This window comes from Sander lucioperca, chromosome 14 (genome assembly GCF_008315115.2).
Source record: "Sander lucioperca isolate FBNREF2018 chromosome 14, SLUC_FBN_1.2, whole genome shotgun sequence".
Lineage (NCBI taxonomy): Eukaryota > Metazoa > Chordata > Actinopteri > Perciformes > Percidae > Sander > Sander lucioperca.
In genome coordinates, this window is record NC_050186.1 from 13,911,812 (window position 1) to 14,023,589 (window position 111,778).

General features: G+C 38.9%; 3 protein-coding genes across 6 annotated transcripts; 2 read left to right on the top strand and 1 right to left on the bottom strand.

Annotated features, from left to right (window-relative positions):
* Positions 1-2,456: 2,456 nt before the first annotated feature.
* On the top strand, positions 2,457-6,303 carry s100z (S100 calcium binding protein Z). Its single transcript, XM_031317721.2, has 3 exons — positions 2,457-2,787; positions 2,890-3,062; positions 6,075-6,303. The coding sequence occupies exons 2-3, from the start codon at positions 2,922-2,924 to the stop codon at positions 6,228-6,230; spliced, it is 297 nt and encodes a 98-aa protein (XP_031173581.1). The 5' UTR covers positions 2,457-2,787; positions 2,890-2,921; the 3' UTR covers positions 6,231-6,303.
* An 11,701-nt stretch (positions 6,304-18,004) lies between these two features.
* Positions 18,005-24,255, bottom strand: LOC116063046 (corticotropin releasing hormone binding protein). The gene is made up of 7 exons (XM_031317915.2): positions 24,123-24,255; positions 23,928-24,021; positions 23,350-23,507; positions 22,591-22,801; positions 21,925-22,070; positions 19,384-19,501; positions 18,005-18,613 (listed from the first exon to the last, which is right to left on the bottom strand). The coding sequence occupies exons 1-7, from the start codon at positions 24,210-24,212 to the stop codon at positions 18,459-18,461; spliced, it is 972 nt and encodes a 323-aa protein (XP_031173775.1). The 5' UTR covers positions 24,213-24,255; the 3' UTR covers positions 18,005-18,458.
* Positions 24,256-42,879: 18,624 nt separating this feature from the next.
* On the top strand, positions 42,880-110,016 carry pde8b (phosphodiesterase 8B). 4 transcript variants are annotated; one of them, XM_031317590.2, is made up of 22 exons: positions 42,880-43,071; positions 65,112-65,168; positions 74,868-75,058; positions 78,961-79,020; positions 79,947-80,004; positions 80,305-80,393; positions 80,528-80,606; positions 81,777-81,917; positions 82,007-82,095; positions 82,184-82,238; positions 85,204-85,255; positions 86,314-86,391; positions 87,447-87,523; positions 91,123-91,287; positions 92,132-92,177; positions 93,310-93,439; positions 95,775-95,973; positions 96,991-97,208; positions 97,372-97,510; positions 98,092-98,259; positions 98,484-98,613; positions 108,323-110,016. In XM_031317590.2, exons 1-22 carry the CDS (start codon positions 43,018-43,020, stop codon positions 108,430-108,432), a joined length of 2,385 nt encoding a protein of 794 aa, XP_031173450.1. In that variant the 5' UTR covers positions 42,880-43,017; the 3' UTR covers positions 108,433-110,016. The 4 variants fall into 4 exon arrangements, with proteins under 4 accessions (XP_031173450.1, XP_031173449.1, XP_035847278.1 ...); XM_031317589.2 differs by lacking the exon at positions 42,880-43,071 and adding an exon at positions 49,593-50,311; XM_035991385.1 differs by lacking the exon at positions 42,880-43,071 and adding an exon at positions 64,653-65,019.
* The last annotated feature ends 1,762 nt before the right edge of the window (positions 110,017-111,778 follow it).

Here is a 111,778-nt window from a genome sequence, read left to right on the forward strand (position 1 = left end):
CGCCGGATTTCCCCCGGATTTCCCCCGAATTTCACTCATTTAGGCCGGATATCCATTACCTTCCGCTTCCTTTGTGTTGGAATTTTAAACTCCGGTGGATTTATGAGGACTTTGGTTAACTGCTCCTCAGATCTCTGCAGGGTAAATCCAGACAGCTAGCTAGACTATCTGTCCAATCTGAGTTTTCTGTTGCACGACTAAAACAACTTTTGAACGTACACGTTCCACCAAAACAAGTTCCTTCCTGAGGCTTTTTTGCAGCGGCGCAGTGGCTTTTCCCGGTGCTTAGCACTGCCCAAGATGATTGTGATTGGTTTAAACAAAATGCCAATAAACCAGAGCACTTTTTTCTCCCATCCCAGAATGCTGTGTGGTCTAGCCAGACCCTCCTTCTGGCAAAGCGAGACTATCTGTAGTTTGACATTGGACATCTGACACAATTGGTACTGATTTGGTGCTGCAAAGTCTGATACATAATCAGTTTACCAAGTTGATTTTGATTCCATACCTGTCAACAAGTCTGAGCAATCTTTACTTCTGTGTTGACATGGAAACATTAGTCTTGTACATATAAGATCAAGCTTCAGCACCGGTATTGTTGTCCCTATTTGGGGGACTTGGGGGGGAAAATGGTCCAAATTGGTGCAGCAGAGGCCCGAGAAAACCCGACTGTTAGTCCCTGATATGGGTCAAGCTCCAAATATATGCTGGCTGATGACATTATTGACGTACTTTTGTGGTCAAAAGCTCCTCCAGAGCAACAGAAGACATTTTATTTCTCACATGCTGAGTCCTTGTACTCTTCAATTTAGAGCTCCTTTCAACTTTATTTGTTACCCTGTTATGCTCAACCAATCAGACCTTTGTCCCAGAGAGTCATATTCTATATTTTGTATGCTTTTCGTAAAGAACTGTATGGTATACTCTGTATGACCTGTTTCTTTATGACCTGAAAGCAGAGACAAGTAAATGACTTCAGTCCTGATAATATCTGAGCAGAGCAGCCAACAGTGACTGATTTTGTTTTGTTTGATGACCTTTATTAATACATCATAATGCCAACCCAAGTATTTTAGCTTATGGTTGCACCCGGAATCTTTTTATTGTTATGTAACTGCCTTCAGATTACACTACACAATTGTTAGCACTCTGAGGTCAGCCTGAACTTCAGTGATTAATGTCAGTGACATTGGTTAATTTTTGGATGGATCTCTGTGACGACTGTTGTGCTCACTTTGACGTTTGCAATTTTGCTTGGCTTGGCAAAGGGTTCATTAAAGAAGGTACTGTAATAGTTTTCAGAGTCATGGTGACCGGTGAGCTTACTGGCCCAGAATTAAATACTGAACAAGTTAAGCAGTGGTGGAAGAAGTAGTCAGACCCTTTTTTTAAAGTAGTGACACCACCAAAATGTAAAAAATACTCCATACAAGTAAAAGTCAAAATGCTACTTAGGTTAAATCTATAGTGCGTAGTTTCTGTCTCCCCCATGAGGAATTCTAAGTAATGACAACAACACTGTTGGCGCGTCCACATGACGCAAGCCTTCCGTGAGCGCGCACCACCCCCACCCCTCCTCCACACAGTTGCTAGTAGCCAAGGAGGACACGGAGGATTAAAAAAAAAAACATGATGGACTCATTAGAAGAGGTAATTATCTTCTGCGCGTGAAAGTTGTCAGACGCCACAATCTTCTGAACATAGCCATACTGAGAAATACAGAGAGAGTTGTGTGGAGCTGATAGTCTTAATTAGCTTTGTAGCAACTCATTTGGTAATGGCTTAAATGTAACGGACATCCATTAATATCTTAAAGTAGATAAGTATCAGCAAAATGCAATTAAAATGTATAAGAAAGTAAAAGTGCTCGCTGTGCAGCAAAATTATATTACTATTCGATTATTATAACTGATCCATTAACATGCAGTGGCATTTTAACTTATCTGACTGTGGTATAGCCGATACGTATTTTATATACTGTTGGGTAGGTTCATTCACCGTATGGCACCCAGGAGGGCACTTCATTGTGTTTTCTTGCACAATGGACACCGTAGAGGGCACTTTATCATGTTTTATCTACTATATGGGCATAAAAGAGAGCACTTCTACATACATGTATTCATTTATTTACTCCTAAATGAATGCATGTCAGAACTGCTGCGAAAACAAATGTGACACAATTATGATTTCCTTTTTTTCTTTTTAGAAAACAAATGATGCTGTTGACTTTACACCCAGCATAAACTTACTAACTTACGATTAATGTGAACTCAAATAAGGAATTTTCGCATATCCTGGGTGATGACGTATTTTAGTTAAAAAGATGTTGCAAAGAAAAGAAACATTCAGCTATTTATCAATTAATATTGAAAATGAACACGGGTCATTTTTGACCCATGTTGTGCGTTAAAAGGTTTTGAACATGTTGCATCAGAGGATTAAGATGACTGCAAGTAGATTTCCTTAACAGGTCTTAACCCATCCTCTAAAGTGCTTCAGAGGGCTGGAGTCACTTCAGGGATGTAAGTGTTGCAGACACATGTGTTAAAAGACCTATGCATGGCCCAGAGTCTGATGAATCCCCACGGGGGCTTCAGGGTTACACTGAGGCATGTTTTGTTTTCCACTTTGATTAAAACCTGGAAAGAAAGATGGTTACCATGGGCGTCTCACCTGTGGAATTAATTATCGGCACAAAGAGGAAGGCTCACTTAGCTTCTCCTCATTTCCTCATAAACAAGCTGTGCCGCAGCGTCTCTCCTCACAGTTGTACAGGACTCTAACCAGGTAAGAACACCTCTCCCGTTTTTTTTTTTTTTTTTTTGTACTCTTATGGAAATAAGATTCATTATATTGCATGAGTAAATCGTGAAGCGTTTTCATTGTCAGGAAGCTGCACGAGTTCTCATCCTTCCAGCAGAATGCGGAGCCAGCTCGAGGGTGCAATGGATGCACTGATAACGGTTTTCTACAACTACTCTGGACAGGACGGAGACAAATACAAGCTCAACAAGGGCGAGTTAAAGGAACTCCTCAACACAGAGCTCAATGACTTCCTCACGGTATAGTAGACATGTCTACATGCATGATCATGTTATTCATGTATTGTGTATTTAAATAGAAGTTGTCACATCATGAAGTAGAATTTTCAGATTGTTTGCTAAGCTTTTTGTTGCATTGAATAGAGAAAAGTCTTCCCAAAAGGTAACATATAAACCCTGATCAGCTCATTAGGAACCAATGTGTTTTAAACAGAGAAAAGTCGAGGTGAAGTTCAGACGGACAAGAACACCGTCTTGTCACTGGAGCATCTGCAGGGAGAGTTTCAGGACTTTAGGCCTTCATGTCCTGACACCACAATGAAACACATTGCAGACTGCTTTGTCCACTTAGACTTATGCTGTAAAAGCTTCATCACTGGCAGCTGATATTTATTAGCTGTTATTTCAAGTGGCCGGAATATTTGTCTAAAACTGGATGAAGCATTTTGTTACCTTTGGCATCAAATTTGGCCAATTGTTTTCTAATGAACGCTTTGGTTACATTTTTTTTAATGGTTTTTCTCAAGGAACTTTAATTTCTTATACATTGCTTAAAATATAGCTTTGTTTTAATCAGTGTCGTATATGTTAAAATAGGCAAGAACTGGTCATATTAACCGTTTTTATTAGTCAAGCACTTATTTTTGTTGCAATATTTGTGGATAGACGTGTGAATGCAGACTCATTGACAGATCTCCACTGACCCTAGAACTGCCCCTGATTTGGAACATGTTGGTGCACCAAAGTGTGATCTTTTACATCTCCCTTATTTCCTCAACGGATCTATAATGACCAATAGTAATTATGGTCATTTACTTATTCTGGATCTTTGCATGGCGCTTTGTGTTCAGATGGTTTAAAATAAGAGCATTCCGACCTTGTCTGAGGAAATTGTTTTCTCATTGATTGCTATCCTGCTGGTGGCTCTCACATCCCAGCACTGTGTGAAATAAAGGATGTGGAGAGGGAGATAGATGAGGTCATTTCAGATAAGAACCCAGCCCCCTTGAGTTCGCGTGATAGCGGCACGTATGAGCCTGCGATTCCAAATGATTGAGACCAACACGTTAAAAAAACGGTCAAGGCCTGAGAGTCAAACGTCTGATGCCTTCAGATATATATATATATATTTTTATTCTTCTGACTTCTTATACTCCCTCATGCGGACGGGAAGCCTCAGGTGCTCACAAATCATCATCATCAGTGGCCCATATCGCCTCCAAAAATAGACATGATGTCATCACATCCCCTCGGGCTGCAGGCACCTCTGAGAATAGACGCAGCCACAGTGTAACGTTCACCCTCGGTTTCCTATGACAGAAAACATTGACACTTCCCAAAACCAAGACATGATAGATTACTGTGTGTATGTATACCGGTAGTTTAGTTTAGAAATGAGTGGGTAGTATTAAAAAGATGCTGTTTGGACTAAAAATCCAGACAGCAGAGGAAAGGAAAGCTTCTTTTCTATACTTTTTGATTATTTCAGTTTAGCTAAAGTTGTCTCTCAGTTCAGAGTTGGAAATTTAAAAATATTTTTTTGTTTATTTCATTTTTACTACTTTATTTTATATAATCAGTTTTATTTAAGTTTGAATATATAAAGTTTAAATTTTGACCCACTTTTATTTTTCAAGTCATTGTGAAGTCTCACTGACTCTCAAAACCATGTATCTCAGTTTTTTTCTTTTTCAGATAAACTGAACTGATTCTCCTACTTTGAAATCTAAATAAAAAATATTTAAAAATTAAACCAAAAAACATTATTACATTATGCGTTATTGAAAAAGATGTTGTCCACAAGGCTAAATGAAAAAAACATGAACAGTTGATGTTTTGGAGATACGTGGTTTTCACAGGACAACAATGTAATCAAACAGTCAAATTTATTTTTGGCTCATAATATTTTTGTCGGGAATAAACATGGCAATATCTGTATTTCACAGTCTGAAACAGACATTTAAAAAAATATATTTTTCCTATTTTGTTTTATTTTCATTTAGATTATTTTTTGTGCTGTGTGTGTTTGTTTTTTTACTATATATGCAGCCAAGTTACTGTGAAACAGGGCTTTGCTGAAAAGGAGAAAGCATAAAGGTGATATTTTAAAAGTAAATGAAAAGTATATATAATCCTATAGTTTTTGTTCTGGATTTCCTTACTGATAAGTAATGCAGGATTTATTGTCTTTTCACGTCCCAGTCATACTGCCAACTTTATTTTTTATTTAAATTTTTTTTTCCTTTTATTTAGCACATCCAAATAACTTGTACACAGTAACCAATCCATCCTATAAAAACATTACAAGGAAGACAAGAACCCCTAGGGGCTTATAGTGTATCCCTTTAACATAGTATGTTTACAGAGTATGATTACAGTTTAGTATGAAACAACAAAGTAAAAGACAAAAGAAAAACCAAATTACAGTACAAAATATACAACTCAATAAATGTATATTGATGTCATTTTCACTCTCTCAAATGTAGCTTTGAGTCTTTTTAACCATCAAAAATCAAAACATTTAAAACGTGCAGCTGAGGTGATATTTTTCTAATTAAAAAAAATAAAAGAAATCCCTCAAGTAAGTTAGCCCTCAGTGTGGACTGGATTGCTAAAAAATGTTAACTATAATGAGTGCCACGACGTAAAGATCACTGGCACCTCGGGGGTTGGAGGGTGTAAAAGGAAAGCCACGTCTTGTTTCTGGATCCTGGGGGAAATGAGCAAAAGCAATAAATGTTGTGTGTGTGATCAGCTACTGCTCATCACTCTGCTCGTCACTGGACACTGACAGCTTTTTGCCTTGAGTCAATACCAAGCAATCGTGGTTGTGACTCATCCTACACGGACAGACTGATATTTCCTATATTACGACCTAAATCTACCATGTGTTAAAGGTATTTTAAGTTCTCTGACAGGGATCTGAAGTGTCAATGCTATTGGCTTACCAGGCCAAGTTATACAGAAGAATCATTACGAGACTAAAAGCTATATTTGTTGCACTAATATTCTTTTTATTTCTTTGTTTTTCAGTCTCAGAAGGATCCGATGCTCGTGGAGAAAATCATGAACGACCTGGACTCGAACAAAGACAACGAGGTGGATTTCAATGAGTTTGTCGTGTTGGTGGCCGCCCTGACTGTTGCCTGCAATGACTTCTTCCAAGAGCAGAAGAAGAAAACCAAGTAGATGTCTGTAGAAAACCAGCTGTAAATCTTTAATTGTTTAAAAATGTCATGACATTAAAAAACAATACAGTAAATGTAACACCAGTTGAATCCTTTGTTTTAGCATTCCCCGCTGAATAGGATCGTGAATGTAATATTTATGAATGTAGACACTGTCCTATCCTACCAAGTTTCAGCCCGGAGCTGTTAAACAACGACTTTGTGATCTCACATCGTGCTTTTTCTAATCCAAATTATAGTCATTTTAATATTTGAGTGATGTTTCTAACTAGAAAATACAAAAGAAATGGTCATGGTGTTGTCATTGTCACCTTTTTTATTGTGTTTGTAGCATAGACTGTAAGTGGAAATAGCCACCGTGACGTCACCCATTGGTTTGTGGACCTCTGTTTTAAATCGAATTTGGCATTTCGGCTGTCGTCATCTTGGTTTTTTGGAAACCATATTTGAACAAGAAGTTGGAGCCAAGTTATCAGCTAATGCTAGCTAGTGAGCTAGCTTGGTTAGCAATGTGCAACCGTAATTGTCTTTAACTGTGATGTTAATCGGGGTGCTAATTTTGGCTAGCAACATAACAGGCTAAAAACCCAATATACCGGAAAATTTAACAACTGGCTCCTTAGTGTCTTTTAGTACAACTGAACACTGAACAACACAGTTTAAGGCGACCAAGTTAGCAACTTTCATGAACTGACAAACACTGACAGGGAGAGGGTCAAAGTTCTAAGACGAAAACACCCAAAACAAGTTCATGACTATTTTAATGTACACAGCAGTGTTGTAGTCAAGATCACCTAAACCAAGACCAAGTCATTTGGTCACCAAACAACTGAAACATACAGTATATACACAACCAGCTAATACTGTATATAGCTAATATTCGCTAAATCACTGTGGGTGAGGGGTAAAGAGATTTCTGAAGAGTTTTGCTACAGAGGCAGGTTAATAACATTATCTAGCTAGCTTCGCTAGCGTCACTTACACTTATAGCTTTCTTTATGCTTCTTACTTAGTGCAGATAAAAAATGTAGGTACATGGTCCCGGCTGTGTCGGTTAGCGTTACATTGCAGAATTTACACACTGCTGTGAGTTTTCTTTTAGATGTTTTGCAAATAAAGTCTTTAAAAAATATAATATATAAAATGTTGTTCCCGACGATTTCGCTGACATCTCCCAGACAGTCAGAGCTTCTTTTTCTCCTTCTGTCGCCTACATTCACTTTAGGAGTGCGTATTAAGGGGGGCGGGGAACAGGGGTTAACAGTAACACATTTCAAACTAGAAAAGAGTCAAGTTATTGGTTGCATTTGAAGTAGGAAGTTTTACATCCAATCACAGAAATGATGTTAAAGGGTAACTACCGTTTTTTTCAACCTGGACCTGGTAAACCCTGACGAACTTCCGGCAAATTTGAGATTTGCTCTGCAAGTCAGTCTGGTGAAGAGCCCATTCAAACCCATTTCCAATGTCCCCGAAATCGAGGTACCAATCACAACCGCTGAGGTGGGCTTTACACCAATCATAACCGCTGAGGCGGGCTTTACGCGACGACGATAGCGCAGCGAGCAGCTTTTTGTTTACATTCAACATGACGGCTACTGAAGAGCAGCGTCACCCGGATCGTTGGTCTGATTGGTTGGACTATCCAATGCGCCCAGAGGCATTTGAGTGGCGTCCGTTGGTGACGCCCCTTTGGAAATGAACTGTCAATGAACCTTTCCCAGACCCACTCTCAGTTACAACTGATAAGGGTCTGGTGTCAACCAGGCTATGTCTTGATATCATTATGGAAAGGATTTCTAAGGAGGTCAACCTTTCTGTAAAAAAGTTTTTTTAAACATAAAAACATCCGCTAAATTGTGTTCGCTACACACACCAGTAATTTTAGCATTGTAAAATACACTTCATTCAAAGTTGACAGAAACAAAATAAAACTATGAAAAGCCGTTTTGGGTCGTCTTTCCACTTTTGTAACCATCACAACTCTAGTTTTGGTTAAAACAAACACATAGTTTACTGATTTATGAAAAGTGGTCTTGAGACAAAGACCGGTCTCGAGTACTACAACACCAGTACACAGTGCCATGGTTAGCATTGCTATCCATCTATCATGATTGACAGGTCGGTGCGTAGCCACGCCCTAAAGCGCCCCCTACTTTATCGTCTGTTTTACTCCTAATGGGACCATAAATTACTAAATGAACATCATGCTGTATTGAAGAAGACTTGGAAGCAGCGATTGAATCCATAAACTTGTTAGGACAATATTTACTGAGTTAATAAATCAAGGGAGAAGTAGGGGCCTTTTCCCATAGACTTCTGTAGAAACTGACTTCTTTTTGCAACAAGTGGAGTAGTTGCCCCAAGCTGCTCAGGCCCAGAGGTTGAGCTGTGTTTTATCCCAAACCTGGGTGCAGTGGTGGAATGTAACTAAGTACATTTACTCCACTACTCTACTTAAATACAAATTTGAGGTATTTTACTTGAGTCTTTTCTTTTCTTGTTACTTTCTACTTCACTACATTTCAGAGAGAAATAGTTTATAAAATACAATGTTTTATTATAAATTAAACTTCCCAACAATATAACGGCCTACAAATCCAGCTGAAATGATTAGCAGATTAAACACTTAGTTAATTGACAGAACTGTTTCCAAATCGTTTCAAAATGTGAGGATTTTTCTGCATCGAGTACTTTCACTTTTAATACTTTAAGTACATTTTCCTGAGGATACTTGCATACTTTTACTTAAGTAACATTTTCAATGCAGGACTTTTACTTGTAACAGAGTATTTTTACAGTGTGGCATTAGTACTTTTACTTAAGTAAAGGATCTGAATACTTCTTCCACCACTGCCTGGGTGCGTTACAGTTAAAAACTCTTCTCTCCTAGTTTTGTCTATGCAGAAGGCACAGTATGTTAAGGTCGTTGCTGACGATTAATTGAGTGGCCTTAACCTTTAAAAAGACACCTTTGTCATCTTAAATTGTCCTTTGTCGTCATTTATTTTTGTTGTCCCTGCTGTAATACAAATGTCAAAAGTTGAATACGTTATTGCTGTCTTTGGAGGCATTGTCACAGCCTGATGGGAAACATTTTTGTCCCTTGTCTGTCTTGCTGTCAGTCTACAGTATGTTCCCCAAGGAGGAACACTTTTTCCCTCATGTTGGCACAAAGCTAGAGTCCTGGAGAAATGCAGGATCACATGTTCATGTTTTCATGTTTTATTTCAGTGATAAGAGATTTGTCTCGAAGATGTAATGCTTTGAAATCGATTGTGTGAAAAAAAAAGTTTGAAGTTTCTTCTTTCCTGAGATATAGAATGTTTTTCAAAACTTTTTTTTTTTTTTAAATTCTGACCTATTTTGTTTTTGAACAATATTTCACTTTGAATCTTTTAATATGACAACTTACAGTATATGGTTAAATAAATCACTGGGTGACATCATGTAAAAACTATGTGTAAATGTGAATAAGCAGCACTATCACCGACACTTTAAAGCAGCCATATTATGCTCATTTTCAGGTTCATAATTGTATTTTAATGTTGTACCAGAATAGGTTTACATAGTTTAATTTTCAAAAAACACCATATTTTTGTTGTACTGCAGTGCTCTCTCTCACTGCTGCAGATCCTCTTTTCACCTGGTCTCTGTTTTAGCTACAGAGTGAGACCTCTTTTCTTTTCTTCTTCTGTACTATCTTTGATTGCACTTGCACATGTGCAGTAGCTCAGATGTAGATCATGTCAGCTAGCTGGCTCCATAGACAGTAAAAGAAAGGCTGTTTCTACAACTTCGGTCAGTTACAAGGCAGGATTAGCTGGGAGACTTCTAAATGAGGGCGCACATGGAAGTAGTTCTTTTATAGATTATGGTGAACTTTTGTGTGTTGTAGCAGTGCTTTGCTATTGAGAACGAGGTAGCATGCTAGCGTTAGCGTTAGCATGCTAACGCTAACGCTACGAGCTAATGGTTGCAGTTAGCCTGCTCGTTTCGGCTTGTGACGTCACAAGCCGTGACGATTTTGAACAGCTCAGCCAGAGACTGAAGGCAGGACACATTCAGAAACCGTATCTCACTCTAAACAGCATGGATGGATTTTTTTCTAAGTTTGTATGAGTGTGGAAGCACCAGAGACACAAAAGAACACCCCAAATCCCAGAAAAAGTGATTTTTTGTTGTTATGTTTGGGCATGTGTGCATGTGCAGTGTTGTAACAAGTATTCAGATCATTTACTTAAGTTACATTCTAAACCCTACTTAAGTACAGAAGTATTATCAGCAAAATGTAGCTAAAGTATTGTTCTGCAGAAAAATGGCCTCTTTGACTGATATATGAATATACTGTATATCACATAATTAGACACATTAAACGCTGATGCATTAATACAATAACTACTTTATTGTTGTAGCTGCTCGAGGTGAAGCTAGTTTTAACCACTTTATATACAGTTAGTTTAGACCAGTGGTTCCCGACCTAGGGGTCGGGCCCCTCAAAAGGTCACCAGATAAATTCTGAGGGGTCGTGAGATGATTATTTGGGAGAGAGAAGAAGCGAAAGTTCTTATGAAATATTGAATCATTTTATTTCAAACACTAATAAAACCATCTTAGAACTTTCGAGGGGAAATGTCTCTTTGATGGAACTGCGAACAACTCCCAGACATGAAATTTGACAAGTGGCCTCAACTAGACACTGTTTTTTTGGCAAGTGGTCAACTAAAAACAAGAAATGATAGTGTATTTCTTATCGATATCGAATTTGTTTATGTAAAACCTTAATCTAAAAATGACTAGTAACCATCAAATAAATGTAGCAGAGTCAAAACTACAGCATTTCCTTGGAAGTATAAAGCAGCATAGAAATTGAAATACTCAAAGTGCATAAATGTGTGTGAGAGTGAGTGAGCTCACACTCCCAATCCCAGTAAGCACAGACCACCTGGGTCCAGCAGCGTCAGCCAATCACACGGACACGTCTTCCCCTCAAGCAGAAATGCTGATATTGTCACCTTGGGGAGGACGAAAGTGTAGACTCAAGCTGCTTTTTTTCTGAGGGTTTTCCTCCGAACGTCCCTGTTCCCAAAATACCCAAGCAGACAGTTAATTTGCGATGACATTCTCAGCTGTGACGTGAAGGAAAAATTACTGAAACTAAATACAGTGCGGTGCTTTTATACGCGCAGATGGTGCTCGCACAAACCCTCACCGTTACAATGCAATGTGTCTGTGATTGACAGGATAATCACCCTATCTCCCGTGAGAAGATGCCGTGCAGTAATTATGTTCTTTGTTTCATTTTCAAAAGGTTGCAATCAATCTTAACTGTCACTTGATTATTTTGAAATGTGGATATTTATATTCTCGCGCTCCACTTCCACACACACACTCTTCAAAATAAGTGTCTCTTCATTTCCTGTGACTCAACGTCATGTTCAGGAACTGGCTTTCAGCAGAAGAGACCCCCCCCCCCCTCCCCCCAATTGTAAAGTTTGCAGTTAGCATCTCTGATAGTTATCTGTATAATCATGACATCCTGTTAGTGTGGAGGACAATTACTGGCAATTAAGATATGCTTAAGTCAAAATTGCTTGCCCCTGAAGTGCACATGCAACTCTTCAGGTGTGTGTGTGTGTGTGTGTGCGTGTGCGTGTGCGTGTGCGTGTGCGTGTGCGTGTGTGTGTGTGTGTGTGTGTGTGTGTGCTTGTTTAACTATAATAGTGGGGTCCAAAATCCGGGAGTCCAGTATACTTGTGGGGTCCCAACAGCTTTGTGGGGCCAAAATGCTGGACCCCACAAGGTTAAAGGGCTGTTTGAGGGTTGACTCGACTTGGTTTTAGGATTATGGTTAGAATTAGGTTATGGTTAGGGTGAGGGTAAGGGTTAAGGTTAGGCATTTAGATGTGATGGTTAGGGGGTTATGGTATGGGGCTAGGGAATGCATTATGTCAATGATAGGTCCCCACAAAGATAGTGCCACAAACCTGTGTGTGTGTGTGTGTGTGTGTGTGTGTGTGTGTGTGTGTGTGTGTGTCTAAATGCATCTAAAATGGCTCTACAGCAAACCAAACAATTTAAATGAAATGAAATTGTAAAGAGAGCGAAGATTAAAACCAACATGTAGCATATCAAATAAATACCATTCAAGAAAATCAAAATAAAAAATACAATCAGAAGCATGTGGATGAAAAAAACAATGAAAAGGGCTGAAATGAATGTGTTTAACATTTATTCCTTTTTAGATTTACGTTTCATAACAAATAAAAAAAGGAGACTTTAGAGAGTCAGGAGGACAGGACACACAGACCATATTGAAACAGCTGTGGATGCAGGCAGAGGTGAGGGAGGGATTTGTACGCATGTGTTAGCCGGGCTGGGCTAATGGCATCGATGTTTAAAGGATACTTGAGACACAGTGTTGACAGGATTTAGACACATTTATTGAGCAAAATGGGAAACAAGAGTGTTTTCTATCAAAAGTTAGGCTTACAAAATTGTTTTGCAGCATGTACTTCTCCGTGTGTACTCATGAGTTAATGATCTTTTAAACCTCCATTAAGGCATAATTAAGTGTAATTTTGGTTACTGCCCAGCTCTATTTTTAATGTGCTAAAGATTTTGATGTGAAAGGCATTTAAATGAAGGCTTTTTAACTTTGGACCTTTATTCTCTTTTAAGCATAATTAAGTATTTAAGTAAATGTACTAAAGGTGGGCTTTTTTACCATGCACTTTGTACTTCAGCTACACCACCTAAAAATATTTCAACATTTACTAAAATACATTCAATATATGATAAATGCTTTTATAATTACTCTTAATGCCGATAATTAAGCACATAAATCATTGAATGAAAAACATAACAATATTTTACATACAACTAGAACACTCTACATGTAATAACTAACTCCAACAAGTACCTTTATTTTTAAAAACACTCCAAGATGCATAAATGATCTGCCAACCAATAGTTGCAAATAAAAAAAAAAAACTAAATTAATATATTTAGTTTTGGTAGTTTTTCCATTTCCACTCTGCATTTTATTTTCTATATATTTTTTAATAAACTGTAGGAAACTGAAAAAGAAGAATCAGTTGAAGTTGATGAATTATACAACACAAGACAAATGTAGAGTTGGGCTTCAGGTGTTGCTCACAGTTTTAGGCAGTAAGAAGAGTTGTGGAATTGAGGGGAAAAAACATTTAAGCAAAGCTTTGCCAACTCTAATTATTTGTCTGAATGCCTCTACTGCTGCTTAGTAACAGATGGGGGAGGATCCTATAATGAAGCACAGTACGTCAGGCAGAGCCAGATTTTCCACAGCAGCTTGCATTACCTTGGAAAACGGTGTGGCCATCCCTGGGGGGATGTTGACATGATCTCTCTCCCACATTGGGGGGAAGAAATGTGGGCTTTGTATCACCTGTAATCACTTCTGTGATTCAAACCAGACGGACATGATGTAAAAACAAACTAAGTTTGCTGCTGCACAGGAAGATTCATTAGAAAATAAATCGCAAAGTAGTTTGATAGTATTTATGAATTATAGTAGTTACAGTATCAACAATCTAATGTTGATATGAATGATATACTACTATATCAGTCAAAAGTGATTAAAATTTGGGGTGCCTAGTTAGCTCACCTGGTTGAGTGTGCACCCCATGTTCAGAGGCTCGGTCCTTGTCGCAGCGGCCGCGGACTCAGTTCCGACCTGCGGCACTTTGCTGCATGTCCTCCCCCTCTCGCTCCCACTTTCCTAACTTAATCTGTCCTATCAATAAAAGCAAAACATGAATAAAAATAATCTTTAAAAGTGATTAAAATTCATCCTGAGGACATACGTAGGTTTGCACCAAATGTCATGGCAAGCCATTCAGTAGTTGGGGAGATATTTTAATCAGAGCTAAAAATGTCAACCTTTTTGATGGCGCTGAAAAAAGGATATCATCCTCATTTCCTTGAGTTTCATCCTCAGGAGACCATGAATGTCTGAACCAAATCCTTAGCGGTCTTATGTAATAAAATTGTTGACAAGAGATTTCACTAAAAGGCCGGATAAAACAAAAGGATCTTTCAATTAATCTGCGATTAGAACCACCAATCACTGACCAAATATTCATGAAAGTCATTACATAAATATATTTGAAAAAGAAAATAGAATAATTCAAAATATTGTTGATTAGAATAGACTTTATTGTCATTGCACAACCTTATATACAACAAAATGTGCTTTGCTGTGCCTGAATATAACAGTAATAAATACACTAACATATACTCGTTCAGTCATTTTCATACAAAACCTAAACAGATTTATTAAAAATAACTTTCCTAAAATATGAACACAGCAGAGTATATTATTAAAGTAACAACTAGAATTGTGTCATTAGTATGAAAGTTTGCTGATTTTAGAGGCACAGCACTCAAACATTAAGCATGCCCTTTAAGCCCCTGCTGAGTGATTGACAAAGTATTGATAATTTTGTCTCTCAGAAAGGCCAGATTCAAATGTCACACTTGATTCTCTCAATCTGTAGAGTAACAAAGGAGTTCAATCAAATTGTCATCATCACAATCAACCTGTCAGTCCAAAATACACTTCCTTTGAGCAACATTATAACTGTTTTGTATCACAAAGGAATGTGAAGTGATTGACTCTACTGACAATTTATTAAGCATATATGTATTCAATAAGTTACTATATATAATAATCCATAGAACATAACCTATAGACCATGTTGTCTTACCTTGCTCATTGGTGTAGTGAATATATCATCAGCAGGCTTGTTCATTATCGTCATCACTGAGCACAGAGGGGATACACAGGACGCTGCCAGAGATAGTGAACAGATCTTCAAGCATATGAGCATATGATATAGTATAATAACATGCAAGGATCGGATATGGCATATAATATAAATATACTGTATGTATTGTTTTATAAACAGTGATGATATTTATCCTTTTAACAAAGTTTTATTTCAAAGCCTGATATATCTTCTTCCTCTGTGCCATATAGCTCCATTGTTGTTTAAACTGGGTGACATGTTCCTTCTTTACCATAAAATACACACACTGTAGTTTATTTTGACTCAATCCCACATTCACCATCCTGCCGCCACAAATACTCACTAGAGCACCTAATGTGGATTAAACCACTGCTGAACATACAGTAGTCCCCAACAAATGCACAATTTTGTTTGATGAAAACTACAGCTGTTTTATGACATAACTGCACCTCTTTTTAAAATGAAAAGAATATATTTGTGACCCCTGTTTTAAGAGATTTCCTCCTAAGAAGAAGAACCACAAACTACATCTGTTCACATTCAAGTGACAAAAACCTCTATATTCCGTAAACGGGAGTAAAGGAGAAAGTCGTGACTATGTTAGTGTCACTACGCACACATACTGGAAACCTGATCTGTTTTTAACCTATGCCCTGAACAATTTAAATTAGTGCAAGACCACTAGAGGCACTTATATATACCCCCCCCCCCGCCGCCCCACCACCACCACACACACACACACACACACACAACCACACACACACACACACGTACACACAGATTTCTGATTACATGGGTCGTCATCACACACTCGTTCATCACCAGCTGTGGCTGCCTGCAGGTGTCTGTCAACGATAATACACCTGCAGGCCTTTAATCACTGCTTGCCCCATTGGTTTGTTCCATTCAAGCCATCAATTTCGGAGATAACGCCCCCTGTTCTCCCTGTAGTGACAGTGAGGGGCGCTTATATACCAGAAACCATCCCACATCTGAAGGGGTGATGAAGTGGCACATGCTCCCCTGACAACTGAAAGGTCTCGTGGTTGTTTACCAAGACATGAGCCTGCAATGAGAATTACTTCTTATAAACAACGCGGAACAGCTGAAATGTAACAGTTAATGGGTTTATTTGTATATTATTGCAAATAACTGAATGTGTGTAGCCTAAAGTATGATGTCAGCTGTTCATTGACTGTTTACATCTTTAAACAACTAGAAGTAATTACAGCCACAGGAGCAGCTCTGCGAGGCTGTACTTTGGTGCATTAGTCCTTTGAGCTAAATGCTAATGTCAGCATGCTAACATGCTCACATTGACAATTGTGACTTGACAATTAGGACTTAACACAAAGTACAGCTAAGGCTGATGGGGATGGCATTAGTTTTGCAGGTATTTGGTCATAAACTGAAGTACTGGACAAACTTAACCTGCTAGCCATCGCTAGAACCAATACTGCTAAACGGCTATAACAGTGATCCAGCGCGTAGAACACAGGAATGTTTTGATTGTCAGTATTAGAAATGGTTTAACTAGTCAGGATCAATGGAAGCACATTTCCAGGATAATTGCCTGACATTTAGCCGAAGGCGAGGACATCCCCTTGCGTTCGAAAACTATTTGTTTCAGGAATCAACAACAAACTTCGAGCTAGCAAGCTACACGCTGAAGTTTTGAAGTAAATTTGTATCTGGCAACAAGGCAGGCCTGCTTGGTTCTTTTGGGGAATGATTGTAAAGATTTACAAAGACTGTGTTTACGGCATTTACTCTCTAACTGGGAAGTTTTGGGATCGATTGGCGGGGATTGCTATGGACTAAGTACACACGGAGATACACTGGTAAGAGCAAATGGCGTTTAACCATGTATCCAGCTAATTTAAATAGCTCACGTTACTGTATTGTGTGAGCTGTTGGTGTAATTTAATATTGTATGTGGCGTTTTCTTTTGCGGTGTGCAAATGTTCCACCAAAACAAGTTCCTTCCCGGGACTATTTAGCAGAGCCACCATCACTGCGTCCGGAGCTTAGCGCCCCCAAGACGATTGTGATTGTTTTAAAGAGATGCAAACAACCCAGAGCAGTTTTTTTCTCCTATCCCAGTATGTATCTGTTGTGTAGCCGGACCTTACTCCACAGATACATGTCTGGCAATGCGAGACTATATATGATGTACCCTACATTTAACTCCCATATACCACAATGCAGCGTGGTCGTGTTTTCCCAGAGGAGAAGAAGAAGCAGAAGCAACCGCGAAAACTGAAAAGGAAAAATGGATCGGGCTTTCGTTTCTAAACAGTGGAAATGTAACATGCAACATATATACATATTTTTACTATTCTCCTGGGTGCTCGGTTTGCTTCAGGGAAGTATTAGAAGTATTTTTGTTTCAGTTTGTTTACATGTGGCTGGGCGCGGCCGCCTCCGTCACACAAATAACCGGCACATCTTCTGACACAAGTCACGCAACAATGTGTTTTCAGTGAGTGTCCGAAATCTTGTTTGGTCATTCCCTATGTAATTCGCTATTTAATAAACACTATATAGTAACTGAGTGAATGAGGGTTTCGAACGCAGCTCTCATTTACACATTTCAAAATGGCAGCAGAATGTGCTTTTAAAGATTGCCTAAGTGTCCCTCTACCTTGGTACGCTCGTGGCCAAACAGAAGCAGTCCTGTCTGGATAAGTGGAGCAATGAATACCTCCCATATGTGTTCCTCCACTGAAACTAATTGATTTAAAGTAATTTAATGGAGCTGTGCACAGAACAGACATAAATAGTTGCAGGAACTTCCGTTGAATACAGAGAGCCAGAAGAGGGGTGCATATCTAAATGTTTTGGAAATGTATTTATCTGATGAATGTATCAGATCACGGAAATAAATGTGAATGTAGTTCACAATAACTGGTTATGATTGTAAGTGGTGCAGTACACTGCTTTGTTTCTCACTGTGGCACAAATGAAAACAGGAAACACAGTTGAGTGCTTTGTCATGCAGTATAATTTTATTACAAAAAGGTTTTATACAAATTTAACTGCATAATGGCAATGAACACTTGCATTTATTATATTGATAACACTTTACCTATTGCCCTCTATGTCATCTGTGGCAGCACATTGTGTATCATTCAGCAAAATAAACACCAGTAACATTCATTTCAGCACCATTCCCTTTCAAGAATGTTGGCCATGAACTCATATGTAACATAATATCATAAGTCTTAATAAATACACATACTGTACACAAAGCAGAAATAAAAACAATAGCAGTTCCACCAAACACAAAGGACACTTTTAGCAACGACCAGAATGAGAATAAAAATAAAAACGAGTCAGGGAATGACCAGGTGGATCTCTTGTTTTTTTTAATAAAATAATTGGAGAAAAACAATGTTTGCAGTCAAATGATCGTTTGTCACTTCATGATCTTTGTGGGATCAGTTGTTGAAGCAGAAATCCTCCACGTTGTTGAGTTTGATCGTCTGCAGTTCCTGGCTGTCCAGTAGCCTGTAGCTGAAAGACACTCGGCTGACAAACTTCCCGCTGGACACCATCCTCACCACTGTGTTATCACAGCCGATCTTCATGTGGGCTGCGGGGGAAAGGAGAAATATTAAGTCTTAGTTCAATCAGTTTGGTAGTCTCGCATTGAGAAATCTCCACATCGCTGTGTGTACCCAGTGCTATAATTATTATGAGTCATATTTCTGTATTAATTGTAATTGGGTATTGTTCTCTCTCTCTCTCTCTCTCTCTCTCTCTCTCTCTCTCTCTCTCTCTCTCTCTCTCTCTCTCTCTCTCTCTCTCTCTCTCTCTCTCTCTATCTATCTATCTATCTATCTATCTATCTATCCTTCCCCCCCCAACCTGGCTGCCCACCAAGAGCCAGGTACCGAGGTTTCTGCCTGTCAAAAGGAAATTTCTCCTCGCCGCTGTCGCACCAAATGCATGCTCTTGGGGGAATTGTTGTGTTTCTGTAAATTATAATTTGGTCTAGATGTACTTTATCTGTAAAGTGTCCTGAGATCACGTGTGTAATGACTTAATACTATAAATAAAATGTAATTAAATTGAATTGTGTCTGCGCTGAATTATGGTCTGGCTATACCGCTTATCTATTCTGGGATAGGGGAAAAAAACACTCTGGCTTGGTTGTATTTCTCTAAACCAATCACAACCATCCTGGGCGGCGCTAAGCCCCACATTCAGCATGGTGCTCTTGTGAAACAGATAGCAGAAGGGGAGGGACATCTGGCGCGTGAGAGATGTGCTGGATGTCAGGCTTTATCCCAGCACTGTACATCCGGTAAGCCAGATTTCCTGTTTGATGAGGTGGAAGGGAGGAGATGCGTCTGTACTCACTGGGTCCAGTGAAGGAGATGCAGAGGTCTGTGATGGGCAGCAGCTTGGATGTGTCGATGCCGTTTCCTCCCAGCAGCTGCACAAAATCTCCTGATTCTGCACAACCAGGCATGGATCTCTGTGGAAATCAACACATGATGGCATTATGACATGTGGCAAATACTACTAACATTGAATTCATCACAGTGCATTGACGCAGATTTTTTTAAAGACCACGTTATCATTTTGTTTGAACTCTTAGAGCACTTGACCCATCGACAAGGGACCCTGACTGCGCTCTCCAGAGAAACATGATTGGTCACTTGTTTGTTATTCTAGTTCTTTTTTATAAATCAATGCTATTGGTTACGCTTACATGTGTTTGTGGGTTTGACAAATATTTAAACAGTAATGAGTAGGAATCAATATCCTTAAAAAATGTTCGATAACGGTACCGATGCCAACAACGTGACTTCGATACTGGTTCCTGAACGATGACATTTACTCTTTAGGTATTGAAATTTGGTATTGAATGACGAGGCATTTTTCAATACTTCTATACTACTTCTTAATATCGATTCTCAATACTAAGGAGGCAATTTGGTTGGTGCCTAAAAAGTATTGAATTCAGTACCCAGCCCTAGTGATGAGGCGATTTCATCTGACTTCGTCTGAGGTAAACTGCTCAATAAAACGTTTTCAAATTAGCCTTTTTTCATTTCCTGAAAAACAAAGGTTTAGGACATACAAGGTTTTCAACGACAGTGACAATATGATTATGTTCAGGAGCAAAAAAACAAAGTAGCTTGATATCCTTGGAACATAAGAAGTGTTAGGGAGCAGCTGGATGGTTGAGTGTACAAAGCATGTGCAGGTCATGTCCTCTGATGGTCCTCTCACCTCAACCTTGCCATATAATTTATCTCTAACATTAAAGCTGCATTAACTGAATTCTTGGCCACATGGGGGCAGCGGAAACGATCTGTAAACACTGACATATTATCGGCGTTTAAGTTGATCTGGTGAACTTGTTAGAAAACAGTTGCTTATTTACCGACCAGCAGATAGAGAGCAACATTTTCCGGGTATTAATAGCCAAATAGCTGCCGTGTGACTATTCTCACCCGGGCGCAAATAGACACTCCCAATTATTTTTCAATTTCATTAACATTGAGAGACCATAACATGGTCTTGGCAAAGGTCTGTGCTCTGAATGATTTTCTAGTTTGGAGTTGTATATTTCTGCCCATCTGATGATTGAAAGCCCAATATTCACACTTCTTTTAGCTCTGGTTTTGGTCTCTACCAACTCCTAAGGGAAATATCTGTCTCATTAGCTGTTAAATGCGACACAATGATCACCAGCTCGTAACTTAGGTCTGTGTCTGCTGTTTGGTGTTGGGCAGGTAGTGTACGGAGGGTTAAAGAGCTTTTTCACACACAAAAACTATTGTGGAAATAACGCTGGCGAGAGCAGTGAGACTCAACCATAACAACGCATTCTAATGAACGGGTACGTATGATATCGTACGAAAATGTATGCACACCAAAATGTGTGATATCCTACGAAATTAGGAGACTGCCGGCTGGTCACGTGACGCCAGGCTGGCTACGAGCTCCATGAGGCCAGGTGGCAGTTGCTAGTTGTTTAAGCCGCTACAGAGCTTCGCAACGCGAGCTACGGACCTCCGTCATAGTTCGGTCGTATCGGCGGCAGTTAGTCGATGTGTTTAGCCGAAAATGGGTGACTTTGAGCCGGGTACAGAGCACCGCAAGCTGCTGCTCGTTTCGGCGGAGATTACAGTTAAATTTAGTCCACAGAATATGCTGCGATCAAAGTTAAGATTAGGCACCAAAACGACTAAGACTAGGAAAAAGATCGTGGTTTGGATTAAATCACTCCCCTTTTGGTAGCTTTTTGAACGAATGGTTCATGAGAACGGCTGACCATAAACAGTAAAGTTGTGGGCCGTAAAACCAAAACAATGAGCTGAAAGATGCTAAAATGCTTCATAGGGATGGGGGGAACTCCAGAGTTGGGTGATCATTCTCTCTGGGTTCTTTACTATGAGCGACCACTTTCATGTTATACGTAGTTATGTGATCCATTGTTAATATGAAATATTGATTTTAGACCTGTTTTTTTCATACAGGTATGAGGACTTCTAAAGCATCAATAGAATTAAAAGAAATGTGCATGATTTAAAAGTCTTAATATCAGCAAGCAGGCAAAGCACGTGCAATTAATGTAGCATAAGAACTATAAAGTCAAGGTTTTAAAGAGTCAGTTCACTCAAATTACAACAGTTTTCAATCACTTTTTATAGAAAGTGGGTAATAGTATGTAACAGCTGCAATGTTTTGCGATTGCTATTGTTTTCCTGATGTGATTTTTGGCTGCTTTGAGCACCCTGAACAAATTTCAATTGATCTCCCTCATACTGGAGTAGTGGCAAATCCTTGAGTAAAATGAGGTGAGGAGAATAATCAAAGCATAGACAAGGACGAGGAAATGTTAACGGTGATATTGTACCGACATCAGTGTTTTATGTATTTGTTCACCTTGGGAAAGTTGTTGTAGTGTCCCAGGCTGAACTCAGAGACATCGATCGCCACTGGATAGATGATGGAGAAGCTGCAGTTCCTGTGCTGCTGCGGGATCACCATTGTGTAACTGCCCTCTGGTGACTGGGAGATGACATTACAGGCTGCGAGGAGACAGGGAATGGCAAAAACAGGGATGTTACAAGGATTTCCTGGATGGATTCTGAAGGTGAAGCAGGTGAAATACATACACACAAAAAAACTACAAGCACAAACAGTTTAATGCAAATGACAAAGAACGTAACCAAATGTAAAGGTGCTTTGATAATGAACATGGAATAAAACTCTTATTTACAAAAATGCTAGTTGTATTTCTGATTAGTGGATTCAGGTCTTGTATCATGAAAGTAAATGAAGCGGTGGTAAAATGGAAATCAGCACATTTTAGGTTTAATTTGGCCCTTAGATTTTGTTTTTTTGGTCTTGTCCCCTTATGTCATGGTCCTGATCCCGAACAGTGATGGCAAACTGTCCCATGTTGGTGCAATGGATGACTGAAGCACCCTGCCAGGCTTGTATCATCACCACAGACTCACACATTAATCACTCCACAAATGGGTGGAAGCTGAAGCGGCTGCATTTGTGTGCCTGTTTGCTTTTTTTGTATGAATGTGATGTACTTACGGAAAGGATTGATGTGTTTCCTGACTGTCAGGGTGAAGCTGCTGCCAGCGTTGTGAATTCGGAAGAAGACCATGGCCACGTTCTGAGAGGAGCGCACGCTTCTCCTCACTGATCCTGAGTCGCAGTAATCCACATAGCGCTCGTACAGAGGCAGCGGGTGATCCTGGGAGCTCGGGAACTTCTCTCCTTTCATCACCCAGCCGTCAAATACCTTCATGGGACACATTGACAGGGAAAGTAAGATTTTTCAGATTCAGTTACAGATGCATTTGCACTCTGGCTGATCTTACTCTGTGGTAAACACATTGAACTAAGTAGCCTACTGAAGGTTTATACCATCTTAAGTGTACTTAAGTGCTTGGTAAGTAAGCAGGTTATGTACAATTGCATTATGTTAAAAGGAGCTTTTTGTCTAATCAGGAAGTGTTTCTAAGCTTAGTAAAGCAAGTTGACTGACCCCAGTATGATGGCATGAAAACAAGCACAGGCTGTCACATTTCTTCACCAGTGATTACTGACTTTATACATAGTAATAGATTAAATAATAGACCTAAGAAGCTGTTTCTTTGTAACAGGAGTAAAATATGTTACAACTAAGGCTGAAAATCTTAAAATAAATCATTTTAATTTGATATTTTAGCGCCACTTCCAAGAACTAGATGTTGTTTCATGCCTGACTGGAGTTTTGTTTTTGTTTTGTTTTTTTTTACATATAAGAGGAGGAAAATTATTCTTTGTGGGACAAGTTTTATAGTTTACCGTGATTAAGTCCCCTCCCCTGCAGTCAATGTCAACATTGTCATATTCCACAGTGAGCACTTCGTTGGGCTCTGCCATGAAGAAAGCAGCACAGCTGAGCTGAGGGCGCTCTGCTGTGAAGGTGAACTGACCCTCCACTGCAACCATGTCCAGACAACCTGAGAGACAGTCGCACATCCGTTAGAGTACATGTGCCAATCATAAACAAAACCAAAGACCAGGTTAGAAGATGTATTTTGTTTCATTAAAACCTTACCAATAGATCAGTCTTTTTTATCCCCTTTTATTAACCTTTTCCCTATTTCCCCTTTCCCCTATTTTACTCCTCTGCTATTCAAATACATTTGACATGTTATGCTAATAAAACCAATTGAAACTGGAAAACTGAATTAGAGAGAAAAGGAAGTGTTTTATAGCCTGTTTTATGTCCTGTTTAAAATTGACACTATCATTTTGTAGTGAAGACAGTGTATGCGAGAGATAAATGCATGTAAATGTGTCTATTTATCTCGTTCTCACATAGAAGTTGTGTCCTTTTGCAAGATATGGGCTAAAATATAGATTTGCATATGACTTACGTAAAGGTCGTCGGTACATTAACGCTTCAGGTGTTTCTCTCTTGAGTTCCGAGTTGAAAAATGAAAATAATTCATCTTTAGAGATCTCATTGGTCTGCAGAGAGACAGAGACAGGGAGACAAAAGTGTGAATTCAAAGTTTAACAAGAATGTGAATATTTACAGAAGTGAATAGCAACAAAGTTGAAGTACTTACCTCTATATATCTGGAGTCTCCCTTGAGTACAGACAGACACAACACCAGAAAGAACAGCTGCTCTCGGAAAGTGCGCTCCATAACGCGCATCTCTGTCTACAAGGCGCACCTGAGTGGAGAAAGTGTGGGCAGCTCTGCAACCAGCACTGCTTTTTATAGGACCAAGTGCGGGTCTGGTGTGTGACATGTCCGCTGTCACACTCCATGGATCCCCCCCTCCCCCCTCACTCGCTTCCCCGACCAATTACGTGGTTGTGACGAAGGCAAGGATGGAGAAGCAAGTTGAGACAGGGAGAGAGAGACCATCACACACACACACACACACACACACACACACACACACACACACACACACACACACACACACTATAGAGGATGCATAAGAATGACGTCTAAGATATTCTGTATGTATAATATAAATCAATCCTAATTTTGTGTCAATTTTCATAGTTTGTGTGTGTATATAAGTATAGTATATAATATATATAATGATATAATGATGTAGTTTTTTATTTTCATATTGCTTAATAACTTGTTTTCATATTTGTGTTTCATATTTGCCATACAAATAGATTTATATGATTCATGTAAATCCTTCCTAATATTGTGTTAATGTTCACTGTTTGTTTGTTTGTCAGCCGCTGCTGATGCCAAACGAGGCTCAAACAGCATGAATCAGGTATCAGTATCCGTCCTCAGTGCTGAACATTAAACAGCTGAGCCAACTTATTTATTTAATGCCACTACACTGTTTTGATTCTGACCGGCCACTTTTTTCTGTCTTCTGCAGGTCAAACGGAACAGACAATCGAGTGAATCCAGTGGAGCAATTCAACTTCAGTAAGCATTAGTATCTAATCCTACACAGGGCTTTCATCAAACCACCTACTGGGACAAAATAATCAGGACAAAGATTATATTTTATGTAGCCTAAATGTAAGGGGAGACACTACAGGTGAATCTGGTAAAAAAAAATGTTGATATCACCATGAAACTTCCCAAGTTGATTACTTACATTAGGACAATTATTTTTGTATTACAATTTAATACAATAAAATGTTATGTTTAAATCCAATGCTAACTTTTGGTGAATTTAGGAGAAATTTACAGACATAAATAGAAATAAAGTGTAGTAAAATAAACACCTAAATGTGTATTTTCTACTAGTCTGGAAGAACACATGTTATGGAAGCAAAAATAGCCCAAAACCTACTACTAAAAACTAATATATTTGCCTGTAGTGTCTCACTTTCTTTACAGATCATGTGATATGATCGAAAGCTCCAGAACAGCTAGTAAATGGATCGTTAGGTGAGATTAGTATTCAGGAACAAAAGGAAAGAAAAAATGTGATCCAAAGATATAAAATAAGCAGGGTGGCCAAGATAAAAAACAACAAAAAAAAACATCTAAGTAATAATAAAGTTTCCATCAGGGAGCCTCCGTCATAGTGTCACGATGACAACAGCAAGTCTACTAAGAAATACAGTAGTTCTACTACTGCTGGCACTGCTTTAAATTAATACAATCAAACACAGCAAGCAGTCAAAGGTCAAGCTTTTATTCCCTCCATATATATCATACTCAGTATTCAGTTTAATGAAATTGCATTCCCTCAGGCCTACAGTGTACACTATAAAGAGTATGATAAGAGTACAGAACAGACAGTGGGCCTCATAAGGTAAAATACCGAACACACTGCAAGATTTAATTTGTCTAAGAGATTATGTAAAATATGGTAAATAAGAAGGAAATGCTGGGGCTAACACGTTCACACCTAAAGGTAATATAGAGTTTCCAATTAATCTGGAGCATCAGGAGTACATCCATGTTAAAAAATACAGTACATGAAGATAAGGAAAAGGAGAGATGGAGGATTGTGTGTTTGGCTCAGTTGAGACCCCCCTGTATCTGTTTGACTGTCTGATAATAAAACTGGATGATGGAGTGTACATTCACACAACAGCGACATCATGTAACAACCTGCTGGGATTTCTACAGCATTCACTTCACACCCACTAAGCTGCTCTCACGCCTGCTGTGTGTGTGTGTGTGTGTGTGTGTGTGTGTGTGTGTGTGTGTGTGTATGTGTGGCAGCCCTAAAAGAAAAAAACTGATCCTCCAGCGCTGTAGTATGGAAGAACAAACTACATCTCAAATTATACACAAAATCGTTGTCGTTGATTATGAACTGATCAAAAAGACATGCAGGGTAATTTCTCTCATCATGCAAAACGAAAATTGTGATTGCGCTTCTACTGTACACATCTGGCTCCAAAACTCCACTGCAGCATCTGTAAAAGAATTGTTTTTCTCGTTTATGGGCGTGAAAACAAAGCAGTGGTTTCATTAAATGCACTATCAACGAAATACTTGGTTGTTGAAAAGTTTTAAGTTACATTCATAGACTTTATTGAGAGTCAAGGGCGCTCGTCTTCCACGTGTCCCTGAGGTTTGCAGGTGCCTCAGGCTGTTGAAAAGGTCACTGCATTCAAATGTTGAAATTGGCCCTCGGTGTAATTCACAGCCTTGGTGATGAGTTGGTAGCAAACATGTTTGCTACCAAGATAAGCTGAAGGATATACAGTATACACTTCACAATTCAGAGCTTGGAAAATCCATTAAAATATGTTTCATACACCTAGAAGGCAAATTCAGATATAAGCTTGAGACAAAACTTCTCGCGACAAAAATGATGTCATTTGAACACCCGTGCATTTCCTATGACAATATCCTTGTAATGATGCTTATGGAAGCCCTTCTCCGCCAATGTGATGGGAAAAATATCCTGTAAGTCATCATTATAATGACTTAGTTTCTGAAAATAATGGCTTTTTATTTCAAAATAATGACTTAGTATCTCAAAATAATGACTAAATATCTCAAAATAATGACTTTGTATCTCAAAGTAATGACTTAGTATCTCAAAATAATGACTACATATCTCAAAATAATGACTTAGTATCTCAAAGTAATGACTACATATCTCAAAATAATGACTCAGTATCTCAAAATAATGACTCAGTATCTCAAAATAATGAATTAGTATCTCAAAATAATGACTTAGTATCTCAAAATAATGACTTAGTATCTCAAAATAATGACTTAGTATCTCAAAATAATGACTTAATATCTCAAAATAATAACTTAGTATCTCAAAATAATGACTTAGTATCTCAAAATAATGAGTTATTATTTCAAAATAATGACTTACTATTTTTTTAAGTCATTATGTAGCATGATCTAATATGATAATATGATGATTTTGATTGTGAGAAATGTAGTTGCTGAGTCTGGCTCTTAAACCAAGATTTTAAAGGACGCAGTCAGTAATTAAATATAATGACTAACATAGTGTCATTTACTGCAGCCCTCTCAGAGAGACACAGTTTTAGTTTAAGTCCAACAGTTTGGAGTATAGGCTGGGTTGCACTTGATATTTAAAGTACAAATGTATACTTCATGGGACTGAAGCAATGCAACCAGATTACATCTTCATCTTCAGTTTCATTCAGTCGTTTGTGCACTGCATTTAATTCAAGTGTGTATGTAAACTGTGTGTAAACAGTATCGGATGTAGAAAAACCACTCAGCAGATAAGAGGTGTAATAAACCTTAGATAGAGAAAGTAAACCCAACAATTGCACTGTGCAGGCTTTAATAGTTTTTATACGTTGTTTATTTTTATTAATGGTATGTCACACGTCATCCTCTATATGTGCCTCTACAACCTGATGTGTTTTGCAGGAACCTATTTGCTCTCAAGGCCAAAGTGTTTTCCATCACAGCAAATATAGCAGTTTTATGGCATGATTTATATTAAAATACAAGCAACTTTTATTTTCTTTTAACTCACAGACACACTTTTCATTATGTCCACTAATCTGCGCTATTTTGAAATATGCATACAGGCCTTCTCTGTTTAAAACACTCATTAAAACTATTTTGTGGCTCTTTGAAGCGATGTGCGTAGGACGTTTTATTTGGCTTGTGGGTGAATTTGCAGAGATGCCGGTCATTTAACAGGGTCCTGTAGCCCTGAGAGGTCTGGCTGAATAGCAGAAGCCATTACTGGTGACGAAGCTTCATTAGGCTCCATCAAGTCAGATGCTCCCTATTGTGTCCTTTCTGGAAGTTATTTACATTATCTTTTAGTGGAGCGGGCTCTGACATAATTAATGTCCACTTTAAGCAAATTAGCTTTCTGATGTGCTTTGCGGGGAGGAAGTATTCACATCTGCATGAGTTGCAGCTCTCTGGACAAAAATGTCTCGGTATAGCAGGAGTGCCACTTATGCTTGGTTGTGCTTTCAATGAGATTCATATTATAGGAGAAATCTGTTCCTTTTTTTCACAAGTGTATTTATTTCAGCATACTTTCTCTGACAGCAATGGCCTCAATACAAAAAATTAGAGCCAAATCATTTTTAAATAGAAGAAATTCTAGACATTGGTGTATAGATAGATAGATAGATAGATAGATAGAAAGAAAAGTAAACAGCATGGTTTTTTCTTAATAAACTTTACGGAACAAATGTAACTACATTGTGTTCTGCGCTACGTGCGTTAGCGAACTTTAAAGGTGCAGTAAGTGATGCTGCGCAAAGATGGTTGATATTTGAACTCAACTGCCAAACAAATACAACCCCCCCTTCATAAGCTCCGCCCCCCCAGATTCACGGACAGATAACTACTGGCCGGCACATTCAAATGCTGCCTCCTCCCCTCCCCCCCCCATACCGTCAACTGTTGCCAATTGGCTGGAATAGTGTTTTGTGGCTCGTGCACTCCTTTCTGTTGGTTTTCCATTTACACAGCCAGGGCTGTGTATTAATGCCAGATGTGGACACACAGAAAATAGAGAGCTAGGTGACCGTGAGGAGATATTCAATGACAAAAAGTGTATTGAATTAACATCACTTAGTATATCTTTAAGTAACGTAGCGTCTGATTTGAACCCAAACCACAATCATTTTCTAAACCTAACCAAATAGATTTTGTGCCTATCCCTAACCAAAATGCGACCGTATTACAACGTTAACGGCGTTTTGAACCCTCTGAGAACGAAAGACGCACCGGCGCGTCTAAGCAATGTTTGACAAAACTTCTACTCAAAAAGCTTTATTACAAAATTTCATTTCAGACAATTTTTTTTTACTATTTTTATCCTATATTACACTACTTTAGTAGTACTGAGTTTGTAAACATGAGTTTGAACATTTTGATATGAAACACATTGGGATCATTTAAATGCAATTACCTTTAAAAAGGTAAATTCAAGAAGATATGTGAAAATGCCCTTAGACCTCAGAGGATTAAAACCACAACCGTTCTGTCATTTGGATATGAGGAGAGAAAACGCTCTTGTGGGTCGTAACAGATGTTAGGAATGATACGATATCATCACGATACTTACGTCACGATACGATATTATTGCAATATATTCCAACTTCAAATTTTTCCCAATTTCAAATGATGTCCCCAAAAGGAAACTTTTTCAACATCCGTTTTATCTAAAAAGATACATTTCTCTCACTTCAATTTTATTGCTGCAAAATAGGATTGTCAAGCAGACAAACTGACCAACACATATATAATAATAGATCGATACTTGCCGTCTGTGTAGCGATACAGTATTGCCACGCAAAATATTGAGATACTATGCTGTATCCATTTTTTCCCCCACCCCTAGTAGGCATAATACCCATGGGAAATCATGTGTTTTATTAATTTGCACTGTCCCCTTTCATAAAATAAACTGAACTGAATAAACGACCTATATCGTCATATGGTTTGGAGGACTTGTTGGTTTTCTTAGAGGTGTCCTCCGTCTGACATCGTTTAGACTAAAACCTAATAAATGTATCTGAAAAACAACAAAAACCAAAATGTATTCATCTGTTATTTTCAGATGACAATGCTTTATTTTTTTTATTAAAACTGAAACAGAAACAGACACCAGATAACCGCACCATACATGCCGATGTAGACACTGATAAACAGCCCTCACATTCAGCAGAAATACATTGCATTTCTTATCACATGATAAACTGTCACGTCTTATGGATTGCCTCCCGGCAAAACATTTTGATGCTGGGCTAATATAAAATGTGGCAGAGGTAAGAAGACAGCAACCAGATCCAGGTTTGATCATATCATTTTGAGTTTACAGGTGCCGTCGCCTTACATCAGTGCTGACGTGCAAGATGTGCAGAGCAAGAGGCCTGAAGGAATTATCTTTGTCCTAGTCTTGTATTGCCAGACCTTCCTCCACGGCGCCGGGATGGGAGAAAAATGTGCTCTGGTTTATTGGCATTTCTTTAAACCAATCGCAATCGTCATGGGCGGCACTGAGCACCGGGCAGAGCCATGGTGCCGCTGAAAATAGCCTCGGGAAGGAACTTGTTTTGGTGGAACGTGTACGTTCAAAAGTTGTTTTAGTCGTGCAACAGAAAACTCATTGGACAGATAGTCTAGCTAGCTGTCTGGATTTACTCTGCAGAGATCTGAGGAGCAGTTAACCAAAGTCGTCATAAATCCACCAGAGTTTAAAATTCCAACCCAAAGAAAGAGGAAGGTAACAGACATCCTGCCGACCGGAGCAATCCCGGAAGTGGAACGTCTTGGATAAAGACTTTGTCCTGACGTTCAGCTGCTTTGGTGGATAAGAAAAGTAAAAATCACAAACTTAGGGAGTCACTTTATACTTCATATATGTCACATAACAACAAAACAAGATGAATATGAATGTATGCAGGCAAGACAACAACAAAAAAAACTCATTTGTGCAAGACAAAGCGATGCAAATTAAACTAATCACTGATGAATGTGATCGGGTTTCACATGCAGCAATTACTTGGCCATCTATTGAATTATGTGTACCGTATATACAATTTTGAAAACACTTTCAGGCTATAAAATAACTGCATCCGCTCCTCCATTTTCAATGTCCTTGTTGTTATGGATTCGTTGTTGGAATCAGTTGAAAGGTTATTGACCTTGATGGTTGATGGTTGGTCATTGGTTGTACTGGTTTAGATTTGTAGGGATTGGTTGTAGTTTTATTTGTGATGGTACTTCTTGCTCAGATTTTATTAGTGATTGATAATGGTTTTTTATAGATGTCTGTATTTACTTATGTGGATTTTATTGCACTTGAACTTTATGATGGAATGAACTAATTTAAAAAAAGGAACTAATTTAAATGATGTGATCTATGTATTCCATGTGCTTATTTTCAGTGCTCCACTTAAAGGAGAATTTCAGTCGATTTCAACACGTAGCTCTGTTTGTAAATTAGGAGTGCTGTCAGTAGCGAGATAAACGAAAACAATCGGTGCTGCCTACACCGAGTTATCCTCCTGCTAGATTTTGCACCCAACAGGCTTAAACAGGGCTTACAGCACAGGCTTTCTTCCTCGGTGATCATTGCGATACAGTATCCACACGAGCATCATGTACCCGCATCACGTGCAACCAGCCACAACTGTAAAATCTCCCGGTTGCGGAGGGGTAGACGGTGAAAGCTCAAGCTCAAATATCTCTTCATTTGGTTGCCGCAATTTGGAAAGGCACAAACTGGAACCATTTTCTCATATTAGTCCTGATCTAACTCCAAGCTCGTCTGTCAGCTCTGTGAGCTCCTCCCCCTGCTGCCGTTGCTAGGTTACCTAGCTGTTGAACTCTTGAACTGCAGCTCTGCTCGCTCCACTGTAGTGTCAGGTTACAGCTTGTTGATACATACTCATTACTATGGAAAGAACCTCGGCAAATCGTTTTTTTTTGTGGATTGTATGAGATTGGCATTCGACTAGTGTGGGCTTCACCATAAACCAGGAAATAAACAGCGGTATGGATTAACACAACTTTTATGGCTTTCTGTCACATCTACTGCAGTCAAATTCGCTGTGTTCCCTCGTAAGGAATAACTGCACATGGCTAAGCACTTGTAATGGCATTTCGAACATGTTTAGAGGCTAAAAACACGTTTAAAACTTGCCCCGTTTAAGCCTGTTGGGTGCAAAATCTAGCAGGAGGATAACACGGTGTAAGCAGCACTGATTGTTTTTGTTTTTCTCGCTACTGACAGCACTCCTAATTTACAAACAACAGAACTACGTGTTGAAATTGACCGGAATTCTCCTTTAATGTGGATTTCCTTTTGTTGTCTTTTGCTGTGCTGTGTGTCAGATTATGTGATATCAATAAAGTTGAAGTTGTAGGCAGTAAAACAGCAGAGTTCTGCACTAAAAACAACAAGTAAGCCAAACATGTTAGCAGGATAAATTCAGATGGTTTGGCCTTTTTTATAGGATTTGCAACATTTGGGAGAATGTATGGATGAAACCGACTGAAAGTGATAATGTGCAAATATGTTTACTCAGACAGATCTTTTGGTTTTAATACACATAACGTGTCATGGTGTTACAGTAATTGTATAATAGGTGTGATTGGAGAGTCACTAGATGGAACAAAAGCTGTAATGAACTGTGACTCTTCAAACAAAGTCAAAGTCTGATCAAAGGTTTCTGTGACAATGAAGATGTGTTTGGATCTCCACCAAAACATATTGTAATGACTAGTCAATTGTATTCACAATTCATATTCACTTTTATGTAATGTAATCATTTCATTTAAAAAGGACCGTTTACAACATTCATTATAATGTTGCCATTTGATGTATTGTACCAGAGTTGAAGCTAAATTTAACAAACCTTAAGTTACTTATGTAAAGCTATTTTCATCAGCAGTCTCTTGGCAGGTCACAGTTCGAACATAAACTCAAAACAGGAAATGTAATAGAAAATTACACATCGCAGTACATCACACACACACACACACACACACGCGCACACATACACACACGCCACAGTAAACCCTGTGAGAGAAATAAATCAGATAAACATTACACTACTGTTGTAGGCAGAGTAAGTGGTGAAAATCAAAAAGGCAATCCGGCAACTGAGCGAGCATAAATGATTGTACAGTGAGGGTTACATGGAGTATTTTTAGTCAGACATCAAATGTCCTCATCAATTATATCAATTTTGCCCTTCACGTCTGCACTGCCCTCATCTGTGACATCGCATTTCTCTGAAAATTCAAAAACATTTAGAAATGTTCTCATAACTAACAGGGAAAATGTGAATATCACTGTCGTCAGAACAAATTGCACATTTCTCGGACTTTTTCTTCACTTCACAAATCCTTCACCAACACAAGAAAGCTGAATTTGAATGTACAGGAGAAAGGTCTGTGACAGCCTCATGACCTCAGACGTCATGTATGTGTGCACACATGACTATACAGACAAACACATCAAGTGTGAAAGCCTCCTTTTTGCATCAAAGTGTAACACAAGCTGTGTGTGTGTGTGTGTGTGTGTGTGGCGGGGGGTGGGTGGGTGTGTGTTTGTTTTTGTGTGTGTCTGTGTGTGTCTGTGTGGGTCTGTGTGTGTAAAACGGATTCAGTTCAGCCATGCATAATTCAGATTTAGGAGAACAAAGGCCTGCTTATGTCATAACAGGGTAAGCTACACATTCCTGCAAGGTGAGCAGAAGAGACTGAAATCCAGCATCCTGGTAAACAGGATGAGAGAGCATTCAGCATCTTTAGCTTTTATGTGTCTCCTACCTATTTTACACATGTATGTATCTAATAAACACACAAACATGAATACTTAGCATTCAATGTATTACTTCTTAGGAAATTATATTGGCTATAACTCAACAAGAATATTGCTTTGTTTCCTCTTTTTCGGTTTGTTTCATTTATCACCCAGCTGTTTTTTCTTCTTTTTCCAGTTTACATTATTGTCTCCTATCAAAATGTGTCATCCCTTAAACTCTGCTGCTGTGTGATTATTGACCAACATGAATCACTTTCTTTTGCATCTCATGTTTCTCTTCAGTTGTTTTCTTTGTTGTGATCTGCCTCTTTTGCCTCACGCTTTTTCACCGAGACAATCTTCATCTGTGTCACTTTTAGTCCAGTCATTTTAAGCCAAAATGGGGGTCAACCTAGGCCAAATTGCAACAGAAGCTAACTCAACTGATTTTGTATCCTCAATATGTCCTGAGTAAGGAAGAAATAGCCCCGAAGAATCCCATTAGGCGAAAGTTTTGAAAAAGACCCAAATATAGCCTATTCATACGCCTATTCATTCTTTTTCGCACGTGAATAGGGTAACATTTTTAACCTTTAGATATCACCATGAAAATTACTAATCAGTAATTAATCAACCATGAGTTGATTACTTACACCAAGACAAACAAAAAATGTATTACAAGTTTTTTGAAATTGTTTGTTAACATGGACAAACGGGTCATGGGTAGCCTAAATGGGTTCCAAATAGACCTTAACATTAAGTATTTTGAATCTTACGGTAAAATACTTAATGTTAAGGTCTATTTGGAACCCATTTAGGCTACCCATGAGCATAAATACATAGAGGCAGGAAGAAGTTCTTTAAACCAGCCTTTATTAATTATTATTGCAGAGATGTAAGATGTCAACAAGATTAAACAAGACATTTTCACCTGGCTATACCCAATGTTTAGATCTGTTGTGGTATTTATGCAAATTAGCACATATATTATTAGATCATGTACCGTTGTGCCCATGTTAACAAACAATTTCAAAAAACTTGTAATACATTTTTTGTTTGTCTTGATGTAAGTAATCAACTCAGTAATTGTCATGGTGATATCTAAAAGTTAAAATGTTTACCCTATTCACGTGAGAAAAAGAATGAATAGGCGTATGAATAGGCTATATTTGGGTCTTTTTCAAAACTTTCCCCTAATTGGATTCTTCTGGGCTTTTTTTTCCTTACTCAGGACATATTGAGGATACAAAATCAGTTGAGTTTGCTTCTGTTGCAATTTGGCCTACCTTTTTTCAAAAAATGACTGGACTATTTGTTGTGTTTTCTCACTTCCTTCTACACTTAGGCGTCCCCTCTTTTTCATTTTCTGATCACAATACAGAATAACAAGACAAGTTGTAAAAAAGAAAGAAAAAAAAGAAGAGAAGAAACACAGCTGAATGGAGCTGATCAAATCGTATCTACCGTACTTCTCATGCCCTCTGCTGGCCAACTGAGAAGCCTGGAAAGGAATTACATCCTTTCCAATAGAGCACTTTTTTACACTTTAACAGATGCTGATCATTAGAACTATCACACATCTATAGTGTTAAACCTTCTGATTAAACAAATAAAATTAATGCAACACAAACACAAAAAGTATCTTCCACATAATTTGATAAGAAGAGATAAAATCCTAATGCCTTATCTTTGTAAAGAAAAAAAATATATAATAATAATAATAATAATAATAATAAGGGGTGCACAGGGTTGTGTAGAAGGGCCTTGCATAGCAAATGTGCACATTTCAGGGAATTGCTGATATTATCCTATGAAATAAAAAAAATATAAAAATATATATCATTCTGACATGCCACTCAACTGTGATTATCATCTACAGTTTAATTTATAGTACACATGAAGGGAGAAAAGTACATGTCAGTGGACCATATGTTTAGACTCTCGTGTCAACTGTTCAGGGTCAACAATGAACTGTCGACCTCGATGGACAGGAAGCCCTAACGGTGCTCAGAAACATTGCTGTGGATATTTATGGGTTGTATTTGATATGCTCATCCATATTTTGTATGTAAAAATAAGACAGTACGTATCATAATTATTAATTGAGCAAGGCAAGGCAGTTTAAAACAGTTAAACACATCCATTAAAGTGAATATAAAAACAGCTGAAATAGAATAAGACGGGTATGAAATACATGAATAAAAGTTACAGTGCAGTAAGAAATAAACAATTCCTGTCATCATCACCTGTTCTGTCTGTTACCCTCTGGGAGGCGCTACAGAGCACTCAAAGCTCACACCTCCAGACTGAAGGACAGTTTTTATCCAAGAGCCATCATTTAACTGAACAAAATCAAACATTTCCCTACCTGGGTGTCATGATCTATATGTGCAATAATACAACCCGTGCAATACTGTTTCCATGCTTTTATAATTGCTTGTTTATATATTTATTGACTGGGATGACTGTGCACGAGTGTATGTTGAAGTGTATGTTAGGGTGTATGTTTATGAGTATTTATTTGCGTATTTATTACTTTTAGTACTTTTATATTTGGGAACAGCACAGCAAATGTTGTACTGAAGCTTGTGCAATGAGAATAAAGTCTATTCTATTCTATTAAAAAAAATGGCAGCATCAAAAAGAAAAATCTTCAGCCTTGTTTTAAAGAACTGAGAGTTGCAGCGGACCTGCAGTTAAAGTGTAATGCAACACAAAATTGAAAAGCACAAGTAAAATTGTACTTAAAAACAGTTCTTTAGTAAATGAACTCACTCACTCAGTGTTGCCAAGTTGGAGTTGATGGATCTTCATACATACAGCAGCATTCACTGCATTCCAAGTACTGTATAGTACAATACCATTAGTAGGGGTGGGGGAAAAAAATCGATACAGCATAGTATCGTGATATTTTCTGTGGCAATACTGTATCGATACACAGACGCCAAGTATCGATCTTTAATTATATGTGTTTGTCAGTTTGTCTGCTTAACAATCCCATTTTGGGGCAATACAATTGAAGTGAGATGAACAGAGAAATGTATCTTTTTAGATAAAACAGATGTTGAGATGTTGACAAAGTTTCCTTTTGGGGACATCATTTGAAATTGGGAAAAATTTAAGGTTGGAAAAAAGGTAATACATTGCAATATATCGCAGAATTTCACAAAATGTTTAAAATCGCAATAATATTGTATTGTGACATAAGTATCGTAATGATATCATATTGTGAGGCCTCTGGTGATTCCCACCCCTAACCATTAACTTCTTGCAGGTCTTGCAATTTAAATCTGCAACATGATTATGCACCACAATAGTCATGATTAAGCCATAAATTGAAGCAGAAAAGGCACAAATTGTTGCAGAAAAAATCACCAGAATGCAAAATTTTTTTATGTTTGACATTCAAAATTTCAATTTTGCTCAAAAGTGGAGATCTGTGTTGACAGTGAGCATAAAACACGACAATCTCTAGTTATACATGCCCCTCATCTCTTGTTTACGAGTGAGTCAGCCAATATCCACATTTCTTTGAATCCTCCCTCCAGAAAGATGTATAAACTGGGTCATGATCTGGACACACTGCAGGACATGAAACATCTCCGTCATGCTCCAGCTGCATTATGAAAAGCTCTTTGTTGACAATGTGTCTTCGTGTGTCTCGTAAAAAGCTTAGAAAACAGCTTTTTGAGAAGAGATACGTTTATAACACCTCTTCATAATCATTCCCAGTTCTATGAATATATGCATATACCTCAAAAACACTTCACTACTGGTTGTTAACCTCAAAAAGGCAACTAATTGATGCACTCAGTGCCGCATCGGGTCATAGTGTTCTCTGCTGCTATACAGACCAAGCCAAAATCTTGTCCATGAATTACAAAACCAGCCATTTTCCATTAAAGCAGGCCATTATTTCATTTGCCCACATGTCTGCACCCTGGACAAGACCTTTTCACAGATGTAAACATAAACATTCTAAATGGACCCAAGTTGATTTCCTTTTGCAGTGTAAGTGAATGGCATCAACTGACAGGAAGTTAACAAGGGTTCAGGCTGTTGCGTAGCAATGGAATTCCATTGAAAAGGTCTATAATGTCTGATGTTGATTTGAAATGCAGGCTTACAACTGAAACTATATTCAAATCTCAAAATGAATGAATGAATGAAAATCAACACTTTTGTTGAAGCTTTTTATCAATGTTTTTAACTTTGTCTTATGTTCTTGTCCATTTTTCAACACTTTTGATGCTTTTTTCAACACTATGTAACACTAACTTATTAACTTTAGTTTTACACTTATTTTTGGAATTTATGGTCAATAAACCTCATTTAAAGGAAATTAGAGGCTCAGGGGACTTTGGCAATGGAAAAAAAATGAACCTCATCTTGTGCAGAAACTGCAGTCTATCTTTTTGCTGTGATATCTGTGTTTGTGGCTGCAGTGGAGTTTATAGTGCGTTGTCTGCTTTGCGATGTGTGTATCTGCCGTTGCTTCTATAAAACGACCGAGGAAGGTGGTTGTACACTAATAGTTCTACATTCTGCAAAGCGCCGTGAAGAAACATAGGTGTGATTGGCAAAGGACAAAAAAGCAGGAAAATATACGGCGCACCCATGACGCTGCGACAGCCCCCTCCCCCCCTCATTTTAAAAAAAAAAATAAACCATTAAATGGCACTTTCTGGAGAGTTTTGTGCAAAGAAATGGAGAAATTGAGTCTTACATGATATGTAGGTATTAGGGCATTTAGCATTTACATTACTGTTAATCAGTCATCACTTGATCACACATTGCATTACCTTGTTATAATATAAATAATAGTGCCACATGAAGAGACAGTGCAGCATATGACAGTAGCAACAGCTGAGAAGATTTGGGTCTGTGGTGACCAGGTCCACCTCACACAAACTTCCTTCTCCTATTCTCTCTCCTTACTACCACACCCACACACACACCCACACCCACCCACACCAGCCCACATTACCACGCCCATGCAGCCCCACCCACGGACATTTACGGATTTTTAAACATTTAATGTAACTGGCAAACAATGCTTTCTACTTTTTAAAGAGCACACGTTTATAACAAATTCTTATTTATGCCGTTTGTATGCTGTTACTGTCATTCTCTACAGTATGTAGGTATGTAGTATGTATGTTGTCACTGTCTGTTCAATTGTCCGTGTTTCTCTGTTGACACTGTACATATTAAGTTATAACTCTAACTCTGCAATTTAAATGTTTTTTATGGCTGTCTGTGATTATACTTCAGGGTTTTTCCTTGCTCAGAATTTGTCTTTGCGGGAACACACAAAGCAGGGGGGGGAGGGGGTCTGGGTGTCCTCCCCCAGGAAATTCTGAGGGTAAATGACTTCAATTCCTGCATTCTGATACATTTTTAGGCACCAATTTATGGTAAAAATGTCAATATTTATTGCAAGGAAATCACAAAATTCTGGTGGCAGGTAACAATTCAAAATACAAAATATAATGGATAATTATTATATTCAGTAGTCCAGTAAGGAGGCTTTCACATCCAGGACATGGGCCGGATACAACAACACTTGACCCTAAAGTCCAGTTGTTTGTTGGATTGACTTAGGCTACTTAATCAGTGATGTTGAATATAGCCTTGAGTGTAACGGACCACCACAGTTCATACATACATGTGAACCGCGGATTAATTGCAGAGTTTAACCTACATAGTGTAAAACTACTACGTGAATGGGGCACAGCAGAAAGACAGAGCAGAGCGACGCTGCTTGTTCAGGGTTTTCATGTGTACTCCTAATAGGCCTACACTTTGCATCAGGCGTTAAAACCAACTGTACCGAATTAGACTACTATTTAACGCGAGACGTTTTTAACCGCTAATGAAACTGTCTCAATTTAATACTGATGCCGTCAGATGGCCGCGCGGACAGACAGCAGTCGGAGTTCCAGTAGAGCTCTGCGCTGGTCAGCAGCGGCTTCTCACTGTACAGCCGGTCCCCCAGAGCAGCATGATCACCGGGAGGGTCCAGCCTGAACCCTGCAAACAGAGATCCCGTTTGAAGGTGACATGATTGATTTTGACTGAACGTCTCAATTTAAGTAACCTCTGATCGGGTCGTAGCAAATTAAGTAGCTACACTAAGTTTAAGATTAGGTGTTGGTCATTCTCAACACCTTTCTACCCCCCCCCCCCACACACACACTTATCAACTCTGGACTCTGTGCTGCTGCCAGCCTGTGTAACGTACGTTACTCACCATCGATCGACTGTTAGCTTCAGCTGGCTAACGTTAGCTGTCAACCTCCCGACTAGCTAGTGATCTAGCGAGGATTAGCCCTTCAGACCGCAGTGGACTTCAGTGGACTCTCCATCCAATATCCCGACTTCGTCTACCACAACTGCCGGACTCTTTCAAATACATGTACTCCCTGTCTCCACCGATCACTTGGTAGCGTTGGTCAGCTGTCAGCTTACGCCAGCTAGCTTTTGTTAGCTTCAACCGACTGACGGCTCGCCCAGTACATCTTTTCGCTGTAGAGCTCTTTTAGCAATGTTTCCCGGCTCAACACTAAGTTAGTGTGGGCCACTACCTTTCTGCACTGCCGAAAATGGTGCTCCTAAAATATTCCTCACTGCAACTTCTCAACGTCATCTGCTACATCGCTTCAGCTTGCATTGCCAACATGCAACAATATTGTCCCGTTGTCGGCTTCAGCTAAGAAGATAGTTCACGTCCAAAATTCTTATTCAAATAACCTTCCGCAATGATTGCAGGCTCTTTGGTGGAGCTCTGCTTTGAATGAAGTTACATCGTGACAAATTAATGGACCACTTGCGGAGTGATATGAAGACATGAGTCAGAGTATGTTTACCAATACCCCCGACCTGTGCCTTGCGACACAGATCTACGAGAGCTTCATTTTCAGGTCAGAAAAGCCGGATTTCCGGAATTATCCGGAAGAATCACACCCCTGAGAAAAGGCGCAATATTTTAGCTCAACTGGTAGAGCGTTCGCCCCATTGCTACCCTAGAATAATAAGGTTCTATCTGACATTTTTGTAAAAATTGAGTTATTTACATATTCTTACTCTGGTATAACTTGTGAACATTATTTAAGGTGTTTTTTAAAAATAAAATTAATTTTGGGCGTTTTATTCAGAAAACAAAAAGGTTCTATCTACAAAGTTACACTCAGACTTGGAGTTATAAGGTTATATCTGTGGTCCAATCATCTTTTGGAATATTTACAGAAGGACCAATCAAATACTGTTTCTTTATGGTGCCAGGTTGTCTAGCGCTAGTTAACATTAGCTAGCGTTAGCTAACGTTAGCTAGCATTACCTAACATGACCGAAGTCTAAAAGTTGTCCTCAGCAAAATTCCAAACGCTATAATGCAACTACAATTGGAAATTCAGTCATCCCCTCATTTCCTTGCCAAACGTCATATCCAACTTGATTTGCATCATATTCTAAGACTAGTTACTGTTAGCTAACGCTAGCTAACGTTAGCTATATTTAAAAGTTGTCTTCGACTTCAGCAGAATCCAAAAGCATGAGAAAGAAAGAAATTACTTCAACATAATCCCATTGTTGGTTAGGGCTTGTCTCAAAATGATGGCTAAATTACATGTAGGCTACTAAATTAACATTAGCACACTATCAATAGCCTGGTAAAATTTGGTAGTGATTATCTCCTCATTGCAAGTAACAGGCAGCATGTATCTCAATCCATTTTAAGTAACCAGTCTTAGGTTTGAAATACCTTGTTCATAAGCAAAACATTTCTGATCAATTTTATTTGAATGAGTAGCCTATTGCTATATGAAATCTTGTATGACGCGTTTTACATTTAAATTGTTTAAAAAGTATTTGATAAACCTTTAAAATAAAGACTGATTTTAAATATTCATTCAACTTGTTTTGCTTTTCTACTGAAAAGACTGATAAACTGAAGGACCTGACATGCATCAGACCATGCATTTTTAGAATCATTCATTTACATTTAACTTACTGTTATCTTAAATAAGGAAAAGTATGCACTGGAAAAATATTGTGTTGCACAGTAAGTGCATGAATGCGTGAAGATTCAACATATTAACCAATAAAAAGACACTTTTTATTATATAAATTGAACAGTCCAACAGTATGTAGCCTATAAGTAAATTGTTAAAATTATTTGATAATCATTGTTCCTTTTTCTGTTTTTGAAGATAGAACCTTATAATTCCAAGGCTGCTGTTAGTTTTTAGAACTAAAAGGTTCTATCTACAATTGACCTGTTTCAAAAACCCTAATTTACAATTCATGTAGAATGTTGGTATCTCAGATGTAGAATACATTCCTATGTAACTCTGGTGCTATAAAGAAATGTGCTCCAGTTGACAGTTTTGCTATTTGCAATGCTAAAACTTTAAACCTCAATATCTCAAAACTGATCTGAACGCAGATATAGAACCTTATTATTCTGAGGTAGCGCCATGTTCAGATGTCTTGCCTCCTACGACGCGGTTTCGACTCCGACTTGAAACTTGACTCTCTGCTGCATGTCGTCCCCTCTCTCCCTCTTTTCCTATTGATCTTGAGCTGTGCTGTCAAAAATAAATAGAGTCTGAAAAGGATAGTTATACCATCGTATACAAGTTTTCCCTTTCCCTTTTTAAGATAGGCTAATGCTGTCATGTTGACTCAGAATAGCCTGCATTTAACTGACTTTTTTTCTTTCTTTTTTTACTTTTATCTAAGTGCATTTTTAGCAAAGTCATTTTTGGGCTACTTGTATTTGAGTAAACACTATTTAAAGTAGCAGTAGGCCTACTGTTCCTTGAGGATAATATGGTAGCTTTCTTTTTAAAATGTCAGTTTATCAATAATAACAATTAGCCTAAATAATAGGCTACACTAAACATTTAGCTGACAAAGTACTTTGATGCAGGACTTTGACTTGTATTTAAAGTGTTTTTTCTATACCTTTACTTAAAATATGATCTAAATAGGCTAGTTCATCCACCGCTGTTGTCATGTTGTTGCCGTACTGTGAGGACACTAGGGCCGCACGGACACCGAGCCTGCCGGACGGTGCAGTTTGAACCGAGAGGGTTTGGAAGTTCAGAGGCCGAAATCTAACTAACTATCCACCGCTACCTGTGGGACACCGCGTATCTCGGCAGCTATTAACGCGGTTATTAGATACAGTATTATACATATGCAGACCTGTGCTTAGTGTAAACAGTTTATGTTACTCGTTATTTAGATTTTATATTGAAGGACAAAACTCCGTGGCTTTAAGACATGAGTGGACTATCATCAGAGGAAAGTGCTTTATTTCCCAATGGACCACAAAAGGTAGGAGCTTACCACAGTAAGCAAAGTGCTGCTTCGTTCTTTCTGTGGAAAAACTGCAATATACGCTTCTCATTGAACTTTAATAGGCCTACATATTTTCTAAACAGGCCTAATTCATTTCGCCTACACACCTAAACCACTGCCACACTTCTTGCCTTTAACTTACAACTCATTAAGGAGCATAAAAAAAGTAAAGAAAGTGGACAAGAGAGTGTGTAGAGATGGCATGGAAAAATACAACAGCCTATTTTAGAGCCTAAATCAAAGCAAAGCTGTCCACCATTAGGCTACTTTAAAAAAAAAAAAAAGTAATGGTGGATTTTTTTTTATCAGGCTGTCCCATCTTTATAGTCCTAATTGCTGAAAGTATATTTGCATTACTCTTTGTGTTCTGTGGACTGAGGAATATGTAAAGATATGCAACAACTCTAAAGCTCTATATAACGCTAGAAAAAAAGCACATTTGGAAAAGATTTATCAGCAGGTGGTTTAATGTGTGCGACTCTCATAATTAAGGTTAGTTAATATACAGTAGTTTGTTGTGTGGTCATAGTTTACATACTTGCTGAAATGTGTGGTTTGCCAAGACTGCCAACTAACATCTGGATGTTGAAGTGTAAAGCTATAGCTGTGATGGTGAACTCGGACATGTATAAGGATATTTTAGATACATCAGCCTGTACATTAATGAGGGGCTTTAAAACAACATGAGCACCAAATATCTGAGGCCTGCCACCAGGGGGCTGTCTGCAGTCTCAACAGGAGATCATTTAATAGTGCTGAAGTGTTAAATAAGATGCATTAGTGCTCTCGAATACAAATAACCACACAGACATAAGTTCAAGAGTGAAATTAGTTTATACTTAAAGTCAAATAAGTATATCATTTAATTAAGTAAAAGTAGCAATATCATATTGTATCAACTCCAGTATAAGTAACATCCCTGCATGTTCCTTTAGTAAAAATACATTTAAGTGTTATTAGCAAAATATACTTGAAGTATCGAAAGTAAAAGTATATTCATTGTAGAAAATATGGCCCCTGCCAATGTTAAACTATAATATACCATATCATTGGAGTATTTTTAGACTTTTAATGTCGTAGCTGGTCGAGGTGGAGCTATTTCTTACGTTAAGTTGTATTAATCTAATGACTCATTTTATAAGCAAATCACATGTTCTGTATGTAAGAACTCAATTTGTAAAGTAGTTATAGCTGTTATGTGATGCAGTAAAAAGTCCAATATTTCCCTCTGAAATGTAGTGCATTAGAAGCATAAAGTAGCAGAAAATGCAAATAGTCAAGTAGTATAAAACTGGTATCTCAGAATTGTATTTGAGTACATGTTCTTAGTTCTTACTTTCCACTTCTGTGATCTTTCCCTCCTTCACGTTGTACACTGGAGTCATAGAAAGTTTTAGGACAATTTTTCCAGCTGTTATTTCCAAAGTATATGTCTCAGGGGATCCTCGGAGAGTCAATAAATCAACTCTCTATATTTATGTGGTTAAACTGTGGACGAAGTGATTCTGATAGTCTCCTCAGTGTCACTCACTGAAATTGTATGCTTTGCTAAAATCCCGACCTGCACACAAGCCAGGCCTGCAGTGTTGAATTCATTCTTTTTAACTTGTAGAAGAGTAGAAAATATTGCATAATAAGTGTTTAGTTAAACACGTGACACATAATGTCCTGACAGATGAACTGTGTCTATAGGGAGGCACGTTGATCCAGTGTTCCCTGTGATGTACAGGAGAGATTTAACAGCTCTAAAGTTAGATACAAATTCATTCAAGCACCACTTTATAATAATTGATACTTTCTAAAGGGCCTATACATTGTAACTAAGTTTATAAATGGTTTATACATCATTTTTTAATACTTTATAGATCAGTAATAAGCATGGTCCACTTGGGTTGAGTTGAAAACTTGTTTTGGCACTAGTCGAGGTGTATTTAAATGTTTTTGGCCACTTGAGGGCAGCAGAAACAACCTGTAAACATAACGCTGTCTTTAAAGTTATGCGGTGAATGTTTACGTATTTGCACTCTCAGCAGATACCGAGCAACAGTGCCATCCATTTGGAGTCGTGTTTGTGTTCACTAGATGAATGTCAGTCCAATATTCACTCTCTTTTAGCTCTGTTATTGTTTTTCACGAACTCCTATGAAAAAGATCTGACTCTTTAGCTGCTGAATGCTCCACTATGTTCACCAGCTAGTGGCTAACTGTGCTGTTTGGCGCTGAGCAGGTAGCGCACCGTGGATTTATCAGATCTTTTAGCTAAGAATTTGAATAAGATTCTCCACAGTGCTGTGTCAGCGCTGCAGAAATGTCTGGCTGCACGAGTTATCGTTCCGGTATCGGGGCAAAAGACATTCTGGCTTGTTTGTATTTCTCTTGTTTATATTGCGCTAAGCCCTGGATGCAGCGATGTTGCCTATGCAGAATAGATAGCAGAGATAATGGGAGGGGAGGAGCATTCCTGCCATCACGTGCCGGATTGGGGTAATCTTTATACGTACATCCGGTGAAACAGACTAGCGGTAAATAGCTGCCTGATGAGATCGGTGAGACCAAAACAGTAAAGCTGTGGGCTGTAAAAACAAGTACAATGGGCTAAAAGATGCTAAAATGCTGTGCGGCGCTGCAGAGTCAAGTCATTCTTTGAGTTCATTCTTTGTCATATATGATATTTAGCTGAATATCTTTGGGTTTTGGTCAGACAAAACAAGCAATATGAAGACCTCTACTTAGGGTTCATAAAATGGTGAAGCACCTCCGGTTAAACCAAATGATTTAAGGGATACTTTGTGCAATCAGTATAGCCTGAGGGCCTGCCTCATTTATTTTGGTTGAATCGCACTAGAGTTCGTTTGCCCCGCTGGTGTGGTACATTTGGGCAGGTGTGAATGCAGCAATCGCACTCGGGTGCGCGCCAAAAGAGACTTGCGCTTTCAAACGAACTCTGGAGCGGTTAGTTTGTGGTGAGGACGTGATCCGACCTCGAACTGCACCAACTGTTTAGCCGCAAGTCTGAGCTTAACGGCTCCTGTAGTCAGGTGTGCTCGCATCTCCGTGGTCAAAGAGCCACCGCCAAAGTTGGAGACAGACACCGGCAGAGCAGAGCGAAGTGGCAGAGCAGACGTAGTAACTTCGCTCGCAAAACAATGTCTGATTATTTAGATGAAATGAGCTGGTTTGACCGTGGAGATGCAAGAAATATGCACTAGTCCACACGAGACCTTCTTCCTGTATTTACTTTCTTGCTCCCGCCCCAGACACATCCGACCAATAAGAGGAGTGAATGTTCTTGCATGATTTGCAGTGGCGCATCTTGGTACGCTTGGATTTTTCCAGGTGTGAAACGCAAACCGGGCCAAGGGGAAATTAAGGAGCTAAAAGAGTCTCAATAAAGATAAATGCACACACTACATTCACATATGCACACACATACATGCACACACATGATTCATAAATACACACACAGGATACACAAATGCGCACAAAATTTACAAATACACACACAAAATTTAAAAAGCACAGAAGATTCACAAATGCATATAAAATTCATAAATGCACACAAAATTCAGAAATGCAAACAACATTTACAAATGCACACAAGATTCAGAAATGCACAGGACAAGATTCAGAAATGTATTTCTGATGCACACACAAATATATCTTGATTTACAAACTGCTTGCGGTCTGTGAACTTCACTGCATTTGTGTGTGAATTTTGAGACTGCCCTGACTTGGCTCGATACACAAATGCCTTTTTTTTAAACAGGGAATGTTCTGCAACCAATCAGATATCTCCCTTGTTTTAGCCAATCACAAGAACGCACCCCACGTGGGGGATTGTTTACTTATAAGCCAATCACATGAACGCGTTCACACAGCACTATATGAATGTGGGTGGAGTCATCCATTCTTGTAGTAATTTACGTAATGTTTTGCTCAACTTTAGGAGCTCCACACAGTCTGACGAGAAAGCGGCAAACTCCATACCCAGTGAAAGTCACCGTTTCTCGGTTATTGGACGACCGGCTCCGCCGAGCCTCGGAGCTGGCTTGCTGCCAGCTGCCGGCATAATTTTCATACATTTACAGTTTGAATTTTCTCATGCCACTTATAGAACATCTACCCCAAGGTCTTATAAAGCTACATATGGTGTCCGATTTCAATTTAATGCATTTTTGTGAACATTAGGGGTCTCCTTAGGAGGAGCTGCTAGCTAGGCTAGCTATGTGTCCCATTTAATCCTATGGGAAAGATCGTTGCTACACTTTCGGCATAATTTTCGTATATTTACTGTTTGAATTTCGTCATGCCACTTATAGAACATCTACCCCAAGATCTTATAAAGCTAACTATGGTGTCCAATTTCAATTTAATGCATTTTTGTGAACATTAGGGGTTTCGTTTCAGAGGTCTAAGAGGAGGCTAGCTAGCTCTCATTGATAGAGCTCCATCCAGCCGCAGCTCTATCAATGAGAGCCCTGGAGCTCTGTCAGGGCAGCGGCGTTTGGTAGTCCATTAACCCAAAAAACGGTGACTTTGCATGGGTATGGAGTGCCGTGGGCTGCCAGCCATGACGGAGCTCCATATACCTCCCAGCAGGTCGGGGTCTGTGAAGGAAGGCAGGCCGGGCAGCGAGGCAGCAACACAGGCAGCACCGCCCGCTGAACTCCCGACACACAGTCGGACAAAATTTGCAATTAGCCATCAATTTTCGTAAAATGGCCCATATTTGACCTCTACATAGTTGATTTCTCGCCTAAAATGTTGTCAGAAATGAATTTAATGATGAATAAGATGGTGAAAATTGTTAAAAATGTCCCGTTGTTGGTTGTTGCTCGTCTGCAAGTTCCGAGTTGGCAGTGGGCGTGACTTATAAGTTCGACCAATCAAGTACACCTAGGAAAAGGGAAAAGACCTTGCTCTGAAGTTGGAGCTAAAAACGTACGCTACTGAGGCCAGAGGAACTTAAAAATCCCCAAATTTTTCCTGTCGGAACACAACGAAAAAATCTTTCTAGGAACGTTTAGATCTAAGAACTGCAAAAATCCCTCCGGTCGGAAAGCCCCTCATGACTCCTACACCACATTCATATAGTGCTGTGTGAACGCATTCATGTGATTGGCTTATAAGTAAACATTCCCCCACGTGGTGTGCGTTCTTGTGATTGGCTAAAACAAGGGAGATATCTGATGGGTTGCAGAACATTCCCTGTTTAAAAAAAGGCATTTGAAATCGGACACCATATGTAGCTTTATAAGACCTTGGGGTAGATGTTCTATAAGTGGCATGAGAAAATTCAAACTGTAAATGTATGAAAATTATGCCGGCAGCTGGCAGCAAGCCAGCTCCGAGGCTCGGCGGAGCCGGTCGTCCAATAACCGCGAAACGTTGACTTTCACTGGGTATGGAGTTTGCCGCTTTCTCGTCAGACTGTGTGGAGCTCCTAAAGTTGAGCAAAACATTACGTAAATTACTACAAGAATGGATGACTCCACCCACATTCATATAGTGCTGTGTGAACGTGTTCATGTGATTGGCTTATAAGTAAAGGCATTTGTGTATCGAGCCAAGTCAGGGCAGTCTCAAAATTCACACACAAATGCAGTGAAGTTCACAGACCGCAAGCAGTTTGTAAATCAAGATATATTTGTGTGTGCATCAGAAATACATTTCTGAATCTTGTCCTGTGCATTTCTGAATCTTGTGTGCATTTGTAAATGTTGTTTGCATTTCTGAATTTTGTGTGCATTTATGAATTTTGTGTGTGTATTTGTGAATTTTGTGCGCATTTGTGTATCCTGTGTGTGTATTTATGAATCATGTGTGTGCATGTATGAATCCTGTGTGTGCATATGTGAATGTAGTGTGTGCATTTATCTTTATTGAGACTCTTTTAGCTCCATAGGAAATCGCTCCAAGTTGACAAACTCATCAGCTGATTCGGACCAAAGCTGACATTTTATAGACCAAACAGTTAATCAGTGAATCGACAAAATATCTTCCTAACTGCATTGTCAAAGGTCAGATGTCAAAGGTCAGCCCGAGTCCTCCAGGACCATACACACACACACACACACACACACACACACACACACACACACACACACACACACACACACACACACTTGGACTGCTGCACAATTTTGGCAAAAAAAATTAGATTATCTAAGTATCTTTTTTTAATCAATAAATCTAATTAAAATAGAAGCTAAAAGAGAAGGGTGGGAAGTGGTTTTTCATCGACCTTCCATTGCTTCTTTAATAGCATTCAGCCTGACCCCTGGAGTCAGGGCACGGCCTCGGGGGAGGTATAGAGGGTCATGACTGATGATGGACAGAAAGTAGTGATATAATGTTAGTGTGATGTAAAGAGAGAGAGAGAGAGAGAGAGAGAGAGAGAGAGAGAGAGAGAGAGAGAGAGAGAGAGAGAGAGAGATGGACCGTGGCCAATGATCTGCAAGCAGAATAACTAAAGACAGAAGATATTTCATAAAACATGTCACAGAGGACGAGCGGAGAGACAAAGCCGGATAAAGAGGTTATGAAGAGCTGCCGGGTAGTAGTCCATTTAGTCATTTTATTCATTAGTCCGGGTCATTTCATAGATGCGCTAGCGGGTGGTACAGGCCATCATCAGTGAGGTTTAGATTCAAGCCTGAAACACCTTTTTGTCCTGAATATTATATCGAAATCCAAGATCCTGCAATAGAGCTAAGCCTGAGGACGAACCGGATTCACGGCTCGCATGCCCCCCTCCCCCTTAATGTACTCAAACGAAGGTGTGTGGAGGAAAGAGCGATTCGAGCGCGCAGCCGATGCCCGGAGAAAACGGCAGCCTGTGTGCAGGCAGCTGTGGACGACAGGAAGCTGGTACCCAAAAGCGTCGGTGTTTATTGTCTGGGATCTGGCTCTGGAGGCGCGTCGCCGCTGAGGTATGGGCTGCGCTCCCAGTATCCACGTCTCTCAGAGCGGGGTGATCTACTGCCGAGACTCGGACGAATCCAACTCGCCGCACCAGACCACCACCATCTCCCAGGGCACCGCGGCCACGCTCCACGGGCTCTTCATCAAGAGCGATGCGGCCGAGACCATCCCCTCCGTCATCGCCTACCAGAGCCGCCACTCGCGCAACAACTCGTGCCGGGATCGCAAGGAGAACAGCGGGGGACACATTCGCATCGAGGCCGAGACGCAGACCAGCCACACCAGCGTCAAGGTATGGCTATATACTGTGTAGCCTATGCAGCCGGGGAGCGTTTAATAACGGAACCAAACACGATGATGCTGCTGTGACAGTGCCAGCAGCATCACCGGCTCGTGAGTGGAAATCACACGTGAGGAGGCCTGTCGGTTTGTTGGTTTGTTTGTTTGTTTGTTTGTTCGAGGCCCAAGCCTTTTGGTTGGTGCTTTTAATTAGTAATGACTTGAGTTCATTCAGTCTCCCCTCATTCACTGCCTTCACCAACCCCTCCCTGCAGCCACCAGTGTGAAACAGTGATGATAATTTAAATGGCTATACATCTGATATCACTGGCACGCACTATCACTGTGCTACTCTCATTGTTTCCCCAATGATGCATGCAATACATGACAGGTGTGCTAACAGGTTAACTACTCCTTTAATGCAAATGCTGTGCAGTTAGTCTTAGATCTGACCCATTTGACTGTAAACAATATAACAGATGCATGTCCAGTTCTACCCTGGCAGCTCAAAAATGATAACACTTTTACTGTAACCCTCTCCCCATTTAGCATTCATTAGCACTAAATGGTTTATAACACACTATATTGTAGTTGTCAGCAAATATACGGGCATCTTAAACAATTCTAACTTCACATATGAAGACATTTGATATTATGATGACTACTATATTGCCATTGGTTGTCCGTTTATACACTCTGCTATGGGCGCTCGCATGAGGAGTTGTAGTTGTTAACAAAAATATTAATAAACACTTAAATCTGCTTACAACTAAAGTGAAATACCAGCTAGCAATAACAACAAATCATTATATATCAATCAATCAATCAATCAATTGTAGGAGGTAAAGTGTTTCCATCCAAACTTGTTTTATAAAGAACAACTTTAACTCTACAAGTGTTGCTGGTGTGCTGAAGGTGAAGTTGTCCCAGAATTCCCTTTGCACGCTCTGCACTATCAGCTCTCTCATGTGTGCTATAACAAAAGCCTGTTTACAGACTATTGTTTATTATCTCTAAGTGCAGCCCCAGGCAAAATGTTCCCAGAAACAGAATACATTGTCAGATGAGCAAATATGTGCATCCAATTTATTTTTCTTTGTTCTTAAGCAACAACGCAGAGAAAGTGTGCCTCAAAGGGCCAAGTGTCAAAGGATCATCTGTGGTTTGACAACTCTTAAATTCAGTTTACAACACAGGACAGTTTATGGCCCTGACAGCTCTGCTTCAAAGCTAAAAGTATACCAAACTAGCTGGGAGACATTGTCCAGTGTTGCACAGGAAACCCTGTGCATAATAAGCTATTAACATAAGAAAGATGAAGCCATAAAGGGAAAAAAACAAGTTTGTTATTTAGTTAATAGCTCATTACATTCATCTTGGGAGATGCTACATGTAAAAGTCAAGTTGTTTGACAAAAAAAGCATCTTAACTCAAGTTGCACTTACTTGCTTTTACCAAAAGTTCCAAACACATATTTGTGATGACAAATTAGCGGTCTGCATGATTAAAAAAAAAAACTGTAAATAAGTGGACCTTGAGTTAAGATTTTTTATGGCTTGTCAAAAGTCAAGTTGTTATGGGAGATGCTCTTAACGTAATAAACCAAATGAATAAGTAATAATAAGTTAGTGTGAAAATTAAGAATGACTATTGTCTGTCAGCAGCAGTTTTCATGTGGGGAATCAGAACCTCAGTACAAAGATCATAAGGTTGTGGAGTTGTGTACACGTCTTTTCATATCTTTTGTGTGCTTTTTACTTGTTGATGGATCCCTCTCATGAGGGAGCATGTGAACAGATACTTCTTCATATTTATGATCGAACCCCAGAGGATATAGCTGTGTTTTTTTAAGAAGTAGTGTAGCAGATGATCTTGTCATCAGACTCTCGGAATAGATTAACCCATTCAGGCCTAGATTTACAAAATGGTTTAAAAACTGACATTATTTGGTATTTTTAATAAATATTATGTAATTAATGTACTTCTGGACTGAGCTTTTAGCCTTCAGAGGCCAACCAGTCCCATGCTCTTTAATTCTCACATTTCATTAATTTATGATACTTGTCTCCTCTGACCCTAATATGGAATAAAATTGGCACAATATGAGTAACTGGATTGAATGAAAATATTTAGTCTAACAGGATGCTTCTCATCAGCAGCTGAAATGAATACCCCAATAATATTTAGGTCCAGCAATTTAATAGCTTTTACAGATTTGTGTCATTAGTTAAGGTTGTGTGTGTGTGTGTGTGTGTGTGTGTGTGTGTGTGTGTGTCTGTGTGTGTGTGCCCTGTTCCTAAGCTCTTCCTCAGTTCCCCTCTTTCTCCGAGAACTGAGAGAGTATCTAATTATTATTAAACCCATCTGGCATTCCCTGCAGGATTTGGATAATCCTGTTGATCACACTCCTGTGTGTGTATATATATATGCACAAGTCATGTGTTTACCCCTCAGGTCAGTACGACCTGAATTATCACTTTCTTCATCATCGTCGCAACCACCTCTAGTTTAGACGCACAAAAGTTCAGTGATCATTAACAATACAGCTTCTGTGTTTTGAAAAAGAAATGAAAAAAAATGTATCCTCTCGAATTCCATCATACACATTTATAAAACAACCTTTAATATATCCTTCTTTCACATGAAAAATAACTGTTTCCAAAGCCCCTTTAGCCTGTTGTGCAACTTAAGTTACCTAATATTTCAATACTTAGGCTACAAAGCCCAACAAACATTTTGTTAACCATAAATCAAATGTAAATGGTAAATGTACATGTGCAAACGACACCCTTTGACCTCTTACGTCATGCAAAGGTTGTGTCCAGTCAGTGGCTTCTTCTCTGAATTAGCAGCTGCAATAGCAGCATTTTCTAGTGGACTTTTTTTTTTCAGTGTCCAACCTAAAAAACAACAACACATAAACATCGGCCGCTGTCATCGAATGGCATCTCGTTTGCCGTTCTATTTACCCATTCTATTTCTATGATATGTACATACCGAAACTGAGTGCACGCAAAGCCCATAACCTTTGTGATGTACAGAGCAGATCCTCATCATACACTCAGATTATTGCACTTGTTTACACACATCACGTAGGGTATGCACGTAGGGTATGTGATGTAACTATTCCTTGTGCTGTTTGAGAGAACATGCACGTCCACTTTAGGCCAGAAAAATCTGAAAACCTTATCTTTTCCTTACAGTTTCTGTGTGCGAATAATCTTGGGGAAAATAACTTTTGGAAAACATTGATGTACTGTGTGTCTTCTCACACAGTTGTGGGAGCAGTAATGCGAGGAAGACAACTATCTGTTGCTTCTAACCCTCCCTGTGAGCATCATTTTAAATGCCAGTGTTGAAAAAGAAATCCACAATCCTGTCATGCAGGCCTTTGTTTGCTTGAGCATGCTGAAGAATCTGCTGTCACTGTTTAATAGTAGATTAAACAGACAGTCTGACTGTAAATGGATGCATTTTGTGTGGAAGTTTGCATTGTTTGTCATCAGTAATGATGTTAATAGTTATTAAATTGCCATTTAGCCTAATTGCTTGTTATTTCAGATTATTTATTTTTTGCCAGTACGGAAGATTTTAAACTAGATGCAGCTATTAAAAATGACTTTCTTACAGTCAGTTTTACAGTTTTATGGTTTGTTTGTATCTTTGTACAGCAGCTAGGCAATAACAGTTAAACTGGTCAACAGCGAGCATTTACGATTAAGAGATTTTGCCAGTGTTACTATTGTTTCAGCGTTTGAGTGTTGATTGATGGAGATCTTTACGAAAACAATGTCAAAGCAGTAACCTGAACGCACATTGTTTGGAGCAACATTTTCAGATAAAGCTGTTGAGTGTGGACACATGCAGTCTGAGTTTTGGATGTAAGACGGGGGTGTGTGAGAACAGGAATGTCATCCCGGCTGTGAAGTGGAAAATAGTTTGACTGTTGGACCGGGACAACTGTTTACATGCGAAGAAGTTCCCGTAGGTGTGTGTTTGCATGCATGTTATCTCACTGGAGCATAGTTTGAATTTTTATCAAGCGCAGTCAGGTTTCCATGCTCTTTTTTGGTAGTTTTGAAATGTAGTGCATCAGAATGATTAGTACCAGGGATGGTGGCACTTAAATGTTGGAGGGCAAGTGAGTCCTGCCCCTCAAACTGTGGATTTAATTTCTTGAGACGTATTTGGATGCTGCAGAATTTTGGGAGGTTTCCAAACTAGATTCATGCAACGCAGTTGGGGTAATAACAGCCAATATCAAATCGGACAAATAAATATTAAAAGAGTCGAGCAGAATTGTATTCACCAGGATTAGCCTGGATACTAAAAATGAGTCATAAGTGAGTGATTGAAAAAAAAATGTCTTTATTTTCCATGCCAGCCGGTGAGCTGATTTGCCATATTTGGACAAGAGCCCGAACAATACTGGATGTTTGATACTGCATTGTTTGAGAGTTTACATTTAGAACAGATAAAAAATGTACGTTTATTCACGAGTTAGCAATGGACAATCATGCAAATATTCTTGATTTAAACATTTTAATCGATTGACAGCCCTACATATAACTTAATCAAACATTAGTATACCCTTTAAGTATACATTAAATTTGGTTATTTAAGGATTGTGACCAACATATGTCCCAAGTGAGACATTTTGCAGTTGTATAAATCCACCCTGGTGCCGTCAGGCTATACTTGTAGCTGTAGCGGGGCTTTGAGCTAAATGTTAATATCTGCATGCTAACCTGCTAACAATAACAATGCTAAGACGCTGATGAGGAGCTGATATGTTTACCTTGTAATTGAGACACTGTTTCTAAATCACCACAAACATATCTTCAGCATTTTTGTAGTGCAATTTCTTGCTGGTAATTGGCCTATATGTTATGCGAGGAACTTTGAGCAGTGTCGGTCACTTTTAGTGGGTTAGCAGGCCAAATCACAATCAGTGTACATTATCTAATAAAGCAGAGTAGAATGTGTTAGCACTGTACTGGAGCTCATTGGCACCATCCGTCCATCCGTCCATCCATCGTCGTCCGATTATCCGGGATCGGGCCGCAGGGGCAGCAGCTCCAGCAGGGGACCCAAACTTTCCTTTACCGAGCCACATTAACCAGCACTGACTGAGGGATCCCGAAGCCTTCCCAGGCCAGGGTGGAGATATAATCTCTCCACTTAGTCCTGGGTCTTCCCGAGGCCTCCTCCCAGCTGGACGTGCCTTGAACACCTCCCTAGGGAGGAGCCCTGGGGTTCTGGCATCCACCTCTGCTGGCTCCTTTCGACGCAAAGGGGAAGTGGCTCTACTCCAAGTTCCTCACAGATGACTGAGCTCCTCAGCCTCATCTCTAAAGGTCAATTTATGCTTCTGCGTTAAATCGATGCCGTGGGTACGTACATAGGTACGGACCCGACCCCCAAATAATAATACGAAAAATAATAATTAGATATTTTTATTTATTTATTTATTTTTTTACAGTGTACTCTGTATCAATCACTATGTGGAATCAATCTTCCATCACCATTCATCTGTTGGTGTCGTCGTGCACTGCAGTCTGTTTTATTTTTATTGTCTGTCAACTGGCAGTGTTTTAGAGAGAGGCTCATGAGCGGCCGCTTGCACGGTAACGGTATGTGGACGAGCGAGGTAGAGAGTTACTGAAGAGAGAGAGAGCAGGCAGCATTAAAACAAAGCAGGAAATCAGAGAAATAAAATGTTGTTTTTCGCCGATTTATGACTGAAAATGCAACTGTAGCAAGTATCTCACTATTATTAACGTTATCCAAATTCATAATTAGAAACAACAAATAATATATCTAGCTACAAAAAAGCCGGAAAGTCGAAAGTTAGACAGAAGTACAAAGAGTCAATGGCTATGAAGATGATCACCGTCTTGTCTCCTCTCATTGGTTTAAACTGGCAGCTTTCAGAATGCTGCTGACCGCTGTGTTGCAGTAGCTGCAGGATTTATCTTGTCTCGTCGCAAATCTTTGGTCTGGACTTGCTACCGCACACACAGTGAGTGATACAGAGTGAAATTGTAAGTTCTTGTTAATGACTTTTACTTGCTTCACTTCAGCTACATTTACTTGAGGTAAAGATAAAGGAATATTTTAGTTGGCTATAGAAATAAGTCTAGCTAGTGTAAACGAGTGAAATACAAGAAATAGCTCGCCTAGTAAGGTATCCGAAGCCCTCTATTCTTTACCATTAATATAGCCTGCTATCTCTATAGTATTAAAACAATATCAGTCCCTAAATATCAGTGTCACTGTTAATGCTATTGTACCAGTATATCCTTCAATTCATTGAACAAATGGATACTGGAAGAGAGAGAGAGGCACCAAGGCATAGCCTAAACTAAATTATTTCATAATATTTATTATATATGCTTGATTCTGACCAACTTAACTTTCTGCATTCCTTTGCTGTAATAAATTAAACAAGTATGTAGATGTTGCCTAAATGTAGACTAGGCTATATATGAGCATACATAGATACATACATACATACATACATACATACTAGAACTTTTATTCATCTCGCCATCAGGTTATTAAATTCAGACATACTTTAAATCCTTGTCAACCATATTGCAACGAGCTAGTTCAGCGTATCATGCCTGACTGGAGTAGTGTGTTTTTCTTTAGGAGTGGGAAGGGCAGACAGCATGTTGCCTGTTTCGTCATTTGGGCTGCCTTGTTGAGTGCAGCGGCACTGAGAACATTATATTTCACATAATTGAAACTCTTTTTTAAAAAATGAAATAGGATTAGTCCAACGAATCGTTCCGTTTGTAATGCGCACCTAACCGAAAGCCTCGTACCGAACGGTTCAATACGAATACGTGTATCGTTACACCCCTAGTAATTAAATAGTCTTATTTTGACCTGCAACTTATCTAATAAAGAGAGGAATTAGGTATGGTATTACTTTACCACACATTTACACGGGCAGATAGATAGCGGTTAAGTCTTAGCCTAAAGAAGACCTCAGCAGGAGCACAGTCTGGCCTAAGTAAATCCCCCCCATGCAGCTTTGATGTATCTAAAAGCTAACTTTAGAGTTTGTAAGTAAGATTTTGCAAGGGAAAGTTTTGCATAGCCTCGGGGCTAAGCCCCCCCTGTCTTTCAATCCTAGTGACGTCCCTGTTTCTCCCACTTTGCCTCTCTAGAGTACTTGCCCTGAAGCTAATCACCATCACTCTTCTCTCACTCTACCACACACACACACACACACACACACACACACACACACACACACACACGCCGGCCCTGCTATTCTCTTAAAGAGATCGACGCACACACCAATGCACAAGTATAAACTTCAGGCCACTTACGTAGGCTACGGCGAAAGCTCTGCGTGGAGCCTCGGCAAAACCATAAATCCCGCTTAAGGGTGACGCCAGCCACTCTTCTAAGAAAACCCATTTCAGCCACCTGTACCCGAGATCTAGTTCTTTCGGTCATAACCCAGCCTTCATGACCATAGGTGAGAGTAGGAACGAAAATTGGCCGGTGGATCGACAGCTTTGTACCAGAATTGTAACTTATTGTCAACTGTGAATGTTAGAAAACATAAAAAAGAGGGATTGAATATACTGCTGTTACTATGTATAATAATGTTCTCTACAGTGTGCTATTATTGGTAGCGTGAACATCATGTTTGAAGGTTGCAGCCAGGAAGCCTGCTCACATGACAAAGTTGACGCACTTCACAATATCAGTTGATCAGTATGAGCTTAGCGTGACTTCATGCTGTGGAAAGAGGGCTAAAGAACAAGGAAGATGCCAGTAGCAGGGTGCAGACTGAGGCTGACCACAAGTCCATCCAGGCCCTACAAAAGCCCACCTGCACCGCAGATAAGACGAGGCCTTGTTGCAAGGACTGTGATTCCCGTGAACGCCATGGCCTGCTGCAAACAATGGGTAATACAATATAATAAAAGCTGACTGCTTGGTATTTATCTGGCATTATACAAAATAAATCAAATAACATTTCAGTGTGGTGCAGGACACAGATCAAAGGGACTTAATGCACAGGATCAGAAGATTTAACCCCTGCATTGAAAGCCACAATGACATACTGTATAATTTCTGATTTTTAAACTTTTTTAAGTTTGTTGAGGTTCAAAGTAAGAGCCACGCTGTTATGTGGAGTGAGGAATAGTGGACCCAAACGCAGAGTGAGAGGCAGGCAGGAAGGCAGGAGAAGGTTTGTTAGGTCTGATTTATTAGTCCCAACACAAAAATGAACAAAGGGAGTCCCGGATGAAGCAGCAGGCAAAAAACGATTCCCAAAACAAGAAAAGGCATCCAAAAACAAACCAAGGGAGTCAAAAACCAGGGAAATACAGGAGGGGAAGAAACAGACCAGAACAGACACAGAGAACACACAAACTCAGACAAACTGACGGCACCAGAACACAAAATGATCTGACAAGAGACAAAAGAAACACAGGGGCTAAATAAACTGGGTAACGAGAAGACGCAGGACAGGTGACACCAGGGCTGGGGAACAGGTGGAGCACATCAGACAATCACACAGGCGGGAAAACACAAAGTAAAGCAGGACAAGACAAGGCAGAAAACAGACTATCAAAATAAAACAGGAAACAGAAAAAGCAGACAGAAAACATGACATCAACTAAACACAGAAACTTGACACAACACTAAACACAAGGGAGGACAGAGAACACAGGAACAACATACACAAACAGTACAGACAACAGATAAGTACGAAACCATAACACACGCAGGGTCAAGTCTAGATGATGAATACACCCATCTTTGTCACTTACTCAAAAATGATTAGACATTGGCCTGTAAGTGTAAACAACTCTTTCTGTTCTCCAGCCACAATGTAAACTTACTTGTCATCTTTATAATCTAACATCATTGTAAACAATGAAAACACCTTCAAACGAATACACTGAAACATATAACTTTGAGTTAATTGCATTCTGAAGAATAAACTGCAAAGAAATGGTGGAGCGGGCCTCCACAATGAAAGCAATGTTTAATCTGTATCCTAATGTGTATACAGTATAGGCAATGACATGATGTACCCAGTGAGTAATTAGAGGTTTATTTATACAGCACCTTTCAAAGCCAACGTTACTGAGTACCTCACAAAAACAATAGAATGAGCTGAATTGACTCCAAGAGGACAGCAGGTCCAAAGCAAGAAAAGCTTTAGAAAGTTAGCAATTAGTTGAAGTCAGAGGTTTTACAAACAGAGTTAAAGTGGTGGTGCAGAGGGAGAGACATGAGGCAAAGATACTGCTTAAGCTGCATGCTGGTGTTCTGAAAACAATGGCTATACAGTTATTGTAGTTTGGCTGCTGATTTTGCCCGTTTAACAAAACCCTTTTTTAGTGGCAGCAGTGGCTGTCACACACAGCTCAGTCAAATCAAACACACAGACGTGATGCATACTGTATATTTTTTAGATTCATTGTGACAAAGGGTGTTTTTTACATGTACTCGTCTTTAAAGGAACCAAACCCAGTCCTCTTAAAGTGGACCAACAGAAAAGTGACTCAGTTCTTTGTGCGTTCACATTGTCAGTTTACTTGAAAGAGGACTCAGTTCTGTTTCTGGTCCACTTCAGCTCTGATGCGGTCTCAGGGCTAAAATACATTGACAAAAGGAGAAATTAACCCGAAGCGTGTTGTGTGCACAATTCACAGGTGAAGAGAACCGCAATGCGGACTTGAAGCAAACCATACTCAGACCGCCTCCAAAGGAGGTTATGGGAAATGTAGTTCCAAAACATAACCATTGCAGCTATATAGTAAAATACTTTTTATCAGTAGACCTGTCTCCTCCATTGGAATAGAATTACTTTATTGTAATTTCACAACATTGTACAATGGAATTAAGCCGTAATCATGATGGTGCATTCACACATACCAAACAGTAATCAAAAATAGAGGAAAAAATATATTATGTATATTAAAAAATATGAATCTGCTTTGACCTATAAAATCTGCAAAACAGCTGGGATATTGCACATTTTCTGAGTTGTAGTGGTCCTATAATACAAGTAATACGTCACAAAGAGTATACAAAGGTGCCATTGGAATGTAAACATCCGTGCTGTGTTCTATATATAACATATGAAGGTTGGAATGTAGCTGTAAGTATTGTAGTGCCGACAGTCAGTGTAGACAGTCGGTGTTGGTCAGTTCTCATGTGGCTCTGCGATGGAAGCTGTTTGTCTGTGATTTAAAGGACCTGAAGCGTCTATCAGAGGGCAGCAGCAGGTCAAACAGATGGTGTCCAGGGTCAACATTATTAATGCATCAGACTTGCACTACCGATGTACAGCATCTTACCAGGATTTATTATTGTAAATGTTTAGATACTACAGTTCTAGTTTCAGATTAGTTACATTGATAGTTAAAATTTTTTTTATCATTTATGTTCATTTTATTGCTTATCTACCTTTTTGAATGTTTTTGCAGTATGTTGTGCAATCTCTATATCAGATAACAGATATCTGCATATGAATGCAACGGGACAAGATTTTGGTATCTCATGTGTGAGCGTGCTTTGGTTGCAGGCAGGTAAACAGTCCATTTATAGAACAAAAGAGGCGAAACGCATTGACCGAAATGCATTCTCGGAACCCATCGGCTATTGTCTGATGACGATTTAGCTTTTTATTAGCTTTTTTATTTATTTATCTTGCTGTAGTCTCGCTTTGCCAGACCTTCCTCCGCAGCACTGTGTTGGAGGGTCTGGCTAGTCCACACAGCATTCCTGAATGGGAAAAGAATGTGCTGTGGTTTATTGGCATTTCTTTAAACCAATCACAATTGTCATGGGCGGCGTTAAGCTCTGCATGGAGCTGCTGCAAAATAGCCTCGGGAAGCAAACTAGTTTACTGTAACTGTGCGAATTACCATTGAGATTCATAAACTACTCCATCTTGCGTATTTTTTTTTATGTGAATATACAGATTCAGAATTACTGAAAACAAAAATGCCAACTAATCTGTAAACTGTCTTCGCAGTCTTTCTTTTTTTCTCTCTCCTCCAACTTTCTATACACTTTCTCTTCTCTTTGCTGTCTTTCCCCGCCTGTCCCTGGATTGTCTGAATCCTTATGAATGAAGCGTACAAGCAAACTTCAAACTCATTCTTTTCCACCTCCATCCATCTTGCTTCTACCATTCATCTTAACTGTGAGTCCCTTTGTCTGTGTACTCCTAAATCTCCCTTCATCTATTTGCCCTTCCTGTCTTTCCTTTAGGATTTTGTCACCTACTCTAAGAAGAGATGGTTTCCTACAGTATGACAGCTTCACCCAACACTTCCTCCATCATAGTCTTAACTCCACTGACTGATCTCTCTCCAAATTGTTCCTTTAGCAGTAATTACTGTATTGGCCCCATTTCCACTGCTTTCTTCCTGTTCTGTTTCACATCTGGCTGTGTCATCCTCAAGTTAAACACAGTTACTCATTTTCTCATGAAGCTCAACCCTCAACCCCGCTTTGACATCTTTGAAATCTGTGCTTCTTGTTGTTACTGAAGCACTCAACAACGATTCAGTCCCCTCTTGTCTTTTTATCTCACAAGTCTTTTGTCTTAAACACTGAACAATTAGATGCTGTTTGCCTCTCTTACTGGCTTGGTGGATCTCTGGTTCAGCACTCCCTTGGGTCATCTCTTACTAGATCAGCTCCCTTGGGTCATCTCTTACTAGATCGACTCCCTTGGGTCATCTCTTACTAGATCGACTCCCTTGGGTCATCTCTTACTAGATCGACTCCCTTGGGTCATCTCTTACTAGATCAACTCCCTTGGGTCATCTCTTACTAGATCAGCTCCCTTGGGTCATCTCTTACTAGATCAACTCCCTTGGGTCATCTCTTACTAGATCAGCTCCCTTGGGTCATCTCTTACTAGATCAACTCCCTTGGGTCATCTCTTACTAGATCAGCTCCCTTGGGTCATCTCTTACTAGATCAGCTCCCTTGGGTCATCTCTTACTAGATCAGCTCCCTTGGGTCATCTCTTACTAGATCAACTCCCTTGGGTCATCTCTTACTAGATCAGCTCCCTTGGGTCATCTCTTACTAGATCAGCTCCCTTGGGTCATCTCTTACTAGATCGGGTGGTGATGGCGCAGTGCATATGACACATGCCTTTGGTGTGGGAGATCTGGGTTCAATTCCCACTGCGATACATCAACCAACGTGTCCCTGAGCAAGACACTTAACCCATAGTTGCTCCAGAGGCGTGTGGCCTCTGACATATGTAGCAATTGTAGGTCGCTCTGGATAAAAGCATCAGCTAAATGACATGTAAGGTGTAAGGTAAGATTGACACCCATGGGTCATCTCTTACTAGGTCGACTCCCTTGGGTCATCTCTTAATAGGTCAACTCCCTTGGATCATCTCTTACTAGATCGACACCTTTGGGTCATCTCTTACTAAATTGACATCATTACTTCGCCCCGTTAGACCTCACCATAATCACAAATTGCTAAATTTTTGCAGGGCAACCTAATAGAGGCACCCAAACTGTTATATGCTCCTGTAGCTCTTCGCTCAGAGCAAAATAAAATGTTTAAATGGACAACAAGTCTTCCAATTTAATGAAAATATAGTCTATATCCACGACATTCCACTTCTGGGATTGCTCCGGTGTCGCAGGAAATTCCGCCGGATTCATGTTTTTTCGCCGATGTTCGTTTCCTTCCGCTTTCTTTGTGTTGGAATTTTAAACTCCGGTGGATTTATGAGGACTATGGTTAACTGCTCCTCATATCTCTGCAGGGTAAATCCAGACAGCTAGCTAGACTATCTGTACAATCTGAGTTTTTCTGTTGCACGACTAAAACAACTTTTGAACGTACACACCAAAACAAGTTCCTTCTGGCTTAGCGCCGCCCATGACTATTGGTTTAAAGAAATGCCAATAAACCAGAGCATGGTTTTCTCCCATCACGGAATGCTATGGGGACTAGCCAGACTCTCCTCCGCAGCGCCTTGGCGGATGGTCTGGCAAAGCGAGACTAATGAAAATAAATTGCACGTAGAGCACGCAGAGCAATTACCCTCCAACACATACAAACCTGTATTAACAGCATACAGACATCATAAACAGCCTTTACACCTGCTTCCTGATAACCATGATGCATTTTGTTTATGGTAGCAACAAAAAAATCTGGCAGGCCTATCTTTGATTTGGATTTTAAGGAAAAAGAAGATTTCTGCACAGACGTCAAGACATATTACTGGGCACATTCAATTAGCTTCTTGAATGATGGGTTCTATAGGAACGGACACTTTCGGTTAGTTTTTGTTATTTTACTTTTTTTTTTCTCTTAACTTTGACATCCAACAATGCTCACTTTGCATCTGCTCATTCAATCTGAAAGTCTGTGTGTGTGTGTGTGTGTGTGTGTGTGTGTGTGTGTGTGTGTGTGTGTGTGTTTGTGTGTGTGTGTGTGTGTGTGCTTCAACAGTTATTCAATCTTTTAAAATGGCCTAATGTTTAATATAATATATATATATATATATATATATATATATATATATAAAAAGATAACATGAACACTACACAAAAAATGACCTTAAATGTGAATTAACTAAATCAACATCACTGCCAAACATGTGGGTCATATTAAGTCACATGCCAATCACCAGTATTAGTCAACCTTAAATACCCTGAACTGTCTGTCATGGTGAGTGCAGTGCAGTTTGTTTTCCAACACTATTGCTCACAAATGCTGCAATTTCTTAGTATTATATTGCTCTATTGAAGCAACGTAGATGCATGTTACCCAGATGCATGTTAGTGGCGGGTTAAGGTTTGTCCACCTTTCAGCCTAATTACCACTGACAAATAATACTGACGTTAGGTTGAGTCACCATCCCGTGTTTACCTCACTGCTTTAGTCATACAGCGGCTTAAGTAGAGTTTGTGCGTCGCAAGCATTATCATGAAGCTTGTGCCTCTAGTGGAATTACCTGAAATCCCCCCCCCCCCCCTTTTCTTTCTGTTTTTGTGGATGCCTCATGGATGTTTGTCTTCAGCTGGAAGGAGAAGTTAATCTCGAACATTCCCCATTGGGTTATAAGTGTGTGTTTACGAACACGTCGGCGGCAAAAACCACATGTTCTAACAAAGATTGTTCAATAAAAAAATAAATAAATAACTTACTCACTCTAAAATATCCCTGATGGTTAATTCCTGGGTATGACACACAGAGATGAAGTGGTGTCTACTATGAGACTGTACAACGCTGATTCATTGTGTGTTTTAAAGTGTGCTGTAAGAATGTGTTTGCATACGTATGCTCAAAGCATGGGGTTAAGAGGCCGGCTGAAGCTGCCCAGGCAGGGAGCGTAAAACACTCACATGCATACAGCTCAGATGCTCCTGCAGTGGGATTATGCAAGTAAACCTGTGAGTTCAATTTGCAGGTGGCTGCTAATACCTTCTAAAAGAGGTTTGCAGTGGACCGCTCCACTACATGTTTTATATCTACGTCTAAAGCGTAAGAAAAGGCGATCACAAAATCTGTGTTAAAGAACCCAGATAGTTGTTGTATTAGGAGGCTGTTTCTGTTTTACAAGGAAATACTTGTGTTATTGCTGCATGGGCTCCTGAAACAAAGAGGGAGGTAAGAGAGAAGATTAAAGGTGGTGAAGTGCAACAGGGACAGACAGGTCGTGCAAGAAAAAAAAATGGTAAAATGGTAAGAAGTGTTCACAGCTTCTTTTGCTTTGTGTGTGTTATGTGTTTGGTTTGTGACAGCTATTCACACGCCGTCTCATCTGTTGCCTGCAGGTTTCATCTACAGAAGAATGTGTCGGACCTATGAGACTGACTCAAGAGCCCATTCAGGTAAGAAACAGACGTCTGGGATCATTTTTGTCACTTTTGTCATGTTTTGGCAGACCTGATGTTCAAACACAAGAAGCTGGTTTTTGTATTGCTTGATGAACTGCATTTGACCAGGTTGACTTTCCTTGACATATTTTCATGCTGCAACCTTTATTATACCAATTGATTAATCTGCAGATTATTTGAATGATTAACCAATTAATCTATTAGTATATGAAACGCCAAAACAATTGTCAAATTCCCATTACAAATTTGCAGAGCCGAAATGTCTGTGAATGTCTTCAAATGGCTTGTTTTGTTCGACCAAAATACCTAAAACCCTTACTATCAGCTTTAAATTGATATGTAACAATGAAAAGCAGTACTCCCTCTCATTTGAGAGGCTGGAATCAAAGAATATTTGGCATTTTCCACTATTTTTGCTTGAAAAATGACTGGAACAATTAATTGATTATCAACATACAGGAGTTGCTGATTATTTTTCTGTCGATCAACTAATTGTCTCAGCTCTACATGAATAATAATGATGATTTTAGTTACTTCCCTAGTTTTGTATGCTTTGTTTTCTTCAGTTCAATAGAAATGTAGCGCTCAATACGCAGCTATAGGAATAAAACAATCCCCAACATTTGAATGGAAATAGGATTTGAAAATGTTATCAGTCCCACTCTCCTACTTTCAAATCTCCAGTTGTTTATACAGGACTTAGTTAGATACACTTTGCCATTTAAACAAGGGAGTGACCAATAAGACTGTTTGTACTCTTGTGCTATGTTCGGGTCACATTGGGAAATATGAGCTTTTTACCGGGAAACATTAACTTTCTAGTGGTAACTCACCTCCTATCTTGTTTTGCAGGATGATGTTTACATAAGATAATAATACAAACTTAAAGGAAAGGTGCCCATATGAAAACTGAAACAGGTTTTACTTGTTCATACTGGACATTAAGAGATCCTTTCATAATGTGATTCCAGTATATGTGATGCGGGACAAAAAAAAGTCTTTATTCTGTGCAAAAAAAAATGTATTCAAAAGTTTATGTTTTAAGTGTTTACTTAGTTTAAGTGAGGCCTCAAAAGGATATCTCCTAAAGTTAGTCTTTAAGTACAAAATATCCTTTTGAAAAACAGTGAACCTATGCTTTGAAGAATATCTCCCCTAGTTTGTTTCGTGAATTAAAATGTATAAATACTAGGGCTGGGTGTCGCCACTGATTTCCTGATAACATTGACTTAATGTTGATTTTGGGATATTTCAGTTGCAAAACCAATTTTCCTTGAATATGAAAGAGATTCTACAGTTGTACAATGTTCCCTCTGACCTGGTGCATTATTAAAAGTAAGTGCTCATATTATGCTTTTTGGCTTTTTCCCTTTCCTTTATTGTGTTATATATCTTTCTTTGCATGTAATAGGTTTACAAACTGAAAAAGCCCAAAGTCCACCCCAAAGGGACTTACCATCTCCAACAGAAAACACTGTTCACAAACTGCTCCAAACAGCTCTGTTGTAGTCCAGCCTTTACTTCAGAGACAAACGTGGTCACTTTGTAACACGTTATAATGCTCGCCTAGCTGCTAGTGTGGCACGCCCTCATACTCTGCTTCTGACTGGCTAGTAGTCCTTACCTAGCTACTGCGCATGTGCGACTCCCAACAAAGATGGAACAGAAGTGAGATGCCTCACTCTGTAGCTAAAACAGAGAGCTCAACACACAGGGTGAAAAGAGGAGCTGCAGCAATGTGCAGTACAACAAAAATATGGTGTTTTTAGAAAATGAAACCATGTAAACCTATTCTGGTACAACCTCTAAATACAATTATGAACCTGAAAATGAGCATAATATGAGCACTTTAAGAATTGACTCCAAAGCAGTTACATTAATGCACTTTTTATTTAACATGAACACACTACAGCAGTCAACACAATAAAGTGCAGCTCTACAGTACAGACTCTACAGTCAGAGTACTGAGCGACATTTCATTCAGATATCTTGAGGTGAGATGTCAAGGGACCCCTCTTGCCAGTTTTTCTCTCGCCAAAATGTAGCCTTCTATCTTTTGAGCGTTTTTTAACCCCCCTCTTCCCAACAAGCTAGCATGACAGTTGGTACCAATTGATTCTTTAGGTCTTCTAGTTTCATTGATAAAGACAGAGAATCCATTCGGGATTTTAAGAACTGATATTGGATCATTCAATTGAAAATCGATTTGAATCTGAAGATTGGAAAATGGCCTAAAACGGAAATTGACAGTATATGCCATATTACACTGTATGACCTATTTGCTGAGTTGAGCATACGTTCATTAACTTTACATCCATAACTTTGAGAGGATATTGTACTTGTTGCCTACACACACCTTGTTTATACTCTGTGGTGTCAGTCCTGCTGGGATCTCGCCTCTCAGGTTCTTGGCTATGTTGCAAGGTTAGCTAGGGCTGAGTCAGGGATTGTCTGCGCTCATCCTCTGGTTAAGGATTAGGCCATGTGCTAGTCAGATTTATCCTTATGTAAGTTCCTGGAGGTCACCAGCTGCTTGACATGCAGATACAACAAAGCACTCCTCTGTTCTGCCAGTTCCTACCTTAGGAATCAGCTACTTTAATTAGGTGCTTTGATTTAGGGCTGCACAATTAAACGCAATTTTATCCAAAATCTCAGTATGGACTACTGCAATATCCAAATTGTGGGGGGGGAGGGGCAATATCGCAGGGGGGGCACAATATTTGTTAAAGGCAAGATATTAGTGGTGGGGGAAATAGTCGATACAGCATAGTATTGCGATATTTTCCGTGGCAATACTGCATCGATACACAAACGCCAAGTATTGATCTTTTATTATATATGTGTTTGTCAGTTTGTCTGCTTGACAATCCCATTTTGCAGCAATAAAATTGAAGTGAGATGATCAAACAGAGAAATGTATCTTTTTAGATAAAACAGATGTTGACAAAGTTTCCATTTGGGGACATCATTGGAAAAAAGGTGATACACTGCAATATATCGCAGAATATTGCAATATGTATCAAATCGCAATCATATCGTACCGTGACATAAGTATCGTGATGATATCATATCGTGAGTCCTCTGGTGATTCCCACCTCTACAAAATATGTGTCAAACTATTCTGAATGAAGTGCGGCTGCAGAGACGTCCCAGCCTACCTTTGTTTTGTACATATCTTCACAAAAATCACACTATAATCATTTTTATTTTTTAAATATTTTTCAATGAGCCCTACTTTGATTTAATTTAGGTTAGAGCTGTGCTGGTTTGACCGAGGGTTTCTGAGTTTAGCTCCATTACAACTCCAGCGCAGTGATGTGAGAGGCCTGGCATGCCACTCATGTTAAGTATCCTACTCTATCCCTTCGCCCTTCTCCTCCTCCTTATCCACCCTGCCAAATAACATCGCACCGGGAATATGTGGCAGCGTGCCGGCAGTTGGAGGGACCAGGGTCTTTATTAAAAAAGCCTTCTAAGACCTCGTCTCATGCCCCATAAAACCCTTAAACAGCTCTCCTAAAGTTGTACCTCTAGCCTTCTGCCGGATCCATGACCTAACCTGCCCGCTCTCCTGCTTCACTCCTTCCACTGGAACGGAGAGATGAAAAGAGAGAGATAAAATGCTCTGCAGGAGAGAGTTATATATAGTGAGTTTTCCTTGACATTTACTGTTACTGCCTCACAGCCCTGGAGAGTTTCAAGCTCTCCAGATACCTTCTCCTTCAGCTTATCTGATGATTCATGTGTTTCGCTCATTGCACGGATAAATGAAGGTAAAGTAACTCACATGTTGTGTGTCATTAAATTTCACGTACGTGTAGCTGAAGCGTTCATGTATCTTGTTTGAAAAAAAATCTCAAAGTTTTGTCATTCTGCGACTTTAACCTTTTTAGTATCCACTGTTTTTCCTGCAGGATGCAAACACTATGTAGAAAGGTTACATGAATATGAACATGAAACTATTAGTCAATTAATTGATTAGCAGAGCAACTGAAAATTAATTGGATTAATCTACTGATTATTTTCTGGAGAAACTAATCAGTAGATTAATCAATAATAAAAAATAATCTGTTGATGCAGCCTAAAGTCTCATCTTTGGTGTTATTGTGGTCATTTTCTAAAAGAACGATGTGTCTTAAAAGTAATCCAGATGCAATGCACGGCAGAGTAAACAACTTCGAAGCATTCTGGCAGTCCAACAATGTACTAAATCCTAGAATACTTTATGTCCAAAATCCTGCCACAGTCTAACCATCCAAAGGAGGAATGGGTGTTGAAGGGAAAACAGCTTGATTTATAGCCTGTACAGTATGAGTGTAGCAAAACTCATCTGGGCTTTTATAAAATATTTTAGCTTTAAAGTTCATTCTTGAACTTGACAAAATAATCTTAAGTCCAGGTCCACTCACTAGCTTTCACTGAGGTTTCAAATAGCGTTGTTACTAACGATTATTTTTATTATCAATAAACTTTAAGATTATCTTCTAGATCAGGGGTCTGCAACCTGCAGCGTCGGAGCCACATGTGGCTCTTTAGCCCCTCTCCAATGGCCCCCTGGCTTTGACAAAAAAATTATGTGGAAATAAATAACGGCTATTTCTTTTTACATTTTAGTTTTAAGCTATCATTGTTGTATGTTATTCTTACATTCTCTAATTGTGAAAATATTAACTGAATAAAAAGAAAAAAACATTTTAAAATGTCATGACGTCAAGTCACTAACGGCTTGGTGCCTTTTTTTTTTTGCCGAATGGACCGAATCTTTGGTGGCCAGTCTAGCTAGGAATGGATTCCACATTAAAAAAAGAAAAATATTGGAGTGAAAAAGGGAATTTAATGAATGGAGGGATTATGCCCTGCTACACCCTGCAGTGCCCTGCTACACCCTGCAGTGCCGTGCTACGCCCTGCACTGCCCTGCTACGCCCTGCACCGCCCTGCTACGCCCTGCACCGCCCCACTACGCCACCGCTATGCCCTGCTACGCCCTGCAGTGCCCTGCTACGCTCTGCTATGCCCTGCTACGCCCTGCACTGCCCTATTATGCCCTGCTACACCCTGCAGTGCCCCACTATGCCCCGCTATGCCCTGCTACGCCCTGCAGTGCCCTGCTACGCCCCGCTACACCTTGCTACATCCTGCTACACCCTGCTACGCCCTGCACTGCCCCACTACGCCACCGCTATGCCCTGCTACTCCCTGCAGTGCCTGCTACGCTCTGCTATGCCCTGCTACGCCCTGCACTGCCCTGTTATGCCCTGCTACACCCTGCAGTGCCCTGCTAAGCCCTGCACTGCCCTGTTATGCCTTGCTACTCCCTGCAGTGCCCTGCTACGTCCTGCTACACCCTGTAATGCCTGCTACGCCATGAACTACTACAACTACTATTTCTAGTCATCATACCCCCAACCGGCATCGTCAGACAACCGCCCACCAAGAGCCTGGGTCTGTCTAAGGTTTCTCCCTAAAAGGAAGTTTTGAACTGGATAAAATCCCCCCAAAATGTAAGGCTTTAATGAGTTTAGCGCCTCCAGACAGATTTGATTTTTTGTTTTTTTTTTGCCAAAAAAGGCTCTTTTGATAGTTAAGGTTGCTGACCCCTATTCTAGATTAATTATCGGTTCTCTATAAAATGCCACAAATAGTGAAAATTTGTTTTTCCTAAAGCTCATTTTAACATATTCCAAACTGCTTGTTTTAATCAATGACAAAAATTACTCTAATGATTCATCAATTATCAAAGTGGCTACTGATTAATTTTTTTCGATAACACCTTTTGGACCTTGAGTTGAAATATAATTCTTTTTAACATGTTATGCAACATACATATTATGTTATGTAGCAAAATGTACAAATTACACAATAAAGAAAGCAAATCATGTCCAAAGTTTTCTTAATGTTTCAAAATTACTCCAAAGTTCTTTCACAACAGAACGTCGTATTGACAGGTGGATTACTGTATATAAATTTGCTCTGAAGGTACAGTGTGTTACACAACAACATGAAAACCTAAATCCTGACACAGGATCTCCTCTGTTATATAGTCTCTGACACGCTCGGACTCTGTTACGCTCCCTCAGATAAAGTGTTCAAAGCCAGTTAGCCCAAATGACACCTCTCTGTGTTTGGGAATCTCCCGACGTCAGATGGCATCTGGCCTGGGTGTACAAACAGGGCGGACTAACCTCTGAACTCTGAAAATGTGAGTGAGCTCGCAGCAACACTCAGGGAGAAGTCTCTGTGCCAACTAACTGTACGTGTTTTCATACACAGCCTGAAGCCAACAAGTGACTGTGTTGTCTGTGCAGCTAAATACATTACTACATTGACATACTAAAGTTTAAAATCACCTGTTATATTGATATATTTCCTTCAATAATGGCTCTTTTAACAGAGAAAAAAACTGTGTTATTTAGACACCAAGTGTATTATTTCCATTTGAAATAGTTTTGGCCCCAAAAGGAGAAGAATTGATTAAAACTTCTATTTAGTTCCCACAATGTTGCATGACAGAAGAATACTGTTGGAACTATTTCTTCCCCCAAATACCTTTACCCAAATATTTCTATTGTGAACTTTGAAGAGGAGCTTTGCTAAAGCAACACGTTGCCTGTTAATTCCTACTTGTTATCATCTGCATCATTGTGCACTTGACACTGAAACAGGAAGTGGTTCCCATTTAAATCTGCACACATTTGGATGCTAAGCTTCCAGTTTCTTTAACCAATGACTGCTGAGTTCTTCTCTTCTCATTCAGCTGTTGCTCAGAGGGATCTTTGTCTCGTTCTGCCCTTTCAATTGTCAGTCTGGGTGAACCATTGTACAGCGTTTTGTTCTCCATGAACGAAACAAAACTACATATATTTGTAAAGAGGACTTTCTACAACCTGAAAGCATCAAAGAAGATTCAGAAATATAGAGTATTCCTTTCAGACAGCTGACTGGACACAATAAAGAGTTCCTGGCAGAAGATTCCAAACTTCTGAACGGTAGTGTAAGTTAAAATGATGTATTTGCTTCAGGTAATTGTGTAAACGTACATTCATTTGTGTATCATAAACAGTGAGTTACATCCAGGGAAGTGTGTGTCTAAGACAGACGTGATGGAGTGCAGCCATGTTTTTAAATGTGTTTGACTGTGTGCACATCAGTTGGGGTGTTAAGACCAACGGCGCCTCCTACCAGGCACATTACTGGTGACTTATTTGGGTGGCAGGTCAGAGAACTGTGCAGCCGGCGTCGTCCCAGGGTGGACTGGGTGCTGTGTGTGTGGAATTTCACATGTTAGCACCATGGTTACACAAAGCAGTGCCATGGTTACACAAGCCATCACAGGATCAAAGACTGTGGACTTTCACAAGCACTCACCAATACTAGCTCATTTTCTCCCTCTGTCCGCTTCTTCTTTTACATCTTCTTCTTCTGCCGTTCTCACCTGTTCTTTTCTGTATTCCAGTCTGTGCTCTCATCTCCAGGTGTGGTGGACTTCATAGATAGAAACACTGTCCTGTTCCTGATTTTAAAACGGCTAGCGCAGTCCCCGGTCAAAACGTGCCTGTTTAGAACGGGGTCGATTGCTTGGCCTGTGGTATTGCTGCTTGCACATTTCTCGAGAGCTGCTCTTCCAAACAACTTCCCACTCGACACTGCGCTTCCTCAGGCCTTGAGCAACACACCTGCAATGACATAGTTGCGTCCCCTAGCAATGCTAGAGTATACGCATCATTTGCAAACTGCTAGCTATTTGGGACCAGGCTTTTTCCTCGGAACAAAAGCGCTCATTCTGAAAACAATGCATCACTGACGCTTTAAATTTTTGAGTTTGCTACAATGTGACATCTCCGGTCTCTCGTTCATCATCTGTTCTGAATTTACTGTAGCGAGCGACGGAGAGCGAGCTGTACCCAGCATGCCGTTTGGCAGTGCAACGGTTAATACAAAAAAAATCTCTTAGTACACTACATAGTGTGTACATAACACACTACTAATAAATATGTCCCATAGATCTCAAGCCCCCAATCGACACTGCATTTCCATGGGTCCTTAGCAATACAGCCGCTAAGTGTGAAGTCGATCGGATTAATGGTTGTCGAGAAAATTGAAGGACAGACAGACAAAGACTCATTCCATTTTATTCAAATGAAAACAACAAGTGTGGGGAGTCTACTTCTTTCACCCGCTCACTTACTCTCTTTTCTCTCTCTTTCTCTCTCTCTCTCTCTCTCTCTCTCTCTCGCACCTCCATACACTCCCTCTGTCACTCTATCCTTTGTTGTCCTTAGAGGGAGTCAGGAGGTGATGCTGCTGCGAGGCCTAGCTGAGTACTGTTGGTTCTGGCTACAGACCGTGTGTGTGTGTGTGTGTGTGTGTGTGTGTGTGTGTGTGTGTGTGTGTGTTACAGTATTTGTCTCTTACAGTGTTGCCTTTCGTTTCCTCATCACTGTACCAAAGGTGGCTGGTGTGTTCGTGGTCAAAACACAGTGTGGGATCGAAAACATGAGTCCGCTCTCTGCAGGCTTCATGTCTGTTGGTGTAAAACACAGCTCTCAGTTGTGATTATGTGCCGCTCAGTTTATATTGAAGGAATAATTCACGAGGAGAAGACATGATGTTTACATGATGTGGTCTGTTGTCACCTAGTTTTAGTGTTTAATACGACCATATGTCCAGAGGGTGAAGGAGAGGGTCAGTGGATTGGAAGTAAAGTAGAGCATGTTTTTGTCCCATAGATATTGTTTCCAAGAACAAAACTTGTTGCCAATGATTCATAACCAGGACTGTCTTGCTGTGAGACAACAAAGCTAACCACTTAGCCAGCGTGATTTCTTTACTTCACCAGCACTTATTTTTCTCTGGTTTTGATATTTGTTTTTCATTCTCTGTCAGTAAGAGGCTTTGTGACATGCCCTCCACATCAATATCAAATTAAAAGATATTTGTATTCATAACCATTCATTTTAACATTTTGACATCTGATAAGCTCTTAATATTTAACAAAATGCTTGTGGTTTTCATGCATCCATCAATCTAAGCCACACCAAATTAGCACCAAATTCTGGTAAAATATGCAAGTGGCCGGTAGATTTGCTTAACTAACCAGCCAAAGAAACAATAGTAATCTATTGAGTGGCTGGTCAAATTTGAACATTCACTAGCCATGTGGCCAGTGGAATAAAAAAGTATATTTTGCACACTGATCCACACTATCAAAAGTATTGCAATTTTTTTGTCATTGTGGCTGTCTTCAAAATCTACACCCTGTTGTAAAAATGTTCTAGATACAATGCCCCACAAAGTATAACTCTAACCTTAAAAATATGGTGTCTCGCTAATGTTAAAAAATAGTCTACTCTCAAAAGGGAGGTGGGTGTTTAAGGGTTAAATATCTCTTGCTGAGTTGCTGTCAATCCAATCGCAAATGTACGTCTTTTAGGTCTTAAAGGTTTGGCAGTTGGAGTTGTTACTGTATTATTCAGGCCCATAAATGTCAGTAACCCTAGTAGGACTGGAGCCTTGGTGTCAGAAGTGTATATTGCAGCTGAAGTCTGGTTCTTGGATGTCTGCTGCTCTGGAGAATGTCCTGTCTGAGTAATAAATGTCGTTGGGACCTACTAACATAGATATCCTATAATTATAACTGTAGTAGCAGCACTATCCCACCCAGGCATCCATTCCTTCCTTGTCTCCTCAGGTCCTGCTGGTGTTCGCCAAGGAGGACAGCCAAAGCGATGCCTTCTGGTGGGCCTGCGACCGCGCTGGCTTCAGGTGTAAAATCGCGCGGACGCCCGAGTCTGCCGTCGAGTGTTTCTTGGACAAGCACCATGAGATTATAGTCATTGATGGACGGCACTCGCGCTACTTTGACCCCGAAGCTGTATGCAGGTGAGCTTCACCCGTGTGTCTGCTGTCACTGCTTCTGTGGTTTGTTTCTTATTTTGTCTTTGATGCAGAATGTCTCCTCTGACAAAGAAGATAGCGCATTTCGGGCAGCGCCAATGGTATGAAACGGTACACACTTCCTGTCTCCTTAAGAGGCGTGTCCTCATTTGAAAGTGTAATAAACTTCATGTGGATGGATGAAAAGCTATATTTGTATAATTTATTAATATTTTCGTTTGCTAACGTTAGATATTTACACGGCTAAAAAACATATTTAGCATGATGGAAATTAGCTTTTTTGGGATGTTCACCAACGTTAGCTGACGTTAGCTTCTCTCTGTTGCAAGATTTCACAAGGGTTTGGTCCTGAGACAAACACGTCTTGAACAAAGTTAATTTTCTCCTGATGATCTCGTCTGAAAAATGCAATTTTAGTATCAGAATGTTCTGGAGATATGTGGCTTGTGAAAAATGGGTCCAATATCTATTTTGGTGACTATGGGGAATAATAATCACTCATAATCTGTGTTCACGTTCACTTCTCCCGTTGGACTCAATACACTCAGGACCTGTGGCTAGTGTCCTAAAGAGGCGTGGCTGTGGCGGAGCCCACATGACACAAATACAGGAAACTACTCTGAGTTGGGGCGTCTTGGTTCTAAACCATCTCTGCTTAAAGCTTTAGTGCGTAACATGTTGATATTGATAAACGTCCGTTACATTCAAGCAATTGCCAAATGAGTTGCTACAAAGCTAACTAAGACTATCAGCTCCACACAACTCTCTCTGTATTTCTCAGTATGGCTATGTTCAGAAGATTGTGTCGTCCAGTGACTTTCCTGCGCAGAAACTCGAGTGAAGATAATTACCTCATTTGAAGAGTCCATCATGTTTTTTTTAATCCTCCATGTCCTCCTTGGCTACAAGCAACTGTGTGGAGGAGGGGTGGGGGCGCGTGCACGATCACGTAAGGCTTGTATCATGTGGATGCGCCGACAGTTTTGTTGTCATTACTTAGAATTTCTCATGGGGGCGACAGAAACTATGCACTATAGCTTTAAAGTAATAGTTGGACATCTTTCTGAGAATTGCATGAAGAGATTGATACCACAGTCATGTCTGTACAGTACATATGAAGATACAGACGGTTAGCTTAGCACAAAGAATGGAAACAGGTGGAAACAGCTAGCCTGGCTCTCTCAAAAGGTCAATAAAATCTACTTTCCAGCTCCTCTAAAACTCACTAATTAACAGACGTCCAACCAAGATATAGTCTGGCACACAAACACCCATATAACTCGTAACTACCACTGCTGAGGAGGTTATATTTTTGGTTTTGTTTTGTTTGTTTATTTGTTTGTCATTAGGATTATGGAAAAAGTAGTGCCGCAATTTAAGGAAACTTGGTAAATTTGTTGAATGGGCCAAGAAAAAACCCACAAAAGTTTGCAACGGATCTGAATCACGGGACATTTTTATTAACATTACGAGATAGAGCATGGCCTTGACCGAAGTATGCACTCTTGAGTGCCCTTCTAGTTTGTCATGTGTTAGTTAGAGGTGCTGGTCTGTGGATTTTGTTGCCTTTTGACAGAGCCGGGCTAGCTGTTTCCTCCTGTTTTCAGTCTCTATGTTAAGCTAAGCTAAGCTAACCAACTGCTGGCTGTAGCTTTATATTTACTGTACAGACACGGGAGCGATATCTATCTTTTGATCTCTCAGCAAGAAAACATATTTCCCAATATGTCTACTTTAAGTATCAAATTGTACTGTGATTTCCTAAAGAACTTGAACTGCTACAGTAATCTGGTTTCTTTACTGTTGCTGTTTTCAGACCAACATGTTTGACATTAAACAAAGAGTTTGAAAGGGCTTCATCTGCCAAAAGGTTCAGATCATTACCTGAAACACTGATCATCTAATTCTTCACTTCAATCACAAAACAATCAATACTTAAATTATGAGAGTTGTACCTAAAACCAGTTACATACAATAATGTCCAGAGTTCAGTCTGTCTAAAGTAGTTCTGCTGTAAATAGCTTTGGGACGCTGCAGTCGAGGGCTTGTTGGTGCCATCTGGTGTTCCCGGAGGGCACCACAGACATCTGCAACCTGAAACTGCACTCTGAGTTAGTCTGGTAACTGTTGCTCAGTTCAGTGTTTTGCTTTAAGAAGAAGAAGCAGTGGACATTGGATGTCACAATTCATAAGTGGCCATTGAAGTAGAGTGGCACTTGAGTGAGTCTGAACGACAAATTGTAAGTTTGTTTGTTGACATGAAAGCTGGATGGTGGCCCAGGGGAACCAAGAGTAATACACTTGCAGAAGCCTTTCCTCCTTCTTTCTTGTCCTGTTTTCCATAGAAAAAGCCCCACTGGCCACTTTTCAGAAACCCCCTTTGATTGTAGAATAACCTCAGTCCTTCCTTGTTCTTGCAAGGTGTCAAGTTAAGTTCATACTGGCATTACTGGTCTGTGCTAAGTTTGTCCCCTGTTACTTTCTGGTGTGCATGGCCATTTCAAGAGTTATTCAGGAAGTTTTTATAGTCCTATATTTTTCACAAATTTGTACATTGTAAACTGTTTCTTCCCACATATAGGTGACATTTAAATTGTAATCAATCTCTGATTTTTAGGGCTGGGATACTTTTAGGCACTGACCGAATGGCTTCCATAGTATTGAGCATTGAAAAAATGCCTTGCCATTCAATATCAAATTTCAGTACCTAAGGAGTAAATCTGTTCAGCGTTAGCGAGCCAATAAGCATGCAGCATGCTTCTACCAAGATGCAGGAAAAACTATGTAACGCACAGAGACGGGGCTCACGTGTGTTGTTGTATTTTGAGAGGCTTGACTACAGTGTGCGTCACATAGGTGTAAAGGAGCTGAAAAATAACAAAAAAGAGTTCTACTGTAATGTTGTAATTTGTTTTTGTTAAAATTGATTTTATAAAATTGGTATGAAAAAAAGTTTAGGAACTGGCATTGAAGTCAAATTCTTGAAGTTAATATTGGTATCGAAAACTTTTGAACGATACCCAGCCCTACTGATTATTACAAATAACTTAAAAAAGCTGGATATTCTGTGAACAAAGGACTTGTGTTTAGAACATCTCAATGGGGATTCCCATGGCTTAAAGAGTTTAATGTGTGTCCCATGGTTGTCTTAATGCTGTGTGAATACCCTCTAGACATCATTACAAGGTCTGTAAAGTGCTTTTATTGATGTTTAAACATCCTTGTTTTTCACTTTTGGTATTCAGCCTGTGATATAGTGCATATTCTTCATCTTTAGCTAAGACTACTTCTGTGTTTATTGCTGTCATGATTTTTAGCAGACTTTTTGGCTTTAGTTATTGTTCGATACAGTGCTAGCCCATCCAAAGTTCCTTGAAAAACTAAAGGCCACCGCCGGATATTTTGTAGAGTGATTTATTATAAGTGCTTCATTATTTCCGCAAGTAAAGGAACAGACTCATTTGTCTCTCCTGTCTCCTAATTACCACAGTTTGGCAGCTGCTCCCTGTTTGTCCGTTGCTCCTTCACTCCTTTTCCTCATCACTGTTATTTCTTTTCTCTCTCCTACCATAACCCCGATGTCTGCCATCATCTGCTCCCTCTGTTCCTCCTCATCCTCCACCCCCGGGCTACTTTCCTGTATGTCCTGCCAGCAGTTGTGGCTTTGTGACCGAACCTCTGAAGCACATGTTGTGTTTGGTGTGTCTGTGTAAAGCACCGAAATGTTCTGTTCCTCTTTTTGTGGTAATGACATCACCCCCAATCTGCCCACATGTTGAACCTGTACCTGAGACCAAGACCCGTCTCATGTGCGCAAAGTGTGGATGAAATGAACTCCTGTTGACACTCCTGCTGACTTTTCATTTCTGCATTTCTTTCACTCCCAGGTCGATCCGCGAGACAAAGCCCTCCGAAAACACAGTTATTCTGGCCATTGTGCCACAAAAGTAAGTTGGATTTTAATATCCTCTGTGTTGTAGGTGTTTTGCGCAATAATGCCTTGAAGTAATCGAAAACTCAGAAGATTTTCATTTAAATAAATGTCTGTTAAATCATTATCTATCGCCACAGCCCCATCGATTAGGGATCTACCAATGATGGGCCTAGCCAATTATCAGGGCCGATATCTGGCAATCTGCAGATTATCTGTATCACTGTTGTATTTGACTGATAACCAATGAAGTTAATTCATTAAAAAGTGCTCTACTTTGGCTCGGCTACAGCTCTGTAAGGTCTGCACCTGCAAACAAACTGTTAGCACGTTACAACTTCAGGAAGCTATATTTGTTTTTAGTTATTTTTTGTTTTTTACTGTGTATTAAGTTTAAAGTTTCAGTTTTATTAATGAATTGCTTAAAGCATTCAAAGAAACTTTTGTGTTGGAGTTTGTAACATTCCAAATTGTTAATTTTGACTAAAATATTTTCTTTTTTACTGTACAGCTAATGCATGTCAGTTCCAAATATCGGTTTCATTAACTACTAATAATCGGTATCGGTATTGGCCTTAAAAACAAATACCATTGATTATTTGATCATTATGATTTGATCAGATTTGATTGAGGGTGACCAAACAACCCACCAGATTCAGATTTAAATGTGGTGTATGGAAGTACGTGGCATCACCTTTTTTCCAACAGAGCCCCACACTTAAAACCAAGTTGGAAGATCAGAGAGAAATGTGAAATAACCAAAACATTGGCAGACAATACTGTGTTAATGTAGATTTGCTCACAGTAAGAAGCTGATTGAGAAAATAAGTGTTCAGGGCCTTTTAATCTACATTTCCATATAAGCATGGACCTCTACAAGTATGTTTTCTGAAAAATGATTGTGGTTTCAGATGGTAATAATTATTTTCTGTCAATGAATAGACCGGCTGACCAGGACGAGCCATCTGTTCTTCCTCTCCTCTGTGCAGGATTTAGCAGAGTACGTCCAAACAACTTGCCTTCTCTTGTGACTGTGTGTTTATAGCAGACTGACTGAGTTAGCCTGGTTTTCTGATAGCTGTTTTTTTACTAAAGCATCTAGGAGAGTTCAGACACTAAAATAGCAGCATGTTGCCCGTGTTTGAAGGAGGCACTTATTGTCAGCGGTGTTTGATGGTGTGAAAGTGACGTAAGAGGTTGCAAAACAAGTCGCTATTGAGCAAATCCTGACTCATTTAATTTTCCACTCCCCTGTCTCTCTTTCTCCTTCAAAAAACACTTAACCTTGTTTGGCCTCCAGAGGTTTGTGGAGAACAGCAGTGTGACGGCCTGCTACAATGAGCTCATACAGATTGAACATGGAGAGGTGCGCTGCCAGTTCAAACTCAGGTACAGCAGAGGAAAAAACACCTTAACCACAGACACACAGACACACACACACACGCGCACACCATGCAGTCAAACTTACATGCCCAAACAAATATATAAAATGGTTGTGTTGAAGGCTTTTTATTGATCCACAGGGCTTGTAACTCTGTCTTCACCGCTTTGGAGCAATGTCAGGAGGCTGTGGAGATCACGAGTGAGGACCACATAATACAGGTAGGGATAATACACACGCACGTGAATAAATACGCGATCAGATTTAGCAAAATTTCAAACATTTCCTTTAAAGTGCTGGTGATATTCTATATTTTTGTTATTGCAAAGAAATCCCATGAAAAGACCAAAGCCAATAATATACTTCGTCCTTCTCTCAATACTTTCTGACTTCCGCATCCTGCATGTGGCAAACCTTAAAACAAAAAAACAACAGGTCACAAATATATAGTTGTTTTTATTTTTTTAATCTACAGCAACATCAGCTGTTATAAGTAAACAGGACTCAAATAAGATAAACAGGATTAAATAGTGCTTTGTTGGGGACTATTTTCAGCTTTCGGATATAATGGATATAATGCACTTGCGCCTTTTTAAAGCAGCAGGACGGTGTATGTGGAATCATTAAAAAATAAACTACAGTTTGTGTGTGTTCATCGTAATGAAGGAACATGTCACCCAGTGCAACCATGTGGCTAATTGATGTTTAAATGGCGCTCTCTGGCTCAGAAGAATTGGTTATATCAGGCATTGGCTACACAGGCGATACCTGTTAGCAGTATCAATTCATTGTTGGTTTGGTCTTTTCGTTGGGTTTGTCAACAATAAGAAAACTAAAGAATATTACGAGATTCTAAAACCTTTTTTAACACACCATTTATGGGAGTTTTTGCCTATTTTGGAATTACTACATGGAAACGCTTAAAACTAAAAACCTGTCAGGCCAAAATGCATGCACAGTATGAGGCTGCATTTGAAAGGTAGCATCTTCTAGTTTCTGAATATGTGTTTCCTTAGCATGTGGCTATAACACAGGCTAATCTACATCAGTTCAAACATGGCTCATGTTGTCATATATAATTAGTCATTTTTTTAATAACAATAGATAGGACATGCTTTATGCAAATCACCACATACCTTCTCCATCTTGTCAACCACACCTGTATACAATTCCAGACTTCTAGGTCTAACCTTATGGGAGCTATAGGTTTTTTAGTTTGTGATGTCCCTGGATAGACCCTCTACTATAGACTATGGGATTTGTATAAAAAAAGAGGTATGGGGTAACTATATACAGTAAAAAATACAAAAAAGAAGAAGCTGGTAACCGGCAGGTGTTTTTTATTTATTTATTCTACTCTCTAACTCTACGTCATCCTGGTTTTGTCCCAGTACGTGAACCCAGCGTTTGAGCGGATGATGGGATACCACAAGGGGGAGTTAATTGGGAAGGAACTGACCGAACTCCCAAAGAGCGACAAGAACAGAGCTGACCTGCTGGACACCATCAATACCTGTATCAAAAAAGGAAAGGTGAGTCTCACACATCCATCAATCCATCTACCCATCTGTGAAATGAGATGCAGCTGTACCATTGCCTGACTGCTCTGTTGTCTCTGAAGGAATGGCAGGGCATTTACTACGCCAGGAAGAAGTCAGGCGACAGTATACAGCAACATGTGAAGATCACACCTGTCATCGGCCAAGGAGGGTAAGCTAATATTAATCAACCCAACGTGCTTACTGTTCATTTCCAAGAAATCAGAATTACTGACGGACTCCTATCTCGCTTCCAACAGGAAGATTCGACATTTTGTGGCCATCAAGAGACCTCATATTGACAACAATAATCAGGTGAGTCAAGTCATGATCTAATGTGTTTCACAGATAAATACTAATGCTAACTCAAACTCAAATTATTTGAGTGGAGTTATCATTTGAGTTTGCAAACTAGAACTGCAAACTCAGCAGCTGTTTGGAGAAAGAAATGCTGCTACAAAATATAATTTAAAAGACTTAGACTTCTAAACCCTCTTTTGAAGATTAAAGTCAGCTGTTTTTATTCTGTTGTGGAGTTTGAACAAATGTCTATTAGCAGTCCTAATGCTACAGCACAGCTTGGCCCAAACAAGCCTGGTGGAGAAATAAACGATCGAGTCCAAACTTGACTCAGACACAGATTGCAAACTCTGCTGGCAATAAGTGTTACATAAATACTTCAAGTGAACTGTAGGCTCAAAGTGTCAGATTTAAATACTTCAACAGGATATGTAGCCTCACAGGCTTCCAGCTCTGTTGAGCAGCGTGCACACTGACTCTGAAGCAGGTGTGCCGCTGCTCTCAGCTGGGTTCCAGGCCAATAACGTCATACTATGCTAAGCTATGGCTAAGCACCAGGATCCCCCGCTAAGGCCTGGCAGGGCTAGCAGCCAGGCGCCAGGGCTATTTATACCCCGGGCAAAGCTACACGGAGACTAGCTGTAGCTCATTGCTCTCTTTCATCGTGTGGACATAAGGTGAGTCAGCCGTTGGCGTCTGCCTGCCAAATGGCATTCATTCCTGCCTCGGATTGGGAATCCTTAGACATGGCAGCGACTGATCCCATTCTCAAAAGTCATCCCACCAACCGGAATCATGCAGCGTCAAACCAAATGGTATTATCAGGGTGTCCCCTTTTTTAATGCATTTTCAACAACACATATGGTGCAAAGTAGGAACAAAAGTTTAGTATTTGATGACATTTCAAACTAAATCACGTGGTGAGGCACTGCGTCTTCACTATTTGAAAACCCAAGGCCACAGAGGTCCTCTCAGGATACCACTGATCTGATACTGTATCCATGCTCAGGACATATTCCTCCGAGCACTTAAAACCACACATTATTCCTCATCTATTCCCACCCAGACGTTTGGCTGAAGACCACGGTTTCCATTTCATTGACTTGTTTGGTTAGCAGGTTTAGGGTCAGTTTTGTTTGTCTTTCCCTCTCAATTAAGGGCCATCATAATCTCAACTCTTTCCCAGCTTTAGTCAAGTTAATTCAAAAGTTGTTCTTTGAGATGTCTGTTTGTGCCTTGCAGCCCAAGAAGCTAATTAAGATGTAGCCAGTAAAACCTGGCAATCTTGTATGTCATTAGAAGTGTTTATACTGTCTTAATCCTATTTACTCAGTATGGGAAGCACAGGAGACCAGAGAGCAAGCGGGGAGTGTGAGAGTTATGTTGAGTAAAAAAAAATGTATGTAATTGACAGGGACACCCTTCTCTGTATCACAATAAAATAATTCTGATTTTCGTACATCAAAAAATGACAAATGTGTTTGAATGAGCACATTCACCATAACATAAAGGTGGATGGTGCACTGTCAGCAAGATGTAAAGGTGCAGTGAGTCACTGGGGGAGGAAAATCTTCTGTAACCGGATTAAACCAGCTCTACTTATCCATATCACATAACCTCGGTGTGACTAACAGGATGTACTGTACCAATTGTCACCTGCATGAGAATGTATTTAACGATCGTGGTGAAAAGTGCTGTAAAGTTCAGTTATAAAATGTAAAAAAAACCTTTTACATGATCATTTACCATAACATTTATAAAGCATCATTCTTGTGAATTGTAAGCATCTATTTAAAGTGCTCATATTATGCTTTTTGGCTTTTTCCCTTTCCTTTATTGTGTTATATATCTTTTTTGTGCATGTTATAGGTTTACAAAGTGAAAAAGCCCAAAGTCCACCCCAAAGGGACTTACCATCTCCAACAGAAAACACTGCTCACAAACTGCTCCAAACAGCTCTATTGTAGTCCGGCCTTTACTTTCGTGACAAAGGTGCATCATTTTGCGTCACTTTGTAACACACCTTATAATGCTCGCCTAGCTGCTAGCGTGGCACGCCCTCATACTCTGCTTCTGACTGGCTAGTAGTCCTTACCTAGGTACTGTCAGGGCACGCCCTCATACTCTGCTTCTGACTGGCTAGTAGTCCTTACCTAGCTACTGCGCATGAGCGACTCCCAACAAAGATGGAACAGAAGTGAGATGTCTCACTCTGTAGCTAAAACAGAGAGCTCAACACACAGGGTGAAAAGAGGAGCTGCAGCAATGTGCAGTATGACAAAAATATGGTGTTTTCTGAAAATTAAACCACATAAACCTATTTGGTACAACCTCTAAATACAATTATGAACCTGAAAATGAGCATAATATGAGCACTTTAATATAATCGAGAGATTACATTTTTTTAATTAGATGGTAGTACTGTAAATGTTTTTTTTCCATGCAAAATAAAATATATCAGAATTAGACATTCTGACAAATTGGTGTTTGATTTCCACTTGTAACGTTCTGTTTTGGGCTCAGCTCATCACCTGCTGACAGTGGTGGAAGAAGGACTCAGATCCTTATGTAAAAGTACTAACACCACACTGAAAATACTCCACTACAAGTAAAAGTCCTGCATTCAAAAACTTTAACTAAAAGTATGTATCAGCAAAATGTACTCAAAGTATGAAAATTACTCATTGTGCACTTAAAATGTTCCCTGTCAGTGTTTTCTTGTTATATCTGATGTTTCTGGATTAATATTCCTGCAGCATTAATGTGTGTGTTGCATTTTACTGCTGTAGAGGTTAAAGGTTGTGCTCATTTTAAGTCCTTTATATACTGTTGGGTGGTTTAATCAACAGAAGTAATCCTGCCAGCATGTTGCTTTCCAGGATCAGGAAATTAGGCTGATTATGTTCCTCACAGCCAAAGCGACTCTTGGTCGTCCAAAACCTCGACTTTAATCCGCTCCTTCTCTCTCTCTGTCTGTCAGGTCCACAAGTTTAACAAGGAGGAGAGATGCAGCGGGGAACATTCTCAGTCCGGTAACTTACCACCACCTTAACACCACATTCTTTAATGTTGACAGGGTTTCTTAATCGCTCACTACTGTACACTGCCATTACATTTGAATCACAGAGCTGAGCTTTGGAGCCCCGAATCTGACTAGACTAAACTAATTAGACGCGTTAAAAATATAACTGCATACATCAGTTAATAACATTGTTAGTTGATATTTAAATGGAGTGTTAGTATAAAGAAATTGAAAGCTTTACACTTTTTCTTTAAACTCATATCAGTTAGTTTAAAAAAGCAAAACACTCTTTTCAAGTCCTTTCATTTTCTTTTTCTTGTTTTGGTCTTGGCACACATTTAAGAATTGATGTATTCCCTTTTTTCCCCCATGCAACATTCCTCACAACATTTCCAAATGACCTTACGCATATACTGGTATAATGAGATGAGCATATTCATGCATGTGCAGTTGTGGATGGACATAGGGCAAGGACATATTTCAATACTGTTTGCCTAGATTCGGAGAAACAAGTTCGGAAACTTTTTTTTTTTAAATCAATCAACAGACAGACATCTTTTTTTTCCATCCATATGGTTAAAAAAAAAGTATGTGAGACTTCTGTAAATAACTATTGGAACAGTTATCATCTTTGTTAGATGTCCTTCAGGGTTTTGAGCGGCTCTATAGCTTGCTCTGTCTGTTGGTGGTTGATTTTGTTGAATTTCCCCTCCTTTTTGCGTCCACAGTTTTCGCCCCAGGAGGCTGAAATTTGACATGGAGTGTCTGTGAGGTTATGTATGTGTTAATTCATGCATGCGTGGATGCATGCACGTACGGGGTCACAGCTATTGCGAATTTGTGTTCATATGGTCCGATATTTATTTACCAGACAAATGGACGCTCGCGGTAGCTCGGTGGCTTGAATGTAATGATGATACGTGGGAGGTTCAAACTGGGGCAACATGTAGAAGTGCTTGAGAAAAAACAGAGCACTGAGACACATCTATATCAGTGTAACTCTGTCCCTTCATCAGTCTAAACGTGCTGTACATTTAATGTCCATTACGTCCTTCTGCCCCTCTGCAGAGTGCCATTGTCTACGTCACCGCGACAGGAGGAAAGATTCTATTGATGCCAGATCACTCAGCTCTCGCAGTAGTGACGGTAAGACCATTCAAAAAGCATTATCTTTTATTTGGGCCTCGGTCTGGAAAATTGGGCCTCCAGTTTTTGTCACTCTGTAGGAAAGATAATGCAGAAAACAATGTTAATAAAGTAGAGAACAAGGTACAAGCTGGAACACAAAGGAAGAAAGGGGAGATGAGTCTGACTGTGTTGTGGTTGGCACTTGAACAAAAGAGATCCTTAAGAGAGAAATCGTGGGCTGATTACATTATACATACCTCCCTCCTCACAGCGGCTGAGTGCTACTTTGTCTGCTTCTTCTTCAATCAAACCACTTTCCTTCTTTCTCTTCTCGTCCTTCATTATCTTTGTATTAACATTTGCCCTATGTTAACATTTTCTTCATTTCCTCTCCTTTTTTGTACTTTTACTATTAGGGGTAGGGTGGAAAAATCGTATGAATAGTGATTTTTTGTGACAATTTTTAAAATCGATTCTTTTCCCTAGAATCGATATTTTTAAATAACTTTTTTTGTTACCAATGATTGACCTAAATATTTTCTATTTGTACGGTACAGCGACTACATCATATCCGTTTCCAGCAAAACAGAGTGGAGGCAGAAAATCCATGTCATGTACTTCTTTACACATGAAATAAATGTCAGATGGACTGACTGACGTGTGATGTGCATTCTTTTAAGAAAACAACTAGTTTTTAGAAATGTCTCATGATATATATTGTCTCTAGAAGTGTATTATTCAACTTTTGTTTTGGTTAAAGAAGGGGAGTAAAATCGCAATACTCAATACTATCGCATCGCAATGCTTCTAGAATCTAAATAAATTAAAATCAGAATACAAATCGAATCGGCGCCCGTGTATCGTGAAAGAATCGAATCGGGACGAAAGCATATCATCCCAGCCCGATTTTCTATATGTCCTTTCCTTTGATGAGGACTAACAATTGCAGGCATTGTGATCTATTTTTTTCACATTTACAGTATTGATGACAATAATTATTAGACTGTAGGGGCTGTCGATCAATTAGCCTTACTATCATGGTGCATAAAAGCATTATTTTCTTTTAATTGCAGCTTCCGGTTTACAGAACCGAAGATATTCCTCCGTCGCCAGGATTCACTCCATGACTATCGAGGCTCCCATCACCAAGGTACGCTGCTTTCAGCATTCAGTTATTTAGCATCATTATTGTCCCACTAGGCCTGGGCAATATATCAATATAAATCGATATTGTGATATGAGAATAGATATGATCTTAGATTTTGGATGTCAAATATCGTGATATGACATAAGTGTTGTCTTTTCCTGGTTTTACAGGCATGACAGTAAAGTAAAGTCTGTAAGACTGTTCTAGCTGTTCTATTATTTGCCTTTACCCACTTAGTCATTATATCCACACAGTGTTGTAATGTAACAAAGTACAAATACTTCACTACTGTACTTAAAGGAGAACTCCGGGCAATTTTTACGTTAATCTTGATCGCTATACTTTTTTGAGTACTGTCTATAGCAAAAACCATGAGCCGAATTTGTGCTAGCAACATGGAGCTTCTGTAGCTAATGCCCAGAGCTCCCATTAGCTAAAACGGCAGTTATGGGGGCATAAGCTAAAGAGTGTCTTTGTGCCTCTTAACAGACTCAAAATGCTATTAAAATGTCTATGCAACATGAACAGGGCCCTTACATGACAACAAGATGCGTTTAGCAACTTAGCCATTGTTGAAATTCACATACCCTGTTAGCTGCTAGCTGCCGTCTGGGATGAGTGAGTGTGTTCAGCCAGGCTTCGGTAATAATCATCACGCTGCAGTCCCGTGTGTATTTGTAACATAAATATCCATTTAGTGTGCAATCCATCTGGCGTTGGTGAGTAGGAGTCTTGTCGATCATGCCCGGCTGGCGTCCCTGCCTCTGCTTCCTCCCCGCCCTCCTGGCTTCACGCGGCCGACAACAATCCAACGAGCGCCCGCTGGTCTGGTGGATGTCTTCCAGAAGACCGTTCAAGCCTTCACGCCGCGAAAAATTGTATTTTATTTCCCCCTCAAAAATAGGTAATTGAGCACTGTAGTGGTTATGACCATATTAGTGACTATGCTACATGGAAACGGGCCAAATTATGTTTGGGTCCTGTACAGTAAAATAGTGTTTTAGACGGCTAGCTGTAGTATCGCTAAGTTGCACAGACATTTTAATAGCATTTTGTGTCTGTTAAGAGGCACAAAGGCACTCTTTAGCTTATGCCCCCATAACTGCCGTTTTAGCTAATGGGAGCTCTGGGCATTAGCTACAGAAGCTCCATGTTGCTAGCACCAATTCGGCTCATGGTTTTTGCTATAGACAGTACTCAAAAAAGTATAGCGATCAAGATTAACGTAAAAATTGCCCGGAGTTCTCCTTTAAAGGTGTAACGTGTTTAGTTGTTCATTATCAAAATCTGTGTTGCCCGTTTACAAACTTATATTTACCAATACCATCAATTCCAAGTATTCCTTTTGGCTTGAAATTTTACATTTGCATTTGCATGAACTGGGGTAGACGCTCCATATTCATGCGCCATCTTAAAATACGTTAGCCAGTAAGGGACATACAGGACATACTGCTCCGCCTTCCGCCTTTTCGCTGTCACACGATAAACTCACAGGTGCTGCTAATGCTGCTAATGGGTATCGTAGCTTCCCGGCCCCGGCAAGTTTGAAGAAGGAAACATGGAGGACCACACGTATTCAAAATCCAAATTTCAGGAACAGGAGTCTTCTTCTTCGCCCAGAAAAAGAAAAAGGAGATTGAAAAGAGCAAGAGACCGGCTTTTTGAAGCGTGAAGGCTACCGTAGCTGTAATACGTACTTTGAACTGTGTGTTGCGAGAGAGTTGATTGCGATATATGATCTCAACGCTAGAATAGAACACTCATTGAACCTTTAAGTAGAATTTTCACGTATTTGTACTTTACTTAATTATTTATATTTCCGGAAACTTTTAATTTTACTCCACTATATTTCCCCTAAGCATCTTAGTTACTCGTTACTACAAAAATAAAAATCAGAATAAATTTGTTACATTGGAAAAAAAAGCAGGTTTTGCGAATCATTGCTCCTAGATTGCCAAGAAATGCACGCTCCAAAAATTACTTTTGATACTTAAGTACAGTAAATATCAGATACTCTAAGACTTTTACTCAAGTAATATTCAAAAAGGAGACTTTAACTTCTACCAAAGTCAGTTTATGGTAAGATACTTGTACTTTTACTCAAGTATTGCTTTTTAAGTACTTTATACAAGACTGTATCCACATTACTCATGATTATTTATCACAAATCTCATTGTGTAAATATTTTGTGAAAGCTTCAAATGTCAACCCTACAATATCGCCGCAATATCAACATTGAGGTATTTGGTCAAAAATATTTTGATATTTAATTATTTTCATATAGCCCAGCCCAAGGTCCCACCCAGAATAAAGTAATGGAAAACTTATTTTTATAAATGATTTTCATTCTTAGTGCCTTTGGGCACTAAAAATACAATTTTTTTTTTAAATTATTAGAATATAGACATTAAGAGAATAAATCGTTATGCAAGTACTTTTACTTTTAATACATAAAGTACTTTTAAAATCAGGTACTTTTTACTTTTACTTAAGTAGGGTTTTCATTGTTGTACTTCTACTTTTACTAAAGTAAATATATCTCTGGTTATTTGTACTTTTACTTAAGTACTGAGATTCAGTACTTTCTCCACTACTGCATGTCAGTAAGTTATTCCAACACCGCATAGCTAATCAGTGGCCATTAGAGCTGCCCTTTACTGTCTGTGAGTTGTTTGACTGAGCCCGCAATGGACGGTTTGCCTCTCATGGCTGCTAATAGGCCGCTTTTATTTGGTATTTAAAGTTACCACTTCACTTACTTTTACACACTATCCTCATTTTCGTATGTCTACAGTGCTATGTTTTAGTTGTATTTATGTCATCCCATTTTATCTTACATCTTATTGTGCTTTTATCTTATTTTATCTTATATGACTAATGCTCTTAATGCTGGGCTGACCCGTTCCCCCGCCCAGTGTATTTCATTGTAATGTTGACCCCTGTGTTACATATGATTAATAAAATAAAAGTAAATTAATAACTAAAACAATAACTGTTTTGGATTAAGCTAAATATTCAACTTTGTTTAACAGATGTACTGTATTTCTTTAGAATGAAATAAAACAATATTCAGTAAAAGAAACATTATCATTGTTCGTAGGATTTTTAACGGCAATAATGTTGTAAAAGAGCACTATGTCTGTGTATCCATTGTTCTACTCCACTATTGACATCAGGGCATTTTTGGTACTGTGTGTATTTGATCATCACAGAATTGTTTTTGTTTTTTCTCTTGATTTCTCCCTGACCCGACTGTCATGATGCAAAGGTCTAGGGGAGCAGATACTGTGAGCAGTAACAAACCCAGGTCAAGTTGTATGCTTGACCACAGTTTATGATATACAGTACATCCCACAGTGCCCCGCTCCCCGTCCTACTGCAGGTCCTGTGATGCTCTTGTTTGTTTGAGAAACAGCTTTTTATAGCCGTTTTGCCCGGCACAAGATTTCTCCAGCATCACATGCACATCTCACGGACACATGCACAATGAAAGGCTGTTTTATATATAGCATGTCTTGCAGAGGGCTCTTTGTGCATGTGTTTTGAATGCAGTGTCTGTTTTGGAGCAGAAATAGAGACTTTTTCTTTTTCCTCTTCCCCAGGTAATAAACATCATCAATGCAGCCCAGGAGAGCAGTCCGGTAGTGGTGGCCGAGGCTCTGGATCGGGTGTTGGAGATCCTGAGAACCACCGAGCTTTACTCCCCTCAGCTCGCTTCCAAAGAAGATGACCCCCACACCAACGACCTGGTCGGGGGGCTCATGAATGTAAGAGGCCGTGTACTGTAGATACTCAGTGATATGCTTTCCAGTTCATTCATAAGTACACATGCTGGAAACTCTTTATAAGGAGAAACATGGAACAACATGGAAAATAGTCTTTTTTTTGGGGGGGGGGGGGCATTTCTGCTTTTATTAGAGAGGAAAGCTGAGATATGAAAGGGGAGAGAGAGGGGGAAGACATGCAGGAAAACCATCACAGGTCGGATTCGAACGTTGGACCTTCTGCGTCGAGGATTAAACCTCTGCACATCTTCGTCTTTTTTTTTGTCTTTTTTTTAATCACATTGTAAAAATGTTCTTACCTCAGGCGTATGAAATCGAACATGCATTCTTGTTGAACCAAGAAATATTTGGCTTCCTAATCAAATCTTTATTTTCGGAGTGCCAACAGACTCTTAGTTTATTTATTTATATATTAATTTGTTGAATAAGAACAACTATGTGTTGAGTCACTGCACACAGATGTTCGTCTTTCTTGGAGTTTTCAGATCCATCAGCCGGCTGCAGAAACTTCCAGCAAATACCAAATTATACTTTTTTGTTGTTGTCTACAAATCCTATGAAAAGACCAAAACAAACATTGATGTGGTCCTACTAACAAGTGTATGTGTGTGTGTGTGTGTGTATATATATATATATATATATATATATATATCTCAAAGCCTGATATATCTTCTTCCTCTGTGCCATAGAGCACCATTATAGTTAAAAAATGCATCAATGTGCCACACTGTTGCACTGGGTGGCATGTTCCTTCACTACCATGAACACATGCATTCAATGTTCTTCTACAATACTTAAACCATTTCTTTTTTTTGTTTTCCTCCAGGATGGGCTGCGGAGACTCTCTGGGAATGAATATGTCTTCTGCAAAAGTAAGTTTGAAAGGACCAATGAAGTATCCCATTATATTAGTGATCAATAAAATAATAATGATAGTAGTAATACAATATAGTTACCTATAAAGGCCCTGCACACCCACAGAACGTTTGACTCAATGTACAACTGATATGCTCTCATAACACACACAATAAGTCAATCATAAACATGGTTTTCCAAGTAGTACTTGTAATATCTAGTTTAGCATAAAGACTGAAAGCATGAGGAAACAGCTAGCCTGGCTGTGTCCAAAGTTGTAAAAAAATAAACGCCTACCAACACCTCTGGCGCTAATTAACACATTAATTAAACATCGTGGGTTTATTCGGTACACAAACAGAAATGTAACAAAAATGCTAAATTGTGGTTTACAGGGAGATACCCAATGTAACTATTTCTGGGCGACCAGTGACTTTGGTCTTTATGTTAAACTAAGCAAAGTTAATCAACTCCCAACTCCAGATAATTTAACGCACATATATAAAATCATCTATGTCTCTGTAAGAAAAGCTTTTGGCAGCGCTCTGACAATGACTTACCATACTTCACAGGTTCACGCTGTGAAGATGACTAAGAGAAGCCAATCAGTGTTTAGTTCATTTAAATCATTTAAGAAAAAGGGTACAGACGTTTTAGCCTGTTTCACTTGAGTGAATCTCATGAATAAATATTATTCATATAGTGGTTACCGACCAGATGAATGTTCTTTTAGAGTGTGAATTCTTCCATCTGAGTTTATTACGTAACCCCATTATAATGATTAAAGTCACAAGTGCACTTACAGTAACTGAGAGAAGATCTAAATCAAGAGTTTATTTTCCAAGAAATTGTCTTCTCTTTCACAGTAATCTTATCTCAGAGCTGCAGCTACTTCGGCTCACCTACAATTCTTTAAACAATCTTATCACACACCATCTTTCTACCACCGTCTCAAAGGGCCAGGTTTACAAAGTGAAACACTCAGCCAGTATGTTTGCACATGTGTATAGATATCAGAGAGCCAAGATTGGCACAGCCGTTTGTTATTTATCCTTCAAACCCACACAGAGCTCCCTCTCAGTTTGCCCCTTTTATGGTCAAATCACCCTAAACTGTGTATGTGTGTGCACACTTCTGCCTATCTGCTAGATATGAGCCAGAGCCAGCTGGCCATCCCGGTCACTCTGAATGACGTCCCTCCACCCATCGCCGAGATGCTGAATGATGAGGAGTGCTGGGAGTTCAACATCCTGGAGCTGGAGGCAGCTACTCACAAGAGGTACGAAGAAACTGAAAATGTGGAGAAAGACTGCCCATTTCTTTGGCTCAGAAAAGGCAATATATTGCTTGTTGCATGGTAATCATTTCATTGAGTTATCACTCCAGGACTTACTTGGACTTACACAGTGCCCTGTTACGTCATGAACTACTACAACTACTACTTCTAGTCATAGTTCCATTATCTTTATTGTGACTATAATTGCCACCCCCAACCGGTACCGTTAAGACAACCGCCCACCAAGATGGGTTTGTCCGATGTTTCTGCCTAAAAGTTTTTCCTGGCCACTGTTGCACTAAATGCTTGTTCTTGGGGGAATTGTTGGAATTGTTGGGTCTTTGTAAATTATAGAGTGTGGTCTAGACCTACTCTATCTGTAAAGTGTCTTGAGATTTAACTCTTGTTATGATTTGATACTATAAATAGCATTGAATTGAATGTTTTGCATTCTCAAAATTGGCAATTGATATCTTCCTACCATTAACACATTTGCTTAAATCTCCTCTGTCTACGGTGGCCGACAGGGGCAAACGCCCTGCAACTTAAGAAAACACATGCAAATAGATAAAACACAAGCAAATTAAGAAAACATCTTCATTAATTTGACAACACATGAGCAGCATTCAGCAAATGCGCTGCAAATATACACAACACAACCAAATACATAAACGCGCTGCAAATACACACAACACAAGCAAATAGATAAACGCGCTGCAAATAAAAAACGATGCAAAAAGAAAAGCACGCAAACCTCGAAAAAAGAAGCGATACAAAAAGAACAACAACTTCATTAATTTGACAACACATGCGCAGCATTCAGCAAACGCACTGCAAATACACACAACACAAGCAAATAGATAAACGCGCTGCAAATAAAAAACGATGCAAAAAGAAAAGCACACAAACCCAGAAAACAAATGCAACAAAAAAAACGCTGCATCCAGATTACACAACGGAAGTTCTCCAGGCCTCTAGAGGGAGCAGCTAGTGGAACAGCTGGATTTTCGACCCCACGGGGAGCGCTCTGCCTTTTTATTAGAGTCAGGTATGGCTGCAGCCTGGAGAACTCCATAGACTGTATATTAAATTCATATTATTATTAATAACATAATATATTAATAATATACAGTCTATGCTCCCGTCCCATGCCCTCCCGGTGCCGTCCCCGAGCTTCAGCTTTTCAAAATAAAAGCTTGCGTCTGGTCCGCTATGTCTTTGTACTTTGGTGTGTTGGATGTTTGTGAACTAAACAGTACGGCAATCATGCTAATGAATACAATAACTTTTTCAGCAGATGTCTTACTTACAACACGTTGGAGTTAGCAAAGCAGTTTTGTGTTTATATGTGCGGGCGGGATTTATTCAGTTTGATAAATCCCACGGTAAATTGGCTGGTTTACTAACAGGGAGGGACTAGAAATCCTGTCTGGTTTTTGTATTTCAAGAGCGAATTGCTCCACAATATGAATACAGATTGATCACTTATTTTGTTGGTAACCGTTGTTGTATAATCACAATATTACACTTGAGGATGCCTACACTTCAGTAATGCGCCTTTTGGACCTCAAAATTAAACCCTCTCATGTAATATGGCTTAAACAAACATCAACATTAAACGCTGATGCAGTTTTAAATGTTTTATCACCACGAGTTTACAGACGTCTCTGCTGATTGAGTATCACCTGTGACCTGAGCCGAGACACACCCACCAAACGAGAGAAAACAGATCTCAAACATAGATTTAATATTTACAGTCTATGCAGTTGCGCTCTCTCTCTCTCTCTCTCTCTCTCCCCCGTGGGGTCGAAAATCCAGTTGTTCCACTTAGCTGCTCCCTCTAGAGGCCTGGAGAACTTCTCTATCGTCTATTTGCGTGTGTTTTCTTAAGTTGCAGGGCGTTTGCCTCTGTCGGCCAACGTATCTGTCTCCTGTGAATAGTGAAGGAAAAACAGTTTCATCGTGATCTTTACTCAATAAAATACGCATAAAGTATGAACATTAAAGGAATGGATCAAAATTTGAGGAAATGCGTTTACAGACTTTCTTGCTGAGAGTTAGATGAGAAGATCAATACCACTGAGGGGTATCGATCTTCTCATCTAATTCTTCAACCCACAGCTTTTCTCATATTTTGGAATTACCGCAAATTAAATATCAGTTAATGATCCAATGTATTCTAGGTATAAGGATAAAGCTATTCAACTCATAATCAAAATATACATGCGCAAAAAAGATATTTTAAAGTAGATGAGGATGCAGAAAGAAGGGATAACAAAGATACCATAATAAAGCAGAGAGAAGTACTGAGTAAAGTCTTTTGTGGGATCCTCTGCAGACCGCTGACTTACCTCGGGCTGAAGATCTTCACGAGTTTCGGCGTGTGCGAGTTCCTGAACTGCTCGGAGGCCACGCTGCGCTCCTGGCTGCAGCTCATGGAGGCCAGCTACCACTCCTCCAACTCCTACCACAACTCCACACATGCCGCAGACGTGCTGCATGCCACAGCCTACTTCCTCCGCAAAGAGAGCGTCAAGGTTAGAGAAAAACAGACATTTGGAATGACTGACTAACCTGCAGTATTTTAGTAGCTGATATATTGCTATACTATAAGTGTAATGTCTTACAAGACATGCCTTCCTAGTATTCATTCTACTAATGATGTTAAACATGTAATGCATGTCATAGCTTCCATTGTTTAAATCAAGGTAAAGAGATCTGTTATGATGAGGACTTTGAGACTTGTAACCACAGTTATATATGAGATTTCTCCTAATGTGATTTCTTCCCTTTTTCCCCCAGTTAAAGGGCTTTTTTTGCACATTTTTACCTTATCCTCAATTGGGATAAGGTAAAAATGTGCAAAGAAAGCCGTGTGCTGTACAGATGATAAAGCCCTCAAGGGCAAAGTTGTGATTTGTGATTTTGGGCTGTATAATGAAATTGACATACCCTATGTAGTTTTTAGCCAATAAAACAAATGCAAAACATTGCTTATATAACACAAGAATCACACTAACAAAGCATCAACATGAACAACAGTAACTGTGCTTGGACTTCTGCAAATTCCACTTTTGGTAGCTGGACTTGTGCTTGTTTGGAAAACAGTTAAAGTGATTTAAAAAACATACAGAATGCATTTGTATATACAGATGAAATATTAGAGGCATATACATTGATGTCTACATTTTCTTAGCCATTGTAACTGAGCACAGAATCATACCAAAGCATATGAAATACAGTACAAAAGAGGCGTCTTCCCGATGTCACTAAAGGCCACGATATGTTCCAACTGTCAGATAAAACCAAATGCAGTACGTTTGAATGTCAGTCAGGATGGTAAAGTTGTAGCTCTGGCTGTTTATTTAAATGTGCAGCTGCAAAATGTCTAAGCTGTAATATCCTCTACAGGGATTCTGTATTGAGCCTACTTTATTGACACTGTCATCCAAACCAAAGCCCAAAATCCAGCTATAATTTCTTAATGTCAGAGTATGAAAGGCGTCCACTCATGTTTTACTGACATCCCTCCGTGTCTCTGCTGTTTTGTTCAGAGCAGTCTGGACCAGCTGGATGAGGTGGCAGCGCTGATAGCGGCCACGGTGCACGATGTGGACCACCCGGGCAGGACCAACTCCTTCTTGTGTAACGCCGGCAGCGAACTGGCCATCCTCTACAATGACACAGCCGTGCTGGAGAGCCACCATGCGGCCCTTGCCTTCCAGCTCACCGTCCGAGACAGCAAGAGCAACATCTTCAAGAACATAGACAGGTTGGTAGAGGCAGCTTGTGGTGGTTTGTATTGGCAGCCTGATGGCATGCTTTGTGTTTGTGGAGTTATTATGGATTAGAATAGTGTGTGACGTTATGGTGTTATTGGTTTATTAGCATCAGACGGATCCAGATCTTAACGTTGTCCCCTCCACTGCTGACAGGAATCAGTTCCGAACACTGCGACAGGCAATCATTGACATGGTGCTCGCCACAGAGATGACCAGACACTTTGAGCACGTCAGCAAGTTTGTCAACAGCATCAACAAGCCGATGGCGGCCATAGAAGAGACCAGCACAAGTGTAAGTGTGCTTTTTAACATTTTAAACTTAAACGTGTCAGAAAGACCTGAAAAGATGCTTTATTTTACAGGTCTGTTATTTGCTAATAATTTCTTCAAAGATTTCTGGAAAGTACTCTGCTAATTACTTATTACAGGGAGAATGGAGACAAAGATATGAGACTGTTTTAGTTCACAGTTGTCGTTGATTTCCACAGGAATTTTCTTGAAATTCATTTAAAGTAAATATTCATTCATTATTAATTTCACATTTGAAACTGTTACTTTCATATATGTTTATTTAAAGCTTGCCTGGCGACAAAATTCACATTTGACCTACTACGCACTGTCTAAAGACTGTAGGTTACACTAGCATAGCAACTAATTATTTAATTGGAAAATGTATGAATTAAACACTTTTTTTACCTATAATTGTGCCAAATTACTTTGTTCTTTTCAAGAAACTTTCAAGTAAATTTAAAAAAAATGTACAATCAATACTGTAAAACAGAGGGACATGTGTCTCCGTAAATGTGTGTATAAGTAAACATGTTATTTCTCCGTATATGCAGATGCTTATGTATTTAGTGTCTTTACTTTTAGAGCGTAAACAATGACTGTGAGGGTCAGGCCAACATCAGGAACTCTCCAGAGAACCGTCTGCTTATAAAGAGGATGTTGATCAAGTGTGCAGATGTGGCAAACCCCTGCAGACCGCTCGAGCTCTGCATCGAGTGGGCTGGACGGATCTCTGAGGAGTACTTTGCACAGGTGTGGGGACGACAATAATGCAGCTCAATTAATTAGAAGAATGCATTTGAAAGCTGAGAACAATACTGTATCTGTAAAGAGAGGCAAAGCATTTGTTTCTTTTGATCCATTTTAATTGTCTCACTTTGCATAATTTCTCAATTATGGCCTCTCACATTCAAAGCTCCAGATTTCGCTTGAGTGTTTGAGTGCTTCGTTGTGATCTGTGTGTGTTTGCCCTGCAGACGGATGAGGAGAAGAAACAAGGGCTGCCAGTGGTGATGCCGGTGTTTGACAGGAACACCTGCAGCGTGCCCAAGTCTCAGATGTCCTTCATGGATTACTTCATCACTGATATGTTTGACGCCTGGGATGGTAAGAACAATATTTTCTTCTCTTTTTTTCTTCTTCTTTTTTGACATACTATACTATGACTTTATTTGTCATACTATACTATGATTTTTTTTTATGAATTTTTCAACATACTATACTATGACCTTTTTATGACTTTTTTTAACATACTGTACTATGACTTTTTTTTAATACATTTTTCAACATGCTATACTATGACATTTTTATGACTTTTTACGACATACTATTCTATGACCTTTTTATGACTTTTTTTGGCATACTATACTATTACCTTTTAATGACTTTTTCATAAATTTTCCAACATACTATACTATAAAATTTTCTTCAACCGATATACTATACTACAACGTTTTTATGACTTTTTTCGACATACCATACAATTCATTTTTTAGGAATTTTTCGACATACTATACTATGACTTTATGACATACTAACACTTACGTCTCGTGGCTTTGAGCTATAGTTGTCGCCCCATAACTGCATGGTTCGCTCCCTGGCTTCTCTGGCCATGTGTCAAAGTCAACAACATGTTATACTATGACTTTGTTTTCGACACACATGCCTTTTTTTCGACACACATGACTTCTAATGAATTGTCTAATCATACAATCTTGAAATTATGCAAGTATTCCTCTCAGTGGTGTGAAGAACAAATAATCGAACAAAACCCTAAGCTTTAAGCCTTAGGTGTAGCTCCCCAAGATAAGATGTTGACTTTACAGATAGATCATAATCTGAGGTTGAAGGGTCAAACCCCTGCTGTCTCCAAAATCTTTCATTTTCTCTCCTCAGTAATGTTGAATAATAACTACAATGTCAAACCATTGTGTTTCTAATGTCACAAATAGCTTAGTGTGATGATGCCTGAAGATTAAAGGTTGAAGGTTCAAACCCAGTCAGGATCATTGAATTTTAAGGTGTGAAACCCAAAATGAAGAAGTCAAAAATACTACGAAACAATGGTGAGGCCGAGGGTGTCAGATAAGATGGCTCAGTGTGATATAATGCTGGTTTGAAAACCCCAATGGTCATGTGTTCCAACCTGATTATGGTCTGTTTGTTTGGGGTTTCAAGCCCAAAATGAAGAAGTCAAACACGTTGGTGGCGCGGTAAGTTGGTTCTAGACACATAAGGTACACACGTTGGGGTTGACTGTATGACTTTTTTCGACATGCTATACTATGACTTTTTTTTCAAAAAAATGTCGACATGCTATACTATGACTTTTTTTCAAAAAAATGTCGACTATGTCGACCCTATTTCCAGAGGTTTTTCTAATGGTTTGTCCTCCGTATTGTTGAGTAATAAATACGACGTCAAACCATTCTAGTTTGAGCTTTGCAAATAGTTTAGTGTGATAAATACCTGGTGATCTGTCTGAAGGTTGTGTGTTCAAACCCAGTCAGGATTATTGAATTTTTTTACTTTTTTCGACATGCTATGCTATGACTTTTTTCACACTTTTTTCGACATGCTATACTATGAATTTTTTTTACTTTTTTCAACTTGATATACTATGACTTTTTTCGACATGCTATACTATGAATTTTTTTTACTTTTTTCAACTTGATATACTATGACTTTTTTCGACATGCTATACTATGACTTTTTTCGACATGCTATACTATGACTTTTTTCGACATACTATACTATGACATTTTTTCAACATGCTATACTACGACTTTTTTATCAACGTTTTTTGCTATAATAATGACTTTTCTCACTTTTTTTCGACATACTATACTATGACTTTCTTTGACATACTATACTATGACTTTTTTGACTTTCTTTGACGTACTATACTATGACTTTTTTTTTTAACTTTTTTTTACTTACTATACTATTACTATACTATTACTTTTTCGACATGCTATCAATTTTTTCTCACTTTTTTCGACATACTATACTATGACTTTTTTGACATACCATACTGTCTTTTTTATGACTTTTTTTGACGTACTATACTATGACTTATTATGACTTTCTTTGACATACTATGCTGTGACTTCTTTCGACATACTATACTTTGACTTTTTTCTATTTTTTTTCGACATACTATAATATGACTTTATTCGACATGTTATTATGACTTCTTTCTCACTTTTTTTGACATGTTATACTCTGACTTTTTTCTCACTTTTTACAACATGCTATACTATGACTTTATTTCGACATACTATACTATGACTTTTTAGGACTTTTTCGACATTCTATACTATGACTTTTTAGGACTTTTTTCAACATACTATACCACGACTTTTTTATCAAAGTTTTTTGCTATACTAATGACTTTTTTCTCACTTTTTTCGACATGCTATACTATGACTTTTTTTCGACATGCTATACTATGACTTTTTTTTGACGTACTATACTATGACTTTTTTCAACATGCTATACTATGACATCATCTTTTTTCGACATACTATACTATGACTTTTTTTCGGCATGCTATACTATGACATCATCTTTTTTCGACTGACTATAGTATGACTTTTTTCAACATACTATACTACGACTTTTTTTATCAACGTTTTTTGCTATACTAATGACTTTGTTCTGACTTTTTTTCGACATACTATTCTGTGACTTTTTTGACATACTATACTGTCTTTTTTATGACTTTTTTGACACACTATACTATGACTTATTATGACTTTCTTTGACATACTATACTGACTTTTTTTTGACATACTATTCTCTGACTTTTTTGACATACTATACTGTCTTTTTTATGACTTTTTTGACACACTATACTATGACTTATTATGACTTTCTTTGACATACTATACTGACTTTTTTTTGACGTACTATACTATGACTTTTTATGACTTTCCTTGACATACTATACTGACTTTTTTTTAACATACTATACTATAACTTTTTATGACTGTTTTTCGACATACTATACTATGACATTTTTTTGACTTTTTTGGACATGCTATACTATGACTTCTTTCGACATACTATACTATGACATTTTTTACTTTTTTCGACATACTATACTATGACTTTTTTTTGACTTTTTTGGACATGCTATACTATGACTTCTTTCGACATACTATACTATGACGTTTTCTATTTTTTTTCGACATACTATAATATGACTTTATTCGACATGTTATTATGACTTCTTTCTCACTTTTTTTGACATGTTATACTCTGACTTTATTTCGACATACTATACTATGACTTTTTAGGACTTTTTTTGACATCATATACTATGACTTTTTAGGACTTTTTCAACATACTATACCACGACTTTTTTATCAACGTTTTTTGCTATACTAATGACTTTTTTCTCACTTTTTTTTGACATGCTATACTATGACTTTTTTTTGACATGCTATACTATGACATCATCTTTTTTCGACAGACTATAGTATGACTTTTTTCAACATACTATACTACGACTTTTTTATCAATGTTTTCTGCTATACTAATTACTTTTTCTCACTTTTTTTCGACATACTATTCTATGACTTTTTTTCGACATGCTATACTATGACTTTTTTTCGACATGCTATACTATGACTTTTTTTTGACATACTATACTATGACTTTTTTTTTACTTTTTTTGACATGCTATACTATGATTTTTTACTTTTTTCGACATACTATACTATGGCTTTTAAAACTTTTTTCAATGGATATGGACCTAATTTTTGACAAGAGAAGTGGTTCAGTAAGTGAGGCTGGTGGCTAAAAGTCTCAAGGGAAAGGCTTAAATCCCTGCTCCCCTTTCTAATTATACGATCTTGAGATTATCTAAGTATTCCTCTCAGTGGTGTGAAGAACAAATAATCGAACGAAATAACAGACTCCAAGTCATAGGTGTAGCTCACCAAGATAAGATGTTGACTTTACAGATAGATTGTAATCTGAGGTTGAAGGATCGAACCCCCTGTTTCCTGAGGTTTTTATAATTTTTTGTCCTCCGTATTGTTGAGTAATAAATACGACGTCAAACCATTCTGTTTCGAGTTTTACAAATGGTTTAGTGTGATAAATACCTGGTGAGCTGTTTGAAGGTTGTGGTTTCAAACCCACTCAGGATCATTGAATGTTTTACTTTTTTTCAACATGCTTTACTATGACTTTTTTCGACATGCTATGACATTTTTTCGTCTTTTTTCGACGTACTATACTATGACTTTTTTCTCACTTTTTTCAACATACTGTACTATGACATTTTTTCGTCTTTTTTCGACGTACTATACTATGACTTTTTTCAACATACTATACCAAGACTTACTTATTATTATGTTGAGTAATAAATACGACGTCAAGCCATTCTATTTAGAGCTTTACAAATAGCTAAGTGTGATAAATACCTGGAGATCTGTCTCAAGGTTGTGGGTTCAAACCCAGTCGGGGTCATTGAATTTTTACTTTTTTCGAAATGCTATACTATGACTTTTTTTCGACATACTATACTATGACTTTTTTTTCCGACTTTTTTCGACGTACTATACTATGACATTTTTCTCATTTTTTTCGACATTTTTTTCAACATACATACAATACTATTGCATTTTTTCAACTTTTTTCGACATACTATACTATAACGTTTTTCGACGTACTATACTATGACTTTTTTGTCATTTTTTTCGACGTACTAACTATGCAATACTATGGCATTTTTTTGACTTTTTTCGACATACTATACTATGACTTTTTTCTCAATTTTTTCGACATGCTGTACTATGACATTTTTTCTTTTTTTTCCGACATACTATACTATGACTTTTTTCAACATACTATACCACGACTTTTTTATCAATGTTTTCTGCTATACTAATGACTTTTTCTCACTTTTTTTCAACATGCTATACTATGACTTTTTTTTAACTTTTTTCGACATGCTATATTATGACTTTTTAAAAACTTTTTTCTATGGCTTTTAAAACTTTTTTTCATGGATATGGACCTAATTTTTGACAAGAGAAGTGGTTCAGTAAGTGGCTAAAAGTGAAAGGCTTAAATCCCTGCTCCCCTTTCTAATTATACGATCTTGAGATTATCTAAGTATTCCTCTCAGTGGTGTGAAGAACAAATAATCGAACGAAATAGCAATCTCCAAGTCTTAGGTGCAGCTCACCAAGATAAGATGTTGACTTTACAGATAGATTGTAATCTGAGGTTGAAGGATCAAACCCCCCTATTTTCAGAGGTTTTTCTAATGTTTTGGCCTCCATATTGTTGAGTAATAAATACGACGTCAAACCATTGTAGTTTGAGCTTTGGAAATAGTTTAGTGTGATAAATACCTGGTGATCTGTCTAAAGGTTGTGTGTTCAAACCCAGTCAGGATCATTGAATTTTTGACTTTTTTCGACATACTATTCTATGACTTTTTTTTTACTTTTTTCGACATGCTATACTATGACTTTTTTCACACTTTTTTTGACATGCTATACTATGAATTTTTTTACTTTTTTGAACTTGATATACTATGACTTTTTTCGACATGCTATACTATGACATTTTTTCGTCTTTTTTCGACATACTATACTATGACTTTTTTCTAACTTTTTTCAACATGCTATACTATGACTTTTTTTCGACATACTATACTATGACTTTTTTCGTCTTTTCTCGACGTACTATACTATGACTTTTTTCAACATACTATACCAAGACTTACTTATTATTATGTTGAGTAATAAATACGACGTCAAACCATTCTATTTTGAACTTTACAAATAGCTAAGTGTGATAAATACCTGGAGATCTGCCTCCTGTGGGTTCAAACCCAGTGGGGATCATTGAATTTTTACTTTTTTCAACATGCTATACTATGACTTTTTTCTCACTTTTTTCGACATGCTATACTATGACTTTTTTTCGACATACTATACTATGACTTTTTTCTCACTTTTTTCGACATGCTATACTATGACATTTTTCTCATTTTTTTCGACATTTTTTTCAACATACATACAATACTATTGCATTTTTTCAACTTTTTTCGACATACTATACTATAACTTTTTTCGACATACTATACTATGACTTTTTTGTTATTTTTTTCGACATACTAACTATGCAATACTATGGCATTTTTTTGACTTTTTTCGACATACTGTACTATGACTTTTTTGAACATACTATACTACTACTTTTTTTCTCGTTTTTCGACATGCTATACTATGACTTTTTTTTAGACTTTTTTCGATATACTATACTATGATTTGTTTTACTTTTTTCGACATGCTATACTATGACTTTTTTTTAGACTTTTTTCGATATACTATACTATGATTTGTTTTACTTTTTTCGACATGCTATACTATGACTTTTTATGGACATGCTATACTATGAATTTTTTTGGACATGCTATACTATGAATTTTTTTGGACTTTTTTGGACAAGCTAGACTGACTTTTTTCGACATGCTATACTGTGACTTTTTTCTCATTTTTTTCAACATGCTATACTATGACTTTCTTTGACATACTATACTGACTTTTTTTAAACTTTTTTCGACGTACTATACTATTACTGTTTTGACTTTTTTTGACATACTATTCTATGACTTTTTTTTGACTTTTTTCAACATGCTATACTATGACTTTCTTTGACATACTATACTATGACTTTTTTGACTTTCTTTGACGTACTATACTATGACTTTTTTGACTTTCTTTGACTTACTATACTATGACTTTTTTTTAAACTTTTTTCGACTTACTATACTATTACTGTTTTGACTTTTTCGCCATTACTATTCTATAACTTTTTATGACTTTTTCGACATGCTATGAATTTTTTCTCGCTTTTTTCGACATATTATACTATGAGTTTTTCGACACACTATACTATGACTTATTATGACTTTCTTTGACATACTATACTGACTTTTTTTTAACATACTATACTATGACATTTTTTACTTCTTTCGACATACTATACTATGACTTTTATCTAATTTTTTTCAACATACTATAATATGACTTTATTCGACATGTTATTATGACTTCTTTCTCACTTTTTTTGACATGTTATACTATGACTTTTTTCTCACTTTTTACGACATGCTGTACTATGACTATTTCGACATACCTTACTATGACTTTTTAGGACTTTTTTTGACATCATATACCATAGTATATGTCGACACAGTATAGTATGTTGAAAAAAGTCCTAAAAAGTCATAACTTTTTAGGACTTTTTCGACATTCTACTATGACTTTTTAGGACTTTTTTCAACATACTATACTGTGTCTTTTTAGGACTTTTTATGACATACTATACTATGACTTTTTTTTAAATACTTTTTTCGACATACTATACTACCGGTATGACTTTTTTGAATTTCTTCGATATACTATACTATAACTTTTCTACATATTATACTATGACTTTTTAGGATTTTTTTCAACATACTATACTATGACTTTTTAGGACTTTTTTTGACATACTATATAATGACTTTTTAGGACTTTTTTATGACATACTATACTATTACTTTTTTTCTCATTTTTCGACATGCTATATTATGCCTTTTTTTTCAACTTTTTTCAATATGATTTTTTAAACTTTTTTCGACATGCTATAATATGACTTTTTCTTCGAATTTTTTCGACATTCTATACTATGACTTTTTATGACTTTTTTCAACAAACTATACTGTGTCTTTTTTATGACATACTATACTATAACTTTTTAGGACTTTTTTCGACATACTATACTGTGGCTTTTTTTTTTTATTTCGTCGACATACTATACTATGACTTTTTTTTAAATACTTTTTTCGACATACTATACTACCGGTTTGACTTTTTAGGAATTACTCTAACCTACTATACTATAACTTTTTTGGACTTTTTTTGACATACTATACTATGACTTTTTAGGACTTTTCTTGACATACTATACTATGACTTTTTTTTAAATACTTTTTTCGACATACTATACTACCGGTTTGACTTTTTAGGAATTACTCTAACCTACTATACTATAACTTTTTTGGACTTTTTTTGACATACTATACTATGACTTTTTAGGACTTTTCTTGACATACTATACTATGACTTTTTATGACTTTTTTCAACATACTATACTATGACTTTTTTCGACATACTATACTATGTATTTTTTATGAATTTTCCGACATACTATATTATACATTTTATGACTCTTTAGACATAATACACTAACTTTTTAATGAATTTTCAACATACTATAATATTACTTTTTTTTTGGTTGAAATAACTATTCTATGAGTTTATCACTTTTTATGCCATACTATACTATGACTTTTTTATGACAAACTAGTCTTTTAATTTTGATTGAAATTCGACACAAGTCTTTGTAGACTGCAAATGAATCGATCATTGAAATTGGCAAACTACCTTAATAAACAAGGTCATACTACAAGGTTAGATCTTTAGCTTTATATTTCACCTTATCATTTCAGCTGCAGCTATCTCCGCTAAAACCGTGTGAAAGAAAAAAAAAGCAAAAATAGCATACCTTTATTAGTTAGAGATTGAGCATGAAAGTTCATTCTTGACATTAAAAACATTGGTTTGACAACAAAAGAACAAATCTGAACCACTGACTGTTTTTTTGGGAACTTTTTGGGAACACTCTTCCTCAGCAAATGTAGTTTGTTCACATTGCTGTCAAAGACACAGATGCAGCTGATCCTAAGACTTTGTTTCTTTTAATTGGCTTTCTTTTTCAGTTACAACTTAAGTAGAAACAGAACTAGCTTGGATCAAGACCTCATGTATCATTGACTACATTTCTGATTTGTTTAGCAGTTCAAATGGAATGAATGAAACTAAAAAGTCAGACTATCAGCACAAAACACAACCTCATACATTCAGATCCTCACCCCTGCCCTCTATTACTGCCTCCAATGATTTCTTAATTTTTCTTGGCAGATTGCGGGATAGGCAATCACAGAAATAAGGGATGAGAAGGAGGAGATAGCATGATGCTTATAGCTCCCCATTCCCACTGAATTTCCCTTTTAGTTGAGTCTCCCCAAGAGGGAACTTGTTTACTGTCAACGCAGCTCTGATGTCATGGAAAGATTCCAAATGCCAGTGGGACGGAGAGAAGCTGCGAGGGCGTCAGGGGAGTTGGGAAAATAGTAGAAGGCATGGGGGTTCACGATCACTCGGTGCAGGGAGGAAAGAGCACTCGAGATGGATTTCTCTTAAACACAAAAACACACATGCAGCAGCCGCTTTCAATTCACCAGGGTCACTGTCAGGTCACCGCAGGTTCACTGTAAGTTCCAGAGATGCAGCTTGGGTCATCAACAAACCGGAAAAGAGGATGTAAACAACACGGAGAGAAAGCCAGAGAGACCTTTTCACCCCATGAGTCCTTTAATGTGGGAGCAACATTGCAGAGTGTACATAACATTAGCCACTGTACATGAACTACACACGCACACACGCACGCACGCACGCACACACACACACACACACACACACACACACACACACACATCCTAATCGCTTATGTGGAATGATAACAGGAAGTGTCTGATAGCAGGTGTGTCATGTCAGTTGACATTTCACCATATTTGTTTATTCCTGGATTCTTTTTTTTTTTTTTTTGTACAAAAGCCTTACATGATAATCTTAAAATAGAGTTTTTTGTTGCTGCAATTGACCTATCTGGATGTCCAAATCTGTGTCCATGTCTGTTTTTCTTCGAGCAGCTGAACTTTTCTGTGTTTCTCCCCCACCAGCCTTCGCCAGCCTGCCTGGTCTCATGGAACACCTGTCGGAGAATTACAAGTACTGGAAGGACTTGGACGAGATGAAGTGTAAGAGCCTGCGTCCTCCCCCTCCTTCTTGACCGACCTCTTGTAGCCTCCTCTCATCCATCACTCCAAGCAGGGTAGGACAGCGAATGCAGCCCTGCGGTGAAACAATTAGTCTCTTCAGCTGTGATTCGACGGAGCTCTGTGCCCTCCCAGGCGCCCCCGGACACGTTCACGGCCTCAAGCTGGGCGATCGGGGACTCTGAGAGCAGACATCACTGACTGACGAACACTGAGACGCTGTTTCAATCTCAAATCACAGCCTCTTTTCTTATGTGGTTATTGGTGGAGGTGGTGTTCTGCCAGTGGAGAACAGGTTGTCATTTGAGGGCCCTGTCGACTTTATGGTCCCGTTACGTTTTCCTAATAGCACCTCTATGAAACTGTATGGACCTCACAGCTCACTTGACAATCTGTACCATACAGTATAACACACCTGAAACCTGCACTTTAGCTAATCAAGACATTTTCATTTTGAGCATCCTCTTGGTGTTTTTGCTTTTTACTGCTTTATTTTCTTTGAACAAATCTTTTCATTCTACGTCTGTCTATTGCTGTAAAAGAAACATGGTGAATGAGATGGTGACCAAAGCTAGAGGCTCTGAACTTCATGCTTATTCCTTTTCAAATTGCCAACTTCTGAAGGTGCTCAGCTGGAATTATTCGTTCTTATGAACTGTGATACAGTCTACACTATGAGAGACACTTTTGACTTGTGTCTGGGACCAAATACTTAGCAATCCCTGTTAGCCATGTACAGAAATAACTTGCTGGAAAGATTTAAGAATCTAGAGCTCTAGAGACAGTTAGCCAAGTACCAGGGTCCAATCAGAGGGGGAGAACGAGCCAGCACACAGGTTTTCTAAATGATCAGCCCCATATACAGAGCCGACATCGAAGAAGGGCCTGCATTTGTGATGAGATCATGTAGCTACATAACAGTATCATTGTCCTTTGTGAAGGTCTTTGTCAGAACAAATGGAGAGAATTGCATTGTATCAGAGCTGTTTAAGTTAGCTGTAATGCTTTCATCAAATAATATACAAATATCAGATGTTACATAACTTTGTGACACTAACTGTAGACATTTGCATCCAGATAAGAAGAAACAAATCTTCCAGACTTCCAAGTATCTGAACAATGTTAAGAATAAGCTTTCTACGTGAAGCTACACTGACTGTTGTACAATGGTGCACAAATCCTGTAGAGGCCATGTAACGCTGTTTGTCACAGCAGCGAGTAGCTGTGTTAGACCTCACAGCGACCTGACAGATGTATGAAGGAGCACCGGATCCATGTTTGGATCCAGCTTGTAAAATCAGCAGCTGCAGAGCGCATCGTCTGTCCACTTCCAACATTAATCAGCTCCGGCTCTCACAGGGTGTTTGTTAAAACCAATTTTACTGTATCTCAAAAATCCTGCAACTGCAATTCGCCTCGCAGTCATTTGGCTCGGTTTTGGGGAGAGGTCTAGTCTGTACATGATTTTCAGATTATTTGGATTCAAAGGAATGAGACAAAGGCCATCGGATGATGAGCTCTGCATGATGTGTCTGCCCTCTGGTGGCTACATTGGGGTGTTGCCGTAGTGGTAACATTAAATCAGTGTAAAACGGTGACTCATTTGTCGGAACAGTTATTAACCTATTAACCCACTGGGACTGGGACTAGAATCAGCTTTAATATTTGAGGAATTGAACCAGTATTACCTCTTAGTTAAAGGTGCTCTAAGCGATGTTGGGTGACGTTACTTCTTGTTGACATTGGAAGTATTTTCAAACAAAACGGAGGCTAGCTCGCCCATCCCTCCTCCTCATCCCGTCCCCTCTCCCTCCCTTCCGTGCTTCCTTGCACTAACGACCCAAAATCCTTCTTGTCGGTTATCCGCTGGAACGCTGGAACACTGTTTATGTTTCATGGTGCAGGTTGGTGCAGTTTGTTTTTGTTGCCGTTTGTGGAGCCTGGGCTGTCTACAGAGACCGCATTTTTTACAGTATGTTCAGGGGACAGGCAGCTAGCGGATAGTGAGGAGATGTTTGCTGTATGTGACAAAAAAAGTTGTAGCCTAAAAAAACGCATGACATCGCTTAGAGCACCTTTAATGCATCTGTGTATCTTTCAGAGCACTTTTCTTCCACTTTAACACAGTTTGTGAAACAGTTTTGGAAAGCCCTTTAATATTATTTCATAAAGAAAATTGGACTACAAATCAAAATAGTAATTAGTGGTTAAATCTACAGATATCCATCAACTATCAGAGCTGCTTTGGTGAAATTGTGTAATGTGATTATTATATATTACCAGTTCTAGTCCCAAGACTTTTACTCCAGGAAACGCACATTGCAGTATTAACCAAATGCACAGAGAGCTCTTTACTGGTGCCTTATTCTTTGGTCATCTTTACACAAACAAGTATTTTTTTTGGTTGAAATAGTTCCTCCTCTCCTTTAAAGAAAGAAAAGCCGTACATGTTTTAGATATTTAAAAAAAAGAATAATATGACCTCGGATATGTGCTTTATGGTCCGTTCTACAGTTTTAGGTTCAACTTGGTGAGTCAGTGTTAATAGTTCTCACATTTGATCCTGACGCTGATTCAGGGGAAGTTGGATCGGATGTGAATTCCACTATTGCTTTGTCAATTATTGTTTCAGTTCGCTTTAAAGAGTGAGAACTGGTCACTGGTCATCTACGTTCAATGTATTCATAATGATATGAAGTAATTTTATTGATGGCCAAGGTCTTTAATCAACGCCTTAATCTTGTCATGTCTCAGTGTTTAGATCTGCTATTGTTGCAACACACTGTAAACTACCTAAATGTACCTGCTGTTCTTGTAAATACTCACCCAATATAGCATTGTTGCTTGTTGTTTTTACATAATTTGCTTATGTAACTTCTTTTTGGGCCGTTAAGTGTTGCAGGGGTCATTTCCAAAAAATTTTTTTTTACAGTGACTTGGAATGTGGCCCCACCTCTAAATGTTTAATGACTGCTATCTCTGATCATGAGAAGATATTTTTGAATGAAGATTTCTATTCAACAAAGATAGCGACGCTTTCAATATTTCAGATTTAATATTGACAAGGCCGACAAACATGCCTTTTTCTGTGAGCAGCAGTGACTGGAATGTGGGGATGTCAATTAGGTCGGATGACAGCCAGTCGCTTAACGCCTCGCTTTGAGTCTACTGAGGCAGAACCAGATTGCAGAACGGCTTGTTATGTAATAATAAGCCTTCATCACTTACAGTGATCTCTATTTCCTCCAACTTTCATCTCTGACACTGATGGCCGTGGCTGCGTGCCAATTCTGTGTTGTTTTCTATCATTTATAAACAGAACAATAATTAGAAAGTGACAATGTTATATACAGTACAAAT

Excerpts from the sequence above, each read along its gene's own strand:
- pde8b (XM_031317589.2), top strand. The coding sequence starts at position 50,030 with ATGGGCTGCGCTCCCAGTATCCACGTCTCTCAGAGCGGGGTGATCTAC. Across the intron at positions 91,288-92,131 it reads TGGTCGGGGGGCTCATGAAT|GATGGGCTGCGGAGACTCTC; the intron begins GTAAGAGGCCGT and ends GTTTTCCTCCAG. Across the intron at positions 98,260-98,483 it reads CTGAGGAGTACTTTGCACAG|ACGGATGAGGAGAAGAAACA; the intron begins GTGTGGGGACGA and ends TTTGCCCTGCAG.
- s100z (XM_031317721.2), top strand. The coding sequence starts at position 2,922 with ATGCGGAGCCAGCTCGAGGGTGCAATGGATGCACTGATAACGGTTTTC. Across the intron at positions 3,063-6,074 it reads AGCTCAATGACTTCCTCACG|TCTCAGAAGGATCCGATGCT; the intron begins GTATAGTAGACA and ends TTTGTTTTTCAG.
- LOC116063046 (XM_031317915.2), bottom strand. The coding sequence starts at position 24,212 with ATGCGCGTTATGGAGCGCACTTTCCGAGAGCAGCTGTTCTTTCTGGTG. Across the intron at positions 22,802-23,349 it reads GGGGAGGGGACTTAATCACG|GTATTTGACGGCTGGGTGAT; the intron begins GTAAACTATAAA and ends TGTCCCATGAAG. Across the intron at positions 22,071-22,590 it reads GAAACACATCAATCCTTTCC|CCTGTAATGTCATCTCCCAG; the intron begins GTAAGTACATCA and ends GTCTCCTCGCAG.